The sequence below is a fragment of the Odocoileus virginianus genome, chromosome 17, assembly GCF_023699985.2.
Source record: "Odocoileus virginianus isolate 20LAN1187 ecotype Illinois chromosome 17, Ovbor_1.2, whole genome shotgun sequence".
In the NCBI taxonomy this organism is placed as follows: domain Eukaryota; kingdom Metazoa; phylum Chordata; class Mammalia; order Artiodactyla; family Cervidae; genus Odocoileus; species Odocoileus virginianus.
The window spans coordinates 40,620,830-40,725,236 of record NC_069690.1 but is presented as its reverse complement, the minus strand read 5'-3'; the positions used below and the strand labels follow the sequence as shown (position 1 = coordinate 40,725,236).

Genomic DNA, 104,407 nt, shown 5'->3' with positions numbered 1-104,407 from the left:
AGAGTCGGACACGACTGAAGCGACTTAGCAGCAGTAGCAGCAGCAGTATTCCATCACAAAGATAAACTATGATTTATCTGTTCACCAGTTGATTGGAAATGTTTCCACTTTGGGGCTATTATAGATAAAACTACTACGGATGTTCTCATACAGGTTTAATTTCTCTTGGGTAAATTCCTAGGAGCAGACTGGCTGCGTCACATGGTAAGTGTGTTGAACTTTTTAAGACACTGCCAAACCATTTCCCACAGAGGCTGAACCATTTTACAGTCTCACCAACAGTATATGAGAATTCTGATTACTTACCATCTTCATCAACACCTGGTGAATTCAGTCTTTTTTCACTTCAACCATTCTAGAAGTATGTATCGGTGTCTACTTGTGGGATTTATTTTGTATTTCCTAATGACTAAAGACACTGGAGCATATTTCATATGCTAATTGACCATCCGTATATCTTCTTTGATGATATAGCTATTAAAATCTTTTGCTCACTTTTTATTTGCCTTGTTATATGGAGTTGTAAGAGCTCTTTATTTATTGTGCATACAAATTCTTTGTCAGATAGATGTTTTGCAAATATTTTGTCCCAGTCTGTGGCTCACCTTTTAATTTTCTTAGCTTTGTTGTTTTTTAAAAAGTATAATTTTATTTATTTATTTTTGGCTATGCTGGGTCTCCATTGTTGTGTTGGCTTTTCTCTGATTTCAACGAATGGAGATTACTCCCCAGTTGTGGTGCGCAGGCTTCTCACTGCAGTGACCTCTCATAGCAGAATACAGGCTCTAGGGCATGCAGGCTTCATTAGTGTGGCATGTGGGCTCAATAGTTGGAGGCGCCAGGCTCTAGAGCTTAAGCTCAGTAGTTGTGGCTCCAAGGCTTAGTTGCTCCTTGGCACTTGGGATCTTCCCAGATCAGGGATCAAACCTATGTCTTCTGCATTGGCAGTGGATTCTTTACCACTGAGCCACCAGGGAAGGCCCAATAGTGTTATTTTGAAGAACAAAGAATTTTCACTTTGATAACATCACATTTGTTTTTTGTTTTTCACTCTATTACATTCACCTATTTTTCTGGTTTTATAATTCTACCTCTTACATTTAAATCTTTTGAGTTAATCTGTCTATATTACATAAGGTAAGCGTCAGATTTTTGTTTATTTTGGCATAGTGAAAGTTGCTCAGTCATGTCCGACTCTTTGCAACCCCATGGACCATACAGCCGATGGAATTCTCCAGGCCAGAATACTGGAGTGGGTAGCCATTCCCTTCTCCAGGGGATCTTCCCAACCCAGGGATCAAACCCAGGTCTCCCGAATTGCAGGCGGATTCTTTAACAGCTGAGCCACGAGGGAAGCCCTTTGGTCACCCAATTTTTCCAACACTACTTGTCCAAAAGATTATCCTTTCCCCAATGAGTTTCTTTAGCAACATTAATTAATCAAATATGTGTGAATCTATTTATGGACTCTATCCTGTTCCATTGATCTATTTAACTATCTTTACACTGATACCATTACTACAGCTTGAAAGTAAGTCTATCCTCATCTCCCTCACAGGCCCACAGAACTTTGAATAACAATATCACTTTGGGTAGTTATTACTGTTTATGTATCTCTCTCCCTGATTAGACAGAACTCTTCCAGGGAAGGAACTGTGTTATATTTTTTATATTGGTACTAAAGTTATTCTTTACAAAACTAAACTCATTTTGAGATAACTACATCACACTGCTGGTGTAGTGGTATCGTGGAAGATTCCCATTCTTGCAACCCAGGTTTGAGTCCCTGGAGGTGCAGACCATGTTTGGGTTTCCCTGGTGGCTTAGATGGTAAAGAATCCACCTGCAATGTGGGAGATCTGGGTTCAATCCCTGGGTTGGGAAGGTCCCCTGGAGGATGGCATGGTAACCCCCCACTCAAGTATTTTTGCCTGGAGAAACCTCGTGGACAGAGGAGCCTGGTGGGCTACAATCCATGGGATCACAAAGAGTTGGACATGAGTGAGCGACTAAGCACAGCACAGAGATAGCTACAGATTCCTATGCAGCTTTAAGAAAGGATATAAAGACATCCCATGTACCCTTTATCCAGTTTCCTCCAATGGTAACATTTTGAAAAACTTTAGTGCAAATATCACAGCCAGAAAATAGACACACATCTTATGCATATTTCTCTAGTTTTACATGTACTCATTTGTGTGTAGTTAAGGATATCTTCTTAATATTTAAACCTTAATAATTATTTTTTTGAATGTCCACTAATGTACACAAGGCTAAGACCCTCACAATTTCGTTGGCTTGGAAGTTGACCATTCTCAAGTAATGTAGTAAGGGGACTTACCTAGTGGTCCAGTGGCTAAGACTCTGGGCTCCCAATGTGGGGGTAGGGGGATTAGAGGTGTTGGAGGGGGGGTGTCCCAGTTTCATCTAGATCCCACATGCTACAACTAAAATGATCCCCACATACCACACACAACAAAGATCAAAGATTTCCAGAGCTGCAACTAAGACCTCTGGCAGCCAAATAAATATTTTTTAAAAATAACGTAAAAATAAAGTGTTTATTGGAACTTAGAAGAACCTGGCCCACCTTTTATTAGAGGGGAGCAGGGAGAGTAGGGGGATGGGGGAGGATGTCAGTAAAGACCTTGAAGACGTGAGAGCCCGCCACTAGCAGGTGCTCACTAAATGTGTTACACTGAAAGGTTGAACTCGGAGTAATTTTCCATGTAGCCTAATGCATATCCTCACCCCGGGAAGGTTCATCTTCACTTTCCCTTGGCAAAAGTGAAAATTTAAGGCCTGGTGCCCTGCGCTGTGACAGCCCAAGCACTCTGACTTCGGAGCCCAATGCTGTCCCCTTTTGATGGTGTTTGTTCAGCCGCTGAATCATATCCTTGCAGTCTGGCCTGTATAGGGGCTGAACCCAGGACTTTGGCGTTATTAGCACCTCGCTCTAACCAACTGTGCTAACCAGCCAGGTGCTTATGTATCCAGCAGCTTATGTAGCTCAATGGGATTCCCCTGTGCTCAGACAGTAAAAGAGTTTGCCTGCAATGCAGGAGAGCGGAGTTCGATCCCTGGGTCGGGAAGATCCCTTGGAGAAGGAAATGGTATTCCGCTCCAGTATTCTTGGTTGGAAATCACATGAACGGAGGAGCCTGAGGGGCTCCAGTCCATGGAGTCGCAGAGTCGGACACGACTGAGCGACTTCACTTTCACGTCCGACTCTTTGCGATCCCATGGACTGGAGCCTGCCAGGCTCCCCTGTCCGTGGACTGGAGTGGGTTGCCATTTCCTTCTCCAGGGGATCTTTGCGACCCAGGGATCAAACTCAGGTCTCTGCATTGCTGGCAGATTCTTGACCGTCTGGAGTCACCAAGTGGCTCACTCTTAAGGGTGGTAGACGTGCACAAATACTTGCCACGAATGCCTTACCCCTATTTGGAATTATGCCCCCAATATTTTCCTTGTCTTCCGAGCTGTCAATTTTTTTTTTTCCTGACTGTGGCTTCTGAATGCGAAGCAACTCCGGGAAAAACCGCTGGAGCGTGCAACTGCCAACACTACAAGCCGCAAAGAGGCCTCCTTGAAGCGAAGAGCCACGCGCTCGTCGTGGTCCAACCAGTGCGCGGCTTCCTAGGCACCAGCTACACAGGCGGCGGTTGCGCGCCGGACTCCGCCCCGCGCTCGAGGGGCGGGGCCGGAAGTAATTTGTGTCTCCCGGTTGCTAAGAGACGGAGCTTCCACAAACCAGACTGAGGTTCTCAGGCTTCTTTTCCTTCCTTTCTCCGCTTCAGCGGCTCCGAATTCCGTCACCATGGCGGACCCAGAAAATGAAGTCTTGCGAAGCACCTTTCCATCTTACATGGCGGAGGGCGAGCGGCTGTATCTATGCGGGGAATTCTCTAAAGCCGCCCATAGCTTCAGCAATGTGAGTCGTGCAATGACCCTTTCAGCTACCCTTCACTGAGGTCTTGATGATGCCTGGACCACCCTCTTGTTTCCATTATTCCATTGTTACTGATTGATGCACCGCTGTCAAAGATAAACTCCTGTTTAGCCATTTTCTACCATTTCCCATTTGTATTCTACCTGGTTGTTAACAATCAACCTCTACGCTAAGAGTGACCCCGTCTCCTATATTTTTGCTCAAATGTTTCGTGATTGGCCTCCTTCCTCGGTTTCCCATAACTGGCCAGGAGGTTGGCTGGGGGACTGCTTGCAGAAGGGAAGTCTCTGGCACACAGCTGCTATGGAAGGTGGTCGGTCAATAAGTAACAACTTTTGCTCTAGTATAAATTGTTCCAATCCACCCTAAGGGGGTTGAGTGCTGTTTTAGGATACCAGACATACTGCTAAGTGGCAAGCCTAGGGGGAGGTGCTGTTATTATGCCATTTTGAAGATAAGAAAGCTTTTATAGAAGTTGAGTAACATGCCTAAGATCACTGAACTAGCAGGTGCCAGAGGAAGGATTCAAACTCAGGCAGTCAGACTTCAGTGCTGAGGTGCTAACCTTATTATCATACACTACTGTACTGTCTTGCAAATAAGCTATTGGATGTTTTATTATGACTGTTTCTTTTACAACAAATAGCCCGCTTGTTACAAATAATGGGGTGGTAGCATAGCTCTCTAACGTGTCCCAAGACTCCCTCTAAAGTCAAACTTCTCAGTTGCTACCTAGAGTCTTTAGTCCCTTTGGATCACCAACCACATCCTAAAACCAGAAATAATGGATCAGATGGGCCAGCAATTAAGTTCAGGAGCCTTGCCCCATCCATTCTCCTTTTTCTGGAAACTGTTTCATCTTGGAGAAGCTCAGGTAGGGAAAAAAAACACCACAAGGGCTTATAACTTTGGGTGAGAAGTGGTCTTTTCTAGGAAAGAAAGGCTCTTTCTGGAAAAGTAGGAAGGTTTTGGATGGAAGTGGGTACAATCTGGTGCCTCAGAAAGGACATCACACTGCAGACTATGTAATGATCTCAGACAGGAGAAGAATGGACATGGGGACAAGGAGAGGCTTTCCATTCCCACTTCCAGTCCAAAATCACAGTTTCCTTTTGCCTGGCATTTTCATCTTAATCCCCTGAAACAATGATTGATTCTCAACAAGCTATGTAAAAAGAGAGGGTGTATACAATGGGTAACACAAGTTGCAGATCATCCTAAAATCCACTTTGTTAGCCTTCAGAATGCTTAACCTCCAAATAGTATTTTTTTTTTATATTTATTTATTTGGCTGCATGGGGTCCTAGTTGCAGTCCATGGGGTCTTCATTATGTTATCCCTTGTCATGTCATGGGATCTTCCGTTGTGGCACACGGATTCTCTAGTTTTGTCACCTGGGCTCAGTAGTTGTGCCGCATGGGCTTAGCTGCCGTGTGGCATGTTGGATCTTAGTCCCCCGACCAGAGCTTGAACCCACAACCCCTACATTGCAAAGCTGATTCCTACCCCTTGGACCACCAGAGAAGTCTCCTTCAAGTAGTATTTTGAATGTGTTGTGCAACCATTTCAGGTTCACGGTTGAATTTGTTAAGCACTAAACACCCTAGGATTCTAAGTGAACTGGAGGAATCCCAGACACTGGGGAAGTTCAGTATATCCACTGGGTAGTATAGTATATTCTCACATCTCAACCAGTGGTTTCCACAATAGCTTGTGATTTGACCTTGTCCATGATGACTACCTGCAGATAACATAGTTGACTAAGCAGAGATCAGGGTGGTGCTGGTTTTAGTCTGAAAGGATCTAAAGAAGACCTGTTTGCTGGCCTCTGGAGTCCCCCTGCAACTCTGGCAGAAGGGTTTGGGCTGCTGTGTCCAGTCCAGCTTCTTACTTCACCCTGCCAGATGCCTGTTAATCCGAGTGGTTCCTTCTTCAGGCTCTTCACCTTCAGAGCGGAGATAAGAACTGCTTGGTTGCCCGCTCCAAGTGCTTCCTCAAGATGGGAGAGCTGGAAAAATCCCTGGAAGATGCTGAGGCTTCACTCCAGGGTGACCCAACTTTCTGCAAGGTGACTGTTTGGGTGGGAGGACTCCTCGCTTTTCTCTCTGCCTCTACCTGCAGCAGCTTCTAATGGTTAAAGAGCCAGCTAGACTGCCTGGAGTTGACTGTTGTTTTCCTTCATAGATCACTTGCCTCTGCCCCTGTATCCCAACATTTGTTCTCAACCCAGGGGTCCTTACATTCCACCACACCTGAGCCTGGGAAGGCTTTGTCTGTTCCCCTTGATTTGACTTCCTCTCGTTTCAGGGGATTTTACAAAAGGCCGAGACCCTGTACACCATGGGCGACTTTGAATTTGCCTTGGTGTTCTACCATCGGGGCTACAAGCTGAGGCCTGATCGGGAATTCAAAGTTGGAATTCAGAAAGCCCAGGAAGCCATCAGCAACTCGGTGGGAAGTGAGTGGCCATGGGGCCTATGTGCTTATTTGGGAGGCTCTTGGAATCCTTAGGTTTGGAGGGAGGCCTCAGGTACACTGGGTGAGCACCCACCACTGGGAGGACTAGAGGGAGCCCCTAGCTTAGATTTGGCTGCTCCTGATTTTCTTGAGGATTAGAAACTGTCCACTGGGAGGATAGTCTCCAGTCCACTGTCCTGAGCACTGCAGCATCTGGTTCTCTTCAAAACCAGATGAAAAGCACCATTTCACTCACCCCAAGCCAGAAGAGTAGGCCTCTTTTTGGCCTGGTGTCATAGTACAGAATGAGGTTCTGAGCAGGGTCTTTCCTGGCCCCTGCCTTCCCCCCTTACCCCACAGGCACTAAAGGCTGGCTGTCCCATCCATTCATTGTGTGCAGGTGGTTGGCGGGAAGAGGGGGGCTTGCCACTGTGGGTGGCAGTGTGTGTAAATGGAAAGGGGCCCTGGTATCCAGGGCCTGTCTTTGTTTGGAAATGTGGCCTTGGGCTAGTGGGGGTGGCTGGGGTGGCTTGGCTGCTTGGAGAGAGTTGAGCCAGGTTCCACCCTACCACCAAAGGCCAACTATTTCCACACAAAATGTGTGATAGGTTGTGCCTAAGGCCACTGCCGACCTGAGCCCCAGCTTCTGTCTTTGCAGGTCCCTCTTCTATTAAACTGGAGAACAAAGGGGACCTGTCCTTCTTAAGCAAGCAGGCCGAGGTAAGGGCCTGGCTCTGACTCCACCTCCCTCAGAAGGCAGAGGCCACACGTGCCTGAGGAGCACACGGTTCAGTGGCTCTGAGTGCCTGCAAGTGAGGAGCTCCTGCCCAGCCTAGGCGGTCAGGGGGTTCTGCCCCAGCTCCCACGAGCTGTTCCCGTACCAGACATCCTCCATGGTTCTCAGCGCACAGAAGTCCTGGGGGGGGGGGGGTCTGGGATCACAGGCTCGGGGAGCCTTGGCTGGTGCTCTGGGCTCCTTTCTGAGGCTCTGTGGGGGTACTGCTCCATCTTCCCAGAGTAAGCAAGCCCAGCAGAAGCCTCATCCTGTGAGACAGCTCGTACACCACCCCAAGAGAGAGAGCAAGCGGAAGGGCTCGCTCAAGAGTGAGAAGATTGTCCGCCAGCTCCTGGGCGAACTCTACGTGGACAAGGAGTATCTGGAGAAGCTCCTGTTGGACGAAGGTGTCGGACACTTTGTTTGCAGCAGGGAACTCAGGGCAAAGAAAACCTGGGGTGGATGCTTAACACGTGAACCAGAGGCAAAGCCTATAAAATGATATTTGCTGACACGTTCCTCTGGACAGGTTCCACTACCATTCTCACTTTACAGATGAAGAAACTGAGGCATAGGGAGGTTATGTAACTCAGTGATGCAGTTCTCAGATTGGAAGCCAAGAAGTCCAGTTTCAGAACCAGTACTCTTAAGTGCTCTGGTACCCTGGGTGGGAACGCCAGAGATCTGGCTTTCTTTACCACCTTGGTCCCTGAAGGGGCAGCCCCCTGAGCCTTCAGTGGGTACCAAGGGCAAAGGAATCCAGCTCAGAGGTGCTCACAAGGGACTCTCAGGACTGTGGAATTAGAATGTCCTAAAATCTCATCTGGTCTAATCCCTCCTATTATCGGTAAGGAAAGAGAGACCCTGAATGGGGAGTAACTTGTCCAAGGTGACAGGCAAGTTAGTGGTGGAGTTGACAGCAGCACCCAGGCCTCCTAACCTCCAGTTCCACACTCTTCCCGCTGTTCCACACTGGCAGGAACAAGAAATAGGAAGGCGCCTTGAAGTGAATGTCTCGTATGAACACTGGCGGTGGGAGTGTTGCCATTAGCTATTGAGCCTGCACAGGGATCACTCTCAAATCCAAGGGCTTTTCTCCAGAACTGACTTCCCAAGGTCCTCTGTAGGATTCCCTGCGGGTTGCATCTCAGGAGCAGCTTCATGGCTGGCCCGTCTCCTCTGTAACAGGCCTGGACGCTTCCCTCTCTACAGAGGAGCTTCCAGGGAGGGGAGAGGTGGCCCACATGTTACGCAAGAGGCCTTGAAGCTTTACTCCCGTTTCTGACCTCTGCTCAGGTGAGCGAGGAGAGCTCGGGCATGCCCCTCTGGCTCCCAGTTTGCCCTGGCCCACTTGGTACCCAGGGACTCACTGAGCACTGGCAGCCAGGGCCAGGTTGTGCATTTCTACTTGGACTACTCTAAGGACACAGCTTGAAATAAAGGAGCCCCGAGGGCTCTTAGAAAGCAATCCACCAGCTGCTGCTTCTGCTAGCTCGTCATGTCTTGCCATGAGGGGCCGATGCCCTAAGCCCTGTACCATAGGAGTGCCCCAAAGGGGGAGCTCTGGCTTCATCTGGTCCCAGATAGACCCCCCCTCCCACCCAGGTCCTCTTGATCTCGTTACTGTCCCAGAGTTCCAGGTAGAGGTCCCCCCAAGGACAGCTTTAGTTGAGAGGAGGTGACTCCCCTCCATCCCTGTTCCAGTTGGCTCCTCCCCACCCCTTTCCCCACAGATTTGATCAAAGGCACCATCAAGCATGGCCTGACCGTGGAGGACCTCATCATGACAGGCATCAACTACCTGGACACGCGCAGTGACTTCTGGCGGCAGCAGAAGCCCATCTACGCCAGGGAGCGGGACCGGAAATTGATGCAAGAGAAGTGGCTGCGGGACCGCAAACGCCGTCCCTCGCAGACAGCCCGCTACATCCTCAAGAGTCTGGAGGACATTGACATGTGTGGGTGGTATTCTCAGAAGGGCTGCCCTGTGGCCAGCTGGGGACAGAGCCATATGGCAGCTGGAGCGCCCTGGCTTCGCTTGGCCGCTGGATGGAATCTGGGGCGGGGTGGGGTTTGGCATGCGGGCTCTTCTGTTGGCCAGGGGAAGACTGCTCCCCTCTCCACTACACCTCTTTCCTTTCCCAGTGCTGACTAGCGGCAGTGCTGAAGGCAGCCTTCAGAAAGCTGAGAAAGTGCTGAAGAAGGTGCTGGAATGGAACAAAGAGGAGGTGCCCAACAAGGATGAACTGGTGGGAAACCTGTACAGCTGCATAGGGAATGCCCAGATCGAGCTGGGGCAGATGGTGGCGGCCCTGCAGAGCCACAGGAAGGACCTGGAGATCGCCAAGGAGTAGTGAGTGCCTGCATAGGCTCAGAAGGCCAAGCAGTCAAGGTCCAGCTACATACTGACCTTTCACTGGGGATGGGGGCCGAGCCCATCTGCTCTGCATGCCTGAGGTGGATACCCTGGAGTGAGGAGCCACCTCCCCAGGACAAGGGCACATCTAGACTGTCAGCTTTTTTGCCACAAAGAGGGAGGGTAGAGGCCCCAAACTCCAAAAAGCTCCCTGTGGTTTGGCTCTTAGGGATATTTTTATTTTTTAAAAAATACTTATCATTTTATTTATTTGTTTGGCTGTGCCAGGTCTTAGTTGCAGCCTTCAGGATCTTCAGTCTCCACAGTGGCCTGCAGGATCTTTTAATTGCAGCATGTGGGATCTAGTTCCCTGACCAGGGTTCGAACCTGGGCCCTCTGCATTGGAGTGCGGAGACTTAGCCACTGAACCAAGAGGAAAGTCCCAAGAGCTTAGGCTTCTGAGCTGTATCTTCCAGCTGGGGGGCCTTAGGCAGGGCACTTAACTAACGTCTCTCAGCCTCTGTCAAAGGGGCACAGTGGTAGCCCCTACCCAGTAGGGTGGGAAGAAGAATGGCATGCAGAAATTCACATAAAGATCTCAGAACAGCACTGTGTATCCATGATGACTATTGTAACATCAGCTCTCATAGGAGCCAACTCTTCCCAAGACTTGATGGCCCCTCCCAGAGGTACCATCACTTACTGGGCACCCTGGTTCCAACCTCTGGAGTCGTTCCTGACTTTGTCTTGCCCAGTTTTACTCGCCCCGCAGTTCTAAACCCCCTCAGCCTCCCATCCTCCCGTGTCCACGCAGGTCAGCCCTTGGCTCTCCCTGTCCCCAGCTGCTCTCACAGGTCACCTCCAGAGACGCACTACTTCTTACCTGTCAACTGTTTTCCTGCTGACAAACAAGCCTTGGCCTCTCACTGCCTGCAGGTTCAAATCAAATGGACCTTTCCTGGGCACTCAGGGCCCTCTCTGAATCCACTTCTGCACAACCCTCCAATGTCAGGGCACTCTTTGGGTCAAACTGGATTTCCTGAACACACCTGCCTCCTGTCCTGTGCTCAATGACCGGAACCCTGTAAGTTGTCCATCCATTTCCAGTTCATTTCTCACTGGCCTCCCACCTTGCACAGCCAGAATCTCATGTGTTGGGCGTTCCTGGTTGGCAAACAACGGCTAACTTTGGAGACAGACCTGGCTTTGATTCCTGCCTGGGGCACTTGAAGCAGTGTGGTTTTAAGTTGCTCACTCTCTCAGTTTCCTCATCTCTAATGAAGGCATAATAATACTGCCTCATGGGGAATTTGAAGTACAGACAGTATCTTGGATCCAATCTTTTCCCATGCCTTAAAGACATAAGTCTTCTCATATCCATCAGAATCTGAGGCATTTCCACTTGATGTCTCATGGGAGCCCCCAGTTTAACATATCCAAAGTGGAATCCATCATCTTCCTTCAAGACCTCTTACACTAGGGCTCCCTTTCCGGGAGAATGGCACTGGTGGCCGTGTTGTCCCCAGGAAGGAGCCACCTGGCTTCCCAGACACCTCGCTTCCTTCGCTGCCCACGCCAGCCTGCTACGTCCTGTCCATGCCTCCTCCTCCTGTCAAGAGAATCTTCCCTTCCATTCCCCTCCCACAGCTGCATCCACATCTTCCTCACTTCTTGCCTATTTCCTCTGACCTGGGTTTCCTGCTGCCCAGCTGGCCCTTCTATGCAAAACATAGTGCATAGTTCAGTCCCATCACCCGGCCCGCCCTTGTTGACCTGACTTGTCCTGATCTCTGTTAACTCGGCTGTCTCCAGGCCCTTGGGCATCCTGAACCCTGGCAACAGCGCATGGCTCTGCTCCTACTCTTTTGCCAGCTCTTTCTTCATCAGCTCCCTCCTCCCCGTCCTTCAGATTGTAAAGAAGTATTTCCCCCCAGGGAAAGCCCTCCATGCGCCCAGAGTGACCTAGCCGCCCTCATCCACGCTCCCCCTCCACATGCCACACGTTTCGTCTGCCTGATGGACCTTAGACTTTTTTTTTCCGGTTTATTGTTATTAGTTGGAGGCTAATTACTTTACAATATTGTAGTGGTTTTTGTCATACATTGACATGAATCAGCCATGGATTTACATGTATTCCCCATCCCGATCCCCCCTCCCACCTCCCTCTCCACCCGATTCCTCTACCTTAGACTTCTCTATTCCCATTCTTTCCCCCGCACCTGCCCTATAAAGGACATGCAGTGAATGCGTGCTTAGTGGCTGATTACGTAAACAGTGATGTTCCTTCAGCAACGTTGATTCCTTTTCAGTCTCTGTACACGGGCTTCCAGTCTCACCCGTGAGTCTCATGTGTATGCCTCACATGCTTCCTCAATCAGATCAGCCCCACTCCCTCCTCCAAAGACCACCATCCTTCCAGCCGTGGCTCAACTTCGACTAGTCTGAGTAGCTTCTCCAGTGACCTCAGTCAGCCCTCATTTCTTCCCCTGATTACTGTATGGATGATTTGATTGCAGGCTTTCCCCATCCTGCACATCTTAGCACACATTACTTAGTTATCTTAGTACACATCACTGTTATGAATAAATCAACATCTGTCAACTTATTTATCCACACCGCAACAGAGCAGACACTCTGGAAGGGGGAGCCAACATCAGAGCTGCAAACTTGGCCCAGGAGCCCCAGAGAGGGGAGATGAGAGAGCCTCTGAGAGACGGGGGAGATAGGGCCAGGGAGTGGCCCCCTGAGGCAGAGGGCCAGGGCAGGGGTGGGGGGTTTGGGGCACTCCAGGTAGTGTTTGGGGGGCCAGGACCTGTGGGGAGTGGGAGGAGGGGAGCCCCGCTGAGGAGGGAGAGTCGATAGGAGTCTGTTCTCCCACCAGTCCCAGAGGCATCGTACTTGACCCAGGATGTATGGTTCTGGGAGCAGAACTCAGACATCTCCCCTCTCCCCAGTCTGGGGGCCACATTGAGATAATGTCCTCTGGGCCCCTTTGCAACATATTTACTTGTGTACATGTGCATATACATAGGATTTTAAAAAAATAAATATTCCGTCATGTGGCTGTGCTGGGTCTTGGTTACAGCATGTGGGATCCTTAGCTGGAGCTTACAAACTCTTAGTGGCGGAATGTGAGATCTAGTTCCCTGACCAGGGATCACACCGAGAGAGCCTCCCCCAACTCCACACTGGGAGCATGGAGTCTTAGCCACAGGAGCACCAAGGAAGTTTCCCCATAGGATTTTTAAAACAGAAATGACCCATTTCTGTGGGTCTTTTTTTAAAAGCCTGGGTCTTGGAAAGGAACGTCTCATTCTTTGAATGGCTTCAGAGAAAGGTGTTTCGGCGCCTGCAATAACGTGCGTAACCCCATCCCTGGACAGCCACTGAGTCTGCTCCCCTTTGCCAGCACACACAGAGCTCCAGTGAGACCGCAGACACGCGTGGGTATGTCTGTGGGGGAGGGAGGGCTTGGTCAGATTTACATGTGAGAAGGCAGCCCAGCCCTGTGAGGAGAGGGAGTCAGAGCAGAGCTTCCTGCCTCTGGGGTTTGGGGGCTGAGGGGCTGGGGGACAATGGGAAGAGGGGGAGCTGGCCAGAGAAGGAGGAATGAGGGGGATGCTGTGGGAGGGGGCTCAGGTTGGGTTTCTTGGTTTATTTGTTGGGAAGGAGATATTTTTTAAAAATTTATTTTTGGCTGTGCTGGGTTTTTGTTGGTGCACGCAGGCTTTCTCTGGTTGTGACAAGTGGCAGCTACCCTCTAGTTGTGATGCACAGGCTTCTCCTTGCAGTGGCTTCTTCTGTTGCAGACCACAGGTCTTAGGGTATGCAGGCTTCAGTAGTTGGGGCTCACGGGTTCTAGAGCTCGGGATTCGTTGCCCCACAGCTGGTGGCATCTTCCTGGACCAGGGATCGAACTTGTGTCCCTTGCATTGACAGATTCTTAAACACTGGACCACTTGGAAAGTCCCCCACACATTCATTTTTTTTTTCCATTTATTTTTATTAGTTGGAGGCTAATTACTTTACATCATTGCAATGGTTTTTGTCATACATTGAAATGAATTAGCCATGGATTTACATGTATTCCCCATCCCAGTCCCCCCTCCCACCTCCCTCTCCACCCAATCCCTCTGGGTCTTCCCAGTGCACCAGGCCCGAGCACTTGTCTCATGCACCCAATCTGTGCTGGTGATCTGTTTCACCCTAGATAATATACGTTTCGATGCTGTTCTCTTGAAACATCCCACCCTCGCCTTCTCCCACAGAGTCCACAAGTCTGTTCTATACATCTGAGTCTCTTTTTCTGTTTTGCATACAGGGTTATCATTACCATCTTTCTAAATTCCATATATATGTGTTAGTATACTGTAATGGTCTTTATCTTTCTGGCTTACTTCGCTCTGTATAATGGGCTCCAGTTTCATCCATCTCATTAGAACTGATTCAAATGAATTCTTTTTAATGGCTGAGTAATATTCCATGGTGTATATATGTACCACAGCTTCCTCATCCATTCGTCTGCTGATGGGCATCTAGGTTGCTTCCATGTCCTGGCTATTATAAACAGTGCTGCGATGAACATTGGGGTGCACATGTCTCTTTCAGTTCTGGTTTCCTCGGTGTGTATGCCCAGAAGTGGGATTGCTGGGTCATATGGCAGTTCTATTTCCAGCTTTTTAAGAAATCTCCACACTGTTTTCCATAGTGGCTGTACTAATTTGCATTCCCACCAACAGTGTAAGAGGGTTCCCTTTTCTCCACACCCTCTCCAGCATTTATTGCTTGTAGACTTTTGGATAGCAGCCATCCTGACTGGGGTGTAATGGTACCTCATTGTGGTTTTGATTTGCATTTCTCTGATAATGAGTGACGTTGAGCATCTTTTCATGTGTTTTTTTGCCATCTGTATGTCTTCCTTGGAGAAATGTCTGTTTAGTTCTTTGGCCCATTTTTTGATTGGGTCATTTATTTTTCTAGAGTTGAGCTGGAGGAGTTGCTTGTATATTTTTGAGATTAATCCTTTGTCTGCTGATTCGTTTGCTATTATTTTCTCCCAATCTGAGGGCTGTCTTTTCACCTTGCTTATAGTTTCCTTTGTTGTGCAAAAGCTTTTAAGTTTCATTAGGTCCCATTGGTTTATTTTTGCTTTTGTTTCTAAAATTCTGGGATGTGGGTCATAGAGGATCCTGCTGTGATTTATGTCGGAGAGTGTTTTGCCTATGTTCTCCTCTTGGAGTTTTATAGCTTCTGGTCTTATGTTTAGATCTTTAATCCATTTTGAGTTTATTTTTGTGTATGGTGTTAGAAAGTGTTCTAGTTTCATTCTTTTACAGGTGGTTGACCACTTTTCCCAGCACCACTTGTTAAAGAGGTTGTCTTTTTTCCACTGTATATCCTTGCTTCCTTTGTCAAAGATAAGGTGACCATAGGTTCGTGGATTTATCTCTGGGCTTTCTATTCTGTTCCATTGATCTATATTTCTGTCTTTGTGCCAGTACCATACTGTCTTGATGACTGTGGCTTTGTAGTATAGTCTGAAGTCAGGCAGGTTGATTCCTCCAGTTCCATTCTTCTTTCTCAAGGTTACTTTGGCTATTTGAGGTTTTTTGTATTTCCACACAAATTGTGAAATTATTTGTTCTAGTTCTGTGAAAAATACCGTTGGTAGTTTGATAGGGATTGCATTGAATCTATAGATTGCTTTGGGTAGTATAGCCATTTTGACAATATTGAGTCTTCCAATCCATGAACCTGGTATATTTCTCCATCTGTTTGTGTCCTCTTTGATTTCTTTCATCAGTGTTTTATAGTTTTCTATGTATAGGTCTTTTGTTTCTTTAGGTAGATATACTCCTAAGTATTTTATTCTTTTTGTTGCAAACACATTCATTTTTAATATGAATATGGCATTGGACATTGTGCGAGCTCCTATAATCTGACTTTTTTTTTTTTCATAATCTGATTTTTTTAACCTAAACGTATCAAGGACATTTTTTGTACACAAAAATTGCACTGATTGCATTTAGATTATTTCCACTGTTTATTATTATAAACAATACTTTAATGAGTCTTCTTGTCACATCTTCTGGAGGTAAATTTCTAGAAGGGGAATTGCAGGACCAAAGGGGTGTCTTTGTAGGCTGTTGCCTGTTTGCCTTCCAGAGAGATTCTGATAATGTCCATTCCCACGAGAGGGCCACGGTACCTCAGCCTTGCCAGCCTGGGCATTGTCCCCCCAGCTGGCCCGTCTTTACCTTCTTTCTAGTTTCCATAGTGCCTAGAATGACCTTGTCTTGCTTCTTCCCTACAGTGATCTTCCTGATGCCAAGTCCAGAGCCTTGGACAACATTGGCAGGGTTTTTGCCAGAGTCGGGAAATTCCAACAAGCCATTGACACGTGAGTGACCTGAGACCACCCCCTCCTTACTTGAGGGCTAGGACATCCCACCCTTCCCCTGGAGTACCAGCCTGGGGTAGGATGTCAGGCAAATAGGCATCGGAAGACCCGAATTTGGCTCCTGGCTGTGCTAGGTGACCAGAAGAAAGCCACTTTGTAAACTCTGGGGCTCATCAGCTATATTAATTAGTAGAATAAAATCAGCATTTTCTCCCAATTTCCCGTTGACAAGCATCGGGACACTTGTTTTTAGGTGTGTGCATTATCAAGTTTCTCCTCTGGACGTTCTCATTCTACAGGTCTGGGCTGGAGCTCAGGAATCTGGTTTTAACAAGTTCTCCAGGCAGCCCTCACCTCTGGCCAAGTTCATGACTGGGTGGACCATTGACTTCTAGGAGTTCTTTGGAGGTTATTCTGTGATTCTCTGGTCACATGGGGTCACTGAGAATGGAGCCTGAGCTCCCTAGAGACCTTAACTGATGGACTTTTGATGTCCAACCCTGGAGCTGGTGACCTGCTCCAGTGGGGTGATTCAGCCCCTGGGAGACTCAGGGGCGGGCTTGACTGCAGAGAGAAATTGTCCTTCAGGCCTTTGTTGCTTGACTAGAACAGACTTGTTGACCAGAGCCTGGCGGTCCAGGTCATTTGGTTTCCCCGGGGGCCCCTGGGGCCTGTGTGCCAAAAGACAGAGGCATGTGAGCATTCACCTACCCATTCATGTCTTTTCATAATAAAATGTTTTATAGTAAATTTGTAATTAATGTGGGGCTTCCCTGGTGGCTGAGCTGGTAAAAAATCCACCTGCAATGCGGGAGACCTGGGTTCGATCCCTGGATTGGAAAGATCCCATGGAGGAGGGAAAGGCTATCCACTCCCGTATACAGTCCATGGGGTCACAAAGTCAGATGTGCTTAACCTTAAAATATTCATTTGGAAAATATAGAAAATTAGATGAGGAAGTCTTCAGTCCCACCACTCAAAGACAAGTGCTCATTCTGATCCTCCTCTGACTTTTATTGATATTTTGTTTTTTTCATCCCAATCTTTTTTACTGTGTTGATTTTCTCTTAAATGTGCTTAATCATTTTCTTAAAGGTTATGTGTGGGCTTCCCTGGTGGTTCATATGGTAAAGTGTCCTTGCAATGAGGAAGACCTGGGTTCAATCCCTGGATTGGAAAGATCCCCTGGAGAAGGAAATGGCAACCCACTCCAGTACTCTTGCCTGGAAAATTCCAGGGACGGAGGAGCCTGGTAGGTTACAGTCCATGGGTTTGCAAAGAGTCAGACATGACTGAGCAACTTCACATTGACTTTCAAAGGTTATGGAGTTATTTCAAATGCTATTTTACAAACATTATTTTCAGCTGTGGTATCAAAGCCAATTCTATAGATGCACCAAAATAACCCTGGTAGTTTAAAAAATATGTTAGTGCTTGTTAGCTCCACTCCTGCACCTAAAAGAACTGGTAGTTGGAGGACAGTTTTTCTTTGGCCACCAGTAGGAAGCCCAGTCTCCTAAGTCCAAGTGCAGGGCCTGAGTGGAGGAAGCTGACCCCAGTTATTGGTGTCCCCAGGTGGGAGGAGAAGATCCCTCTGGCCAAAACCACCCTGGAGAAGACCTGGCTGTTCCATGAGATTGGCCGCTGCTACCTGGAGCTAGGCCAGGCCTGGGAGGCCCAGAGCTACGGTGAGAAGTCCCAGCAGTGCGCCGAGGAAGAAGGGGACATGGAATGGCAGCTGAATGCCAGCGTTCTGGTGGCGCAGGCCCAAGGTACTAGTGCCCTTCCCAGCCCTCAGGCCCTGCTGTCACACCAGGGCTGAACTCTCCATCCCGATGGATCAGACAAATTCTGATTCTGAGAGTGGGGGTAAAGCCCTGCGTTTTGACCAGTGTGTAGTGCCTACTTTAAGCTACGCTCAGTTAGGGCTTGGGAGATCCTGAGAACTGCTCTGCCCTCGAGGAACTCAGCTGAGCTGCATGCAGTCCAGCAGTGTCTTGTCCTCATCAACACAGCTCCACCGGTCTTGGCTCAGTAGCCTTTATACGTGCATTCTCTGCATTCTCGCTTTAATCACTCTGCAAGCCAGTGCTGGAGGTATTGTCCTTTCATAGGCTGGGAAATGGAGACTCTGAGTGCTGCCACAGATTGCCCCAGGTCTCAAGAGGGAGCTTTTTCAGGGGGCTGGAAAAGTTCTGAAGCTGAGTTGTGGTGTTCATTGCACAAGTCTATAAATTTTCTAGAAATAATTGAACTGTATACTTACAAAGGGACTCATTTTATACTGAATGAATCACATCTCAATAAAGTTAATGGGCTTGTTAGTAAAACAGCAAGGGATGCGGGTGAGGAGGAACAGATGGAACAGGATTGGCAATATTTTGGTAATTTTTAAAAACTTTTATATTGGAATATAGTTGATTTACAATGTTGTGTGAGTTTTAGGTGAGCAGCAAAGTGATTCAGTTATGCATATACATATATCTATTCTTTTTAAGATTTTTTTCCCTTGTAGGTTATTATAGAGTATTGAGTAGAATTTCCTGGGCTGTGCATAGATCCCTGTTGATTATCTATTTTATATATAGTAGTGTATTAATATATATGTTAATCCCAACCTCCTAATTTATCCCTCCCCACCTTTTCCCCTTTGATAAGTTTGTTTTCTGAGTGTTTCTGTTTTGTAAATAAATTCATGTGTATCATTTTTTTAGATTTCCACATAGAAGTGACATCATATGATATTTGAATTCAGGTGATGAGTAATGGGGATTCATGATACTATTCCTTTGACTTTTCTGTATATTTGAAATATTTCACAATACAAGTTTAAAAGGGTAAATAGCTCTAGGTCACAGTAATAAGAAAGCCTTGGAGCTGGGTCTCCTGTTCACAGTTTCGAACCTGCCCTGCCCTGGGCATACAGCTGACCCCAGCGAAGGGGGGAAGCATGACAGGCACTCTGATCACGGGTCTCATCAGTCATTCACTTACTCACATCATTAATGCTTTCCTGGCACCTTCTAGGCACCAAAGCTGGGCATACAGTAGGAAGAAAATTGATAACTGTTCCTGTCCTCCTATCGGAGAGTAACTATTTTTTAATATTTATTTATTTGGCCACACTGGGTTTTAGTTGCAGCACATGGGATCGTCACTGTGTCATGAGGATCTTTCACAGCTGGGCACTCCTTTGTGGTGTGTGAGCTTGGTAGTTGCAGCTTGTGGGCTTAGTTGTTCTGAGACATGTGGGATCTTAGTTCGATGGCCAGGGATCGAACCCTTGTCCCATGCATTGCAAGGCGGATTCTTAACTGCTGGATCACCAGGGAAGTCCCTGAAGAGTAACTTTAAAGCAGAAGCATTAAGAATGCAAAGGCACCAGTCGTTCCAAGTTCTGAAGGCAGAACTTTTCAGCCAAAGGAACCGCATTTAGGGAGGTGGGCAAGAGTTTGGCTGATTTAAGAAACTGATGGAGACTAGTGTCAAGATTCTGGGGGCCAGGAAAGTGTGGAGGTGGGAGGCTGATGAAGGGCCAGATCCACAGGGCCTCTCAGGCCTCCTTACACATCGTGGATTCTTTCCTAAAAACATAGAGAAAAAAACCACTTGAAAGCTTTAAACTGGGGAAGATGTGATTACTGTGCCTTTTCCTAGAACTCTTTCCTGTTTCTGTGATGATTGTTTTTTGTTTGTTTTTTGAATGCACTGCAACAGGGCTTGTTGTAGGATCCTAGTTCCTGACCCGATATTGAACCTGGGCCCTGGCAGTGAAAGCGTGAAGTCCTAACCACTGGACCACCAGGGAATTCCTGTCCCTGGTGAGGTCTTGTTAGGCTCTGAGGGCCTCTGGAGAAGCAGGCCACTCACTACTGGCCTCAGTTTCCATGCTATACGGTGGAAAAGTCCAGTCCAACACAGCAGCCAAGGAGCCCCTGGGTTATAGAGGCAGGGTGGCCAAGCGGGCAGATCTTGGGCTCTGCAAATGGGGATAATTATAGTGTGTATGCTGGAGAAGGAAATGGCTGGCAACCCACTCCAGTGTTGTCGCCCGGAGAATCCCATGGACAGAGGAGCCTGCGAGGGCTACAGTTCATGGGGTCACAAAGAGTCAGACACGACTGACGTGACTTAGCACGTATAATATGTATGTATCGTCTTCATAGTGTGAAGACATGAGGTAATGGCTATGCGTGTAAGCACTTAGAATAGGAACCAGCATATAGCAAGCTCTCCAGAAATACTCATTTCTTCCTACCCATCAGCTTCCCATAAGTGTTTCCAACAGTGGTAAGAAACAATTAGTCCTTGGAAAAGCCAACAAAAATATGGATATACATGTGTGGATTTGTGGATGCACAGAGTGAAGAAAAGAAGGGGGAAAGGGCCCCCAGAATGGAGATAATTTCAGATTATAGATTCAGCTGAAAACAAATAGAATGGTCTTTAATGCTTCACTCACTTGGGTGTTATGACTCCTATTCTGACCTACCATGTCAGAATGACATAGACATTTATTCATGGTGGCCTCTGAGGCATTACTATAAGTTTTCTTCTTTTCAAATGTGTATTTGAAAAAAGAAATGTATATTGACGCCACAGACTTGCAGAACTATGTTAGAATCGCTTTTCAAATGTAATTGCCTTTTGCAATTTGACTTATGGATACAAGGCCCTTCTTTCCCCAGGAATCCTGAAGCAGTTTGTGGGAGAGGGGTGGATCTTGCGGTACTAGTTATAGGAGGAAGCAGTGGAGGGACTTCCCTGGCGGTCCAGTGGCTAGGACTCCACGCTCCCAACTCAGGGGGCTCGGGTTTGATCCCTGGTTGGCGAACTAGATCCTGCATGCCACAACTAAAGATCCTGCCTACCACAACTGAAACCCAGCACAGCCAAATTAATTAACTTTTTAAAAAAGCAGAAGCAGTGGTGTGTAAAGAAAGTGAAGTGTGGGGTTCCCAGCCCCGGCAGGGGAGCACTTTTCTCCTTCCTTCCTGAAATTAAGCTTTTTCCAAGGGTAGTCAGTTCATAGCCCTCATCCCTGGCCCAGTGCTAACTGGCCCAGTGAGTGCACTGAGGTGGGTAGGGGTCTGCTTCCTCCCTGGGTTAAGATTGTTCCAATGTGGGCACTGATGTCCCAGCCACTGGCCCATGAGGAGTCACACCCAGTCCTGCCAGACTGTGTTTGGTAGCCACAGTGTTGTTTACAAATCTGAGTAAACATTAAAAAAGAAAAAAAAATAGATGTCTTCTCCTGTAACCATTTAAAGATGGGGTGTAGTGGGAATTCCTAATAATGTAATTTCATGCCTTGAGAAATTTCACAGAAATAGCACTTGGAAAAACAGCATATTAAGAAACTACATTGATGATTATTTTTCATGTCTTTCTTAGAATTATAGTCTTGTTACAAACCCCAGGATCAGACTCAGAAGGGATTATGACTGGGATCATAAAAGCACAGACCTTGGAACTTGGTCAGCGTCAGGCATGAACACTGCCTAGGCACTTGCTAATTGTTCCTGAGACCAGCCCAAGGGGGAATGGACTGGGGTAAACACAAGGAGATCTGACTATGTTAGTGTAGTTCATGATATTTAGGAGTATGTGATTGATATGGCATATGTCTTGAGAAAGATAAGATCTGAGGAAGTCTTGTGGTCTGCAGTTAGGAATAAAAGCTGGACTCAGTGTGGACTCTGCACCTCAGTCCAATAGAGGCTGCAGGTCCCCTGACCCATCGCACCAGATTTCATGTTCTGTCTTCATTCTCGTCACCTGCTCCTGGACCATTAGGGCAACAATGGGGCAGGATGGAGTTGTCCCCCTGGAGACGCATGATGTGGGCACTGACCGCTTCCCTCACTGACTCTTGGCACCTGAAATCCAAGGCTCAGGTGCCCAGGTTCTGCTCCCTGGTGATGAGGCGGCCCAGGAGATGTCTGGAAAGGGTGGTGCTGGGCTGCCTGGTGTTGCTGCTCCTGAGGGCCCCTGGTACCCGCAGGGCAGCACACAGCATCACCATCCTCCTGTCTCCATCCTCCTGCCTCCCTTGTTCCCTTCAGTGAGGCTGAGGGACTTCGAATCAGCCGTGAACAACTTTGAGAAGGCCCTGGAGAGAGCGAAGCTGGTCCATAACAACGAGGCGCAGCAGGCCATCATCAATGTGAGCCTCTCTCTCTGGGGGTGGGGTGGGGCAGGCCCGGGACCCTCAGCCCCAGCTGTTTATTTCCCCTCAACCTCAGAGCACCTTCTAGGTAGGGCAGTAGCTTTGCAATGTTTGTTGTTGCCATCAGTTTATATAGCACCCCAACCAATGCACATACTGTTAACTTTGTTTTTTTGGCCACACTGCACAGCAACTTAAGGGATCTTAGTTCTCCAACCAGGGATCGAGCCCACACCTGCTGCAGTAAAAGTCAGCATCCCAACTACTGGACTGCCAGGGAACTCCCCTCAATACACTTAGTTTTATTTGAAAAAACAGATGAAAAATAGCAAGTTTTACAAAACATATTTACCTTTATTATGTGTGCTGATACTTCTTACTCTATTTTTTCTTTACATTCCTTGTCTTTAATGCTGGCTGAGACCCCCTAAACTGACTTTAGGACAGAAGACAATAGGAAAGCAGTGTGATGGCCTCACTCACCAGTCCAGGCGGCCGCTAGCCACCTGCAGCATTTAGAGTAAATGGAGTTAGAAGTAAACAAACGTTGCAGTTCAGTTCCTCAGTCACACCAGCCACATTTCAAGTGATCAGTTGCCACGTGAGGCCTCTGGGTATACATGGTGCAGATCTAGGGTCTTTCCAGCCCTGCAGCAAAAGTGACGACGTGGTCCCAGCCCTTGGGAAGCTGAAAACACAGTCCCTCGTTCCTGACTGGTGCGGCAGGGACTAGGGGACTCAGACTGAGAGCTCCAGCAGGCAGGCAGAGCTGGGCCTTTCCCCTCACGGAGAGGGAGGGTTCGAGGTCGCCTTGGAGGCTGGGCAGGGTTTTGAAAGTAGGAAACAGAAGTGCCCATCAAGCTAAATACACACACAGCCCTAAATGGCTCCTCATGAGACCTAGTCCCTGACCTCTCACCCCCATGATTGGCATCTCCAGGCAGGAAAGTATATATACTGAGGGGCAGACCACACTGCCCAAGAGCATCCAGGCCCAGCGATCCAGGGCCTGTAGACATTCCTTGAGAGTCTAGTGGTGCGTCACCCAGGCCAAGTCACAGGGAGGGCTGCAAGAAAGCAGAGTTGAGTTCCCAGTCCCTGGCTGTCCTGCAGATGCCCTGGGAAGCCCCTCTGAAGGCAGGCCAGCCCCCAGCCCCACCCCCACCTTCGGTGTGCTGCTGAGTCCCCTCCATGGCTTGCTGCCCTGCTGCAGGCTGAGGGTCTTGTCTCTAATTTGGCTGAAGCTTTAGGAATCAGTAGACAGATGCAATCCCTCAAAACATGCCTGAGTCTGAAGGAGATGAGTTTGAGTCACCCCCAGCAGTGTACCTCTCATACCACTTAGCGTGGAGAGTTCCAAGTCCATAGGATCCATGAACCTCAGGCAGGAATAGTCAGAGGAGCCAGGAGGAAAGGGAGGGGGGGCAGGGTTGGGGCTTGGGTGGGGAAAGGACAGGTCCCACAGTGTTAAGAGAGTTCACTGATAATCCTCTCGTCCACAGGCCTTGGATGATGCCAACAAGGGCATCATTGAAGAGCTGAAGAAAACCAACTACAGGGATATACTCAAAGAAAAGAAGGAGAAAGGTGAGTTTTGGAGCTGGAAGACAGCAACTTCAGAAACCTGCCTGTGCTCTCCTTCCAGCAGTCTTTGCCACGCCTCCTGCTGCTCCTTCAGTTGGGCTTGGCGCTGCCCACTGGGCATTCTGATTTCAGTGCCGCCAGCAGCCGTTCCCGAGGCAGGAGGGGGACCCCTCAGTCTGGGGTCAGATCCCATGCTGTCCACCCTATTTCTTCAGTACTCCTGTACTTTTTAAAAAGATGTAATCATTTCTTTTGTTGTTTATTTTACTTTCTGGCTGTGGTGGGTCTTCGCTGCTGCACACAGGCTTTCTCTAGTTGACTGGGGACTACTCTGGTTGCGATGGCTTCTCTTGTTCTGGGGCATAGGCTCGAGGTGCACGGGCTTCCGTAATTGCAGCACATGGCCTCAGTAGTTATGACTCATGGGCTTAGTTGCTCCAAGGCATGTGGGATCTTCCCAGACCAGGGATTGAACCTCTGTCCCCTGCATTGGCAGGTGAATTCTTAACCACTGGATCACCAGGGAAGTCCAGTACCCCCATATTTCTTCAGTTCATCAAATATTTGTCAAGCGCTTGTCACCTGCCAGGGAAGTGTGAGATTCTGGGGGTGACAGAAGCTCGGCCCCTGCCCTGGAGGAGCCCACAGCCCAGTGGGAAAGCCGGGCACCTGAGTCTCCTGAGCAGGGGGCCACGCCCTGCCGTGAGAGCCTGGGCAGGGAGCTCCCAGTTCTCTGGCGTGGTAGGAACACTTCCAAGAGGAAGAATCTTCTGCTTCAGGCTCCAGGAGATGCCCAGGTGTTTTCCCAGTGCGAGGTGGAAGGCCGAGGGCATTTCAGGCAGGAAACAGGAGCAAACGCGGAAGCGGAACAAAAGCAGCTTACACTGTGGGTGCTCTTACCACTGGCCACACTGGGTTAACCTCAGCCAGAATGATCTCACTAGACCCTCACTGCCTGAGGCGGAGGACACTGGAGCCTGAATCATCAGCCCGGGTCACTCAGCAGTCTGCCTGGGAGCCACACTCACCCCCACTGTGGGCAGCTGCTCTTCAGGGTCAGCGGTGAGCAGGGCAGGGTCAGGACAGGGGGCCTGAGGGCTGGCTGTGGTGCAGGGGTGACGGGATCGTGCCGGTCTAGCCTTACCACGTTCTTTCTCCCAAGAGTTCCAGGGAGTGAAGAGGCCTTTGATCCCCACCCCCACCCCCCAGGCACTAGCTATCTGAAAGGCCCCCATGAAAGGAGTGAGGGAAGAGGAAGTGGCTGGGACTCCAGGCCCCAAGGAGTCCACAGGGATGGGGGCCGGGCCTCAGAGTGGTGGGGGTGATTGTAGAAGCTGATCTCCACTCAGTGCTTCCTGCCTGCCCAGGCGCTCTTTTAAGCTTTATACATATGGACTCACGGGATCCCTCCTGGAGCACTATGAAATAAGTGTTGTTTAGTCACTCAGTCGTGTCTGACTCTTTGTGACCTCAGGGACTATAGCCCGCTAGGCTCCTCTGTCCATGGGATTTTCCAGGCAAGAATACTGGAGTAGGTTACCATTTCCTTCTCCAGGGAATCTTCCCAATCTAGAGATCAAACCCACATCCCATGCATTGGCAGGTGGATTCTTTAATGCTGTGCCACCTGGGAAGCCAAAATAAGTATGACATGCTTGATCTTACGGATGAGGACGCGGGGCCAAGGGGTTAAAGTCCCACAGTGGTTTCTAGTCTTGGACAGCCAGGCTCTGGAACCCATGGTTTTACCATGGTTCTACATATACTGTTTCTGTCACCCCCACCCCATTCCGTGGGGCCCTCCCTCCAGCCACATTGAAGTAAAGGGGAGCTAGGGCTGGGGCTCCTTCAGTGCTTCTGGGAGGACAGAGCTCCTTCCGGGCACCAAGGCTGAAGCCCTCTCGGATCCTGGCACAGCAGCGGGAATCTGGGTGTGGAGTTTCTGGGCACCTGGGCAGTCAGATGATGGCCTTTTATTACCCAGTGCCTGCACATGGCGTCTGGATCCCCTCAGAGATCTGCTTCTGCCTCCACACACTGTTGGAGCCACTCTCAGAAGCCACAGAAGCAATAATGTCAGGGGACGCAGCAGGTGCTCCAAGCATTCTCCTTTCTTGGCTGACAGCACGCTGGGAAAGGCATCCTGAAAACTTGAGGAAGGCCCCCAAAGGCACAGGCAGCTGCTGGGCACTTCCCTTCCTGGACAGCAGGTGGCAGCATTGCACGTGTCTTCACAGCCAACAGCAGCCTTTGCTGGCTCTGAACCCAAAGTCCCTGTTGACTCTTAGAAACCAGGACTCCCAGGAAGAGTGTGGAGGAGACTCAAGAGGAGATTGGTTACTTTTCTCTGATAGCTGGTAAAAACAAGGAGCAAAGATCACTTGGGTTTTAAAATTGCCCTGCATCTGAACTTCCAGCACAATTTGCTCACTTTTTTTTTAACAGGGGAACCTCCCAACAAATGGTGAGTGTGCTCCCCAGGGACAAAGAGAAATGCAGAATGAGGAAGCCAAAGGAGAAGCCTCTGTCTTTTCCCAGCACCTGAGCTAGTTCTTGTAGGGAAAAAGAAAACGTGGGCCGGGGGCGGACTGTCCTGGGTTCAAATCTTGGCTTTGCCAATTATATTCAGTGTGACATCGTGTGTGATTTCCCCTGTCTCAGTCTCAGGTCTCTCAGCACAAACTTTCACCTCTCTTCTCTCCTTTCTCCTGTTTTTCAGAAAATGCCACTATGTTGGATGGTCAAACACGGATGGCAAAGGAGAAGGAAGCGAGGAAAACAAAAGATGAACCTGAGAAGGTGATGAAGCAGTGGGAGCGGGAGCAAACAGAGAAACAGCCCGAAGGTGTCTTGTCTAGGGAAACTCTGGGGGTCACAGCTAGGCGACCAGAAGAGAGGCAGAGAGAAGACCCAGGAAAAGCCTCATGGAGAAAAGAATTGGGCACAAAGGTGAGACGTCCAGGAGACACTGCCAAAGGACAGTTTGGAGAAGCAGGCAGGACAGAAGAGAACAGAGAGGAAACCAGGGAAATTTACAGGAGGCCTTCAGAACTGGATCAAAACCTTTCAGATGAATCAAGCCCAAGGGAATCGGAAGGACTAGAGAAGAGACTTTCAAAAACTGACGGAGGAGAGTCGGAAGCACTGGGGAAAACGGAATCAGGAGAAATAAAAGAAATGGAAATAACAGAAAATTCTGAAAAAATAGAAAAAGATGAAAAGGAAGATGAACTCATTGAGTAGGCATTAGGATCAGCAGGCTGGTGTTCACAGGGACCATGGAGGTCTTACTAAACTGAGCTTTCTCTCTAATGTGGACTGGGTCCAACAGGTCACCCTGTCTCTATTACCGTTTTCCCTTTAAATGTGTATCTTTCACTCTTACAAACCCCGAGTCTGTCATTTTGCTCCTTATCGCCACCCATTCTCAGAAGAGCCTTAGAGAATGAATGCATGGGCATGGGGCTCCCACTTGCTGAGCAGAACTCTGACATTCTGACTAGGGGAGAAACACGGAGACCCCATCTCCAAACAAGGCCTGACCCACAGTGTCACCAAAGTGTGAAATGTGGTCCTTTCCCCCAGATCCTGTGCGAGGACCTTATGGAAGAAGTGAGAAAGATGCTAAGAAGAAAGGGTTTCAGGGGAGGAAGAAACAGGTGAACTCCAAGGAACTCAAAAAGCCTAAAGTGGGGAGGAAAGAGAAAGGTGTGGAAACAGAGCTGGCTGCCCAGCTGCTGACTATTGGTTCATCTTGCTGAGTACCACTGTGTGCAGGGTACTCTGGGGGCTTTCTAGAAGAAATAAGGATGGGACAACCTCAGCCATCACACAGCGAGGGAGACCTCCTTGTAAACCCCGAAGCCTTGAAAACAGAATGAAGTGCCTGCTGGCACTGGTGGGGCTCTTGGAGCTCAGGGGGAGAAGGAAGATGTCTGGCAGAGAACAGGGAGCAGCTGGGAGTAGGAGTTGCCTCAGGACCCACCTGTGCCACCCTGGGGGCCTGCATACAGTCCAGTAAATCAAGGCCCCCAAACTTGCTTCATCCTCTGTATAACAAGTACCTGTCTCAGAGCTTGGTGCTTAGCAGTCCCTGGTACACAGGAAGCTCTTGAAAACCCACCTGAGCTTCCAGTGGTTTCACAGAGGGGCAGCTAAGCAGCTGCCCCAGAGGAGGAGTTAAGAATTTCACTGCTTTATCTATCTAGCCCCTTGGCCACTGCCATCCTAGTTCCAGCTCCATACTTAGGTTGGGGCAGAGGCTGACTTTGGGCCTGCCAGACTAGGGAGAGGCAAGTGAGGCATTTCAGCTGCAACTTTTAAGGAACATAGGCTCAAAAAAACTCAGTAAGCAAGAGAAACAGTATTTTAATGCAATATTGCAAAAAAAAAAAAATTGCAAAACTCTGAGAAATTGAATATTTCCTGCCACATCAGTAAACAAGGATGTCACAGTCATCAGTGATTGCAGCCATCATGGAAGGTGAGCTGGTGAGCCTTGAGGGAGCACATACAATCTAGCAAAAATCAAACTGTTTCCTACGGTTGAGCCCTGAGGAAAGGAAGTTCAGGATGTGAAATATACAGGACACAGGCTCCAGATAGCTGAGGTGCATATTAAAGGAATGATTTCAGTGAGCCCACTCTCTTGCATCTTCCCATACATAGAAAAGCTCTAAATTCCTTGAGATATCTGGTTTTCTTCAACAATAATCTTTTCCACCTTCAGACTACCTGCCCTTTGTTGGAAAACTTCTATATAATGCAGCTCCTACCCTCGCCTCCTCAGAGCAGTTTTCTCAGGGTTACTTGAGAAACTATCTCCCTGGCTTGAAATGCTAAAAATTCCCGCGGAATAAAACATAACTCTCAACTTTCAGGTTGTGAATATTTTTTAAATAAACAGCCTGGGCTGATTCATGTCAATGTATGACAAAAACCACTACAATATTGTAAAGTGATTAGCCTCCAACTAATAAAAGAAAAAAAGGAAAAAAAAATAAAATAACTTCTAATAACCCCCCCAAAATAAATAAATAATAAATAAATAAACAGCCTGATGATGAGTAAAATACCAAAATTTTAAAGAAAGACAGGATTCGCCTTCGCACTCGCACAATCCTGCCCCAAATCTAATCTTCTCTGGGCCAGGGAGGGGGGGCGCCTGCTGTCCTCTTTGCCGAGTTCATCATTACCGGGTGCAAGAAAGAGGCCAAGCTCCCCCCTCCCAGCCCCCATACCCCGCCTCCGCACAGGAGCCTCCAAACAGGTGCTGCCCCAGGGCGTGCTCGCCCACAGCGGGCGGGGCGCAGCGCTCCGCCACTTCCTCCCAGGGCCAAGTGAGCGTGGAGTTTCGATTCGCAGAGCCTGCGCAGAGGGGGCCGGCCCGGCCCGCCCCCGGCCCGCCCGCGCGCGCTCCGCCCCGGGCTATGTAAGGCGGCCGCGCGTGGGCTCGCGCCACCGCTAGACTCCGTGTCCCTCCGCGCAGGCGGGCGGCCCCGGAGAGCTAGTGCTGCGAAGGCGGCGACGGCGGCGACCCCTGCTCATCATGGTGAGCGGGAGGGCTGGGCCGGGACCCTAATGGAAAACGAGAGTATTGGGGGACTTGTAGGGGTGGGGGGGAGGAAGTGGCATGCAAATGAGGACTCGAGGTTCCGTAGTTGAGTCGGGACTTTCTTGGCTGAGGTAGGGACGACGCGGGGAGAATGGGGAGTGGGGGTGACGATGGAGAAAGAAGGGAATTAGGGAATCGAGCCGCAGAAGCAACTCCCCCGGCGCACATCCGGGTGGTGGGTGGTCTGGGGTAGCAGGCACTGGGCCCCGCGCTGGGCGGGCACTCGGCACCGCCTCCCTCCCTGGGCCTCGCTGAGATAATGTGCGCCTGCTGAGCTGTCTGGGTGCTGGCGGGAGGCGGGGCCTCGCGGCTTAGAGGAAAAGGCGCTTTACAGTAAAAAGTGTTGCTGCCTGTGGCTTTGCACAGGCAGGGAAACAGTGGCTCTGAGAGGTGCTGCTGACACACAGCGGGGGTGCGCAGAGCTAGACTCCGACGCAGGTGCCCTGTACCGCCCAGTCCTGGGGCAGGCACAAAGACCGCGACTTTGGGGGGGGCCCAGGGCCGAGGAGGAGGTGGCAGGCTGTGCTGAATACAGCCCTTTGTCCGGCGCTCTCCGGCCCAGCCCCCCACCAGCCCTTCTGTGGGACCATTGTCCCCCCATCCCAGACAAGAGAGTATTATCTGTTGCTGGCATTGTTGGGGGAAGGGAGGCGGTCTTCGGGTGACCCTTCTCCACCCCCACCCACCTCGGTGCGCTCAGGGGCCAGGGCAGCTGTGGTTTTACCCAGACATAGAGCCCCCCACCTCCAAAGAGGTCATCCTTAATAGAGGCCAGGAATGTAAAGTTAGGCTTCGCTTCTAGAAACGCAGGCTTCAGGCTCTCTCCTGCAGGCACTTCCCAGCAGTTTTCCTTTCAAGGTGGCCTCAGTGGGTGATCCTTGAAGCTACAGTTCTCTCTAGAGGGAAGAGTTCGGGACTGCCCAGACAGCCCTCTCTTCATACTGTACAGCCAGAAACCCTCAGGTCCCAAGGCCCTAGGAGAGACCATCTAGCACCGCACGGCTTGGGAAGGTGCCCACGACCCCGGAGGGTGCCTGTCAATCAAGGGCCGGGGTGCCTGGAGTGGGGGGATTCCTGGATAAGGCCAGGCCTGAGAGGAAGAGGTGAGGCTGGCGGGGCGGCCCTGCATGACCTGGCTGACGCCTGTCTTCCCCTCCTCACAGAGTAGAGGCTTCTCCCGAAAGAGCCAGACGTTCCTGCCCAAGGTCTTCTTCCGCAAAATGTCATCCTCAGGGGCCAAGGACAAGCCGGAGCTGCAGTTTCCCTTCCTGCAAGATGAGGAGACGGTGGCCACGCTGCAGGATTGCAAGACGCTCTTCATCCTGCGAGGCCTGCCTGGGAGCGGCAAGTCCACGCTGGCCCGGTCCATTGTGGACAGATACCGGGATGGCACCAAGATAGTGTCTGCCGACAGCTACAAGATCACCCCCGGTGCCCGGGGGGCCTTCTCCGAGGAGTACAAGCGGCTGGACGAGGACCTGGCTGCCTACTGTCGCCGGGACGTCCGGATCCTGGTGCTGGATGATACCAACCACGAGCGGGAGCGGCTGGAGCAGCTCTTTGAGCTGGCTGACCAGTACCAGTACCAGGTAGTGCTGGTGGAGCCCAAGACGGCCTGGCGACTGGACTGTGCCCAGCTCAAGGAGAAGAACCAGTGGCAGCTGTCAGCAGACGATCTGAAGAAGCTGAAGCCTGGGCTGGAGAAGGACTTCCTGCCCCTCTACTTCGGCTGGTTCCTGACCAAGAAGAGTTCCGAGGCCCTCCGCAAAACTGGCCAGACCTTCCTGGAGGAGCTGGGCAACCACAAGGCCTTCAAGAAGGAGCTGCGACACTGTAGGTGGCGGGGTGTATGGGTGGGAGCACTCAGCCTTATTTGTGAGCCCCCTCGTTTGCTGGGCATAGGGTGCTGCGTGCCCGGGACCATTGTTCTCCAAGCTCTTGGGGGATGCAGGGGGGCTCACCTGGTGCTGGCAGAGGTCTCCTGGGGCGGTGCACAGTCAGTGGGATCTGGGAGAGGTTTTCGCCAGGGACTTGCCCTCTCACCATCTCCCCAGCTACCCTTTCCCAGCCTGGAGCTAGACCACCGACCCTGTCTTAGAGGTGGGGAGAGCAAATTGCATACTGTCATAATAGGAAATACATCAACATTTCATAGAACCCTGGAGGGAGAGTCTGGTCCAATGTTTTCAAACTCATTTTTAGTCGCAGAGCCATCTTCTAAAATACAATATGCCATGGAGTCCTAAACTGCAGAGAACTTACTACTAGGACTACTGTTAACGCCATTGGGGATGGTTCCCAGGCCCTGAGCTAGCCAGCGCACCTCCTGTGGCATTGCACAGCCCCAGAGAACAGTCTCATGCCTAGAGCCCAACCTCGTTTTTGCAGATGGGAAATGCACAGAACGGATGTGGGGTTTGCCCAAAGCTGTCGTGAGAGCCCTAGACTCTATCGCCTCTAGAGGAGTCTTCCCTTACTGGGTCGGACCAGCGTGCCCTCCTGCTGTTTGCTCCACGGAGAGGGGAGATTTGGGATAGGGAAGGCCCCCCAGTGGCTCTTCTCCAGGGACCTGTTGGGGACATGTCACCCACTCCCACTAATCATCTCTTCTTCCTTTAATGCATTCCTAGTTCCCCCCCACCCCTCAATTTTAGACTTGAAATATCCCCACCTGTGTTTCTTTGGGTTGTCAGAGGTGAGTTGTGCCTGTATATGTTCTTTGAGGACTTTTCTCAGCTCCTAAGATTTGAATGCTGGGAAAGCAGGAAACCAGGATGCTTGCACCACCTGGTATGAGCCCTGTGCCTGCGAGTAGCGTCACAGAGACGTGCCCGAGGCGGGGTTCCTGGTTAGCACTGGTTCTGCCCTGTAGAGTGACTGACCCTTGAAGCTGCATTTATCATTAAAAACTGGGACCCTCAACTTCCTGGAGATCCAATAGTTAAGATCCCACGTTTCCATTGCAGGGGGCATGGGTTCAATCCCTGGTCTCAGAATTAAGATCCCACATGCCCCACGGCATGGCCAAAAAACCAAAACAACCTCGTGTCCCTCTGCATAGGACAGCGGAGGAAAACTGTAATGGGCCACAAGCAAGGCCTGCCCTCCGAGTGGAGGTCTCCCTGCCCTGTGGTGAGTGAGCTACATCCTCAGAGGGACTCAACCCTGGGAGTTAACAGGAAAAGCCTAGTGACTGAGAAACTAGCCTTAAGGTTATCCCATTATCTTCTAAGACCCTTCCTGTACCCATTACTTTCTAAGACCCATTATAGCCTCTCATCCACCAAAGGAGGCTGCAGGCCACCTGTTGTTCCAGTGACCAGCTGTTTCTTGTTCCAGGGACCCAAAGTCAAATAGGTCATGACTGATAGTTATCTGGGTGGTCACCTCCTATCCTATCTGATTGACAGATGAGAGTTACTCACTTGCCCCAGGTCCAACAGCTTGGAAGTGGGCTGGATGTTATGCTCTTTTTGGCTCCTTCCATTATTACCATGCAGTTGCCCTCCTCTTTTTTCTTTTTAGCCCCTTTTTCATGACCTGCTTCCCTGTTTTTTTCAGATGTGTAGCTCGTTGAAGCTCAGGTTCCCTTGGCTTATGCTGCCTTCCCCTGGGTTACAAGTGCCTTAGTTTTCAAGTCTGGGTAAGAGATGTAAAAATTTGCAGAACAAAAAGCAGGGAACTTAAAACACCTTTTCGTAGCACTAGAGTTGCTATTAATTTGCCCAACATGGATGGTAGATTGCTCAATTACAGTGGATTGCAAATTTAAGCTCAAGCTCTTGGTGATAGCTGCGGTGACGCCTCTACTCTCCCGCCCTGACCACCCTCCCTCTCCCCCCGCCCCGCAGTTGTCTCTGGCGATGAGCCCAGGGAGAAGATTGAACTGCTCACCTACTTCGGGAAGAGACCGCCGGGTGTGCTGCACTGCACAACCAAGTTCTGTGACTACGGGAAGGCTGCTGGGGCAGAGGAGTATGCCCAGCAAGATGTGAGTGGCTCCCCAGGAACCTGGCTGAAGCGGGGAGTGGGCAGGGTCCTCTGGAGACCAGAAACCAGACAGCCTCTCAGGAAAAGTGGAGTTGGTCCCAGTTTGTGCTTCTGCAGCCTGAGTGGTACCAAGCTCAGTGGCCCCGCTAGGCAGTGCTGCCAGCTTTTGCTGTTAACCCCGGGGCCTGCCCCTTCTGCAGATGCTCAGGGAATGCTGGCTTCTAAGCCTGTGTTCGGTTCCAAAGGCTAGAAGTCCCTTAGGCCCAGGAGACTGGTGCTCTGAAGTCCCTGTCCCAAGTCTGAGGCCTGGTCGTGCCCTGGAATGGGGAGTGTCGAGCGATAGAAAGGCTTATTGGCTTAGGGGTACCAGCCCCTTCCCTGCCTGCAGGCTACCCCCATCTCCTACCTACTCATATGGGATCCTTAACCACTTGGCGTGGCGCCCTGGTGCGCCTGGCTGACCCCAGCCTCCTTCAGGTTGCCTCTGCAGGAAGGCTGTCCCTGACCCTCTGCCAGCTCCCTCACTTCTCTGCCTAGTTTAACAGCCATTTTACTTACTTGTTCAGTGGTCTCCTCTCACACGAATGGAAGCTTTCCGAGGGCAGCAGTGTGGTTCACCTTGTATCCCTAGGCCTCCCACAGTTGCATGAATGAACAGGCCGCACACACTTTCAGTCCCACCTCTAACTGTATCATTTAGCAAGATTTACTGAGCACCTGTTAACTGCCAGACAGGGCCTCCCAGGTGGTCCAGTAGTCAAGAATCTGCCTGCAGGGCAAGAGGCTCAGGTTCAATCCCTGGGTCAGGAAGATCCCCTAGAGAAGGGAATGGCAACCCACTCCAGTGTTCTTGCCTGGAGAATCCCATGGACAGAGGAGCCTGGCGGGCTGCAGTGCATGGGGTCGCATAGAATAGGGCATGACTGAGCACATGTTCATGCACACAGTAGACGCTGTTGGGATGAGGGGTCATGAGCAAAATAGGGAAGTTTCTTATGGTCAAAATGGGAGAGATGGGCTGAGAATCAGGTATACCATAAGCCACAGTGTATGGAGTAGATTTTGATCAAAGGCCTTTATTTCTGCCCTCACCCCGCCCTCCAGGATACTGTCTGGATACCAGGGTGCTTTTATGGGTTGAGTCGAGTAGTAATGACAGCAGCCCTTGCTAGGTCCTCAGTCCTCACCCTGAGGAAGGTTCAGCATCAGCCCTCTCTTACAGGTGAATGAGCCTTGCAGCTCGTGGGTGGGGAGCCCAGGCCTGATCTCAGGAAGCCTGGTGTCGCTCACCCCTGCTCTCTCCTGCCTCTGGCACAGCTGGCTTTTTAAGCAACCTGCCAATGTCAGTGGAAAGACGTCCACCCAGCACCAGGCTCTCTGCTTGTGGCACTCACTGTCCCTGTGTCACTGCCACCACCTCTAGCTCGGTTCTCTGCCCTCTCCCCCTTTGTAGGTAGTGAAGAAATCCTACGGCAAGGCCTTCATGCTGACCATCTCGGCCCTCTTCGTGACACCCAAGACGACAGGAGCCAGGGTAGAGCTGAGCGAGCAGGAGCTGGCCTTGTGGCCGAGCGACGTGGACAAGCTGTCCCCCTCTGACAACCTGCCACGGGGCAGCCGCGCACACATCACCTTGGGCTGCGCGGGCGACGTGGAGGCCGTGCAGACGGGCATTGACCTGCTAGAGATTGTGCGGCAGGAGAAGGGGGGCAGCCGCGGTGAGGAGGTGGGTGAGCTCAGCCGGGGCAAGCTCTACTCCCTGGGCAGCGGGCGCTGGATGCTGAGCCTGGCCAAGAAGATGGAGGTCAGGGCCATCTTTACGGGGTACTACGGGAAGGGCAAGGCCGTGCCCATACGCAGCGGCCGCAAGGGTGGGTCCCTTCAGTCGTGTACCATCATCTGAGCGTCCCGGGCCACCTGCCCCTTCTTTACACGGAAAGGGGGAGGGGAGGGGGGCATCCCTCTGCTTGATCTTTTGATTCTTTATTTTTTACTCAAAGTTAACTTTCCTGTAATTTTTGAAAACTTGTAAAATAACTGCTCTCTTTTCCTACCCACCCCCTTCCCCTCTAACGCTCAAGCTTTCAACACAAGGGGGTGGGTAGGCATCACCTAGGAACCTGGACCACAGTTGAAACAGGCTGGGCCAAGTCTGGCCTGGACTGGAGCCACGACCCCAAGCCCTGCTTCCAGTTACCGGGCCCCCAGGCCCACTGCCCCGCACAAGGCTGGCTAATGGGGAGGGACACCCCAGAACTGCAAGTACTCATGGAGTGGTTGGTCACCAGCCACAAAAAACTAGTGGATTTGAGATGGGTGGATCCCTGGGTTTTGAGCCCATTTCCTAATTGGTGTACTATTTTCCAGGGTAGAGAAAGGGTTCACCTTCCCCTCCTCACACTGTAACTAGGTAATGGTTTGACAACTAGGGGAGAAAACAGAGTAGGCAGCAGCCACACCCCAGGCTGGCTGCAGGTCTCACCTGGGGAAAGGGATGGGCTGCCGTCCTTCCAGCAGTGTGGCCCTGCTGTGTCCATGGGGAGATCAAGGCCAGAGACAGAGCCTTGGTGGGAAAGCACCAGTATTGCCGTCTGCCCAGCCTATCCTGCCTCCTTGGTGCCTCTGGAGGCCTTTGTGTCTCTGCTGAAAGGGGTCAGTGGGCACCAAAAGCCAGTGGAGTGGCCCCTGGCTGTCACGGGCCAAGCCCTATCCGGTGCCTCTGGAAGGAGGGGTTTTAACTGCTCTAGGAGCTGGGGTTCCTGGGGTGCCCTCCACTGCCCTCAGCTCAGTAACGGCCTTGCTAATCAGGCTGTCACTCGACAGAAGTGCCTGGACTGAAGTTACTCTCCTGGCTTTGCCCAACCTCAGCAACTTGTAAGACTGATAATGAAATAAATCATGTTAATCCTAGCTGCGTGCATCTCTCTCCTGGGGCCCACTCAGTCTTCCCTGGGGTGAGGGCAGGGTGCCTTAGGACTGCCTTTGTCCCCTCAGCTTGGGGCCATCGGTCCTGTCTCCCCTCTGCGGGCTGGGCACAGCTGTGGCAAGGCTGGGCAGCTGAACAGTGTCGGCTTTCATCAGGAAGCAGGAGGGAGAGAGGCTGGCCTTGGAGGCACCCAGACAGCAGGGACACGTAGCACAGAGCAGCCCCCCGCCCCCAGTCACTGGGCACAGGCCCCCAGGTGTGCCCAGCCAATCCAATTGGAAGGATCTCAGCAAGACCCGGAGTTATCCAGGGAGGGTCAATGCCACTTGAAACACAAGGGAAGAGCTGACCCTCAAGAATCTCTTAGCCAGGCTAACAAAGGCCTGGTTGACTACATGGGAACTTCCCAGGCCTAATGCAGTCAGCATTTCACCATGGTCTTGGCATTGAAGGGACAAGACTGAAAAGAAAGGGGCCAAGGCTCAGAAGGAAGAGAAATAGTTAGCTATTTGGGCCAAGGTCTTGACCCAGCCATCTCTACTTAACCAGAGCACCAAAAATCAGAGCTTCAGCCAAAGCCTCAAGTGTCTGCCTGGATGTCCTGAGATGATTCACCACAAACACGAAGCTTGACCTGAACAGCATGACAAACGCCACTGCTTCCTGCCCCTGCTTGCCTTCCATGAAGGGACACGTGTGAAAGCTAGGGGCGTTTACTAAGAATTCCAGCTAAGGAGATGATGTCAGCACCCATACCACTGGGCCCAGGAGCTGCCTGTCCCACTTGGGAAGGGTCTGAGGGTCAGGGAGGCAGGATTTTGTCTTTGTTGCCATCTTCCTCAAGTAGTGGGAACTGTGAACGCCTGTGTAAATCTGAGTTAGCCCACCTGGGCACCTGGCACCCACTTTGGACGCATGCAGCTTCTAGTGATTTCTGGTGGCCCCTACCACAGAATGTGTTCTCAACTCACTGCCCCATGACTGGCATCAGGCTGGGCCCCACAGCATCCCCAGGGCCTGCTTAGCATGCATGTGCTAAACAGATTTTTGAGGGGGCAGCCAGCACCCCATCTGCCCCCAGGCACCCACACCCCTTGTGGGACGGCTGACAGCCTGAAGTCCATGTGGGCATCCACTCCGTGCTGGGAGCCCAGGTCTGGCCCACTGACTGGAGTGACAAAAAGCAGCTGCCAGAGCAAAGTGCCAGAAAGGGTCAAAACATTTTATTCTCTTATTTTTTTTTTCTTTTTTAATAAAGTTAAACAGTAAAACAAAAATTCACAAGCTGCCCTGTCCGCCCCCCGCCTCCCTCCCCTCCCCGCAGTCTTCGGCGCTGGCTCCCTTTCCTTCACCCCACTCACACAGACACAGGGTATCCAACTGAGAAAACGAAACTGCTCTAAGGACGTGGAGACGTGATGAAGGGAGGAGGTGAATTGTGTCCACATTCGAGGTTAAACTGAGCAAGTCTGCATTTTCTGGATTCCGGGTGGTGTCCTTTCATTAGCCAAACTGAAAAAAGAAATTCCCTGGACCAGAAGCTGCAGGGAAAAGAAGAGCTTGTCAGCTGGCTCTGAGTTTCCAAGGGAAGATCACTGCCCTGGTTATGAAGGGCTGCTTCAACCGCAAATGCAAAGCCATCTGAGGGTATCAAAACAGGCTGGGCCCCAGGATGCAGGGGGAAGCCCACGAGCAGGTGGTGTGTGTGTTGTTCTAACACCTTCACCCTCACGGGGTGAGGGTTAGATATCTCCCTGACCCCAAACAGGTGTGGCTTTCATGCTCCCTAGGCTGGGTGTGCGCGGAAACCACCCCCCCGCCACCCATCCTCAGCAGCGCCCAAGGGGATAGATGTCCTGCTAGAAGAGAATTCTGCCACCTCCACTGATAAGCCTCTGACTCTCAGAATGCTGCCCAACAGGGGAGCCCCTGTGTTGGCTTGTGGCCTGGGAACTTGGGCACACCCACCTTCAAAGCTGAAGCCCCCAGGACCGCCAAAGAATGCCTTGAAGATATTGTTTGCGTCAAAATCTGTGGAGCAAAAGAAGAAGCAGAGAAAGCACAAAAAAGTGAAAAAAAACAGAAGTGTTTAAAGAGGAACTTAACAGAGAATGGGTCTCCAAAGCTTTCCCAGGTAACAATCACTTCCCTCCTTTCCCCAAAGTCATGGACAAGAGGCAAGCCCACTACTTGATTCCACTTTGTTCTACTTCCAAGTGTGTCCCAAAGGAAAGCTTTCCTTGCCTCAACCCACTTTGCTGCACCTTCTCCACAATGGGGAAATGCCATTTGCACCTATACACTGTCTCCCTATAATGCTGGGGCTGCTCCTGAAAGGACCAGAAGCTATCCCTTTAAGTGCTACCAAGGCTGTATCTAAGAATGAGACATGACTGAATGCATGCATGCATGTGATGCCATATTCTGTCTACATCATATGTCAGAAAAAAAGCTACCAGGTGGCAATCATGGTATTGGGACTGGCATACATTAGCTCATTCCTAATTTATACTCAACAAAACATAAGGGGGAAGCTCAAGTAACATGCCCAAATCACCTGGTCAGTGAAAGCAACAATACTGAAGACTGCTGCCTCGAGCCTCGCCCAGCGCGGTGCTCTTCTCATCAGGCCACGGTGGGCCTCACGTACCCAGTCTGCCTAAACTACACAGGATTTATCTCCAGCGGCCAGTCCCACAGGCACATGGTATTTAAAAGTGAATTCTTTGCCTGTGTATCTACTCATCTTCCTGGTTCCCCCAGCTCAGTGAACGGCCCCAGTGAGTCAGCTGTGCCCAAGCCACTCTCGACTTAGTCCTCTGCCTCTCCTAACACGTTCAGCAGCCAACTCCTGCTGATGCCATCTCCCGACCTTGCCCTCGATCCTCTCCTAGTGATCTTGTTTTCTCTCCTCCCCTCCACTTTTTCTAAACCAGCTCTCCTCACTGCCATGACAAATAAAACTCCAGAGCCGAAATCAGGTCCATGGCTCCCCTTCTTAAACCCTTCAACAGTTTTTGACTGCTTACAGCACTTCTCAACTGCTGGGCAGAGCAATGTTTATTACTCTAAAACTTAGGTTTGTAAAACACACCCACCCACCCTGAACTGGTGGGGTCAGGGTTATCTATATAGCATCATCAACCTTATTTTAAGTTCCAAAAGATTTTCTCAGTGGAAGAGAAAGGGCTGGCATTAGAGGCAGTGGTCTGAGAACTGTGCACAACAGCTCAGGGCTTCTTTTATCTCCAACTGAGCTCACAGCGAGCAATGATGCTCTCAGCTACGCTTCACTTCATTCTAAGTCTTCTGGGGAAACTGAAGTCTGTGAGGGCTTATGGGAATGTGCCAGACACGTAAGTATCAGTCATCAGACACTTTGCAATGGGAGGAAAAAAAACTTCCAGCCAAAAGGAAAAACCCAAATGTTTCCTGTAGCCTCTAAGGCCTGCTGAGGTCTGCCCCACCTACTGTGTGGCTATGCCCCAAGCACCCTCTTCCCTCCCAGCCGAGCCCTGGTCACTCCCCTACAGTGCTGTGCTTTTCTGCATATCCAAGCTTTCCCTTGCTAGTGCTGACCTCCTCGGCACTCACTCTGTATCCCTGGCACCTGCTACACTTGACTGCCCTCATTGGGCTCCATGTCTATCAGACCTGGGGTCAGACTTGGCCCGTGGACCAGGGTTTGCAAACCCCTGGACTATGGGTTTGATTCAGCTTTGTTATTTTCCATACCCGTCACAGTACCTCACACATTACAGCTAGTCATCAGAGTGCACTTAACAAATTGTTGGGCATCACTGGCTGATGACATGAGACACCCCCACCCCTACCCTACTCCTCCGCCCGCAGAATGTCTTCAGGAAAAATGCTAACGTTTCACAGGTGTAAGGTTCAACCCAGGCCACCCCAACCAACTCCCAACTTACCACCCATATTCATGCCCTCTTCATCAAGGTCTTGTCCACTGTCATAGCGAGTCTTTTTCTTGGGATCAGAGAGAATGGTAAAAGCTTCTCCGACTTCCTTGAACTTTTTCTCCTCCTCCTTCTGAACTTCGGCACTGGCTCCACTGTGCCGATCTAAAGGGAGGAATACAGGAAGAACTCAGAGTCTCAAGAAAACAGAGTTCAAGGGAGAGACTACATTATGTCTCATTTTAGAATCCAGTACTTCCCACATTTGGAGGGTATAGAACTGAGCACCACCTTATTCCAGCTGAGGAGCCTCTCTGAGGCTTTGGTGCTGGACTGACCATGGCAGCAGCCGGCCCGACCTGCTCCTCCCACTGAGTCCCGCTCCCCACCCGCTCTACCTGGATGGTGCATCAAGGCCCGCTTCCGGTAGGCTTTCTTGATCTCGTCCTCAGAGGCATTCTTGTCTACACCAAGAATCTTGTAGTAATCTTTCCTCTTACTCTTCTTCAGTTCTAACTGTGCATTTTTAAGGAGCTGTTTGTGTTCTGGAGGAAGACATTCAGCGTCAACAGATAAATCTGTTTTCGGCTTCCTTTACCAAGTCCCAGCCCCGATGCCCTGGAGTCAGAAGCCCTGTTGACCATACAAGGGGCTTTTATGATGTTTTCTTATGCAAACTAAAAAACCTATTCACAGTTAGGTTCTTCACATCGGCCTCATCACACAGAAAATCAAAGTGGCAGGGAGAACTGGGGACCAGAAAACAGGTGCCTTGTCCCACATTTGGGATCTCTGCTCATTTCTTCCAGTAAGCTCCAGGTTCACCCTTGAATCAAACTATTCCCGTGTCCAGTTTTAGGACCTACAAGTCAGACCACACAGTTCCCTAAGGAACATGTGCTCAAAATTCTTTACCTTTTGTTTTCTCCGTCTGATATACTTTTTCATAGTCCCGTACTGCTTCTTCATACTGTTCTGTGTCCAAGTAACTGAGAAGGAAATACAGGGCAGTACAGCGACATAAATAGCAATGGTCTTTGGTATCACTCTAGGGAAAGAGGCATGGCTCAAGAGATACAAACTTTTGGTTGAGATGCTTCATGAAATAGGAGTTCTTAAGCTAACCACAAGAAAAATTCGCTACCAATTCCTCAAGAAAAAGAGAGAGGTCTCATGCCACCTGCACCCAACCAGCAAAGTGATGCACTGCTCTGAGCAGAAAGCAACCAAGGGGAGAACGTTCCTTCTGATTTCACTCAGAGCCACCGAGATGCATCTGGATCACCTGAGGAGAGACAATGTGAAGGTACCTACTTGACACTTGGGACTGAAACAAGGGAGAAAAATTATCAAGTGAGATCAATGGATATGGCAGAGTTTTGAAACCGAAAGTGCCATAAACATGCGGGGCCAGCTCCAATCCAGAGGAGATGTGGATTAGTCAGCCACGAGAAGGATCAAGTTCAAGGTGGTGGCTGCTGGCAAATACTTCCATTAAGACTAGTCAGTCTGAGAGATATAGGTTAGTGAGACAGAAAAGGAGACTGTGAACACAGGCTTGATTCTATTTCAGTGGCAGAGAGGAAGGAAGGACCCTGACCCAAGATGGGAGGAAACTAGCTTGACAGGCTGATCACCAGACCTTATAAATGTCTCTTCCACAGAAATAAAGTGGCATTTTCCTGATGATATCACTCGCTCTGAGACTGGCCTACTGATTAAACACTCTTCAGCTGGGGAGTGGAGAGTGACCATGCAGTGCAGCTTGCCACTGCACAGAGAGGTTCAATTTCTTAGGCCGCTGCCACACAAGCTCATCTTTGCCAACATCACATGGCACCCCTAGGCCTAGAGGCCAGGGCAGAGGGAGCATTACTGATGGGGCTGGCGAGAGACAAGCCCAAGATTCTTAGGCATCTCCAATTTTCTGCCATATCTTGATTTATGACTTTTAAAAAATGGTGCAAAATCAATGCCCCACAGATGCAGGGCACAAATGCTACTAAGAATGCAGAGAACCCATTTTTAGGATCAAGCATAATGATACAAACTGAAGTAACACAAAATTAATAACAACTCTGGGTAAAGACTGATGTGACAAAAAAGCTAACCTGATGGACTTTCCAGACTTACATAATGGACTAAAATAAACATATATATTACAGTTTTACTTCACACTTTTTTTAAAATTCAAGGACATCCTAACATTAAAGAAAACAATTTTAAAAAGAAAAAGAAAAGCAGAGCTTTAGGGGAAAGGGAAAGCTCCATTTAGCCCATGACCGGAGCTGCAGCAGAGGTCCGGCCTCTCCCCACCAGTGGGGTGAGCTGACGCAGACCCCGGCAGCGCTCAGGCTTCTGGGAAGGCTTCAGCCTGAGCTAATCTCCAATACTTCTCGTCAGTCCCAGCTGCTCCACAGGACTGCTGCCAATCAGCCAACTGTGCCCAACAGTGCAAGCTGTGCTCCGTGGCAGGATCTTACAGCAGACCTACGCAGAGGACAGTTCTGTTTCTACCACAAAGATAAGGAGCTATCTGACCAAAGCGATTTCTGATTTGTTTATTGCACACATATGAAAAACATAAATCTTTCACCCCATTACCCTCCTAACAAATCCAGAATTTTCGGTTCTCTTCCCATTCCCTGTTCAAACACTTCACAGTGTTCCACTGAGTTGACACAGTTTTATGTAGCTAGTCACCCCCTTTCTACTAGACATCTAGGTGAGAGTCTGCTTTTTTTAACAGTAACACTGCAGTAAACATGGATACAGCACTTTTTATCTGTTAAAGTAAGTCTTTAGCTGGTCAAAGGGTACACTACACTTCTGTATTCCAAAGCTTCCATGTGTGTCTGCAAATGGCATGAAAAGAGGAGATGACTGATGGTTGGTTAGTCTCACAGAATCTGTAATATAATTCTGTGTGTGTTTGACAGATTTAGTCATCTACTTTAGAAATTCACTTAAAAACAAAAAAAGCACTACACAGGAGAGCAGTTTCCGTATTTTTCACAAATGTGGGTAATCTGGGGCACATGACATGGGAAGCAGCCCATGCTCCCACCACTGGTGAGACTGGGGAGCCGCTCACCAGGCAGCAGGAGCAGCCCGTCCTTTGGCTAGGACACTACCCAGGGAACACGACGGCTGTGGGAGGACTGCAACATGACAAATGGGTCTTCCTCTAGGAACTTTCAAAGACAGAACATTCTCCTCTGTCTGGGAAATAATCTGAAGTAAGATGGATTTGGGGGAGCAGTCTCTCTGAGCCCTCGCTCGTGTTCCTGTCTGGAGAAAAGAGTCAAGTGGCTTCAAAAATAAGATGAACAAGTATGCTGCAGAGCAACCTGACTCTGAAGGCAAATCTGAGCGCTGGATCTAGGCAGGCACATCCTGGCTCATAAATAACCTAGTCAGACAAGGATATTTCAAAGGGAACTTCCCTACACTGCAGGGACGCGGAGCCAGATTAAATCCCTTCCTATGGAAGCACTGTCTTCCCTAACCCAGAACATACAGGATAGGCACAACTCTCAACTACCATAAGAGACACCTTATTCTTCCTCTTCCAAGCACCATACATTCATTCAACAAAGCATTAATTGAGTGAGCACCTACTGTGTGCTAAGCACTGTGTCAAGTTAGAGCAAAAGTGTACAACACAAAATAAAATCTCCAAAGGAAATGGATTTTAAACTTTAACAAAAGGAATTTGGGTCAGGCATCAGAGGAAACTTACTGACCGTGAGGGGCGTAAGACACAGGCATGGGAGACTGAGGGAGCTTGTGCAATCTCCTCCGCTGGAGGTCTATAAAGATAGCTCTAGGGCTGGAACAATCCCACCTAGAGGCAGGGGGAAGGACCAAATGACCTCACAACATCCCCGGGTCTGCTTCATCATCTACAATGCAATTCCCCTGGCAGGCCAGCAGCAATGCCCTCTTCCCCCCACCCACCAGAGGCACTTACCACTGAGCTCTTCTCAAGTAGGCTTTTATATACGTGTCATCGAGCTTCACTGCATTTGTGCAGTCTTCTATTGCATCATCTAGTTTCCTAAGCTTCAGGAGAGAGAGAGCAGTCATACTTCACATCTTTGGTGATTGAGGGGGCCCAGAAGCTGTGGCCATGGCTTCAAAATTCTAAGAGGATCCATTAGTCATGCTGGCCCACTGTCACATTCATTCTTAGAAAGCAAGTCCCTCAGAGGGCTAAGGACACAAAATTCAAAATTGGGTTCGTTTCTAAGTGATGGAAGCCAGGCACACTTATCTGCAAGCATAAACCACATCTACTGTTCCAGGTTAGTGCCCAACCAGACACGGCAAGAGGAAGGGTGGTTCTTGCCTCCTATTCTTCCAGAGGCCAACTGGAGGAATAAGAATTACTGTTATTTTTTAAACCACTAGGACTGTACAGGAGTAAGGAGCCTATTCTTGTTTCCTGATGGTTGTGTGGGACAGCACTTAGGGTATTTTCCAATGAGCATGGTGACCATCAGTTATACTGGAGAAAAAAAACTAAGCCTGCCTCATATTCTCATGTCCTCTGAATCCCTCCTAAAAAAGAATCACTTGGTTAGGTAAAAAAGCAGCAAAACTTGCTTTAAAAATTGTCTCAGTGCCTTCAGACATTCTTTTTTTCCCTAGCCATTTTTTTACTGGAAGAATTTTGAAGAACAGGTGGGAATACCCTTCTAAACTGTCCCTCAAGTGTCCCTAAATCCCACAGAAAAAATAAAAGCTTGCCTCTCAGAAGGAAGTTCCTCACAAGCTGGAATATTAACCTTTTCTCTTCTCATCTGGTTTACCCTTACTGGGCAAAGTTCCCAAGACCTTTTTGTTGGCCCTTAAAAAGATAGGCCCCAAACTGCAGACCAAGTGCTTACCTTGGAATTAACCGTACCCCGATTACAGTAGAGTTTAGCATTTGTTTTTATATTGTTGGGGTCTATCCCCAGGGCTTCTGTGTACAGTTCATATGCTAGCTTGTAATTTCCTTCTTTAAATGCTTTATTCCCATCTTCTTTCTTTGCTTTAAGTGCTTTGGCATTCTACAGAGAAAAGCAAGGGGAGTTTCAGTTCACATCCAGAAACCCTCAGACCACTGCAAGAGAGTCCAGAGTCTATTTTCTGTTTCTTAGATCCCAGGATGGCCCCCTACCCTGCCCAACCCCACCACCTGGGCTATTTGTTGCTCATGGGTACTTGCTACAGAGTGGACAGGAGAAACCGAGATTTATAAAACAACACCAATGAGACCTGTGTTACCCAGTTTACCTCTCTCTAGTCCCCAGGATAAGCATTACTATCTTTTCTTCACTGAATGAAGAAAAAAAGAAAAAACACTGAGATATTAAAAGGATCTGACTCTAAATGATCGTATTTACCTTCAGGAAAATACAAAGTTGTCCTGAAATAAATTCTAATGAAAGAACCAAGCATCCTGGCAAGGTGGGAAGAAGTGTTATCACACTCCCTGTGACGGGCGGAAACCTTTCGCCCTGTTTTAAAGGTGCAAAACAGAACCTTTCTTTCCTGCCCAGATCTGGTGCCTACAACTTACTCTGCAAGCAACGCAGGCCTTCTCATGGTCAGGAGCCATCCTGAGAGCCTGTACAAAAAACTGAACCGCCTTCTCAATACAATCTTCATAATAAAGGCAAAGACCTCGTACATACAGAGCATCGGCATTGGTGGAATCCATTCGTAAAATGTCACTGCAACAGCCAGAAAGGGGCACATTCAGCTATAGTCTGGATTTCCCTCACCGTTTCTATCATTTGGCCATTTTTTTTTTCCTTGACCATGTGTCTAATATGGAAAGTATTCAAAGGTAAATTCCCAAGAACTCCTCCCAAATTACTTGTATCCCCCCATTATACACTGTGTCTCACAATCTTTATTAGAACAGGGCTGGCAGATACAGCCCACAGGACCAAAATCCCACTTGCTGCTGGATTTTGTAAATAAACATTTCCTTGAAATCCAGCAATACTATTCATTTATCTGTTATCTACAGCTGCTTTTACACTGTAGTGACAGAGCTGAATTTTTAACAGAGACCTCACAGCCTGCAAAGCCTAAAATATTTACTAACTGGTCCTTTACAGTTTGCAAACCCCTTGAGTAGAAACAAAAGAACACTTAACATCTGTTCTTTCACATACAGGTCAAGTACCTATCGAACTTTGTAAAACCCTTAGGTTTTCAGACCTGTTCTAACCTTTGGCTTTAAGTCCCAGGAAGGTCTGATCACCCTACCTATAGGACCATATGTAACTCCTGATGTAGAGAGCTGCTGGACAGCATTTGTTCAGTGCTATCTGGCATTTCACTGCAGAACTGGCTTGACTTCATACCTGGCCACAGACTGTGCTTCTGGGTAACGACCCAGCATTGCTAAACATTCTGCTTTGAGGATTTTGAAGCGATGGCAGGCAGGGGCATATTCTAGGGCACGGTCCATGCAAAAAACAACCTATAGGGAAGAAGAAAGCAAATGAGGTTCTTCTTCCTGAACTCCAAAAATGTCTTCACTTTAGTCTGGTCACAGTTAACACAGAGATTCAAGGGAAAGTAATGCCAGAGGTTTAAGAACATTCCTAAATTACCAGATTAAACCACTGAAATGAGGAGAGCAGCTGATCCAGATGATGACAACGACAGCAAACATTTACTGAGTACTTTAATTCACTAACTCATTTAATGCTTGCAACAATTTTATCAAGAAAGTTATATTACTACCCTTATTTTTATTTTTTCTAGCTTTGTTATTTTTTAAATTAATTTATCTGACTGAGTTGGGTCTTCACTGCGGCACACAGGCTCGTCGCTATGGCACATGATTGTCTCTAGCTGTGGCGCTCAGGTTTAGTTGCCTCGCAGCATGTGGAATCTCAGTTCTCTGACCAGGGGTCCAAATTGTGTCCCCTGCGTTGGGAGGCAGATTCTTAACCACTGGACCACCAGGGAAGTCCCTATTACCCTTCTTGACTGATGATAAAACTAGAGATTAAAGTAACTTGTTCAAGGTCACCAAAGCTAGTAAGTGACAACAGAATTTGATCTTAGACATGAAGATCCAGAGCCTATAACCCTAATCACCATGCTAAGGTGCCTCCAACAGGGAATCCGATCGATAGTGACTGATCAAAACTCTCATTCTTGGACTTCCCTGGTGGTCCAGGGGTTAAGAATAATGCACCTGCCAATGCAGGGGACCCAGGTTAGACCCCTGGCCTGGGAAGAATCCACATGCAGCAGGGGAACCGAGCCCACGCACTGCAGCTACTGAATCCCACACTCTAGAGCCCATGCTCTGCAACAGAAGAAGCCACCACACTGAGAAGACCACACACCATAACCAGACAACAGCCCCCACTCACTGCAACTAGAGAAAGCACTCGTGCAGCAACAAAGACCCAGCACAGTCCAAAAAAAAAAAAAAAAAACCCAAGTCTCATTCTTCTAGCAGAAATACTATTATTTTCTACTTTGCATAATTCATCACGTTTAGCCTAGTAAGAAAGACAAGGAACAGCAAAAAAGAACCTGCTAAAGACTCACTGCTCCTTATACTACTGACGCCACTCAGAACTCCCCCTTCCTGTGGCGTGAGCCTCACATCTCACTGCCTGCCCTGGTGGCTGCTCTTCCACTTTAGAACAGAATATCCAATATATGAGCTCATCTTCAGTGGTCCTAGGCTATACTTACCACGTCACTATACTAACCAAAATGTTAAGTCACACACACACACACACACACACAGAGAGAGCTGGAATTTTTTTCAGTCTTTCAGCTTCATAAAGACTCTCCATATATTTCCATCTTTTTTCTCAGTTTGTTCTCTGAGCTTTCGTTTTTTGTTTATCTGCTATTCCTGGGAGATCCTTCTTGAATCACATTCTCCTAGGAATAACTGATCCAACAGAGAAATCTGGAGTTCAGGGACACCTATTCCCTCTAAGAATATGGTCATCGGGATCAAGAAGTGATGAAGTTTGAAAACTTAGAAATAACTCAAATTCTATCAACAGGAGACTAGTTTAGGTAATGGAGACATTCATAGAACAATATGTGGATCTAACGCAGAATGAAGCAGCTCTCCATACTCATATGGAAAGCCTTCCAAGGCCTATTAAATAAAAAAAATAAAAAGGGCAAGGTATAGAACTTTGCATAGCATTATTACCTTTCATTCAAAAGAGAAAAAAAAAAAAAGAAAATGAAGAATCTGTATTTGTATTTGTTGGGAATTCCCTGGTGATCCAGTGGTTAGGGCTTGGCGCTTTCTCTTCCAGGGGCCAGGTTCACTCCCTGGTTGGGGAACTAAGATTCTGCAAGCCTCACAGCACGGCCAAAATCTGTATTTGTTTATTTATGTAGACCAAACTGTAGCAGAAAATAGAACAAGAACAGTGCTTACCCCGGGGGTGAGAAATAGACAGATGGAAGACAAGTTTGGGGAAACACTTATCACTGTTTATACTTTCCCGCTTCTGAACCAAGAATAGCATTTATTCAAATATTTAAATTTAAAAGTAAGGGAGAGTAAGTAAACACCATGACCTGTTGCACCTGGAAGACTTCTGCAGTGTCAACAGTGGGGACACCTCACCTTGAATGGCACAGGTTATACCCTGGAAATTCTAAGGACCATAGGAAAATACAGGCATTAAGTACGGGAGTCATGGTGCTAATTTTCCCCTCCTTAAACAGAAAAAGAATTGGGGGAGAGGAGTCAGTCAAATGTAAGCAGTCACACCCTGCTGCCTTTGCTACGTTCTGTACGGAGACGGTTCGGCTCCTGGTGGGGAGCGTCAGTTGGAGCCTCAGGGCTTCACTTCCCACCCCCACCTCCCAGGACTATGGACAGCTGCAGGCAAAGAAGATCTTTGTTTCTTACAAGTTCATCTGTTTCCCCTGCCAGGATCATAATTCTTCATTTGTGACATCACCATGAACTACAGTGGGGGGGCTGGGATGTCACAAACAGAGGATTCTGTCACAAACTGGGGATTCTGGCTCCAGGATAGGCAAGAAAGAAAAGAAACCCAAAAGACCGCCTTTTGAGACAAAGCTTTTGCTTATGTAAACCTCAGAAAAACGTGACAGGAGGCAGAACTGCTTTCCAAACACACACACACAAAGTACGAACCACACTACAAAGACACTGTGGTTACTAAAACCAACGGACAGAAGAGGGATGCTAATAAGTTAATGCTGGGACTCTATAAGCTAATCAGATATTACCAAATAAAACCATCACAGTATGTGACTTAAGAATGATTCTTAACTATACCCTTTCATCAAGCATTTGAGGACCTGCTACAGAAAGTACTGAGCAAATTCCCACATATGAATTGACAACTCCAGCTCTTGGATGATACAAACTTCTTTTAAGTGATCCTGAAAACTGATGCTTATCAATGACTTTTAACCCTTTTCAGGGCCACTTACCTCCCTTTGAACCTAGTGAAAGCTGCTTCCAAGTTCCCTTGCTCAAGACCTAGAAAGATACCTGGAACTCGGATACCTTTCCCATGTTTTACACAGGTCAATCCCTTTGCCAAGTACATTTTTCATGAACTATCATACAGCGCCATAAAAGACAGTGGTGTGCTTTCATGGAAATGCTTAACACCAAGAGGGTAGTGACGACAGGCTATAAACACTATTCAAAAACGTAAAAGAGGCCTCTATTTTTTATTTATATCTGCATTCAGTTCACAGGTATTAAAGGTAGCTCTCATTATTCTAATAAAAATATGCAATCCACACTTAATATTTAATTCCAACTGGCTTTTCCTTTACTAACACACTTTTAGACTACTACCTCCTATCAGAAATAGGAATGAACTCAAGTAACAGACTTGTACTGCTTTTTATTACAAAGTGAAATATAATTAAGAAAAGAAACACTTCAACAAAAAAAAGTTTCTTTTAACTCTGTTGATGTGGAGCAACAGGAGCTCTCATTCCTTGCTGGTGGGAGTGCAGAAGGATACAGGCCACTTTTGAAGACAGTCTGATAGGTTCTTGCAAAATATAACAAATTTTTACTATAGGATCTAGTAATTGCACTTCTTGGTATTAACCCAAAGGAGGTGAAACTTACAGCCACACAAAAACCTGCACACGGATGTCTAGAGCAGCTTTATTCATAACTGCCCAAAACACGTTGTAACAACTACATCTCTGGAATTCCCCTCTAGAGAATGTGCACAGGGGGAGGCTATGCAAGTGTGGGGTAGGAAGGTTATGGGAAATCTCTGTACTTTCCTCTCAATTTGGCTGTGAACCTAAAACGGTTTTTTAAAAAATTAAGTCTTTAAGACAAAAAGAGGGAAAGAAATGGTCAATGCCAAATTAAAGAGAAAATTTACTGTTTTAGATCTTCTATACCATACTACTCCTCTAATTACCACACATACACACACACACACAACTTTGTGAGAGAAGTGTAGATGAGATTTCTACATAGTTGTAGTTTACCTTCCGAAAATCCCGCTTCTCAAAATCCGTTTCTGCTATTTTCTCATATTCTATGACTGCATTCGCATTCTTGAACTATACCAGAAAAATCATATAAGAGAGTTTTAATGAAGCTGTAGATTCCACAACCACAAAACCCAACAGGGCCTTGATGAATTTATTTAAAGAAAATCAGAACCACAGACTTTTCACAAGTTATATTGGCAAAGATGTAGCCAAGACTCCGTAACAGAAAGGTTAAGGCTCAACCTTCACCCTCAGTTTGAACTTAAAAGTCAGAAACGTAAGAACCATGACAAGATGTATGTAAAATAAGAGGCACTGTCAGGGGTTTAGTGAGATTCTTACTAAAACATATCCAACAGTAAACAAGGTACATAAGAAAATGGAATTAAAACATGTTTTAGCTGTTAACAATTAGGATCGGAATTCATACAAATTTTTTAACCTCACTCAAATCAGTTCCTTGATGCATCTGCCCATGCCCCACTCCCGCCAACTCAGAAACTCTCTAAATTTCATAGATTTTCCAAAGCTGTAAATCATATCCAAAACCCCTTCTACAGATTAAGGAAGCTGAGGCTGAGAGACTGAGACTTGTGCACAGTCACCCAGGTGTGGCTGATGGCAGAAGTGAGACAGGATCTCGGTTCTGATTTTCAAGTCCCTATTCCTCCCAAGTACACCACCGTGTTTCCTCTGATACAGACAGGGTCAAGCCCATACCTCCTGCTGGGCCTGAGCATTTTTATGATCCAGTTCTAGGGCTCTCTGGAAACTACGACACGCCGCCATGGCATTCCCTAGAGATAGGTGGCATTTGCCTTCTCGTAGATGTCCCTAGGAGAAACACAAACGGGGAAGAAAAGGAACATGACTGGCCAAGCAGAGGGACATCAACAGCAGGAACACCCACACAAAACCAACAAGGGATGAAAAGAGCCAGAGCAGCAGTTATCAGCCAGGGGTGACTCTGCCTTCCAGGGCACATTCAGCAGTGCTAGATACGTTGTTGCTTGTCACAACTGGGAGAGCGGGGATCTGCTGAAAATATCCTACAAATGCATAGGACAACCCCCCACAATAAAGAATTATCTGGCCCAAAATGTTAATAATGTCAAATCTGAGAAACCCTGGGCTACAGGAACTCAAGTATAAGCAACTTAGTACCCCGAAACAGCCCTATTACATACCCGGACGAAACTGTCATCCAACCTCACTGACTGCTGTGCATCCCCGAGAGCTTCCCGGAACTTTCCGAGCATCATCAAGGTGGCGGCTCGATTCCCATAATAGCTAGCATTTTTAGGACACATATCTACAGGAAAGGCAGAAGAATGTGAAACAAAGTTTAGCATGGGTCACTGCTTCAAAAACTCAGGGGCCCCGACACCCTTAGAACTATATCAAGACACTCAAACTATAACAGGAATGCTGGCATGCTCTCTTTAAAGTCCATGGCCAAATTTCTGACTTCTTGTGCAATGGACAGCAGCGATGGTGTAATCAACTTACACATAAAGTTATTTAGAAATAATTTATACTGAGCTTTAAAGTGTACTGATTATCTTTTAGGAGTGAGGGCTTAGCACATTTATCTTAATGATTTGTATTTTATGTAATAAGATACAAAAATGAATTTGCATTTGTTGAGTTAGATGTGCAGACAGAGCAAGTTAGGTGAGAAAAATGCTGATAGGCGATTAAAATACTGCAAACTGAGCATGTAACTAAGACTCGTTAATATCTACAAAGGTCTCTTTCAATTCTGGTTTCCTCAGTGTGAAATAGATCACCAGTCCAAGTTCGATGCATGAAAACAGGGCACTCAAAGCCGGTGCACCGGGACAACCCAGAGGGATGGGATGGGGAGGGAGGTGGGAGGGGGGTTCGGGATGGGGGACACATGTACACCCGTGGCTGATTCATGTCAATGTATGGCAAAAACCACCACAATATTGTAAAGTAATCTAGCCTCCAATTAAGATTAATTAATTTAAAAAATCTACAAAGGTCATTTTCTAAGACAGTAAATGAATTGGCAATGGTTGAGGGGATTAAGGTGGATATCCTCCTGCCGTATTATCTAGAATTTTTGGAACTGCCTTTAATTTGCCAAATGAAGAACCACCTGCTTCAGCCAGAAAAAGTTATTCTTTCAAGTCATTAAACCCGAAATAGTTCACACAGTTAACAGTTATCAACCCACTAAGCAGAAAGATTATTTCTTACAGAGGAGCTATTTATAACAGCATTTGGCAAATTATTTTCAAGCATATTCCTTCTCACCTATGGCTTTTGTATAATAGTTATAAGCTTCATTGTAATCTTTCTTGGCATAGTAGGCATTTCCTTGTTCCTTGAAAGACTCTGCTTCTCTGAAAAGGAAAGAGAAAGAGAATCAAGTTACTATACCCAGAGAATGACCTCTGTAATCTCAAGGGAGCAATCTTTTGGTCTAGAGTCCCTAGCACATTGAGCTGAAAGTTAATGCGATACCTGAAGGAATTCATAGATTTGTCCGATGGGCTGATGCACCAAAAGGAGGTGCTAATGAGAGAATCTGAGTTTTTCAGATGCTGTATTTTTTTGTCACTTAGATACATTCAAACTAAATCAAAAAAACTCTCTTATGCGGCCTGACCTCCCTCTCACTATCCCTACTTTTAGTCATTCCCTTAGGACAGACACCAATTTACAGACACTCTCTCCCAGAGACAAAATTTTTGTATTTATTTCCTTTCCACTGTGTCACAACTTCTGTCTCTTTAGCAAACTGACAAAATCAGTTATAGGAAATTCCTTTCAGGGGCAACTGATTTCTCAATGTGGAATGAGTCGTATCCTTGGAATCTTGATGATTTATTCTTTTGAAAACTGGGCTCATGCATTGGTCACCAGAAGGAAAGAGCAAAAGCAGGTGACAAAGATGTTAAAAGCATAGCATACTGGTGTTTAAGATGGAGGACAGAGCTGAGTGACAGGAGACACCAAGAACTTGGGAGACAAGAGACAAAATATCGGCTGCCAGAGTCATACTCTAAGAAGGACCCACCTACTGTAAGTTTCTTTGTCTGTCACATCTGTGTGGATGCTTACTGCTCCTCTGACCATCCCTCTAGTACCTTGCATAACCACCCAATGGGTAATATAAAAAATTCTGCCCTACTCCAAGATTCATTTTTTGAAGCTGTGCCATGAGACAAACTATACTTTCAAAAAGAAACAATGATATATAATGGGGAATTATAATCTTGACCAAAGAACTAAAATCAAATCAGATATGACCAATAATGTCTCAAAGAACAAACTTGTAACCTATACCAGAGATATCCAAAATCACTCCAATGAATCACCCTAATGACCAACCTGAATAACAACGATAATTCTTTACCAAAACGATTACTGTAACATAACTAAATATCTGGGCACTTCTGTTATAAGGAAGAGTAATGGAATTTTTTTTTCTTTTTCTTTCCTTAACACATGCTAAGAGCCCAGTTCAAGGGCTGCCTGAAGTGGCGATGAAAGTACAGTTCTTAACCTTGGTGATGGTATAAGAAGTTTACAGCTTGATTCTATGCACTGCGGTACTGGGGAGATTTGTGATTTTATTTACTCATGTATTTTAAACTATCAACTGGTAAAGCCACCTTTTATTGAGGCGATCTCCCTTTCCACTTTTTTCCATCACTGCCTTGGCAAGTCCCACTAACATGAAAGGTCTGCTAGCAGAAAGGAGAGGCAAAATGGGGGACTTCCTTGGCAGTCCAGTGGTTAGGATCTGGCACTTTCACTGCAAAGGCTCAGGTTCGATTCCTGGTCAGGGAACTAAGGAAAAAAAAAGAAAAGGAAAATGACCTATAAATGTTGACAGGTTTGATCTGTGATGGATTTGGATAATTTTATTATACCAATTGTCACAATGCTGTAAAGAGGCCATCTGCTATTAAAAGTTCTCAAGGATCCCTCAAGTGCAAGACTTATAAGACCAAGAACAATCTTTCTACATGGTGAACACCATACTGTAATAGTAAATTGAGCCAGGCATTATAAAAATGATGAAGAGCCTATCTTTTAAGAGCAGACATGCCAGGGACTCCCCTGGTGATCCAGTGGCTAGGACTCTGATCTCTCAGTGCTGGGGCCCTGTGTTTGATCCCTGGTTGGGGAACTATATCCCATATGCCACGACTAAGACCCTGTGCAGCCAAATAAATAAATAAAAATAAACATTAAAAAAAAGAGCAGACATGACAAAAGACTGAAGAAAGGACTTCTCCCACACTGGATGTCAGAAGTTGAGTCAAACCACTATGAAGAAATGGGAGGAGAAAATGCAAAAGAAGTATTAGACCCAAACTGTACCTGAGAAGACCGAGCCTTCTTTGAGAAGACCGGGCCTTCTCTCAGTCAGCCAGTGGCTAAGACCACACAAATTCCTGAGGAAAACTAAATGCAGCTGGGCACTCAGATACATGCTGTGTCAGTGCAGAAAGCCTGTTAGTTGAAGATGGAACAATGTAAAAAAAAAAATAAAGATGGAGCACTCTGGAGAGCTACAGAGAGGTGCCCCTTCTTTCCTGAAAGAGAAGGAAGCCATAAGTTCAGCACTGGCTTTCTATCCAAAATTCAAAAGATGACTTCTGTGGAAAATCAGTTATCATTACTGAGCCCAGGCACGTTCCATACATTAGCTTATCAGGTGAGTTTCATCATTCCCAAGTTTCAAAGGAGGAAATTAAGGCTTAGAGGTTGAAAACTGGCTGGAGGTCAGGGTGTTGACCCACACCTGTCAGATCCCAAACCTGAGCTGTACCCTATCTACTATACTGGGCTCTCTCTAATACTCACCTCTACCTATTGCCTGAGATTTTAAAAATTAACCTGTAATGCTAAGAACAGTGAATATGAATTTCTTTCAACTAAGACACAAATAGCCCCAGTGTATAAATCCAACTCCAGACAGGCAATCTGGATTTAAATGAGCCAAACGACACTCCTAACAATTAGTCACAGAGAGAGCAAGGCTTCTTTCCCTTTAAGATGCATGACCTAGTGAACTGGACTTTGCCTCCCCCAAGAAATGCATTTCATTTAAGTAAATGGTGAGTAGATTCCATTCTAGAGCAAACAAAGCGAGTAATGTAGAGTCAGCCCACAGCAGAAAGAACAAGAAGAATTGTGTTGTGACAAGTTACCATGTTTTTAACCTCACACTGCACAGCATCAGGCCAGAATTAGCTATTCCCACACAACTGCCTCATGAAAAGGACTTATTTTCATAGAAACATGGTTGATTAACAGCTGCCTAAACAATGGGCACTTAGTGCTTTTAAACTGAATGCTGATTTTTTGCCTCCAGGTCCAACACCCAAAGCGGAGTCCCTCCTTCACTGTGAACCTCCCCACCAAATACACGATGAGCTTTGACCAATGGGCCTGACCCTGCAAGACCAGCCAAGGAAAGAGTGGATCTTTGGAATCCAGCATGGCAGCAGCAAGAACTGAACAAGGCTGCATCAGGAACAATTCCAGGGTCAAATCCATTCAAGTCCTGCCTGGGAGTCTGAGAAAGGGCTGAAGCTTGTTCAAGTTGCCCTTACAGCCGAGGGACCGAAGGATGAGATGTCAAAGGCGAAGGACTGGAGGAGGAGGAGAGCTGGTTAACACTGGAACTGAGGGCAATCTGGCCGTGGCATCTGTCACTCCACTCAGCTGCCAGTCAATTAATTTGAGAACCAAGTGAGGTTACATATACCTAACTAAAACACATCAGTACTAAAAAATGAATTAGGATTAATTGGGTTCACCTGGATTGGGTTAAAAAAGGAACAGATTCAAAAGGGACTACATTAAACTACAGATTATTCTTACGGCAGCAAAATAAAATTCAGACTAAATTCTGAAATAAAATACCACATCAAAACACAGACTTGGTCAGAGCTGACCCGGTATCACTATTAACATCTACACTACATTTCTAGTGCATTTTCAAATTTTCAAAACATTTCCAATGAGGACCCAATATTGTGTGTCTTCCAAAAGAGGAAGACCTCGTGAGGCACCCAAGGGGGCTGCACAGGTTTCCTGAATCTTCGAGTCTTAAGTTTTCCCCACTAGATCCTGTTAGTGGCTAGGTTTTAGGGTTAAAACTAATTTATCCAGTTCCACACCCAATTCCTGGATCAACTCCAGGCAGAATAACTGTCACTTCTCTGATTCACTGATGGGATGCTGGGAATGACTACCTCCATCAGACCAGTCCTTTCACTTTAATAGTCAGCAACAAATTCCTGTGAAAACAGCTACTGAAAGGTTTTTTAAAAACTCTGCTCTCTTTGGATGTATGATGCAAAGGTGTCCCACAGCAGGATCAGTGCCAAAGGGCCAGGCTGCCTTCTCTTCACAGACAAAGGTAAGGAGAAGACACTCCACTCTTGTTCTGCTTTGCTACTTTAAAATATTATTTCTTTACTTTTCGAAATAACCTCATCAACCAGAAAGCTGCAGCATGGAAACCTGCTCTTCTAACACTGCTGCTGCTGCTGCTAAGTCACTTCAGTCGTGTCCGACTCTGTGCGACCCCATAGATGGCAGCCCACCAGGTTCCCCGCCCCTGGGATTCTCCAGGCAAGAACACTGGAGTGGGTTGCCATTTCCTTCTCCAATGCATGAGATGCATGAGAGTGAAAGGTGAAAGTGAAGTCACTCAGTCGTGTCCAACTCTTCGTGACCCCATGGACTGCAGCCCACCAGGTTCCTCCGTCCATGGGATTTTCCAGGCAAGAGTACTGGAGCAGGTGCCATTGCCTTCTCTGTCTTTTAACACTACACATGCACTAAAATCTGTACATCCTCTGATCATGCGGTTCCATTCTCTAATTTAGCATTCATTCACCACAGATGCTAATTATACCAACAAGCCCTGCCAAGGGAATCCTTTGGTATCACACAGGTCTTAGCAGGGCTCAGCATCATGTGATCAAATCAGACAACCTGGGCTTATGATCACCAGCCAACTTTGCACATTTATAACTCAGCTAAATTAAAAATACATTAAAACACCAAAGCTGAAATGTAATGTGTCCCACGTTAGATGCTCTATAAAAACTTCCATTTTCTCTCTAAATACTTCCATGATGAACACTTAAACAATACCTTTGCCTTAGGCCAACTAGTCTACCTTCTAGAAATGAAAGACGTATTTAGAAACTTTACAGCTCTCGCTTAAGGCAGGATTCACTGGCAAGTAGTTTTTTTTGTTTTTGTTTTTTAAATGTCTCAACACTACTGGGTTCTCTCTAGAATTACTTCACAGGTATATTTGTAATATACCGCTTTTAGATTTATTTTACCCCAGTGCATGAAAAATAAAGACTTCACTATTCTACATTTGCAACTGAGGAAATACTGATTGATTAGATTTCTGAATGATCTAAGTGAGGGGGTGGTGGGTGAACCACTGTGCTCTTATTTCAAGTATTTGGCTAGAACAGATTTTTCATAAAGTTCAGCTCTTCCAATAGCCATTAATAACTGTTTAAATCAAAACATATGTAGCAGCTTGAATGAGGTCTTTTTTTTTCTTTTTCTTTGCATTTTCCCAATGTATTCTGCTACTTCAGAAGTGGAAGAAAAATGAAGCTTTGCTAAAATTATAACTCAGGATAAAATGATTTCTTGTCAGAGAAAAGGAGTGTTAGGGGCCTCTGACCTGGAGACTATTTTACTGGCAGGAATAACTTTATAGAAAAAGATCTTTCCTTTCTTTACCCTCAGGCTTTTAATAATAATACGTTATACTGTCAATGAGTCAAGTATCCTTTATGCATCTGTATTATATTTAGTAATTCCAAAATGCTGCCCTTACTCTATGATTGTTGCACCCATTTCTTTTATTCAATCAAATTTACTAGTTGCCCGTTGATCTAGAAATGCCCTCCATCCTTCAGAATTTACAGGAACTTGGCCAGCTTCAGAGTAGAAATTCCTTTTTCCTTCCCACAGTGTGAGACCTCTTGTCCCCAAAGGCATGTCACAGGGGCTGTGTCATGGGTACTCTCTCTGACCTTCATGGAGAGTTAAGTAAAAGGAGCCCAGAAGCGTTTCACTCCAACTTACCAAATGCATGTTATTCGATTTCTTTCTACTTAGTCCTCTAACCTAAAAATTTAACTTTCACATGAATAGGTGGAAGTTACATATGATCTGGAACAAATCCCATGGACAGAGGAGCCTGGCGGGCTACAGTCCAAGAGGGTCACAAAGAGTTGGACGGGACTTAGCAACTAAACAACAACGTGATTCCACAGATAAGAGTGTTTGCGAAATGCAAAGTGCTGCATACTGAGTGCAAACAAAGGCCTCATAAAGGTCCAGAGAAAACAGAACATGGTCTCTATCCAGCTGCTACATGTTGGTAAGGTTGGGCTACCCAGCTTCTTTTCCCCAATGTTCTGTAGAATAGAAAGCTCCTGCTTTCACTTAAAAGCCCAGTTAAAACATCCACCCTCCCCCAGAAAAGAGAGGAGATGGAGGTGAAGAAAATATACCAGTTCAAATTGTCCTCTGTCTGGACACTCGCAGGAGTCTCAACAGGGGCAGAGCCAGAAGAGACCAAGAGCTGCCCAGGGCAGAGAGAGACACAGACTACACAAGGCAACAGCGCTCTCTACTGCTGAAGGGGGAAGGATGCCAGCCAAGGCCCCGGAGCAGGCTCTTGTGTGGTCTTCTCTTACTCAGAGGGGGAAAAGAGGAAGCAGGAGTCAGTTCAGGCTGGACCGAAATTCCATCACTGAAAGCAGAAGGATATTCTCACAGAAATAGAGAACTCAACTTTCTTAAATACTTATGCTAGCTCCTTAAATGGGATGTCACAATCTGTGACATTTACCCCTGGGAACAGAAGACCCAACCATAAGGCTGCTTCTGAGAAGTAAGCTTGGTAGAAGTTACTCTGAGGACACCAGCCACTGGCTTTTCAGCGTTAGCCAGAGACTTGTTTTCAAAAGATCTCCCTGAACCCATCATTTTCTATCCCTTGGTTTTCCATTCTGTGACATCTCCCATTACCCTCATGGGGACACTATCATGCATCAAAAATCAAGAACTAGGGAATTCCCCGGTTAGGACTCCACACTTTCACTACGGAGGGCCTGGGTCTGATCCCCAGTCAGGGAACTAGGATCCCTGCTATCCTAGCTGCGCGATGTAGCCAAAAAATCTAGAACTGAGGAACTACAATTAAGAAAAAGGCTGCTTTCCAAGTTGTTTTTATGTGTGTACGTGTATGTGTGAGGGGGGTGGGGGGGGAGTGGAGATGGAAACCATAGTCAGGCATCTACATTGCCAACTGTTATTTTGCTTCCCAAGTTTTCTTGGTTCTTGAGTTCTTCAGGTGGTTGATGGTCTCAGAGCAAACTACCTAGGAAGAATTCTCAGGACAGCAACACCAATAAATCAAGGTCCTGCTTGTCTCAGACACCCTCCCCAGAAGCCTAATATTAGAATGAGAAGAGACAGTTAACACTTCCCCACACAAAGTCATATGCCCCAGACAAAGTCATATGCCAACAGAATATTAGATCTCAGAATCAGACTTTGAAAGTCAAATATTCCTGCTCATATTACCATTCTCAAGTCTCAATCACTTATACCCCTGCCATGGTGGGCTTAAACACAGAAACTGCTGTTTGAATCTTGCATGGGGAAGGAAAAAAACTGTCAATCCAATAAAATGAATAGACTACTGGAATAACTTGCATGCCGAATTCTGTTCTTACTGCTGAAATTTAGACAGTTTAAAAGAATACCTGGAACGACCTCTAAGTAACTTCCACATCACTCAGCACAGGAGAAAGGGGACCAAACATTAGTGAAGTAAGGGAGAAATCGGCTCTCAGAGGGACTTTGCATCAGACCACAAGGCACCGAGGCAGCCACCGGCCATTGTTCTCCAATCTCTTAAAGGCCTAGAGAAAGAAGTAAAGGCAAGTGCCTAGTAGGCAGATTTTGAAAACTTTAAAACTACTATCTTCAATGACTAAACCAATCCCTGATTGGTTGGAATGTACAATAAGCCTGGGCTTTAAGCCAATCAGAGTTCTGGTCGTTGGGAATGAACTAGACAGTAGAGCAACTGCCACTCACTTAGGCCAACATTTTATTAAAACTGCTCAATTTACCTGGCTTCAGCTAATATGTGGATCTGAATTAAAGCAGCAGAGAACAGAGACATCCTTCCTCTAAACTCTACCTTTGCTCCCGCTATGATTAATTAATAATTTTGCCACTTGTTAGTATCAGGGTTCAATCAACTATTTGCTTGTATTCAGGATTCTGTATTCCTAGGCTTAGCCCTTCCTTAACCATGACTTATTTGTCCCGTGTACCATTTCTCCATGGGACACATGAGTATACCACACATACTGCTGAGAGTAGAGTTTCTTTCTGATTGGGGCTCAAGGTCAAAGACAATTCCCATTCACCTTGCAGGCTTTGTCTAGTTGCCTGCCCTGGAACTTCAAGAGAAAGTTTAGGGGGACAAAAACCTAAAAATTTGAAACAAAGTGGGGAAGAAGGGGGAGAGGCATCCCCGCAAGCTCCACAGTTAAGGCCACAAACTCCAAAACACCCCAAGAAGCTGCACTGAATAGCAACTCCTGGATACGGATTCAGGGTTCAGTGCTTCCCACCACCAATATGCAGAGAGAAAGAAAAGGCAAAATTTCAAGAGTTTAGTTTACAATACTGAGGTACTAAGAAAGGGCCTCATAATGATTGTTCTTGCTTATCTCCATCAGGAAAACAGATACTGAGATGATCAGCCCAAGGAATCAGGTTAGGATACCCTGCTCCCTGGTGGCTCAAGTGGTGAAGAATCTGCCTGCCAACAAAGGATCACTGGGTCGGGAAGATCCCCTGAAGGAGGAAATGGCAACCCACTCCAGTACTCTTGCCTGGAACATCTCATGGACAGAGGAGCCTGGCGGGTGACAGCCATGGGGTTGCAAAGAGTCTGACACATCTGAGCGCGCATGTATGTCCGGCTCCTCAGTCAATGGCTCTTGTAGGGTCTTCCAGACCTCACTGCTCAGCCATATCCCCAAGGGATGTGCTGAGACACACAAGCGCTTCTTCTATTCATAAGCAACTTGAAATCCTTCAATTTTACCATAATAAAGACTACCTACTGCTCCCCAATCTGGGAAATTCAAGCAGACAGCCTTCACTCAAGATAGGCATTCATAGATCAGGTTAAAAAATCAGCAACTTCTCAGGAAAATGAGAAGACTTTAAATTAGCTGAAATAAACAACCTCAGAAATTAAGTCCTCTGGGATTGCCAAGCAGCTTTATCTGTTCTGGTGGGCAAAGAGAAATAATAATCCTCACATTCAGAAGCCCGATCTATTCTGGACTGACAACTAACACACCTTTTATTCCAGCCTTTCAGCTATGACGGAAAAAAGAATTTTGTTCAGAGGGACAGGCAAAAAAAAATTGAAATCCATTTCTTTCTCTCTATAGACTCTAAAGCTAAGGAAATAAAACATGCAGCCATTTTTTTTTTTTTAAACATGCAGCCATTTAAAATGCTACAACCATGAGGTCGAACATCTTGAAAGCTCCTCACTCTGCCCGCTATGGGACTATGATAATCCAGAAGCAAGCTGCCCTTGGGCCACAATACAAGGAAGAACTCCTTGCTGGACTTTACAAAAACAACCCAAGAGACCCATCAACGATCCTGTCCCCAAGTGAACTGGGACTATGACTGTAACAAGAGACAACACAAACTTGGCCAAATAACTAACCAAGTCAGGTAGTAAAGGGCATTTGTAAGAGACATACCTATCCCTGCCCTCTGCTGTGGCTACACATGAGGACTCCAGAATACGTGAAAAATGTAAAACCATCTTCCTCCAAAACCTCCAAGATACCACTCCATTTTCAGCATTGGAAATCTACACATAAACAATGCTTTTCCCTACTAACAGAGTCCAGTATTTACCCTCTAAAGGATGTCTTACAAGACAGAAAGTGAAACTGTGATATTTTTGCTTACTTCATTATATTTTCCTTTTGACTTTTTTTATGTGATACATAACAAACATTTATATTTTATTATGTTTTAAAAAGATCTATATGTTTAACATACAAGTCTATTTCATAAGAATGCTTTTTTTTCTTAGTGATAACTAAAAAAACCATGTATTTTACACTCAATGAAATCTTGAACTCCATGAAATAAGGCAGTTAAGATAACACCTTTCCTTATTCTGTTAACTGCTAGCAAATATCATGTTTTTTGTGTGTGTGTGATGTGGGGTTTCCAGGTGGTGCAGTGGTAAAGAATCTGCCTGCTAAGGCAGGAGATGCAGGTTCGATCCCTGGGTCGGGAAGACTGCCTGGAGAAAATGGCAACCCACTCCAGTATTCCTGCCTGGAAAATTCCATGGACAGAGGAGCCTGGCAGGCTATAGTCCGTGGCGTCAGACTGAGCAGGCAGGTGATATCACATGGTCACATCACAGCATCACCTGTTTTACATTTTCTTATGATAGAATATCCTCTAAGGCTGAAATTTTAAAGATTTGCTTTACATAGGGGCTTTGACGTGAAATTCAAATTAGGGACAGTGCCCACCCCCACATCAGAAATTTATACTGAATTCATTTAAAATTACATATAGCCCATCCCAGGGACCTACTAACCTGCAAACTACGTTCTGTCAAGGTTCTCAGCTCCCAACAAGTCAGGAACTTGAGACAACTGGCTGCAGTAACTACCCTTAAGCTAGTTAACTATTCATTCTGCCTCCTTGAGCACTTCTTAATGTTTCAAATCTGGATAGTTAAAAAGAAAAAAAAAAATCTCGGAATCCTGATTTCAGATCTCACGAACTAACCACCACCTCAAACCACCCAGACTGAAGCCAGAATGGCCTTGGTATAAAGATACAAAATATGTGGGAAAGAGACTGTGGGAACTGTAGTCAATTAACTCGAGGTTGATAAGACAGGGCTCCAAACTTCCAGAAGCTTTTTGTTAATTCTGCTCCATATTTAGGACAAGAATGACTACCCACAACTGTGTTCCAGCCCCACTTCCAATAACCTGCCTTAGCTGTAGCCAAAATCCAGAGTGTTCTCGAAAACCACTCACTCAGCAGCTCCCTTGGCTGGTCCGGACTGGCAATCTCGAGGCACTGCGGCTGCCCAGCAGCGCCAACAGCCCAAGCAGCTGCCCTCTTCCTTGCTGCTTAACTTAACAAACAGCCCTGGGAAGAATGAGGATCTTCGGAAGGGTGGAGGGAGAGGGTTTAACGTGTACAGCATGAGACAAAACCCCTCACCGTTCTTTCTCTATCACCTTCCACTTCTGGGGTAACCGAAGGACCAGGTCAATCATAGAGACACACACAGTCACCTCGGGCCCAACTAGTGCTCGCTGGGGTACGATTACGGAGGCAAGGGGGATGAGGACAGCAAAGGCTCTGGAGATGCAAAGGGTTGATAGACAACAAGGTGCAGAAATTAACAAGAGAAGGAGGGGATCGGGGGCAGTGTAAGAAGGCATCATTATCGCCGTGCCGCCGCCTCCACCCCGCAAAAGACCTCCAAGATCCCCTCAGAGACCTGGCCTCTACAACGAGAACGACCTTCCTCTCTGCTTGGGGTACAAGGCCATATCTCAGCTCCTCAGCAAAGCGGAAGCGGGAGAGGAGGGCAAGCCTCCAAGAGCGCCCCTTCAGGGGGTCCATCCGGACTCTATCTCAGATGGGGGGGGGGGTTCCTCGGAGGGCGGGGCATAGCCTCTACAGGGGTTGCACCACAGCAAGGACGGGATTCCCGGAGCCATGGAGCTGAAGTTCGCCCCTTCCTCTACCCTGCCACCCAGTTACCTCTTCGCCTCCTCATCGTCTAGCAGCTCTGGCTCGGTCGCCGCCATTACCACATCGCACTCCGCGGCAGCCGCCATCTTACCGCCGGGACCAGAGAGCCGGGTGGGAGGTCGGCGGTGAAGAGCACTTCCGGTCGGAGCATCGAGCAGCTCAGCGGCGCTGCGCCCAGAGGGGCTCCCTCGGGCCCGTCTACCAGTGAGAGGCTCCGCTTCGGGCCAGAGCGGCCTCCCGCCCCCGGAGGTCCAGGGTGGTCTCCGTGCCGGGGCGGGGGCCCAAGCACGGTTCCTGTGCGTAGGGGGCGCCACTTTACCCGTGGGGCCGAAGAGGGTATAAGAGGGTGTCGCCTCTCTAGGCTTCGGCTTTCCTCAGTATTCTGAGAGCTTCGTTGCCATAACAACTTCCAATCCTAGAGCGTCTCCGGTGATGCTCCGGGAGTCTGAGCTGGGTAGGGACGCGGTGACCCAGGACCCTGGAGATAAAGAGCCCCCCCCTACTAATACCTTCCCGACCTTTGAGTATGTCCACAGCCTCCTCCTGCGAAAGGCAAGAGAGACACTTTGAATCCAGTTTTCCTAGTGTTCATCGGCCCCTGGAAGCCCTGCCCAACCAAGCCAGGGGAACGCAGGGCGTCTTCACACCGCGCCTTTCATCCCCTCTGGATCTCCAAGTACCAACTGGTTCATCACCCTAATGACGCTGACCCTTTTATGAGGCTGCTTTCATGTCAGCCGCCTGGGAGTGCCATCTCAGCATTAAGCCTAGGGAGGGTGGCACAGGGCCCCAGACCCTGCCCTGAAGTTTATAAGGCAGCTCGCAGGGTGAGGTCCCTGCTCCACAGTGTCCCCAGTGCTCCCAACCCTCATATAAACTCCCTGCTCAGCACGCTTGTTCTGCCGAATGTAATCTGGATTGGGAACTCAGATAGGGCAAGGACACAGCTTAATTTTCGTAGCCCTTCACCCAGACCAATTTTTGTGGACCTGACTTAAATTGGGGTTTCCTGACGTTAAACTAAGGGGGGGGGAGGTTGAGGTTAAAATATTAAAGTTAACGGTTACCAAAGAAGGGGTCAAGGGAATTTAAGAAGAATTTATCCCCCTTTTCCAGTAAAAGTCACTGCCATTGTCCATGAGCTGCTTGCACAGTCCCTGCCTACCACAGTGCTGAGGGAGCTGAAACCACACCTGTCACTGGGTTGTGGAGGATGGGAGAGGCTCCACTGGGGTTGGAAGAGACAAGTCATTCCTCCAGCCAGTCATTCAACAACTCACTGCAAAGTTAGGTTGGGAAGGCATAGACTCAGGCCCTGCTTGCCAATGGCTTATGGTCTACAGTCTAATGCAGGAGGCCCACCTGTCCTTAACCACCTTCCTACTTTGTGTTATCTGCATCTTAAACTCTCAATTTAGAGAATGGATACATGCATATGTATGACTCTGTCGCTTTGCTGTGTACCTGAAACCATCACAGCATTTGTTAATTGACTATACTCCAATATAAAAAAACTCCCAATTTATCACCAAGTCTTGTTGATTCTCTCATCAAATGTCTCTCAAATCTACCTCCTTTCCACCCCAATTCAGATTCTTATCACTTTTTGGAAATCTTGGAATACTACCCTACTCTCCTAACTAACCCCAAGTCTCACCTCTCTTCAATCTTCATTCTTTACCAGAGTGACCTTCTTAAAAGCAAAAACTGATCGTGTCACTTCACTGGCATAAATCCTATCAGTGGCTTACCACTGCTGTTAGGATAGAGTTTGAACTCTTTGGCCAAACACACAGGTCTTAGATTGTTTGGCTCCTTTCTACTATCAATACTGAACCCAAATATGTGTAGTTCCAGTAAATGCCATGGATGTTGCCATATTTTCTTCACCCTTTCCTTCCACCCCCTTCAAACCTCAACACAGACCTGACCTCCTCCAGGAAGGTTCCATGGATAACGTGATGCCCACTGTCCCCAAGTTAAACACCCCTGGGCCGTGCTTTACAGCACCTCTGTAATAGATCTTACATGCTAGACTGTCATTGGGTTAGATGTCTAGCTCATCTAGATGGTGACATTCTAACGGGCCACAACCAGGTATAATTCGCCAGCCTTTTCTCAGCACGTAGTCCTGCGACTGGCACAGAGTATACGCTCAGAACACATTGGATGAATAAACGACTGAATAAACTAAGTGTTACTGTAGTAGCCTTTAGAGAAAGAACATTTGGGCATCTGAGACACCAGAACAGCACCCGGCGCGTCCCGCCAGCTTATATATAACCTGTGCCCTGGCGACCACCTAGCCAAGGTGCAGACCGTCATTTCCCCGCCGGCCTCTGAGGGCGCTGTGTCGCCGGCGCCAGCTCTCCGCCGCCGGAATTGGTCTTGCCGGATGGAAGCTGCAGGGGCGGGACCAGACGGAGTCGGGACCGACGCAGAGGAAGATCCGAGTGTTTGCCGTGGTACTGCCCCACCCCTGGTCCCCGGGAACCTGGACGGGCCCGGCTGTGCTGCTGCGAGGACCCTAGGAGGTACGGGACTGGGAGGCCGGGGTCGACCACCGCTTTGGGGACGCTTTAGGTGGCAGGATTCTGATTCCCTCTGGGAGCCCCCTGGTGGGGAGAATGTGCAGGAGGCTCATGTGGCAGTCTCTCGTGGGGTACCCCTTAATTGCGGAGCTCGTGGGAAGAGGGGATCTGTACTGGGAGTTACCTCTGGAGAAGTTTCTGTGTGAGATACCTTGGGGAAGTTATCTTTACCTGTCCTCTCTGGGGGAATCTTTGTCTAGGACTTCTGGGAAACCTGTTTGGGGTACCTTGAGATCTCTTGGGGTGTCTTGAGATTTCTGTGTCTAAGTCTTATCTGGGTGTGTCCAAGGGCAGCAAAATCTTTCTCCTTTCCAAAGCATTGTTTTCTTAGATTCCGTCCCTCCTTTGTCTCTTGTCTGATGTTCTTCATCCTAGCCATGGCCTTGACTGGGAGTTAGAGGGAACGGATTGTCCAGATCAGCCTTTCTGGAAAGCAGAATTGTTCACTCCCCAAGAAGAGTGATGTAAGATAGACCCACACAAAATAATATCTCTGGTTATTTCTCTGCGGGATCATGGTTAAAGAGAGGGAGCTTGAGCCAGAGCTCCCTTCAGCAACTGGTCCTTGACATCCTGTCCATCCTGTGCACAGAAAAGATCCTGGATAGTGGTTCCTTTAAGCCATCTACGTGGCAGCTCTTCCCGCGTCGTGGCAACATTGACTGAGCACTTGCTCTGTGCCACTTACTGACCACGTACTGGGAATAGAAGTACGATACAGCTCACTGCCCAGTAGCAGACACAGACACGTCACAGACACTGTAGTGGACACAGTACACACCCTTCCGAGGATAGCGGACAGTGCCGACTCCTCAAAGGTGTGTGTTCGGTTCAGAACTTGGGATCTCGATTAAGGGAAGGCCCTGTGTCTTCATCCTGCCTCACCCAGCGTGCTTCCATTCTTCAGGGTTGAAAGCTAAGCATGGGGAAGAGCTGCAAGGTGGTCGTGTGTGGCCAGGCTTCTGTGGGCAAGACTTCAATCCTGGAGCAGCTTCTGTACGGAAACCATGTAGTGGGTGAGTTGCTGGGGATGGGCTGTGGTGGAGGAAGTGGAAGTATGAAGAGAAGATTTGATCACAACACAAAGAGGCTAAAAGTTGCTCCTGGTGGTGCTCCTGGGATCTGAAAGATCCCAACCCTGCCATACAGAAGAAATCTGGAAAGAGGAAACCCAATATCAGAGAAAGATAGGAAGGAAAAGCTTGCAAGTCATGCTGTGCTTAGCATGGTATCAGCATAAGATTAACTCTGTTCCCCAAATCATTCCAGTCCAGCCAGGTTTGAAGTCTGACCCCACATTCCTTTCTCCCCCTATCTGGTTGGCCTGTTAGGATATACTCAGTCACGTAGGTTCCCAATCTTTTTTCTCCCTAGAAACAAGCTTATTTTTTTTTTTTTCTTTAAGCTGTGCTGGGTCTTCTTTGCTGCACGGGATTTTCTCTAGTTGCGGTGAAGGCAAGAGAGGGCTACTGTGTATTGCAGTGCATGGGCTTGTCATTGCAGTGGCTTCTCTTGTTACGGAGCACGGGTGCCAGGGTACATGGGCTTCAGTAGTTGCGGTTCCCGGGCTCTAGAGCACAGGCTCAGGAATTGTGGAGCAGGGGCTTGGTTGCTCCAAGCACTCGGGCTCTTCCCGGATCAGGGATTGAACCCAAATTTCCTGCATTGGCAGGTGGATTCTTTACCACTGAGCCACCAGCGAAGCCCAGAAACAAGTTTTCTCCTCATTTTGTCCCAGGTTCTGAGATGATCGAGACGCAGGAGGACATCTACGTGGGCTCCATTGAGACTGACCGGGGGGTCCGGGAGCAGGTGCGTTTCTACGACACCCGGGGGCTCCGAGATGGGGCCGAGTTGCCCCGGCACTGCTTCTCCTGCACTGACGGCTATGTCCTCGTCTACAGCACGGACAGCCGGGAGTCCTTTCAGCGCGTGGAGCTGCTCAAGAAGGAGATTGACAAATCCAAGGACAAGAAGGAGGTGTGTGGGGGAACCCCGGTGGTAAGAGACTGTAGACCCTTGGCTGGCTTTGGGAGGCCTGGAATGGCTCTGTCTTTCACTCATTTGCCAGAAACTAGGTTTGAAACTGGAGGGCGAGGATGGAGACCACTGCTGGGGGTCTTCGCCACTAGAGGTGCCCACCTGTTGAGACAGCTCAGCCAAAGAAGCTACTCGAGTTTAGGAGGCCCCTGCCCTAACACATGATGTCCCCACTAGTTTTTTTTGATAGTGGTTATGTGTTCAGCTGTGAAGGCCCTTTTGTTCTCAATCAGGCATTCTGGGAGTGCTTCCTCACCAGCTAACTTAGCCGGCAACTAACTGACTCCCAGTAATGATCAGGCGTGAATGACACAGGGCTTGTAACAGAACTCCTGGAGGGGGTACCAGATAGAGGCCCTGCCCACAATTTCTAATGTAGGAAGAGATGAGACCTCAGCGGCTGAGACTTCTTCCCCTCCCCTAGGACTCCGAGGTGGAAGTAGTTGTTTTTTCCTCTCCTCCCTCTGTTCAAGTTCTGGCTTCCATCTGGCACCCGCTCTGAGAGTTCCATGACAAGCCTGAGGTGGTCACTGGCCCTCATCCCCACCCCCAGGGTCTATCTACAGCCACAGGCCTCTCCTGTGTTCCTCTTCCCCAGGTCACCATTGTGGTCCTCGGCAACAAGTGTGACCTGCAAGAGCAGCGGCGAGTAGACCCGGACGTGGCTCAGCACTGGGCCAAGTCGGAGAAGGTGAAGCTGTGGGAGGTGTCAGTGGCTGACCGCCGCTCACTGCTGGAACCCTTCGTCTACCTGGCCAGCAAGATGACCCAGCCCCAGAGCAAGTCTGCCTTCCCCCTCAGCCGCAAGAACAAGGGCAGCGGCTCCTTGGATGGCTGAAGAGTTGCCTTCCCAGCCCTGGAAGATGGGTTGGGGGGAAAGGGGGGTTTGGGTGAGCTTTCCTTCCCAGCGAGGTGGGGAGCTCACCGCTAGGCCAGGCAGCTGGGCTGTCCCGGGCTCAGGTCGCTTTTGCTCCCTCCCAGCTCCGGGAATTGCTGATAGTCTAGGTTAGCACCCCCAACCCCCCCAGGCCCCCATCATATCCGCCCTGCAGTGACTGGGGTGGTTGTGGGTCACTGTCCCTTTTACCTGCCAGGAGAGGAAGCAGAGCTATGCAGAAGTGCCGCATCTAGGGTCTGGTTCCTATCACAGGGACCTCCCACTTCTGGTTTCCTGCCAGTATCTATTCTCTCTCTCTCTTTACGCACACACACCCCCTGTTCAGGAAGCCTCTACATACACACACCCACCCACCCACACACACACACACGCACATGCACACACACGGCATCAGCCTGGACTCTAGAGAAAGGGCATCCAGACATCTGTGTGGAGATATGCACGTGTGTGTGCTGATGTTTGGGTCTCACACACACTTATGGCACCAGCCTGGACCCTAGAGAAAGAGTGTCCACGTATCTATGTGTAGATGTGCACATCTGCATGCTGGTGTTTAGGACACACACATGTATACTCACTCTCATGGCACCAGCCTGGACTGTAGAGAAAGGGTGTGTGTGCATGTGTGTGCGTGCTGGTGTTCCGGGCACCTCCTCATCCAACAGCCCAGCCTCTCTCCTGTCCTCTCCTTGGCTGGAAGAAGCTAGCCTCCTGGGAGTGTCCTTTTCTGTTGTAACTCTTCCCCCGGCTTCCTCTTGCTGCTCAGGGAGCCTGTCACTGGGTGAGGTGGAATGGAACGCAGCTGGGCTGGGAGTCACCAGCTGGCTTTGCGGGCCTGCAAGCCCCTTCCCTTCTCTGGGCTTCGCTTTTCTCATCTGAAAGATGATCTCGATTCTATCCTCTCTAGCCCTGTGGTTGGATACTGCCCACAACTGCGACTGTCCCCTCAGCTGCTCCCTTTTCAAGGTGCTATGCCCACAGCCCCGGAGGCTGGGACACTGCTCCCCCCGACCACCAGGGGGCAGGGGCGCGCTACTCGCTCTAGTTGCCAGAGCGGCCGCCCAGGGCCCGATCAGCGGGCTGCCCAGGCCTGGGGACCGGTCTTTCCCGTTCCTGTGGTGGTTTTCAGCTGATCGCTGGACTTCTGTTTATCAATTTCCTGTGTTTATATGCCTGCTGCCACGGTGGAGGCTGGGCAAGGTGCTCCTCTAGCGCTCCCTTCTTACCTCAGACGCCTGAGCAGAACAAGGCCAAGCAGGAGCAGCTTCTCAGGAGCTGCCAGACCTGTCGGGGGCTCAGAAGGGTGGTTACACTTCCGGCACGTGGTCAGGTGAGCTTGTAACCTGCAACCTCCCGTGCTCACCTGCTTCTGATGCACACACCTAGCACAGGTGAGACACTACAGCCAGATGACCTCCAATACACGCCCCTTCTCCCCAGGACGGGAGAGGAGAGAAGGGGCAGGCGGCCCAGCTGGGCGAGTGGAGTTTTAGGGCGTATACAGGCTTGAGCTTAAATTCATTTATTAATGTGTTGGACACAATAAAACCACAACTGTTATCAAAAAGTTTCCCTCCCCTCCCCCCTTTTTTTTCTTGTACCCCCATTGGAAATAGCTTTTTAAAAAAAAAAGGTAACAGGCGGATACTGGCAAAGTCCCATATCGTGGGGTGGGGGGTGGCAGTGCTGGGGTGGGAGGCGGGTGGTGGCAGTAATCTTGACAGCAGGAAAATGGGTCTTGAGAGTGGATCCCAACACTCGGGTTCACGGCGACGGGGGCTTGGGCTGCTGGTCTGGGGAGAAAGCTGAATTGAGTGCTGGGGGCTAGTTTGAAGTGAGGAACTGGAGAGGAGCCCTGGGGGGTGGATTTGGTGTCAGGGGGCCCATAGTCTGAGGGAGACCCAGTGTCACCCCACTTCCCCCTTGAGAGCTGGGGTTCAGGAAGACAATGAAAGGCTAAGAGGGGAGAACGTGTGTAGGACTGGTCATTTCCTCTATTACAGACGGCCCAGCCAAAACATCACCATCACCATCACCTCATCCTGTCAGCAGGTGAAAACCCCAGAAGCTTGCAGCTCCAGCCGCCCCTTGGCTTTGCCCCACTTGGTGCTGCTCCCTCTCTCCTCCACGGTCCTCCACCACACCCTTGTCCAGGCACCCACTCCTGCTGGAGACCCCCTCTATCACCGCCAGTGATTCTCTGGGGAATCCAGTGAATGGGGAAGACCACCCCCACCCCACCCCCTGCAGGGCATGGGAATAGAGGTCACAGTCTTGTCCTCAGGCTAGGAGAAAGTCAGATTCCTTGGGCCTCTGGCCACATGGCTGTAGGTCTTGAGTTGGGGGGAATGAGAGCACCATGGGGCTGGGGCTAGGATTATTGCATAGATCTTTGGATTTTTCGGTTTGCTCCCCGTAAGTCAGGATGGGAAATGGAGGGGAGATCAGGACTAGCCCTAGACACCAGAGGCAGGGAGGGTGCAGATGGATGGTCTGTGGGCCAGGGTGGCATTAGTTGAGTCCCCAGTGCAGACTGAGGGCTGGGCAGAGCAGCTCTTAGCGTTAGCCCAGCTCTTCCTAGATTGGGCAAGACCCCCAGGGCTGTACAAGGCATTCTCCTGAGGGATGGAGGGAACTGAGGCATCTCAGGGAGAGGGATCAGGGCCGGTGGTAGGCAGGGGCGACTACTGGGAGGGCTAATAGGGGGCAAAGACGATGGGTCCCGTGGCAGGGCGAACGGCTCCCGCTGGGGTGCGAAACAGAGCTGGACCCAGGATCGGAGCTGGGAAGAGGGTGGTGGCCGCTGTGGGGGCAGGCCGGAGGGCCAGGGGCCCTGGCAGGGCACAGATGGCTGCCGCCGCGGTGGGGAGCGGGCTGGGCAGGAAGCGGGCTGCCAGGGTCTTGGTGAGTTGCTTCTGCAAGGCCAGTTTAGACTGCAAAGAAAAGAGGGATGGACACAGTCTTTGACCCCAGGAAAATCCCTTCCCCTCCCGTGGCCCCATCCCCTAGACCTTTTGCTGCAGGAAAAACGTGACTTTCAGGATTCCAAACCTAAATCCTCCTCCCTTCCCACCCCCACACATTCATTCCACAGGGCTTTCTCCACCACCTGTCGTCCTGTCCAGGGGGAGGAGACTCTTGGGATGGGCCGAGCGGGGAGGCTAGGGAGAGTGGGGGGTGGACACGGTCTCTAGGAGATGCTCGCCCACCCCTTTCGCTTGCCCCTGAGATGACTTTCCTGGGCCCACCTCCCCGGAAATTTTTCTGGGCAGATCTCAAGACAACCAAAAACCCAACCCCAGTTCCTTCCCTGCCCAGGCCGCCATGAGATGGGGTGGGGAGGCTTCCTTCCTGCCCCACCTCCCGCCACCCAGCCTGCCCTCCCTTCCGGCCATCCATCTCGCCTCCGGACCTGGACCGATACCTTGAGGAGATTCACAGCCAGTGCCGCGTGCTTCTGCAGCTTGCTGTGCTGGCTGGAGGGCTTGGGGGGCTTCCCGGCCAGACGGTCTTTGTGTCTCCTGCTGCTCAGGTGCTAATGGACAGACAGAGAGACTGGGAACAAGAAGAGGAACCCAGGGACCCCAAAACTACCCTCTCATGCTCGGCTAGCTCACCCTTCTGCTACCCACAGTTCACACACCTAATCCACCTGGCCCTGGAGCAGCCCTGGGAAGGGGAGGCAAGAATCGGCCTTGGCCTTCCAGGAGCTCACCATCCCCTGAGCGTCACACCTCTTTCTCCACCTGCCCCCTGCTCTGCTCCATCCACCTTCTCCCCGAAGGCTCTCTCCTCCCCACCCCCTCACTTCTGCTCCACCCCCAATCCCAGCCTCACTTGCCCCACCTGCTTGAGCTGGGTCTCTGAGTTGACCTGGAGCTGACAGAGAGCACAGTGGAACGGGGGGCTGGGCCCCTGCCGCCCCCCCTGGCCCCCTGTCACTCTCTTGGCCTTGTGTCCAGCTCCTCCCCGGGGCACCGTGCGGCCCCGGCCCCTGCGGGGAGCGCCCCGCTGACCTTCCACCATCCACCGGTGCTTGGCTCCTGGCGGAAGGAAAGGAGACAGCTTGTCAGCACCAGAGAGGGGCTGCAGGGCCACGGAGACCCCCCTCCAAGCCAGGTCAGCCTAGCTGTCCCTTGAAGCCTCCAGGCTGCTCGACACCGACAGCCCCTCCAGCCACATGAAGTTTCTCTTTCCTTCTGAAAGGTCTTCCCATGCGTGCTAAGTCACTTCAGTCGTGTCTGAGTCTTTGCAACCCCACGGACTACAGCCTGCCAGGCTTCTCTCTCCGTGGGATTCTCCAGGCAAGAATACTGGAGTGGGTTGCCGTGTCCTCCAGGGGATCTCCCCGCATCTCAGGGATCAAACCCACGTCTCTCATGTCTCCTGCATTGGCAGGGGTTTCTTTACCACTAGTGCCACCTGGAAAGCCCCAAAGATCCTCCCAGCTGCGTTCATTTCATGCCTCAAGGAAGCTTCCTTGCAGAGTAAACTTTAGGTCGGCTTCCCTTTGACTCTCATCCCAACCCCCTCCCCCAGGTCTGACCCAAGGAGAGATGGAGGGGGGTGTCTCCCATCTTCTGTGGGGACCCTTCAGATCTTGCTGCTTCAGGCTTCTCTTCCCAATCCTCCCTCCCCAAGCATTAGCTGGAGGACCCCAAGTGCCTGCCCACTCACAGCTGGGCACAGCACCTCTGTCAGCCAGCCCTCGAGCACAGTGCCCACCCAGAAGCCACAGTCTGCCCACATCTGGTGAGGGGCATCTCCTCCCCAGACTCAAGCTGGCGGGGGGCACTGACCTGTGTTGTGAGCCTGAAGCTGGGAGGCAGGAATTCACGGTCACCTTACATGTGGCGCAGTAGAGGCGCCCCTTCTCGCCCCTGCCTTCCCCACTCACACTGCTCCCCATAGCAGCTGCCGCCGGTTCAGGCTCTGGGGCCTCTGGCCCAGGCTCTGGGGAGCAGGGTGGGCAAGACGAAGAGGAGGAAGAGGAGACAGCATCCAAGAGGTCTGAGGGGACCGGCTCCCTGGGCGTGGGTTCTGGACTCCGGGGTGACTGGATTTCGGGATCAGGAGGAGGGGCCGCAGGAACTGCTGGGGAGATGGAAGGCTTCAGGTAAGAGGGCAAGCTCCAAGATGATTCTCAAGACCATGACTTTTTAAAAAATGTTCATTTTTTCTAACTTTTGGCTGCATGAGGCATGTTGGACCTTAGTTCCCCAATCAGGAATCAAACCTATGCCTCCTCCAGTGGAAGCTTGAAGTCTTTAACAGCTAGACTACCAGGGAGGTCCCTCGAGACCATGATTTTAAGCACAGACATTCTGGGGGTAGCATGGCTGAGTGGAGGGCCCTGGTGTACGGATGACCAGCACTGAATTCCAGACTCCCCACCAAATCACTGGGCAGACTTGGGCTCAGCTTTCCCACATGATATCATAAAGTTGGGCCCAGTGGTCTCAGAGAGCCCTCCCAGTCCTGATAATCCACATTTATTAGCTAACTGTTAAATAAATGGAAGTCACCAAAAAGATGTTCTAGAATATTCATAGAGCACTATTCCTAGCAGCAGAAACTGGAAACTATCCAAATAGTCATCAACAGGAGAATAGTGAAAAGAGTTGCTGGACAATGCAATACTACACGGCAATGAAAAAGGACAAAACACAGCTACACACAACAACATGGAAGAAGCCAGATGCAAAACCTACATACTCTAAATCTTCCTCAATCTATAATGGGTTACATCCCAATAAACCCATCATAATTAAAAAATGCATTTAATACACCTAACCTACCAAACATAAAAGCTTGGCCCAGCCTACCTTAAATGTGCACAGAACACCTACCTTAGCTTACAGTTGAGCAAAATCATCTAACACAAAGCCTATATTATAATAAAGTGCTGACTACCTCATGTCATTTATGGAATACTGTGCTGAAAGTGAAAAACACATTGCTTGCATGGGCACAGAATGGTTGTGTGTCAGTTGTTTACTCTCCTGGTCATGTGGCTGCTGCTGTCCAACATCACAAAAGAGTATGTACCTCTGTCATACAGAGTGAAGTCGGTTCGAAAGAGAAAAATATATACTAATGCATATGTGTGGAATCTAGGAAAATGTACACATGAACCTGTTTGCAGGGCAGGAACAGAAACGCAGAGGTAGAGAATGTACACATGCACATAAATGGGAAGTGGAGGGTGGAACAAATTGGGAGATTAGGACTGACAGACACTACCGAGTGTAAGACAGACAGCTCGTGGGAGCCTGCAGTAGAGCCCAAGGAGCTCAGCTCGCTGTTCGGTGGTGACCCAGAGGGGAGGAATGAGGAGCGCACGAGAGGAGGTCCAGGAGGGTGGGGATATGTGCACACATAGAGCTGACCCACTCCCTTTTACAGCAGAAACTAATACAACATTATTATCTGCTTGGGCTCCAAAATCACTGCAGGTGGTGACTGCAGCCATGAAATTAAAAGACGCTTGCTCCTGGAAGAAAAGCTATGGCCAATCTAGACAGCTTATTAAAAAGCAGAGACTTGACTTTGCTGACAAAAGTCCGTCTAGTCAAAGCTATGGTTTTTCCAGTGGTCATGTATGGATGTGAGAACTGGAACATAAAGAAGACTGAGCGCCAAAGAATTGGTGCTTTTGAACTGTGATGTTTGAGAAGACTCGAGAGTCCCTTGGACTACAAGGAGATCAAACCAGTTAATCTTAAAGGAAATCAGTCCTGAATGTTAACTGGAAGGACTGATGCTAAAGCTGAAGCTCCAATACTCTGGCCACCTGATGCGAAGAACTGACTCATTGGAAAAGATCCTGATACTGGGAAAGATTGAAGGCAGGAGAAGGGGATGACAGAGGATCAGATGGTTGGATGGCATCACCAACTCGATGGACATGAGTTTGAGCAAGCTCCAGGAGTTGGTCATAGACAGGGAAGCCTGGCATACTGCAGTCCATGGGGTTGCAAAGAGTTGGACATGACTGAGCAACTGAACTGAAAACAACACACTAAAGCAATTATACACCAATTTAAAAAAGAGTATGTACCATATATCTCTAGCCCAGAAAAGATCAAAATTTGAAATTGGAAGTTCAGTTTCTAACTGAATGCATATCCCTTTCATACCATGTGTGCTGTGTGCTAAGTCGCTTCAGTCGTGCCCAACTCTTGGTGACCCCATGGACTGTAGCCCAACAGGCTCCTCTGTCCATGGGATTCTCCAGACAAGAATACTGGAGTGGATGCTGTGCCCTCCCCCAGGGGGATCTTCCTGACTCAGGGATCAAACCCATGTCTCCTGCACTGCAGGTGGATTCTTTACCACTGAGCCACTGGGGAAGCCCTGGAAGTCAAAAGATCATAATCCAAATCATCATGAAGCCGGGAACTGTCTGTATGTCATTAACCAAAACCAGGTGAGACTAACCTCTGGTGAGAAAAGTCAGGCTCATGGTTACCCTGGGGGAGGGTTATAGGTGGTTGAATAGCATCACCCCCAAACTTATGTGCATCTGGAATCTCTGAATGTGATCTTATCTGGAAAGCAGAGTCTTTGCTGATGTAATTCGTTAGGATGAGATCAAACTGGACTAGAGTGGGCCCGAGGTCAGTGACTGGTGTCCTTCTAAGAAGATCATGTGAACACACAAACACGAGGGAGAAGGTGATGTGAGGGTGGAGACAGAAGGTCAGAATGTGGCCAAGGATTGCTGGCAACCACGAAGCTAGAAGAGGGGGATGAAACAGACTCTCTGCACCCCGGGAAGGAACCAACCCTGCTGACACCTTGTTCCAAAGGTCTGACCTCCAGAAACTGAGAAAATACAGTTCTGTTACTTTCAGCCACCCAGTTTGTGGTCATTCGTTATCCCAGGCCTAGGAAGCTAACAGGGTAGTGACTGGGAGAGGGCCCAAGGAGTGGGGGGCGGTGCTTCTGGGGTGCTTGTGACATGTCTCTTCACCTCAGCAGATTCAGGCTGGAAAATCTGAGATGCTCTTCTGTGTGGTGTGTGCCTCTTCGTGTACAGATGGTATACTCCAACATAAGTGGGAATAATAATAAGCAGAAAGCACTCAACCCCTTGTCAGAAACCAGATTTGAAGTGGGACAGGGGTGGGACAAAAGTTCAGGACTGACCTTTGCTGCGCAGCTCTTTGGGGGCTCCACCGGCTGGAGTCGGGGTGGGGGACGCCAGCGTTTCATCCTGGGTCAGGGTTTGCGGCCTCTGCTTGCTCTTGGCAGCTTCAACAGCCTTGAGTTTTCTGGCATGTTTGTGGCCTTTGTAATGTGCTTCGGCCTGGTTCTGGGGAGGGGAGAGCCTGGGGTCACCATTCATTTGCTGAGTCTACCTGCCCCATCCATGAGCTGGCACGTAGGGGGCAGGTCAGAGGGAGGCAGGGCTCTGGGCACACAGGGAGCAAATCCTTGCCATTGTCATCGTCATCATAGCACATGTGTGGGCCCGAGGGTTACAGAATGCATTCTTGTATGTGAGCTCCCAGGCAAACCGCCACCGCCTTCCAATTCTGCCTTGGTGCCTTTTTAGCTGTGCATCTTTGGACAAGTCACTTCACCTTTCTGAGCCTCAGTTTCCTGACTTGTAAGCTTTGGGATGATAACACTGATTTCATAGGGTTGTGAGAATGAAAATGAGAACATGAATGACAAGTGAAAGCAAAAGTGTTAGTCGCTCAGTCATGTCCGACTCTTTGTGACCCTATGGACTATACCCTGCCAGGCTCCTCTGTCCATGGAATTCTCCAGGCAAGGATACTGGAGTGGGTTGCCATTCCCTTCTCCAGGGGATCTTCCCAACCCAGGGATGAATGACAAGGGCCTACTACAGAGAATAAGTGCTCAGTGAATATTAGTTACTAGGTTTATAAATGCATGGGTGGGAAAACAGAGCAGTACCCACGCTTTAGGGAACATACACTCCAGATCATTCATCCTTCTGTATGTGTTTTTTAACAAATAGTTACTGAGAATTTGCTGTTTGCCAGGCACTGTGTTGGGCCCAGCATGAAAAATATATGGTTTCTCTATCAGAATGAGTCTCTCTTCCATCACTTGCATGACTCACGTAACTTGAAAGCCTGGAAGGAACCTCCAAATCTGGCCTGTCCACTAGGAGTTCCTGCTTATTGCTCCCCAAAGTAGGAATGACAAGGCCCTGTGGCCTCTCCTTAGGCTCTTTTACAAGAGCAGGTCTGCCAACAGCATCTCCCAAACTGCAGAAGTTGCCTGGACAGAAGGCAAACGTTCCCTTGGAGGCCAGAACGAGGCTTCCCTACTCTCTCGGGGCAGGCCCTGCTAGGAGGTATGTGGACTATGGGGTCAGCCAGGCCTGGGTTCAAATCCCAGCTCTGCTAATTACCAGCTGTGTGACCTCAGGCAAGTCACTTAACCTCTCTGAAGCTCAGTTTCCTCATCTGAAAAATGAGGCTGAGGATAGGACCTTGAGCCATCTCACTGATGTATCCTGAGAACTAATTAAGAGGATGGACACGAACAGATTCTGTAAACTCTCAGGTTTGTTAAGAACTCAGCCCCGAACCAGAACCGATGGTGAACCCTGGGACCCAGAGTAGGGAAGGGCAGCCTGCTCTCATCAGAAGGTTCCAGAGCACAGGAGAGAGGCATATGGGAGATATGGGAGGAAAACAGAATCCCAGGGGGATGGGCTGGGAAGGGGCACAGGAATCTGGAGAGAGGAGAAGGTGGGATGGATAAAGGGCCAGGAGCAGCTCTTCCTCAACGAAGGACAGAAAATACAGACAGTCCCTTTGCCACCCCTATTCCTCCATGCAGGAAAGACCTGAAAGCCCAGGGTCCAGCCCGCTCCCTGCCCAGAAACCCCCCAGCCTGTTTCCACAACTCCCTCTCACCGCTGAGTTGAATCTCAGGTGACAGATGTTACAGGAAATGAAGAGCTTCTTCTTCAGGGGAGAGGGGACCCCAAATGTGTGGCTGATGACAGCTTTCTGGACTGGGTCCATCTGTGGAGGGGGTGGGAGGGCATAGTAACTGTGGGGTCAGCTAAGTAAGGAGGGAGGGCAGTGCTAATTGCCCAAAACTAAAGTCTATAGAGGAGGGCAGTGGTCAGCCCACAGGAAGAAATTTCCCATGTCTGTGGATATTAGACACCAAAAAAGAAACAGTCTCTTCCCTGGCTGACTTTCTTAGATGGCCTAGGCTTCTGCTAGGAGGCAGGGGGATGGCCACATGACTTTTGTGATCTTGAGAAACAGAACCATGGCCTGGTGACCACACTGGCTTCCCTTGCTGCCCCTCTAGTCTCTTTTTTCGCTTATTCATGAGAATCACATCTACGTGTACAGAGAGTTGAGGGCAGGGAGAAGCAGAGAAGGGAATTTGGAATTTCCTCTCCCATAACCCAGTCTTGTGCTGGACCTGTGAGCAAGGGGAGATAAAGCTTATTATATCAGCTTTGCCGCTGTCCCAGGGCCTGAGAGAGAGCCACAGCCCAGGGCAGTGGGGGACCAGGCTGGGGGCGGCAAGCAGGGTTAGCAGGTGGAAGCCAGAGGGTTCCCTGAATAGTAGGGTCATTTCCCTGGAATAGGAATTTGCATTTTTTTTCTTTTCCTTGTTTTAAATAATTTCTGTTTCTCCTATCAAACCAAGCCTTTATGTTCCCCTTTCTCAAGGGCAGGGTTGTTGTGTCAAAAGCAGAAGTCGTTGGGGGCTTACTTGTCAAGAGGAACTTTCCAAACCTTCCTGAGACAGGAGAACACAGGCTTTGAGAGAAGAGGATGGTTTCAGAAAGTTCCCTGAGACCAGAGAAAGGTTCTAACCCTCACAGCACCCAGGGCCAGGGGCTGAGGTGGGTGGGTGGTAGGGCGGGACAGGATTTCAGGGGAGAACGGCCTGCTGGGCCCCCAGTGATGAGAGCAGCAGACTGACCCCCTCGTAGGGACCATGTGCCTGAACAGTGAGCATGTCAGCAAGCAACAGTGGGGGCTGAGAACCAGAGGACCCCCCCCCAATTGTCTCAGGCTCCTTAGGATCTTTGTACAACCCTGGAGGGTGGGAAGGAAGGGGCTCCCAAGGGTGATTAGATGGAATTTCCCACTATCTTGTCAGGATGGCCTGGGGCTCATCAATGATACATTTGATTTTTCAATTTTTTAAAAAAGGGGTCATATAGCTCATATAGCGAAGTAAATTTCAGATTTACATACATGCATGGAAGTACATGGGAATACTAGTACACAGGCTAGTAGTGGGCAGACACACAGCACATAAACTTACAGGCAGTTACAAATCACAGAAACAAGCAGAAAGATACACACTCACCTGCACACCAATGGCACACATCCACAAACTTAGAATCACCCAAACCATATTAAAAACATACACGCAGAGGCCAGACACACACCAAACACATACACAGTGGACACAAAAAACTCTGATACCCAGGCATATACACTAAATAAAGACAACTATGCAGGCATAAAGAGTTCACAAGCACACATGCACAAACTCACACCTACAAATACACAAAGTCCTATAGAGACAAACTAAAACAGAAAGGCACACAGACATACACAGATCATCGGCAGATGCCCCTTTATGAAAACTCGCTGAAACCTGCAGTCCGCAGGCCCTCCAGGCCCAGCAGCAGTTGATACGGGAGAGGACGGTAGCATCCTGGATATTCTGGCCTAAGGAGGAGCTGGGCTCCATTTTGGGGGCACCTGGTCACTCGGGGGGATGTTGCTCCTGGTTGGACCCAGCTTCTGAGAGCCAGCCCCTGGGAGCCCACCTTCCCAGCCCACCCCCATGCTGGGCTGCACTCCCCCCACCCACCTGCCCAGCCCGTACCGTGCTGAAGTTGGGGAAGAGATTGAGCGGGGTGGCGCCATTGAAGTGGAAGGTGAGCAAGTGCTTGAAGTCCAGCGGGGGTTGCAGAGGCCTGGCGGGCAGGGCCAGGGAGGCCAGCAGCGGGCTGGGGGCTCCGGAGGCCGGGCCTGCTGCAGGAGGAAGAAGGTCAGGGTCTGAAACGGGGAGTCGCAGGGCTCGCTCCTTCCCCCACAGCCAGAACAAGAGGTTGATGGGCTTCTTGGCTGTGGAGCCAGGGCAGAAACTCCTGTCTCCACAAAGCAGTGCTGGCTAAACCCAGGGTGATTATAGCCCATTTCTGCACCTCTCCCCTGCACCACTGGGGAAGGGGAAGCAGAGGGTCCACAGTTCCAGGCTCCTAGCCCAGAAAGATGACCACACCCCCCCCCCCAACAGGGGCAGCATTATGGCCCCAGTGAACCCGAGAGGGGAGTCGGGGGGGCCCCTGACACACACACCACCATGGAGACTGCATGATGCACTGGGTTTCCACTTTATTGCAAATTAAACCCAAACCCAGGAGACTTGGGGAAAGGCCAGCCCCCTCCCCTCTCACTAACTACTCCCCTCCAGATCCCGCACAGCATTCACAGCAAGGACTGACAGAGGGGATAGGAAACCCCCCAGAATCTGAAGGGATGTGTTCCCCAACTCCGGTGAGGCCCCAACTGCTCTCCCCTGGAGACAAAAAGCCCTCCAACACCCCTGGGTCAGGCCTGAGGCTGGTCCTTGGGGTCAACCAGTCCAGCACTGTGGTTTATACAGTCTTTGGTCTTAAAGGTCTGAGGCAGGGGCCTGGGTTCAATCCTTGGTCAGGGAACTAAAATCTCAAATCTCAGCACTGCCAAAAAAAAAGAGAGAGAGAGAGAGATCTGAGGCAAGGGCAGGTGAAGGTGAGGAACTTGGAGGACAGCCAGACTTTGAGGAAGAAAAAAATTAGAAATAAATTCAGTCCATTTGGGACTTTTTTGAACCCTGTCGTTGCAAAGCCAAAAGAAATCCTTTTAGATTTTGTGTGTTAACACTAGGGAGGCTAGGATAGATTTATTTCACATTGATAAATATGTATGTCTATGTGTGTGCTAAGTTGCTTCAGTCTAGTTTGACTCTTTACCACCCTATGGACTGAAGACTGCCAGGCTCCTCTGTCCATGGGATTTTCCAGGCAAGAATACTGGAGTGGATGTCTAAGTACACGGCCAAATACAGAAAAGTCTCAGGCAGCCTGTTGGTGGAGAGGGAACCTCTTACTTCCCTTGAGCTTTTTCACAGAAAGGGTGCTCTGCTGTCTGTCAAAAACAAAGACTTTTTTTCCCCCAGTCACATCTGAAGAGAAGACATGTTGCTAGGAGCAAGGCTAACAGTCAAGGACCCAGTCTCCTGGCCTTCAACCCCTCAGCTACGGAGGCTCTGTCTTCCTCCTTCCAACCAAGACCCCTCAGCTTTTCTAGAGCAAAAACTTGAGTGGAGTTCAGAGGGAAAAGGATGGACTACTCCCCGCAGAACTGGAAAGGTCAGGAGTGGTATTTTGGGTGCCCGAGACCCTAGCACCTCTGCCCACGGGCCCCAGCGCCCACTCACACCCCGGACCCAGCTCCTCTTCCACATCCCACTGAGCTGGGTTAGTACTCAGCGTGGAGCCGAGGAAGCCTGGGGAAGGTGGGCGGCAGGCCACAGTTAGGAGGTAAGCTTGCTAGGTCAAATCTGGCTTGACCCTTAGCAAGCCCAGGGGTCCCGGACTGGCTGGACGGAGGCGAAGAGGCCGCTCTCAGGTGAGCTGCGAGCCCAGGAGGCCCTCGCCCCACCCGCTCTCTAGGAACTCCACCGCCAGCGCAAAGTCAAACTCGTGCAGCGGCGGCCCATCCACCGCGATCTTCACCGCAGGGCCGCCCCGTCCTTCCCCCGCCCCGCCCGGCCCCCACCACCGCAGCTCCCGGCTGCGGCAGACCTTGTCCAGGAGGCCGGCGCCCGCAGGCAGCGCCAAGGCCAGTGCGGCCAGGGCGGCGAAGTCGGGGAAGAGCTCGTGCAGTTCTGAGCGCGCGCACGCCAGCTTGGTGCACAGGGCCCGCGGGCCCAGCCGCCCCAGGCTGCACACCACGCGCTTGAAGAGCGCGAAGTCGCCCAGCGCCCTCTGGCGCACCACAGCGGGGGCGAAGGCGCGCAGCAGGACGCGGAGTGCCCCCTCGCCGTGAGCGCCCAGTTCCTCGGGGGCCTGCGGGTAGCGGCGGGAGTCGAAGATGGCCGCGAAGGCGGCCACGGCGTCCAGCGAGGGCCCGGGGTAAGAGTCCCGCAACCCCCTCTGCATGGAGTCCAGGAAGGCCCCCCGCAGCCGCTTCAAGCCCTGGACCGCAGCCTCAGAGTAGCCCACCAGCTCCACGCCTCGGTAGGTGCAGCGGCCACGGCCCAAATCGGGGCTAGAGGATGCCAGTTCCTGCAGGAAGCCCTGGAGGCGCGCCCCACCTGAACTGCACTGTGCGTGGAGGGAGGCTGTAGCTGCCATCACCAGAGGCTGCAGCAAGGCCAAATCCGGCTCCTCTGGCTGCAGGACAAGGGTCAGCTTCTGCACGGAGGGCAGAACATCCAGCAGGAGGTGGGTGAAGGCCACGAAGGTGAACTGGCGAAGGGCGAGGACCAGCGCCCTTGTGGTAGGCGAGGCTGGGGCAGAGGCCTCCAGGGTGGGCACCAGGCAAGGCCAAGCCTCAGCCACAGCTTCCACCACGGGCAGCAGGGAGGCCCAGGGCACTGGTCGTGGTCCTGCCAAGTCAATAGCTGCAAGGTCCAGTGCCGCCCTGAGTTCAGGGACCACGTGAGAACTGGGGCCACCGTGCAGGCGGAATAGGGCGTCCAGTACGCTTTCATATTCACCTAGGTAGGCAGGGGGTTTGGGGTCTGTCCGGCCAGGGAGGCAGTGTAGCTCCGTGAGCAGTGGGCAGGTGGCCCGGAGCTGCGGGCACACGCGCCCCAGGCGGTCACTGGGGAGGCTTGAGCTGAGCCAGGCCAGCTTGGATGCAGACACGCCGAAAGCCTGCAGGATGTCCAGGAGTTGGCCAGCAGTGGCCTCGCCTTCCTGTAGCTCCACACTGCCCAGAAAGGTGGTGGCAGGCTGGCCATCGCAGGGGGACACCGAAGTGACAAACAAGGCCAGACTGTGGGACTCAGACCAGTCCCTGGTCTCATCCAACACCAGGCCCACATATGGGGATGCCTTCAGGCGCTGACGGGCCTCTGTGTGCAAGACACTGGCGATGGCCACCTGGGACAGCCAGGGAGAGAAAAAGAGGGAGGACAGGGTTAGGCTTGTCCTGAGAAGGGGAGGCAGACAGGATGGGGTGATAGAGCACAGGCCTGGGGTTGGACAGTCTTAGGGACTAATCCTAGCTTTGTCACTTACTGGCTGTGTGACCTTGAGCGAATCATTTCACCTCTCTGTTCATCTCTGTTTCCTCGAGGCTAATACTTGCCCCCAATCTCCTTAAAAGGTTGTTGTGACTTATCAATTTTTTTTTTTAACCCACGCCACACTGCTTTTGTGATCTAGTTCCCTGACCAGGGATTGAACCCAGGCCCTCAGCAGTGAAAGCTTGGAGTCTTAACCATAGGACCTCCAGAAATTCCCGTCCATGTAATCTTTGTTGTTATGTTTATAAATGTAAAAGTGCTTTATGAATCATAAAGATTCTAAAGCGTCTTGTTAGTTTCTCTACAGCATTGCCCCAGTCAACCTTATTCTTGAGGATCTCCCTCTGCTCAGCTGCTCTGGGATTAACTGATAGGTTGACTGCCCACGGGTTAACCAGGGCCCCAGCTGCATGCTGTTTGTCTCTCATCTCTTGGTAGGATGAGATCCAACCCGCCCCTCACCCCCACACCAGCCCCCAAGACTCATAAAGCCAGTACCTAGGACAGAGCTACATGAGTATGCATGTCCCCAGTGGCCATGTGGGTGATACTGAGTTTCAGGAGGACCAGGGATAAACCAAAGGTAATGGGAAAGCCCATGCCCTGCTCTCCAACTCCAGAACTTCATGCCCTGACTGCACAGGACCTAGTTTCTCAACAGAAGTCAGAAGTCCACATTTTTATATGGAATGTCTTTTTTTTTTTTTTAACTTGGAAACTAATTTAAGTCTTTTGAAAACACTGTGAAAACTACCAAAACATGCCTGTGAGCCAATCAAGCCCCCAGGCCACCAGTTTGCAACCTCTGGCCTAGGTAGTGAGCCAAGCAACCCTGAGCCCCCGAGGACAGAGCCTGGTCCAGCCTCTTCACTGTTAGGCGCCCCGCAGCTGGCCCGGGGCCTGGCACCTAGTATGCCCTCAGTGCAGGGAGGATGGGCGAAGGTGTGAATGAGCTGCTTTGGCCTCTTCCCCGGGGGCCTGGCATGCTGGTGCCATGCCCAGATGGCTCAATATCCTCCCTCCTCAATCCCTCCCCCACACCCCTGGCTGCCACCCACCTGCATGTCCCTCACCCTCCTGGGGCTGTAGTAATCACCGTGCTCCGTGCCCAGCAGCGCCTGGCACAGGTTGAATCTCTGCAGCTCAAGCAGGGCAGAGCAGCGGTCGTCAGGCACTTCCTCCTTGGCCATGCAGTACACTGTGGTCAGCACGGCCACTTTAGCCGGGTCTGCTTCCACCTTGACGCCCCTGGAGCTGGGGGTGGTGGCCAGGCCTGGGCAGGCCCCTCCGCCCTCAGCCTGGCCCTCAAAAGAGGGCTGGCCCCGGTTGGCAGCCAGAGCCTGGCGGTGGGCCCCCGAGGTCACGTGGCGCAACAGGGCGTGGCGCTGGAAGTTGTCCGTGCCCACGGTGAAGGCATTCTCCGCTTTGCCATGCTTGTTCCGCACCAGGGCCTGGCGGCACTCGAGGCAGAACATCAGCTTCCGCTCGTAGTCAAAGTCCAGCCAGGTGAACTCCTCTTTCCAGTGCTCGTTGAAGTAACGCTTGCACTTCTTGTTGGAGTTGGAAGCCTCTCCAGCTGGTTTCTTCCCTGGGGGCACCATTCCTCCTCGGGGGGGCAGGGCACCCCCAACCCCTGCACAAATGCTCTTGCCCCCCAGCCTCCCCCACACACCGAAGCACCTCCCTTGACAGGGGGAGTTGGTAGGGAGGCAGGAGGAGGGCAGCCCGCCAGGCTAAAGGGGACCATTCATCTAACTTAGCCAGGAAAGCTTACTTCCGCTCCGCTGGTGGGAGACTGAAGGTGAAAGAAACAAGGGAGAGGTGTTAGGCGTCCACTGGGGGTTATGCTGCCCACAGAGCACTCCCCAACCAAGGGGTGATTTGGACCCAAGGGGGAAGGGCTACTGGGAGTGGGCCATAGAGTGTTATCCAAAGTAGGTTGAGGTATGGGTGGTCCCAGCTCCCCAGCAAGGGTCTCCCTCCATCTGGGACAAGGCATCGATTGCTTTGACTGCTGAAGCATGTCAGAACTCGGAGTTGGAAAGACTGGCACCATCTACGCAATTTTATAGGTGTGGGGACTGAGTTCTGGAGACCAACAGTGGTTCTCAGGGCTCATGAATAACTCGTGACTGAATCCTGACACCTTGACCAAAGGATAACTGGTGTCTTCAGAAGGAAGTTAGCAGCTAGCTGAGCTCCCAGAGCCAGAGGACTGAGAAACAGGATTGGTCTTCTCTGGAGCTTCATTCCCTAAAGACACGCATGGACACACTCTCACACACACCAGTAGTGCGGTTCTGGGAAGGGTAGCCCAGACGTGAGGTGAGGGCTGGGTTCCAGATTGAAGGCAGTCAGCGGGTTGCCCCTACCTCCCTAACTCTACCACCACCCCTGGTGCTAGATGAGAATGAGCAGATCAGCCCCAGAAGGCCACGCCAGCTGACCGCCAAGACCTGCCAGCTCTGCTTCCTACTTCTCTCTCACATCTGCCCTTCCTCTCTGTTCACTGATAACAACAGCAGTCACTACCACTTACTGAGTGTGAACTGAGTCAGGCCCTGTGCTAAGGGTTGTGATGACTCCATTAGGAGACCAAGATTACTCTTGCAAGTATAATCTTCACTTTGGACAGGAGGAAACTGAAGCTCAGGGGCTTTCAGGGACTTGCCCAAGGTTTGCCAAGCAGTAAGTGGCTGAGGTGGCCCCAAAGTTCATTTGCAGTTTTCCCTCTTGGGCTTCCCTGATAGCTCAGTTGGCAAAGAATCCACCTGCAATGCAGGAGACTCCAGTTCAATTCCTAGGTCGGGAAGATCCACTGGAGGAGGGATAGGCTACCCACTCTAGTATCCTTGGACTTCCCTTGTGGTTCAGCTGGTAAAGAATCTGCCTGCAATGCAGGAGACCTGGGTTCAGTCCCCGGGTTGGGAAGATCCCCTGGAGAATGGAAAGGCTACCCACCCCAGTATTCTGGCCTGGAGAATTCCACGGACTGTATAGTCCATGGGGTCGCAATGAGTCGGACATGACTGAACGACTTTCACTTTCACATAACATCTTACAGAAAAAAACCCCGAATGAACGTTTTGGTCAATGGAATAGAACCCGAGTCCTCCTGACCCCACAGGCCACACTGAGACCCTGGCCTGCACCGTCTCATCTGGATTATGCAGCGGCCTCCACCTCTGCAGTGTCTCCCCCACTCGTACCTCATGAAACAGCCAGAGAGCAAGGCCACACACAGATCTCACTATGTCACTCCCTGTGTCCACGTCTTCAGTGGTGTCCCACTGCCTAAGTCTACATACCTCGCCGTGAGCCAGCGAGGGCCCCCCAACCTCTAGACACCTCCAGAAGCTTCCCCAGTTCTGTCTGCTCAGCCAGATCCAAAGGCTTACCGTGGCCCGCACACATCAGTCTCACGTTTGCTCCGGCCTCCAGCCCCGTGCCTGGAACTCCCCTTTTCCCTGGCTATTTCCCATTCATTCCTGGCGAGCAGCTCAGGCATCCCTTCTGCCACCTGACCCACCCCCAGCCTGGGTTGGTACCTGTCCTGTTTGTTGTTAGTTTTTAAGTCATGTCTGACTCTTTTGCGACCCAGTGGACTGTAGTCCACCAGGCTCCTCTGTCCATGGGATTCTCCAGGCAAGAATACTGGAGTGGGTTGCCGTTTCCTTCTCCAGGGGATATTCCTGACCCAGGGATCAAACCTGCATCTCCTGCATTAGGAGATGGATTCTTTACCACTGAGCCACCGAGAAGCCCCACCTGTCCTCTCATCACCCGTAATTCCCCGTGTACCAGTCTTTGTAACACAACACAGTGAACACAGGGATCCTCTGTGTAACTCTGCACTTGGTTCCTGAAAGGCCAAGATCACATTTATTCATTTCTATACCTCTAAGTTATTGTGCATGCAGATGACTCTCAGCAAAAGTTGATTGTTTGAAAGAATGGAAGGATTTATTTTGGCTGTATGGAACAACTTCTTGTTTCTGAGACCATAGGTTTAGCTGATTCTAAACTCTGAGAAAGCAGTGACTGTCTTGCTCACCTGATGTTATTCCCAGAACTCAGCATAGGACCTGGCACTTAGTGGGTAGGTACAATAAGAGCAGATGAGTAGAATTCCAAGGGGAACCCATTCAGTATAAGGAGAAGCACTCCATGTTGCCCAAAGTGGGTGAACCCTGCTGGTTCTCTTCCCCTGGATTGTAGGGGGGCAATTGGTACTGCTCATCACACTCTCCTGAAGCACACTTTTCTCTGACCTTCCAGGATCCCACATCCTCTGGATTTCCTTGCTTTCATCAGCCACTCCTTTGATGTCATCTCATTCTCTTCTTCCCAATCTCAAACCATCCAGAGTCAGAACCATCTCTGCAGGACACTCCTCTGGGCACCACACCTCTCTATCCAACTGCCTTCCTGGCTTTTCTAGACAGATCTCTCCTGCATCTGTCACTACATCTGCTCCTCTCCCAGGCTCCCTCACTTGGAAAATGGCCCATTCTCCCACCCAGGTGCTCAGGCCAGAAACCTGCCTGTCCAACCCCCACTCTCTTCCCCATTAGGACCTGATCCAGCCACAGGTCCTATTGATTCCACCTCCCCAATCTACTTCTAACTCCTCCCTCCTCTCCATGCCTCTGCCACCATCCTTATGTAGGTCACCGTCATCTCTTGCTTGGACAATGGCAGTTGATTCCTGATAGCACTCTGGGTCTCCACTCTTACCCTGCTCTTGGGTCAGAAACTCTCAGTACCAGAGGGGGCTCTTAAAAATATACCGCTTAAAATCCTCTCACTATTGGGACTTCCCTGTGGTCCAGTGGTTAAGATTTGCATGCGTGCTAAGTCGCTTCAGTTATGTCCAACTCTTTGCAACCCTATCGACTGTAGCCTGCCAGGCTCCTCTGTCCAAGGGATTCTCCAGGCAAAAAAAAAAAAAAAAAAAAAAACTGGAGTGGGTTGCCATGCCCTCCTCCAAGGGATCTTTCTGACCTAGGGATCGAACCCACATCTCTTATGTCTCTTGGCATTGGCAGGCAGGTGCTTTACCACTAGCACCATCTGGGATACCCCAGTGGTTAAGACTCTGTGCTTCAAATGCAGGGAATGCAGGTTTGATATCTGGTCCAGGAACTAAGATCCCACATCCCAAAGAAAAAAACAAAAAGCAAACAAACAACCCCCTCTACTGCCCATTGCTCTGAGGCCAGCACCAGAATCCCTTTCTAGATGTGCCAAACGCTCAGGCACTGCTGACCTCCCTAGGGGACACTTGTGCCTCCCTCCCCTTCTAGATACACTGGTCTTTACTCACAGTGCCAGAGTCCCATCCCCAGGACCTCTGCACATGCTGTGCTTTCTTCCAGAATGTTCCCACCCTGCCTCCCAACACTTTGCCTATTCTACTTCCCCTCTGACTTAGCATCATGGCCGCTCTTCAGGGGAGGTTTCTGTAATAATCCTCTCCCAGCAAGTCCCCTTATTCTTTGTCACTACCCCCTGTTTGTTCTTTCCATCACGCTCCCCAAAGTTTATAAACCTGCTTATTTCTGTGCAATTTCTATTGCTTGCACTCTCGCTGCCCACCCACCCATTCCCTCCCACAAATTCCCTGAGGGCAGGAAAGGTAATTAACTTGTTCCTATCTGGACCTCAGAGAAGAGAACCATGGCTGGCACCCAGCAGGTGCTCCAGCAAACTTGAGAAGTAAACAGGTAAGGAAGCAGAAACTCTCAGGCAGAGGGAGTGATGGAGTGGGCCCCTGGGCACCTATTGGGCAGCTAAAATAGCTACCTTGGCCATCCTTTCCTCCTAGATCCCATGCTGCTTCTGTGGCCTTGTCCAGTCCACCACCCAAAGGGATCTCAGAATGGGGAGGAGGTACGAAGCCAAGGTGACATCCTTCTGGAAGTTTGTCACGGCCTTTCCTGTATCTAGAAGCTACCCTATTCTGCAGAGGGATAAAACTATCATGAGACCTAGGGTGTTCTTGAGACAAGAACAAAAGAGTAGGGAGAAAGGAGAACTGGGAAGATGGAAATTCTGAAACTGCACTGTCCAGTAAGGTAGCCACCAGCTGCACGTGGTGGTTTAAAATTAATCAGAATTTTAATCTTTAAAAGTCAGTTCCTCAGTCACACTAGTCACATTTCAACCTCTTGATAACCACGTGTGGCTAGTGCCTATTGTATTAGATGGCCCAGAGAGAGAGAAAATTCTCTGGGATGGCCCACATCCCAGAAAGTTCTATTGAACAGTGCTATTCCAAGAGATCCCTGCAAAAGCCATCGACATTCCCCCACCTCACCCTAAGGAAACCAGGCTGGGTGGGGCGGGATGTAAATAAGACTGACTATGTGACCAAGGTTAACCAGGAGGGTGTACCTGTTGCAGACCCAGGTGGCCTCACACCTCTCCACACCCTGGCCAGCTGGATGGGGGCCCATGAGGCGATGACGTTGGCTGGTGGTCCCCACTCCATCCTTGCAGGGAAGCCTCAAACTGAGTGTTTATCTGGCTCTAGGATGAGGGTCCCCAGTCCCCCGCTTAGGCTTCTTTGGGTCCCTTCCTTTCGGGACCCCACTAGGAGGAGTTCCCGCTTCAGGCAGAGTAGGGGCAGGTGTCCCCTCTCCCACCCCGCAGGCAGCCAGCTGAGGCCGGGGCTCCCTGCACACCCCTACCCAGCCGCCCCGGCCAAGGCTGCGGAGGGCTGGGGAACTTCCTCTGGGGGGCGCGCGGGGCAGGAGCCCTCCGAAGGGTGCCACCCGCCCCGTGCCAACTCGCCCGCAGGGCCCCCAGCCCCCGTCGCCGCCCCCTGCCCGGAGGCTCCGGGAGGGGGCGCCCCGCCCGCCGGGACTCACGGAGACTCGGGAGCCACCATCTTGCTCGGTGGACGCTCTGGCCGCGGTCTCCTTGGGCTCCACTGAGCGACAGCAGCCACTAGCGGTAACCGGGGCGAAGAGGCGCCAGCGGCGGCGGGGGCCGGGGTCGCCGGCAGGGCGGCGGCGCCGGGGGGCGCGAGCGGGAGCGCTCAGCCGGCCGCTCCCCCCGGCCTCGGCTCGGACTCGCGGCACGCACTTGGCCAGGTGTCACTCTCTCACCCTCCCCGCCGCGCGCGCTGCAGCAGGAGTGACTCGGGTTAGACCGCAGGAAGGATGCTCACCGCCAGTGGGAGGGACGGGAGGCATTCACTCATTACAAGTATCCGTGGGCGCCTAGAGCAGCTCTCGGGTGAGAGCCAAACAGGTGAAGCGCTAGGGAGGCTATACTCTGGCAAGGGCTCTCAGAATGATGAACAAAATGCTTTGGGATCACAGGGGAGCAGGGAGCTGAAAAGGTTACCAGCCTGGAGCAGCAATGGGGTTTCACAAAAGGGTCAGTGAGGATTTACCAGGAGAAGGGCATTCCAGCAGCGGGAATGGCAGAGCCTTGGGGAAACCATCTGGAAGTTCAAAGTTCAGTGCAGCTTCTCAAAGGTCAAGATAAGGGCTTCCCTGATGGCTCAGTTGGTGAAGAATCTGCCTGCAATGCAGGAGACCTGGGTTCGATCCCTGGGTTGGGACGATCCCTTGGAGACGGGAAAGGCTACCCACTCCAGTATTCTGGCCTGGAGAATTCCATGGACTGTATAGTCCATGGGATCGCAAAGAGCCAGACACAGCTGAGAAACTTTCACTCACTCACTCAGAACAGAGGTGTGGAAGCTCTACAGGGAATATTGTGGATTTTGATCTTCTTGTCTCCTAGGGGAACCTCAGGAGGTAGGTGAGCTGGGAAATCGTGGGGGATCTTAGTTCCCCAACCAGGGATTGAACCCAGTCCCTCAACAGTGAAAGGGAAGAGTCCTAACCAGGGAAAGTGGAAGTGAAAGTGTTAGCTACTCAGTCCTGTTTGACTTTTTTTTGCAACCCCATGGACTGTAGCCCACCAGGCTCCTCTGTCCATGGAATTTTCCAGGCAAGAATACTGAAGTGGGTAGCCATTCCCTTCTCCAGGGGATCTTCCCGATTCAGGAATTGAAGCTGGGTCTCCTGCATTGCAGGCAGATTCTTTACCATCAGGGAATTCCCTGGAAATCAATGTTTTAATCTAATGATCCAATGAGTTACTTGTAAGGGGGATGGCAGAAATGGGGTGGGTGGGAGGAGGGACCTCTTCCTAGAACTTTCAGATATCCACACTCTCTGCTGTGTGGGTTCCATGCAGGAGTAATGTGGGGTTGTGGCACCCACTTCCTCCCGGACCTGGAGGCCTGCAGGGGAGCTTCAGAGCTGAACTCTGGCCTTGGCAGCCCAGCACTTAGCCTCATTTTCCTCACCTGTGAAGTGGGAGTTACAGCTGGTGAAGAGGAAGGACAGGAATGGGTCTTAGGACCAAATGCGGTGCTGGGTGTGGAGGCGGTTTGCAGAGGAGGTGCCAGGGGGTTTGGTGACCCAGTCACCCAGTCAGCACAAAGTCACCCGGAAATACCCTCCAGCCCCCGCACAACTGGGTACACTCCTCTCCCACTCAAGGCCTAGGGCACACGTTGAGGTCAGGGCCTCTCAGGCTGCGAGCTCCCCGCAAGCCCCTTCACCCCATGCTGCTCTCTGATGCCCACTGTCTGCCTCTGACATTCACTGTTCACCCTGGCACCCAGGGCCACCGGGATGATGCATATATCATGGCACACGCACACACATGTGTTGCCGCTTGGCTTGTGGGTACACTCAAAGGGAGACACCCCTGTTCCAGGATGGTCCCACACAGCCTGACAGGTCTAGAATTCTGTACCCCCAGAATGGCCAGGTGTGTGCTGGAGGGTCTTGTTAGCATCTTTTAAGAGTAAACATTTTTATTTTATTTATGATTATTTTTGCCCCACAGCCCTGTTTGTGGGATCTTAGTTCCCCAACCAGGGATTGAACTGCCCTTGGCAGTGAGAGCTCAGAGTCTTAACCACTGGACCCCAAGGGAATTCCCTAACTCAGCATCTTGCAAGAGAACAGTCACCCTGGCTAAGTGTTTTGGAGCAGCCCCTCCTCCCCGCCTCCATGGCCAGGGGTCTGCAGCTGGGACCCAGGACTCACTGGATGCTGCCTCAAGAGGGTGGACTGTTGCTCTGATCAAACTGGAACAAACCAGACTGAGTGATGCAGAAAAGACCACCCGAGGGGTCCAACCGAGACTGGGGCAGGGGAGCCGCACAGGTGTCTCGTGAAATAACATCACCCTGCCTACCACCCAAGGGAGCGAGAATCTGGGGAAACTCTGTCCTGCTGCTTTGCCATCACTGGGACAGAATCACACGAAAGAGCACAGGGACACACACCCTGAGGCCCACAGGCATCCACATAGAGAGTGACAGGGACAGATGCCAAGGAACACACACACATCTCCCCATGGTGAGACCGTCTACGCACACTGATGTGTGAACACATGGAGGTCGTACCCACAGCAGACAGGCCTGCTGGCCAAGGGGCGGGCACAGAGGCCACGCACAAGCGTGCACGTACACACAGACAGGCATGAGCAACAAAGACACACTCAGATCATATACACCCAGAGGGACAGACACACGAGGACACACGGACCCCTGCAGATGCACATACAGACAATAAAAACAACAGACATGCAGCGGCACACGCCATCACAAAGTGAGGTGTGTGTTCAGGAAGAGTCTTGTACAGAAACACACGCACCCCTTACAAAATTAAATGCATCTGACATACAAGTTCAGGCAGCCAAACCCAGAGTCCCCTCCCACCCCTACCTCGAGTCACAGGGGCAGGTGATGGGGACCCCGAGGAATGCGCACACACACGCACACATATATACACACACACACCCCTCAAGTAGTAAAGTTGCCGTTACTATCACAAATAAAACCAAAACTCTGTGAAGAAGGGGAGCCCAAGAGGGAGAGAGAGCCGAATGCAGGGAATGAGAGGTTGAACCAAGGTCCCCACTTCCTGCTAGGATTAGGATTCTTCCCCACGTTCTCCAGCGCCCCCACCCCACTTCTGGGCTGGCCAGCACAATGGAGGCATCGGTTTTCCAAGCTCCTACCCTTTCCACGTTGGAAGAAGACCCCAGAGCCAGATCAGTGGAACTAGCCCCACGGCCTCCAGCCCTTGCCCCTGTAGCAGGGGATCTCCCAAATCCTTAAAGGGTAATGGTTGTTTCCCTTGGAAAGGACCAGAAAACCCCTTGTATGGGGAGGTGAGCCAGGAGACCACAAATAAAGCATGTGGGAGGGGCACTGATGTTGACCCCAGTGTGCTGGGGGACCTCAGTGGATGCTGCCCCCCATCTGCCTGCTCTCTTTCTCTCTCTGCTGTGTTCACAATCAGCTCTTAGTCCCCCCCTCGCCTGCTCCTCCAGGCAGCCCCTTAGAGGCATGGAAAGTATGATTTGATACAAGAAACCTCTGTAGCAGGCTTCCCGAACGACACACACATGCCCCAAGGTGCAGCTGCTTTTTCCTGCAGGCCGGACCTCCGGACCCAACCATTCCTGCCGCCCCCACCCCAGCTTTGCTCCCAGCAGGAGTGGGGGCTCCCCCTGCCCATACTTGTACCTGGGAAAGGTACCAAGTCAGCTGGTTACTGCAGCCTCTAAACAGACAACTTTGGGGGGCCAACAACAGGATGAAAAGAATAGGGCAGGGGAGATGAGAAACGCCCACCCTTGGCTAGAAGCCCCCTCCCCATCCCCCAGCTCAGGCGTCCTCAGCACTCACCCAAGAGCATTCTCTGCCTTTGGAGGCACCGCTGAGCGCTGAGTGAGGAGCAAATGAAACCCAGCCAGAGTGACAGAGGGAAGGGGTGGGGGATGCGAGGGACAGGGGAGGGCGAGAGGGAGGGACTCTTGCTTCTGCTGGAGAGCCGCGGTTTCGGGCCCAGGAAGAAGCTGCCTGTTCCCTGGTGTCCCCACATTACAACCACTGATGGAGAGAATGGGGCTCTTCCTTCCCCGCAGGTATGGGGACAGGGGGAAGGTATCAGGGGGCCTAGTGCCTCTCATACCGAAGAAGAGTTTACCCCAGGCCCCAGGAAAAGAAGTGCTGCCAGCCTCTTTTCTGCTTGCCAGGTGGTTCTTTCTGCTGAACTCAGCTGCTGCCGTAGGAGCCCCTGTTCTTCTCTCCAGCCTTACTCATCCTCTGGCCCTATTATCTTTTATTTACCTCCTTATTGGCTCAGATGGTAAAGAATCCGCCTGCAAAGTGGGAAACCCGGGTTCAGTGCATGGGTCGGGAAGATCCCCTGGAAGAGGGCATGGCAATCCACTCCAGTATTCTTGCCTGGAGAATCTCATAGACAGAGGAGCCTGGTGGGCTACAGTCCACGGACGGGGTCAGGTCGTCAAGAGTCGGATACGACTGAATGGCTTAAGCACAGCATGCTACAGGGAAACTGAAGTTCAGAGTGTCCTAGAGTATTGGCCATGGTGATGTGGGAAGGGAGCCCAGGTGGCTTACAGTTCAGGACTTGGAGACTGCTGGATCTGCTACCTGGGCAATGCCAGGGAAAGGGGGAGGGGCACATTTATCTGATCACCTAGAAGTTCTGTCACCCTGAGCTTACCCATACCCTTCCCTCCCCACTCATCTTTTCTCTCCTCATTTTGCTCCTCCTTCCCCTCCTCTTCCTGAAACCTGCCGGTTCCCAATTCACCTGGGCACCTGGTGCCGGGAGGGTGGGGTGGAATGTGGCAGGGGAAGACAGCCAAAAGCCACACAGCTGGATCCAGCCTCGCATTCCAAGCCCTGGGTCCCAGCGCTAGCCCCCCACCCCCTCAGCATCCTGTCTCCACCAGACAATAACCCATAATCTCTGGAGCAGCCAGTTCTCCAGCTGCAAAGAAGGTCTGGGGAGGGGGTGGTGGCAGCAGCCCCTGAAAACAGGTTTGTTAGGAACAGGCTCTGGGGGGAGGGCTTGCGGGTGTGCTCAGAGGAAGGAAACTCAAGCCCAGAGATAATTAACCCACCTAGAGACACAGACAGAACCTTTGTCTTCTGCGGGGCCAGGGATCTGAGCTAAGCCCCCTAATTCTCCACCCAGACAGCCTTGCCTTTCCTGGTGGTCCCTAGGGGGAGGTGCTGATGGTCAGGTTCACACCTTTGGTAGGGGGTGGGGAGGCTGTCCAGGGTCAGTGAGGGCACTTACATCACCTACCACTTAAGGAGGACAGCAGCAGGAGGCACTGCTCGTTAGACTGCAAGAACTTCTCACTGGCCTTGGGGGCGCTGTGTGTGTGCTTAGTCATGTCCAACTCTTTGAGACCTCATGGACTGTAGCCTACCAGGCTCCTCTGTACATGGAATTTTCCAGGCAAGAATACTGGAATGGGTTGCCATTCCCTCCTCCAAGGGATCTTCCTGACCCAGGGATTGAACGCACATCTTTTGCATCTTCTGCACTGGCAGGTGAGTTCTTTTCCACTGAACCACCTGGAAGGCCTTGGGGGAGCCAAGGGGAAGAAATATGCACGCAGAGGCCTCAGGATGAGTTGGGAGGGGCCACTGAGGAGGAATTGGCAACCAAGGGAGATGCTGAAGCCATGGGGGGACAGGCTGGAGGGCTTTGGGGACCTCCTGATGGGACTGAAATTAATCCATCTGCAGAGAGGGGGAGGTGAACAGCTCATCAAACCAGTGACTCAGGCATGACCCAAGCTCAAGGTCTTTGATCTCTGGGGCTCAGAATGCAGCCAGAGGTTTTTTCAGGCAAAGACTAGGAGAGGAGATGGAGGGACTGATTACAACGGGAGCTAGGTCTGAGGGCACGGGGCCGGGAACAGCCTCCACCTGCCACTCTGATGCCTTCTCATCCCCAAAGGCACAGGGACATCTAATACAACTGCATCCATCTTTGCTCTGAAATCCAACACAGTCTGCCTCCATCTCTGCTTTCCTGTCCTCCTTAGGTTCTATCCTGCACTGCCCTTAAGCCAGAGCATAAGACATTTCTGAAATCCCCTTCTCTCCCCTCTGGTGTCATGTTGCAATGATGGGGGGCAGGGGATGGGGCAACTGGGTCAGTCCTGCCAAGAGACAGGGGGAGGAACCAACTGGATTTAGGAGGTTCCCCTCCGTCCCTGGCCAGCCTAGGCAGAGCAGGAAATGGCTGGCATCTCCCCATTTTTCAGTTGAGGACACCAAGGCATGGGTCCTGAGCACTTGATCAGCCTGTCCTGGGAGCCAGTCCACCTGCTCTGGGCTATCCCCCCTCCCCATTCCTGAAACACTAAGGCTCCATCTCTCTTAACAATCACAAGGTGGGGAGGGCACAAGAGATGGGATTTAGAGTCAGAGATGCTGGGATTTGAACCTGGCTGTGTGCCGTTAGGTCTGTTGCTTACACTCTCTGAGCTCTAATATATTTCAATTTCTAACACGAGGGCTGAATGCCAATCATCCACACTCTGGGATATCTGGGTAAGAAAGGAATGCTCTGCTGCACGTAGAAGTGCTTTGCAAACAGTTCATCTCCTAAGCACATGCTCAACTTGGTGCTGGGCGTACATCACAGCTCTTGGTCCCCCCAGATCGAGGTCCAGGTGTCGGTCCCCCATGCCTGGGGCTGGCCCAACATCCACACTAGTGGTTGGAGGTAGGAGGGTTGAGCCAGCAAACCTTTCTCTCTGTGGATGTTCAAAAACTACCTACAGTTGTTTAGGGGTGTGTATGTGTGTGTGTGTGATGATCAGTAGGGTCATTGAGTTCAGCCATATTGGAGCTGGGGTTCCTGGTGCCCACCCCTCTCACAGGAGGATGGGCAGGGTGGCTGAAAGAGGGCTCAAGATGCGCTCCTGAAGGATGAAAGGGCCTGCTGTGTGTGAGACCAGTGGGGAGGAAGGCAAGTAGGGGAATGACCTGGAGTAGGGGCTGGGGGGAAGGGTGGGGTTCCTGCGGTCTTCCCAGCCAGTGCCCTCCCTGGGCGCTCCAGGCTCAGTCAGGGTGGAAGCTGGGTAAGGCTGAGTAAGGAGGGCTCAGACCCAGGCGTTGGCGATGCAGCTGAGAGAGAACGGCCCCCACATCTCCCTCCCATTGACGCCTCGGGGACAGGATCCTCCAGACACAATCCCGCCTCACTGCCCGTGACGGCCTGTCACTGTGCAAGGCGCCAGCCCCACAGACCCCTAATCGGAGTGACAGCTCCAGGAGGCCTTCTAGAACAGGAGCCTCCAAGGGGCCCGACTGAGCCGTCCCACCCCCACCCCCTCAGCACCCTCCCAGGGAACGGGCGGGGCGGCCTTCCTGGCTGCCACAGGACCGAGATCTCAGGCGTCCAGGAACAGAGCGGTGTGTTGAGGGCTCCTCACACTTCACCTCAAGCTTCTTGCCAGTAGGTGTAACTCTCTCTGCTTCCAGTGCTGGCTAAGTTGCTTCAGTCATGGCCGACTCTTTGTGATGCTATGAACCATAGCCCATCCGGCTCCTCTATCCATGCTGTTCTTTAGGCAAGATTACTGGAGTGGGTTGCCATGCCCTCCTCTAGGGGAATCTTCCCGACCCAGGGATCGAACCCACATCTCTTAAGTCTCCCGCATTGGCAGGCAGGTTCTTTACCCATAGCGCCACCTGGGAAGTCCCAGCCCCAGTCAGCTGTGGCCTTAGGTCTCGATTTCTCTGCTCTGACCTAACCTTTCCTCAGGTCTCTCTGCTCTGGCTTGGAAAGGCCTTCAGCAGGATGGAGGTCCCTACACCCCACCCCCAGGGGAAGTTGCTAGCATCCTCTTGCTGTGGGCTGCCTCTCCCACCCCCAGCTCTCAGGAGGCCAAGGAGACAGGAGAGTCCATGGGAAAGGTGGGTGGATGCTGGGGGGTCATGGCCTGAAGTAGGTTAGAAGATAACCAGGTCAATGGAGCACCGGTTCTCCACTGGAGCCCCAGGATTCCAGGGTTCCCAGAAATCTGAGGGTTCTGGCTTCATCTCTGCTCTAGGCACAGCCATCACCTCCTGCCATGCTCCCATAGTGAAGCTCACTCCTCTTAGCATGGTGGTGGGAAGGTCTGCCACATAGACTGAGTGGCCAGCACTGCTCAGCGCAGAATCCTGGCATCCTGCCTGGGGCCAGCACAGGGCCCAGGGGCTCAGGGATGCACGGACGGGTGACTTACCAGGTCCTGTTTAGCAATCTGGAGGGGAGTACCAGGCCTCATTTCTCCTGGTGACTCCCCACACCTAGCCCGTACTAGGACTGTGAGGAAAGGGAAGCCGAGTGAAGGGGGACTCCCTCCCTCTGGGCAGCCTGTCTCTGGCCACCAGTATCTAGGTGCTGTGGTCCTTCCTCTCACACCCCACATGCTCTCTCCACCCTGGGATAGTGGGAGAGAAAGGAGAACCACTGCCCGGAAGGAGGGCCTGAAGAGCCCGAGTTAGAGGGGAGCAGGGGTGGGGCAGAGTCCCCTGGCCACAGGAATGGCCTTCCCCAGCCACCCCTGCCCTCCAGCCTCACTTCCCTCTCAGAGCCTCCTTTCTGATCATGGAACTGCCCACCACAGCACCCTCTAGGCTAGGGCCATCTTGGCACCTCCTGTTTCCTTGGCCCCATATCTCATCAGTCACCAAGTCCTGCAGAAGAGACTCCAGGATGTCTCCTTCATCCCACCCTCTTCCTTCTCATGTACCCCAGTTGTTGTGAGTTGTTGCAAGTGTATGCCTGCTCAGTCATGTCCAGTTCTTTGCGACCTCATGGACTGTAGCCCTCCAGGCTCCTCTGTCCATTGGGATTCTCCAGGCAAAAATACTGGAGTGGGTAGCCATTCCCTTCTCCAGGGATTGAACCCAGTTCTCCCACATTGCAGGCAGATTCTTTACCATCTGAGCCACCAGGGAAGCCCCTAATTGGCAATACTGCCTTATATACTTGAACGTTGTTAAGAGAGTAAATCTTAACTGTTATCAGTTCACACACACAAAATCATAATTGTGTGAGGGGATGGCAGTATGAACTAACCTTATTATGGTAATCATTTTATAATGCCTATGTGTATCAAATCATCACACTGTACACCTTAAACTTACTGACATTTTTTATATGTCAGTAATATCTCAATAAAGATCAATGAAGAGAAATACAACAAGGACCTACTGTATAATACAGGGAACTACACTCAATATTTTGTTATTTTCCCAATAATCCAAAGGGGGGAAAGAATACACCACTCCTGGTGGTGGTGGAGTTGCTCAGTCGTGTCTGGCTCTTTGCGACCCCATGGACTGTAGCCCACCAGGCTCCTCTGTCCATGGGATTTTCCAGGCAAGATTACTGGAGTGGGCTGCCATTTCCTTCTCCAGGGGATCTTCCCGGCCCAGAGATAGAACCCCGGTCTCCCCCATTGTAGACAGACGCTTTACCATCTGAGCCACCAGGATATATATATATATGAAACTGAGTCACTGTGCTATATGCCTGAAACTAACACAACATTGAAAATCAACTATACTTCAATAGAAAAAATACTAATAAAAAGAAAAATATGAATACCTCAAACAGCAGCTAAGTATTTGATGGATTAATGAGTGACTTTGAACACACTCACACACTCCAGAAACATCCATACAGTCGAATGTGCTCTTATTCAGAGTCATGTCCTGAGGTCCAGCTGTTATGGAGGAATGCTCAGATGGGAGAGACAGTCCCAGCCACTAGAGCATTCCCAGCTCTGCTCCGGCAGTGACCTCTGTCCAAGACATCCCTCTTCCCCTGACCTCTACTCCAAAGCTCAGTGTAGCCCCTCCTTCAGGAGGCCTTTTGTGGTACCCCCAGGTAGAATCACCCTTTCTCCTTTGTACCCATGGGGGCATATCCCACATGCCACCCACAGCACTCATCTGCTCTTTTTCTGTCTCAGCCTGAAAGACAGATTTCAGTCTTAGTGGGAGCAAGGCGGGGTGGGGGGGGGGGGGGGGTGCGGCGTTGTATAGGACTGGGACTTGTTCATCTCCAGGCCCCAGCACGATACTAGGAACACAGGTCGCCCCATGAACACACACTCAGACAGCAGGCAGCCCTCGAGCACCCTGGGCTGCTGGGTGTGTGTGCAGGGCACGCTTCTGGCGGCTGCCTTCAAGAACCAGGCAGAAGTTCCAGCCCTTCCCGCCCGCCCACAGTGGGCCTGCTTCTGAACCTGCTTCCCCTGCCGCCAGCAGCCGACTGCTGCCCATCTCTCCCATGACTCCCATGCGCCTGTCAGCTGGAATCATCCTTACAAATCCATTCACCCACTTTGCCCAGAAATCTGCCTCGTAGCCAATGGCCCTCTTCCAGCCAAACCTCTGCAGCGTCACCGCAGCCAGGGAGAGGCCGAAATCCTGGCCAGGAGTCCGGCAACCAGAGGGGGAGGGCCTTCCCTGCCCCCTGCATCCCCCACTCCCCTGACCACTTCTCAGCCGTAAGCTGGCGTGTTGTGGACCTCGCTGACCTTGGCCTGCAGAGACCAGAGCAGAAAACCAGGACACTCTGCTGAGTCCCTTAACTGGAAAACAACCTTCCAGGTGTCTCCAGGCTGGAGAAATGCTACTTAGGGGACCGGATCCTAAAAGATCCCCCAGGAAGAGCCCCAGATCCAGGGGAGGCCTCAGACCCCAGGCCCTGAGAGACCCCAGAGAGAGCTGTCCGGCTGCAAAACAAAACTTGACGGCCTCTGGGGAGCTTGAGACCCTAAGACCCCACTGAAGGTCCCCCAGACCAAAGGACCCCACAGAGAAAGACCAGAGACCCAGAGCCCCCTACAGGGGCCCAGAACCAAGCCTGGGAGCAGCGCCCCTCCCGACTGACCTGGCCCCGGGGGCGTCTTTTCCAGGCTGAGCTGCCGCAGGCGCCGCTGGTGGGCCCGCCCCCCACAGTGCACCTGGGCCTGGGCCGCCGAGTTCAGCTGGATGTTACACACGTCACAGAGGGTGTACGAGGGCCGTTTTCTTTCCCGCTTGGGCTTAGGTGCTTCTGGGGGCCGAGGCGGGCACTCAGCAGCTTCAGATACGGGGGACTCCTTCTCACCCACGGGAGATGGGCTCAGTGGCCGCTTCATACCTGGGCAGAGAGGGAGGCAGGTAAACAAAGGTGAGTGCGGTGAACACACAGGAGCGAGAGGGCTTCAGAACCCAGAGAAGACTGTGTCCTTTGTCCCAGCTGGACCTCCCCGGCTCCTTCCTTCTGAAAGCCCCAGCCCAAGGATGGCTAAAGGGAGCAGGATGGGGGCTATTTCAGACCAAGCAGCAGTGAAATGCAGGAATATCTGGAAGAGTATCCGAAATGGCTTCACACTAGGACATCCCTGGTGATCGAGTGGCTAAGGTTCCACACTCCCAATGCAGGGGGCCAGCGCTCAATCCTGGTCGGGGAACTAGATCCCTCATGCTGCAACTAAGACCTGTTGTAGTCAGATAAATAATCTAAAAACTAAAAAAAGATTTAAAACAAAAGAAATGGTCACACACTGGGAGCCTGATGCTTGGGGACTCAGAGTAAAGCACTCGGGGAGACTGGGTCTCACAGAATTGAGGGAGAGGCAGCAGGGAGGCTGGTAGAGTCACATTTGGGGGACCCTGCAGCCCTGTTCTCAGCCCCTGCCGCAGGTCAGGCGCGGACAATCGTGGGACAGGCAGGCCCGTGGCGCCTGGTGGAGACGCAGGAGCCGCCGGCCAGAGGAGGGACTACAGAAACCCAGCCTCCCAGTGCCCAGCGCCAGTGACATTCACACACGGTGACACCGTGACAGCTTGTGAAGCCGTCCCCACCCCTCTCCACGTGGCTCCCGATACCCCCTGCAGTGTTGGCCGCTCGGGCTCTGGCGACAGTTGGTGTTTTCAGTGGAAACCTGGGCCCTGCTGCCTGAGTTGCTGAACATTCAGCCCCTTCACACACATAGACACACACACACAGACAGACACACACACACACACACAGACACACACACACACACACACACCCCTGGGCCCTGCAGAGCATGCACACCACCCCTCCAGGCCCCTCCCCTTCTCCTTTCTGACTCCCTTTTCTGAACCTTCCCCACCAGACTTCTCTCCCTCTAACTGCCTCTGTTCTGCCCCATGACCTTCCTC

The 104,407-nt window shown here is 50.3% G+C and overlaps 5 protein-coding genes and 1 long non-coding RNA gene across 8 annotated transcripts; 4 read left to right on the top strand and 2 right to left on the bottom strand.

Moving 5' to 3' along the window:
- Positions 1-3,713: 3,713 nt before the first annotated feature.
- Positions 3,714-28,643, top strand: ODAD4 (outer dynein arm docking complex subunit 4). Its single transcript, XM_020887974.2, has 12 exons — positions 3,714-3,934; positions 5,889-6,020; positions 6,260-6,410; positions 7,068-7,129; positions 7,426-7,591; positions 8,918-9,142; positions 9,330-9,537; positions 15,854-15,940; positions 17,516-17,712; positions 22,006-22,106; positions 23,612-23,696; positions 26,413-28,643. Exons 1-12 carry the CDS (start codon positions 3,821-3,823, stop codon positions 26,934-26,936), a joined length of 2,052 nt encoding a protein of 683 aa, XP_020743633.2. The 5' UTR covers positions 3,714-3,820; the 3' UTR covers positions 26,937-28,643.
- Positions 28,644-29,135: 492 nt separating this feature from the next.
- On the top strand, positions 29,136-36,207 carry CNP (2',3'-cyclic nucleotide 3' phosphodiesterase). Its single transcript, XM_020887976.2, has 4 exons — positions 29,136-29,244; positions 30,471-31,140; positions 33,159-33,298; positions 34,751-36,207. The coding sequence occupies exons 1-4, from the start codon at positions 29,242-29,244 to the stop codon at positions 35,198-35,200; spliced, it is 1,263 nt and encodes a 420-aa protein (XP_020743635.1). The 5' UTR covers positions 29,136-29,241; the 3' UTR covers positions 35,201-36,207.
- A 1,217-nt stretch (positions 36,208-37,424) lies between these two features.
- Positions 37,425-64,699, bottom strand: DNAJC7 (DnaJ heat shock protein family (Hsp40) member C7). 2 transcript variants are annotated; one of them, XM_020887979.2, is made up of 15 exons: positions 64,552-64,566; positions 60,459-60,617; positions 52,933-53,021; positions 51,837-51,961; positions 51,370-51,483; positions 50,644-50,718; positions 46,506-46,624; positions 45,710-45,863; positions 45,033-45,197; positions 44,114-44,205; positions 41,056-41,129; positions 40,539-40,685; positions 40,153-40,305; positions 38,192-38,254; positions 37,425-37,764 (listed from the first exon to the last, which is right to left on the bottom strand). In XM_020887979.2, the coding sequence occupies exons 2-15, from the start codon at positions 60,485-60,487 to the stop codon at positions 37,727-37,729; spliced, it is 1,437 nt and encodes a 478-aa protein (XP_020743638.1). In that variant the 5' UTR covers positions 60,488-60,617; positions 64,552-64,566; the 3' UTR covers positions 37,425-37,726. The 2 variants fall into 2 exon arrangements, with proteins under 2 accessions (XP_020743638.1, XP_020743637.1); XM_020887978.2 differs by lacking the exon at positions 60,459-60,617 and having other exon boundaries at positions 64,552-64,699.
- A 2,241-nt stretch (positions 64,700-66,940) lies between these two features.
- Positions 66,941-71,638, top strand: NKIRAS2 (NFKB inhibitor interacting Ras like 2). 2 transcript variants are annotated; one of them, XM_020887983.2, is made up of 5 exons: positions 66,941-67,076; positions 67,726-67,951; positions 68,041-68,149; positions 68,872-69,113; positions 69,772-71,638. In XM_020887983.2, the coding sequence occupies exons 3-5, from the start codon at positions 68,056-68,058 to the stop codon at positions 70,009-70,011; spliced, it is 576 nt and encodes a 191-aa protein (XP_020743642.2). In that variant the 5' UTR covers positions 66,941-67,076; positions 67,726-67,951; positions 68,041-68,055; the 3' UTR covers positions 70,012-71,638. The 2 variants fall into 2 exon arrangements, with proteins under 2 accessions (XP_020743642.2, XP_020743640.2); XM_020887981.2 differs by lacking the exon at positions 67,726-67,951 and having other exon boundaries at positions 66,942-67,076.
- Positions 71,639-71,953: 315 nt separating this feature from the next.
- On the bottom strand, positions 71,954-92,621 carry LOC110133788 (uncharacterized protein C17orf113). Its single transcript, XM_070479491.1, is given in 11 exon segments — positions 71,954-73,004; positions 73,496-73,606; positions 73,918-74,114; positions 74,871-74,898; positions 74,900-75,165; positions 78,223-78,388; positions 79,974-80,084; positions 81,931-82,079; positions 84,409-85,201; positions 86,406-87,142; positions 92,220-92,621. Coding segments are annotated over 10 exon segments (2,601 nt in total). The 5' UTR covers positions 86,949-87,142; positions 92,220-92,621; the 3' UTR covers positions 71,954-72,767.
- On the top strand, positions 75,116-77,930 carry LOC139039130 (uncharacterized). Its single transcript, XR_011492341.1, has 2 exons — positions 75,116-75,187; positions 76,527-77,930. It is a non-coding gene; the product is annotated as an uncharacterized lncRNA (long non-coding RNA).
- Positions 92,622-104,407: the final 11,786 nt, after the last annotated feature.

Bases quoted from the DNA above. Each gene is read 5' to 3' on its own strand.
- ODAD4 (XM_020887974.2), top strand. From the start codon at position 3,821: ATGGCGGACCCAGAAAATGAAGTCTTGCGAAGCACCTTTCCATCTTAC. The intron at 6,021-6,259 runs GTGACTGTTTGG...CTCTCGTTTCAG, and splicing joins GTGACCCAACTTTCTGCAAG to GGGATTTTACAAAAGGCCGA. The intron at 22,107-23,611 runs GTGAGCCTCTCT...TCTCGTCCACAG, and splicing joins CGCAGCAGGCCATCATCAAT to GCCTTGGATGATGCCAACAA.
- CNP (XM_020887976.2), top strand. The intron at 31,141-33,158 runs GTAGGTGGCGGG...CCCGCCCCGCAG, and splicing joins CAAGAAGGAGCTGCGACACT to TTGTCTCTGGCGATGAGCCC. The intron at 33,299-34,750 runs GTGAGTGGCTCC...CCCCCTTTGTAG, and splicing joins AGGAGTATGCCCAGCAAGAT to GTAGTGAAGAAATCCTACGG.
- DNAJC7 (XM_020887978.2), bottom strand. From the start codon at position 64,628: ATGGCGGCTGCCGCGGAGTGCGATGTGGTAATGGCGGCGACCGAGCCA. The intron at 46,625-50,643 runs GTAAACTACAAC...TCTTCCCTATAG, and splicing joins AGAAGCGGGATTTTCGGAAG to GTTGTTTTTTGCATGGACCG. The intron at 44,206-45,032 runs GTAAGCACTTGG...TCTCTCCTGAAG, and splicing joins GGGGTACGGTTAATTCCAAG to CTTAGGAAACTAGATGATGC.
- NKIRAS2 (XM_020887983.2), top strand. From the start codon at position 68,056: ATGGGGAAGAGCTGCAAGGTGGTCGTGTGTGGCCAGGCTTCTGTGGGC. The intron at 68,150-68,871 runs GTGAGTTGCTGG...ATTTTGTCCCAG, and splicing joins GTACGGAAACCATGTAGTGG to GTTCTGAGATGATCGAGACG. The intron at 69,114-69,771 runs GTGTGTGGGGGA...CCTCTTCCCCAG, and splicing joins AATCCAAGGACAAGAAGGAG to GTCACCATTGTGGTCCTCGG.